General features: G+C 39.1%; 8 protein-coding genes and 3 long non-coding RNA genes across 16 annotated transcripts; 3 read left to right on the forward strand and 8 right to left on the reverse strand.

The window, feature by feature from the left end:
- Positions 1 to 28,624: 28,624 nt before the first annotated feature.
- Positions 28,625 to 31,877, reverse strand: HOXB2 (homeobox B2). 2 transcript variants are annotated; one of them, XR_003852156.1, is made up of 3 exons: positions 31,466 to 31,877; positions 29,893 to 30,792; positions 28,625 to 29,116 (listed from the first exon to the last, which is right to left on the reverse strand). XR_003852156.1 is itself a non-coding variant. In XM_029572944.1 (2 exons), exons 1-2 carry the CDS (start codon positions 31,845 to 31,847, stop codon positions 30,122 to 30,124), a joined length of 1,053 nt encoding a protein of 350 aa, XP_029428804.1. In that variant the 5' UTR covers positions 31,848 to 31,877; the 3' UTR covers positions 29,323 to 30,121. The 2 variants fall into 2 exon arrangements, 1 of the variants encoding a protein (XP_029428804.1); XM_029572944.1 differs by lacking the exon at positions 28,625 to 29,116 and having other exon boundaries at positions 29,323 to 30,792.
- A 436-nt stretch (positions 31,878 to 32,313) lies between these two features.
- Positions 32,314 to 42,440, forward strand: LOC115073948. Of its 2 annotated transcripts, XR_003852158.1 has the most exons (4): positions 32,355 to 32,451; positions 40,996 to 41,196; positions 41,579 to 41,755; positions 42,305 to 42,440. It is a non-coding gene; the product is annotated as an uncharacterized LOC115073948 (long non-coding RNA). The 2 variants fall into 2 exon arrangements; XR_003852157.1 differs by lacking the exon at positions 40,996 to 41,196 and having other exon boundaries at positions 32,314 to 32,451.
- On the reverse strand, positions 34,872 to 43,398 carry HOXB3 (homeobox B3). Its single transcript, XM_029572942.1, has 3 exons — positions 43,336 to 43,398; positions 37,606 to 38,157; positions 34,872 to 37,029 (listed from the first exon to the last, which is right to left on the reverse strand). Exons 2-3 carry the CDS (start codon positions 38,036 to 38,038, stop codon positions 36,269 to 36,271), a joined length of 1,194 nt encoding a protein of 397 aa, XP_029428802.1. The 5' UTR covers positions 38,039 to 38,157; positions 43,336 to 43,398; the 3' UTR covers positions 34,872 to 36,268.
- Positions 43,399 to 52,326: 8,928 nt separating this feature from the next.
- On the forward strand, positions 52,327 to 54,200 carry LOC115073950. 2 transcript variants are annotated; one of them, XR_003852161.1, is made up of 3 exons: positions 52,327 to 52,847; positions 53,242 to 53,309; positions 53,974 to 54,200. It is a non-coding gene; the product is annotated as an uncharacterized LOC115073950 (long non-coding RNA). The 2 variants fall into 2 exon arrangements; XR_003852162.1 differs by having other exon boundaries at positions 52,327 to 52,740.
- Positions 54,201 to 58,494: 4,294 nt separating this feature from the next.
- HOXB4 (homeobox B4) lies at positions 58,495 to 87,606 on the reverse strand. Its single transcript, XM_029572946.1, is given in 6 exon segments — positions 58,495 to 61,190; positions 61,835 to 61,855; positions 61,858 to 61,940; positions 61,942 to 62,630; positions 66,113 to 66,153; positions 87,489 to 87,606. Coding segments are annotated over 4 exon segments (729 nt in total). The 5' UTR covers positions 62,253 to 62,630; positions 66,113 to 66,153; positions 87,489 to 87,606; the 3' UTR covers positions 58,495 to 60,876.
- LOC115073949 lies at positions 71,587 to 91,047 on the forward strand. Of its 2 annotated transcripts, none has more exons than XR_003852160.1 (3): positions 71,587 to 71,705; positions 83,100 to 83,392; positions 87,517 to 91,047. It is a non-coding gene; the product is annotated as an uncharacterized LOC115073949 (long non-coding RNA). The 2 variants fall into 2 exon arrangements; XR_003852159.1 differs by lacking the exon at positions 71,587 to 71,705 and adding an exon at positions 74,404 to 74,723.
- Positions 75,428 to 77,886, reverse strand: HOXB5 (homeobox B5). Its single transcript, XM_029572945.1, has 2 exons — positions 76,995 to 77,886; positions 75,428 to 76,395 (listed from the first exon to the last, which is right to left on the reverse strand). The coding sequence occupies exons 1-2, from the start codon at positions 77,539 to 77,541 to the stop codon at positions 76,148 to 76,150; spliced, it is 795 nt and encodes a 264-aa protein (XP_029428805.1). The 5' UTR covers positions 77,542 to 77,886; the 3' UTR covers positions 75,428 to 76,147.
- HOXB6 (homeobox B6) lies at positions 79,523 to 81,739 on the reverse strand. Its single transcript, XM_029572949.1, has 2 exons — positions 81,156 to 81,739; positions 79,523 to 80,214 (listed from the first exon to the last, which is right to left on the reverse strand). The coding sequence occupies exons 1-2, from the start codon at positions 81,565 to 81,567 to the stop codon at positions 79,958 to 79,960; spliced, it is 669 nt and encodes a 222-aa protein (XP_029428809.1). The 5' UTR covers positions 81,568 to 81,739; the 3' UTR covers positions 79,523 to 79,957.
- HOXB7 (homeobox B7) lies at positions 89,569 to 93,231 on the reverse strand. Its single transcript, XM_029572950.1, has 2 exons — positions 92,716 to 93,231; positions 89,569 to 90,151 (listed from the first exon to the last, which is right to left on the reverse strand). The coding sequence occupies exons 1-2, from the start codon at positions 93,113 to 93,115 to the stop codon at positions 89,898 to 89,900; spliced, it is 654 nt and encodes a 217-aa protein (XP_029428810.1). The 5' UTR covers positions 93,116 to 93,231; the 3' UTR covers positions 89,569 to 89,897.
- Positions 93,232 to 94,421: 1,190 nt separating this feature from the next.
- Positions 94,422 to 96,777, reverse strand: HOXB8 (homeobox B8). Of its 2 annotated transcripts, none has more exons than XM_029572948.1 (2): positions 96,044 to 96,777; positions 94,422 to 95,476 (listed from the first exon to the last, which is right to left on the reverse strand). In XM_029572948.1, the coding sequence occupies exons 1-2, from the start codon at positions 96,462 to 96,464 to the stop codon at positions 95,172 to 95,174; spliced, it is 726 nt and encodes a 241-aa protein (XP_029428808.1). In that variant the 5' UTR covers positions 96,465 to 96,777; the 3' UTR covers positions 94,422 to 95,171. The 2 variants fall into 2 exon arrangements, with proteins under 2 accessions (XP_029428808.1, XP_029428807.1); XM_029572947.1 differs by having other exon boundaries at positions 94,422 to 95,479; positions 96,044 to 96,772.
- Positions 96,778 to 101,866: 5,089 nt separating this feature from the next.
- HOXB9 (homeobox B9) lies at positions 101,867 to 107,475 on the reverse strand. Its single transcript, XM_029573965.1, has 2 exons — positions 106,818 to 107,475; positions 101,867 to 104,512 (listed from the first exon to the last, which is right to left on the reverse strand). Exons 1-2 carry the CDS (start codon positions 107,326 to 107,328, stop codon positions 104,277 to 104,279), a joined length of 747 nt encoding a protein of 248 aa, XP_029429825.1. The 5' UTR covers positions 107,329 to 107,475; the 3' UTR covers positions 101,867 to 104,276.
- Between the last annotated feature and the right edge of the window lie 36,704 nt (positions 107,476 to 144,179).

Below are 144,179 nucleotides of genomic sequence, written 5' to 3' on the forward strand. Positions count from 1 at the left end.
AAGGGTATAAGAAAGCAGATCTCCTATCCCTCTATTCTGATCCAGGAATTCCCCCCTCTCTATCGAGAATCTCCCCTCCTATATGTATTGTTTTACGTGCATATAGTTTAAACATTTTTTAAAAAGCCATTTCCACCAGTAAAGGTCTATTTTATCAACAGAAATAGCTCTGAAAATTACCCTCCATCATTACGTTAGATAGAGTATTTCTCCACAGAAAGGGTGCCTTCCAGGGGAGGTGGTGGAGGCCAGAATAATAATAGAATTCATGAAAGTCTGGGATAAGCCAGAGTCTCCTTATTTACTGGAAAATGAAAGTAAACCCAGAGTTCAAGTAGTCTATGGTATTTAACAGGAAAGCAAAATGAGCAGACTAGGTGCACCTTGTGGTTTTTATCTACTAGCATAACATATGTTTAGGTATTTACACATTTTTTAAAATTCAAAGACTTTAACAATAAAGACAATTTAGAAAACTGAAGATTATGATTGCACAAAACTCTACTGAAACATTTTGGTCATAGTAAGCGAACAAGGTAACAGTATTTAGACTAAAGAAGAAACTTCTCCATGATGTTCAGTGTTCTAGACTGCTGGTAATTTGGTCATTTATACATTCCTAGGTCTTTACAGATTTTTAGCAGACAAGAAAATATCCATTAGATTTTAAGTACCATTATTAAAATGGATTCAGATCAGATGATAAAACACATTATCAGCCTTATTAGTGATGTGGGAATTTCCACTGGTTTTAAAATAAATGTATTCCTAAGCAGTTTTAGCCTATCCTCTGTCTCTATCCATTCTATGTATTTTGAACAGTCCTTACATAAATCTTTTGTGAGGTCTTAAAAAGCATATATTGTTATTATATCCCTCTTAACATCTGTTTTTCTATAATGAACAACCCTAGTTTATCTTTTTCTTCTTGAATATGATATATGCTTAATGCTGCATATGTAAATGCTCAGCCTTCTTTGACATCCCTTGATCTCATACTGTTCAAAGCTGTATCCTATATTCCAAATGTAGCATTACTAAGGCTTTGCATAACAGTGGAACAATTTACCTTTCCCTAATGATAAATATCCTTCCTGCGCAAGCAGGGCTCTCTATGCTTGCCAAACATTGTTTGACTATGTAAAATATTTAGTGCATTGAATAATGACCAATAGTTATGGTATAGTCATTGCATTTTGTGTTATCAGACTGAAAATCTCTCACCTGCAATAAATGAAGGGATTATTCATTTATGTATTTGGGTGAGTTTATCTTCCTTTATTTCCTCCATTTAGATCAGATCTTTGAAGATTAATTAACCTTATTTATTTCCACCTATGTCACTTTCAGCTATTTGGTTAAAGAAAAAAAGACTCAAAACTAGCATGAGGAAGACCATAAGAACATAAGAAATTGCAATGCTGGGTCATATCAAAGGTCCATCAATCCCAGCATCCTGTTTCCAACAGAGGCCAAACACAGGAACCTGGCAAGTACCCAAACACTAAGAAGATCCCATGCTACTGATGCCACTAATAGCAGAGGCCATTCCCTAAATCAACTTAATTAATAGCAGTTAATGGACTTCTCCAAGAACTTATCCAAACCTTTTTTAAACTCAGCTACACTAACTGCACTAACCATATCCTCTGGTAACAAATTCCAGAGCTTAATTGTGCTTTGAGTGAAAAATAATTTTCTCCGATTAGTCTTAAATGTGCTACTTGCTAACTTCATGGAGTGCCCCTAGTCCTTCTATTATACAAAAGTGTAAATAACCAATTCACATCTACTCATTCAAGACCTCTCATTATTTTAAAGACCTCTATCATATCCCCCTTCAGCTGTCTTTTCTCCAAGATGAACAGCTCTAACCTCTTCAGCCTTTCCTCATAGGTGAGCTGTTTCATCCCCTTTATCATTTTTGTCACCTTTCTCTGTACCATTACAACCAGAATTGTACACAGTATTCAAGGTACGGTCTCACCATGGAGTGATACAGAGGCATTAAGACATTTTCCAACTTTAAAATTCATATTAACTCACTAATAAAAGAAGGCTTTTATAAACTGCAAATCCTCAGGAAACTCAGACCTCTTCTACATCCTCCAGACTACCAGACAGTTTTACAATCCCTCATCTTCTCCAAAATAGATTACTGCAATTCCCTCGTAATAGGCCTGCCCGCTGTCACCATCAAACCCCTCCAGCTCCTACAAAATGTAGCAGCAAGATCTTTATCAAAATGCAGAAAATCAGATCACATTACACCTGTTCTCCAACAACTATACTGGCTTCCCATATCATTCAGATCTCAATCTAAGATCATCATGCTGATCCACAAAGCAATATATAATGACAATAACACATGGTTGCAAAAATCATTGTATCCATGTATCTCAACAAGAAACCTCCATTCATCAGACACTGGTTTGCTTACATCTCCTTCTATTAAAGAAGTTCACAGAGTCTCCGTAAGAGTTTGTGCTGCATCAATAATAGGTCCCCATATCTGGAACTCTCTCCCAACTCCACTTAGAACTGACCCTTCTATTTCATCTTTCAGAAAGAACCTTAAAACTTGGCTTTTTTGGAAAGCATTCCCCTCAGTAAATTAATTACCTCTATCATTCCCTTCCTCCATCTTTTTTTTTCTCTTCCCCCTTTACTATATTCCCTATTATCCAACCTCCACCTTGCACTAAATGCATCTAAAACAGAAATCCTCATCATCTCTAATCAACCGGTACATGCATCATATTCCACCTCTCATAACTCTACCTTAGCACATACTCCCCTGCACTCTGTAAGAGACCTAGGCATCTCACTAGATCAACACCTAAATTTCAAACCTCACATTAAGACTCTTCTAAAGGGGGGCTTCTACAAACTCCACATCCTTAAAAAACTTAAGCCCCTCCTCCACGCCCAGGACTTCCGCTTAGTTCTGCAGACGACCATTCTATCTAAACTGGACTACTGCAACTCCCTCCTCCTAGGCCTCCCGTCCTCCACCATTAAACCCCTGCAAATCCTGCAGAATGCCATGGTGAGAATCATAACCAGCACCCGTAAAAGGGACCATATTACCCCCATACTAAAGGATCTGCACTGGCTACCCATCCCCTTCCGCATTCAATACAAAACACTTACCATCCTACACAACACGGTTTACAAAAACAATCCCTCCTGGCTCGAAGAAATGCCACATTTCCGTTCCTCTAACTGCCCCACCAGAACCTCCCTTGCGGGCACCCTTCACACCCCATCCCTCAAAACTGCACACCTTACCCTCACCAGAGAAAGAGCCTTCTCCATTGCTGGCCCTACCCTCTGGAACTCCCTCCCCACTGATCTCCGTCTTGAACCTTCCTTATACAATTTCAAAACAGGTATCAAGACATGGCTCTTCAAGCAAGCCTACCCGGATGCTAACCAAAACTAGACAGTGCCCCCACCCCCGGCCTTTCAGAACTCGCCCTGCATTTTGTATATATGTGTATGGCTAATCCAGTTATAGTATGTACTCCTTCCCATGATGTGATTTTAGTAAGTTATTATTGTTATTATGGTTTCTCTCCACTCTCTCCTCTTAACTTCGTTCCTTTTTTCTCCCTCAGTCTTTACTCACACTCAGCCCACCTCTTCTTCCCCATTCTTGCCTGGTCTCCTCGCCCCGTTCCTCGATCAATGTAACTTTCCTCTCTTTTAGTTAATTGTAAACCGGCGTGATGTGTTCTACGAATGTCGGTATATTAAAAGTTCATAAATAAATCTATAATAAATAAAAATGTTAAATAGTTTGGACAAAATCGCTAATCTCAGAAACCACTTAACCGATTGCTTTCAAATTTGGACACAACCTTCGTTTCGCATACAGGAAGGTTCTTCTGTACTTACATTACAGATATGTCACACCTGTGACAGGTAAAATAGGTTTAAAAATTTTTTCGAGAAAACAGCAACATCTGCTGGACGTAAGCACCATCTGTTACACCTTACACTAACACACGCTACACTAATCATTTCGCCAGTCCAGGTCCACGTTTCACTTCCATTTTAACACATTCGCTCACTTTTTTCGCCGGAAGATAACTATTTCCTTTACAGATAAAATACACCAACCACCCTCCTCACACCCCCAACACACATGCCAAATTGATTTACTTCCCACAGCCTACCAACACACACAAAACCACCCTCCTCACACCCCCCACACACATGCCAAATTTATTTACTTCCCAGGCCCTCACAACACACACAAAACCTGACAGAAGTCCAGGAGGCTCCAGCGGGGGGCCAGGACCAGTCCGGGACACATCTCCTGCACTACAGCCGTCGGCTGCCAGCAATCAACATGGCGCCGACGGCCCTTTCCCTTACTATGCCACTCGGGGACACCAATGGCGGCAGTAGCCCATGTGACACAGTAAGGACGAGGGCCCCTCGGCGCCATTTTCAGGACTGGCAGCCAGCGGACCTTTGCCCTTACTATGTCAGAGGACCTACCGCTGCCATTGCTCCACCCCACTGACATAGTAAGGGCAAAGGGCCGTCGGAACCCGTTTCAGTGCTCGCAGCCGACGGACCAACGCCAATACATCGCTCCCGGACCGCTCCTGAACGCCCACTCCACCGACTGACATTTTTATCAGGTCTCAGGGGGTCTGGAGGATGGGGGGTGGTAATGAATTTATTGCGAACATCTTGGGGAGGGGTCACGAGGGGGGGGCAGGTTTCATTCATTCAGCAACTCTGGTGGGGGCAGGGGGGTGGGCTACTGTTTTTCGGGGGGCTGGGGGAGGGGGGCAGGAGAGTGTGGGGTGGTTAGTTTAAGAGAACTTTTCTCATAGGGTTGTTTTTTGGGGGAAGGGGGAGGTTCACACACAAATGCATACACTAAACTTGCACGATCTCGGGAATGCACCAAAATAGCCCTCCCCAGACCACAAAACAAATTTGGAAGTGCAAATTTGGTTAGGCACTCCCCTATTTGCCTACATAACATGCACAGAAGCCCAGGGACAGACCACATGTAGCACCAACAATTTTAATTTCCCAGGTCTTGGGAGGGGGCAGGAGGGTGGGGGGTTATTATTTGATTTAAAGGGTTGGGATTGGGGGGGGTTTGGGGGGGGGGGGGGTTCCCACAGAAATAGAAAGACAAAGGTTTTCTGATCTGAAGGGTAGTCAGTAGGCGGGGGGAGGTGACAGTGAGGGGAGGGAGAATGAGGGGGGAGGTGAGTGTCAGGGGAGGGAGAATGAGGGGAGAGGTGAGTGTGAGGGGAGAGAGTTGGAGTGGGGACAGGGGAGGGAAGGGGGGGTGAGTGACCAAGGGGGAGGAGGATGAGTGACTGAGGTAAATGAGCAAGGGGAAGGGGGAGGGAGGGTAAAGAACCTGACTCTGCCACTGCAACGCGTGGCCGGGTACCGCTAGTAAATAAATAAATATCACACTACAATCTCCTTCCTCCAGTTGAAAGATAGCAAATCAAATTTCTAAATTTTTACTGTTAAAAAGTTTTTATAAATTAAGTTTGTTATTGATCTTATAGTTTCTTATAATTAATTTTGTTTAAACTGTTGTACTGTACTTTGTCTTTAAAAAGCTTGCTTTGAGACTTTACTGTTATATGTAAACTGTTGTGATATTCTGAATCGAATGTCGGCATAGAAAAACAAATAAATAAATAAATAATAGATCTTTTTCTTGTTTATTTATTTATTTATTTGTGTGTTTTTATGTACCGTTGTTTGGTACTGGCCTTCACATCAGTTTACAAGTAAAACAACAATACATGCTGGGGTACATTTTAAAAGACAGCGCGCGCATGTGCGCGCGTACTTTTTAGCCGCGCGTATCTTATATAATCCGGGGTTGGTGCACGAAATCGGAGCGGCCTCGGAGGGAACTTTCCTTCCACCCCCCCGCACCTTCCCCTCCCTTCCCCTAACTAACCCACCCTCCCAGCCCTATCTAGACCCCCCTACCTTTATCTGAAAAGTTGCTACTGCCTCCGGGCAGTAGTAACTTACGTGCGCCGGCGCGGCAGGCCCCGACACAGGCCTCTGTGTCAGGGCACTCAACCACGCCCCTGGACCGCCCACATGCCCCCAAACACGCCCCCGATCCGAAGCCACGCCCCCTGGCCACGCCCCGACTGCCCCTTTTTGCAAGCCGCCAAGCCTATGCAAAATAGGCTCGGCGTGCGCAGGGAGGTTTTAAAAGGGTTACCTTGAAACAATCCCAGTGCAGGGTTGGTGATGTGTCACCAGCATCATTAAATAAAAATAATCAAGATGTTAGGTTCCATTTTAGAAGTTACAACCCAGAAAAAAGATTTAGGTGTCATAGTTGATATTACACTGAAATAATTGACTCAGTGTGCTGTGGCGGTCAAAAAGGCAAACAGAATGCTAGGAGTTATTAGGAAGAGAATGGCAAATAAAACAGAGGCTGTCATAATGCTTCTGTATCACTCAATGTTTAGACTGCACCTATAATACTGTGTGCAATTCTGGTCACCACATCTCAAAAAAGAGATAGTTGCACAGGAGAAAGTGCAAAGAAGGGTGACCAAAATGACAAAGGGGATGGAATGGCTTCCCTATGAGGAAATGCTAAAGAAATTAGAGCTCTTCAGCTTGGAGAAGAGATGGCTGAGGGGGGATATGATAGAGGTCTACAAAATCATGAAGGGACTTGAAGAGGTAAATATGAAATGGTTTCAGATAATACAAAGACTAGGAGGCAATCCATAAAGTTAGCAAATAGCACATTTAAAACAAATCAGAGAAAATTCTTTTTCACTCAATGCACAATTAAGTTCTAGAATCCATAGCCAGAGGATGTGGGTAAGGCAACTAGTGTTGCTGGGTTTAAAAAGGTTTAGATAGATTCCTGGAGGAGATGTCCATAAACTGACTATTAATCAATAGGGAATAGCCACTGCTTGTTGCCAGCAGTAGTATGGGATCTATTTGATGTTTCAATACTTTCCAGGTATTTGTGACTTGGATTGGCAACTGATGGAGACAGGATAGTGGGCTTCATGAACCCTTTGTCTGACCCAGTATGACATATCTTATGTTCTTATGTAAGAATGTCCAACTTAACCTTCTCACAAATTTCATTGTTATTAAATTTATCTATTTATTTATTTAAAATCTTTTCTATCCCATCGTTCAGTATATTACCATCACAACGGTTTACATATAGGCACATATAGTAAATTGTACATGCATCTGTTCCTATTATTAGTAATGGAGGTGCCTGAGAAGCTCGGTAACATAGTTTCACAATAATGGCTATATGTTCAGTGTTGTCTAATCTGACCTGTGACTACAATAAAGACAGTTAGATTATACATTCAATTAAGAGGTGTAGTAAACAAACCATGACATACATACATAAAATGTGCTAGTGCTATATAAAGATTTTGTGTGTACAGCTTTCAGCATTTTTCTCCTTCTCGCTTGCTTTGTGAAAAAGCTTCTCTAAAGAGCCATGTCTTTAAGCTCTTTTTGAAAGTTTTGAAATCTCTCTGTAGTCTTACCTCTATGGGCATGGTATTCCATAGTATCGGTCCGGCCAATGATAATGCTCTGGAATTCGTTGTCAGAGGATGTTGTGAAAGCTATTAGTGTAGTTGTATTTTAAAAAAGTTCAGACAAGTTCCTGGAGGAAAAGTCCATTAACCATTATTAAGGTAGAGTTGTAGAAACCCACTGCTTATTCTTGGGATAAGCAGCTTGAAATCTATTTACCCCTTGGAACCCTGCCAGGTACTTGTGACCTGGACTGGCCACTGTTGGAAACAGGATACTGGACTTAATGGACCTTTGGTCTGACCCAGTGTCACAAATCTTTTGTTCTTAACTATTGTTTACTCTCCAGAGTGTCTGCTTCTCTCATTCAAATGAAGATAAAAAGTCCCACAAATTTGAAGCATGATTAGATCACATTATGTGGCCTATGTCTGCTGACTTTTGCCTTCTCTACTAAAAAGAAATCTATTCTTGAATAAGAGTTATGAGGTTTATGTTGTGATCGTGGACCCTTTCTCCATGACATAATGAAGTCTATCTCAAAGGTGAAGCCCCTGAGAATTATTCAGTGGAAGGCGATGCAAGCGAAGAAGACCTTACAGGATATAGTTCTTACCAGTCCACATTCCCCTCGAGTTCAGTCTTTAGATGTTAGGAATGTCAGTGAAAGGTAATTGAAACATAGAAAATACTGGATCTGGAACAAATTGGATCAAGATCAGGCTGAAGCAGGATCAGGACGAAGCAGGATCAGGCTGAAGCAAGAACAAGACGAAGCTGGATCAAGCTGAAGCAGGAGCAAGACGAAGCTGGATCAGGCTGAAGCAGGATCAGAACAAGTCTGGAACAGGACAAAGCAAAGGAAGGCTAAAGATGGAGCAGACTGGCAGATTTCACTCCACCTTAACTGTTGCCAAGACAAGAGAACACAGAGCGGTTGAACTTTAAATAGACTGTGCTTCAGATGATAGTTCTCTGTCTCGAGCCCTGATCTCCTGCTGCCGCCCCTTTAAGACGTCAAATGTCTTTGCTCCTGGAGAACTGTCGAATGATGATGCTCTAGTAATATTGAAGTTCCCATCCAAATTATCCTATCACTGGGACAATCAATTAAAGCAGCATCAATGTCTCTAAGGAAATCTGTCTGATTCTAATTAGGTCCATCAATATTTACCAGTGGGTAAGACTCAGAATGAAGTTCTAATTGGGCAATATCAAATCTTTCATTGGCATTTCTTCTCAATACCTTCACTTCCATGGACAGGTCTCCAGAAACAAATATAGAAACATAGAAACATGAGGCAGAAAATGAACATATGGCCCATCTAGTCTGCCTGTCCATCCAATTAATTTAGAATTATAATTCCCATCACTCCCTTAGAGATCCCTTGTATGCCCACCCCTGCATATTTATTCTTAGAGCTACACGATGCTAAAAGTATACTGAAATACTTTTTTGAATACAGTAATCTCTCTTCATGTTTCCAGACATGTGTCTCCAGAATAAAAAGATTTGTAGCTTGCAAGGAAGCTGCTTCCTTGAAAAGTATTTGCCTTTTGAAGGGAGAGTTTAGACCCTTTACATTAAGAGTTGCTACTCTAGATGTCGCCATAATCAAAACCAAAGAAAAATGCTCATATAACTCAGATTAGAGCCTGTCCAGACATATCTCATTGCCCTTCTAAGTAGCTTGTTAATAAGCCTCAAAACCATAATCCCCCCATTTATGAAGCCCTCTTGATTACAGGCCAATAATGTGCCACTCGATTCTCCTACCATGCCTAAAACCCACCCCATCTCCCTCCCTCCTTAGCTCCCAGGGTCTCGTTCGCCCCCCTCCGCTTTTCCATAGTTTGCCACAAATACAGGCCACACATACCCAGTGGAATGACACCCTCAATCTGCATTCTTTAATCCCGAGTCAAAGAACACCAAAAGGTTCAAAACACTTAAATATTTCTTAATGCCACAGAGCCCTCCATATTTAACAGATTTCATTCTTGTAAAATATTGTAAAGGTAACTATGTTAGCAGTAAAATAAATGCACATAATACCAACAACTGCAAAAGGATAGCCTAGGACATAGCCAAATCAGGCATCCATTGGACCCTCAACTTGGCAAGAACCATGGAGTTCAAAAATCTTCTAATAAAACTGTTTGTCAGCATTCTCACTCCAAGTGTAAAGTACAATAAGAAGAAAAGAGGCACTGTCCTTCCCTACAGAAAGGACCTTCAAATGATGGGAACTTGAAGAGAGGAAGAGCCTTCAGAGATTCTTTGGAACCTTCTGCTTCCCTTTTCTACTCTCTGCCATCAGGAGTAATCTGTCTTCCCAGTGCTTCAAGCATTCTCAGCAACCTTGGGAACTATGATGCCCGCCACTCATAATATTGTCATGGCCTCAAGGATAGTCTTGACCTTTAAAAACATAAGAAATTGCCATGCTGGGTCAGACCAAGGGTCCAAAAAGCCCAGCATCCTGTTTCCAACAGAGGCCAAACCAGGCCACAAGAACCTGGCAAGTACCCAAACACCAAAAAGATCCCATGCTACTGATGCCAGTAATAGCAGAGGCCATTCCCTGAATCAACTTGATTAATAGCAGTTAATGGACTTCTCCTCCAAGAACTTATCCAAACTTTTTTTCAATCCAGCAACACTAACTACACTAACCACATCCTCTTGGCAACAAATTCCAGAGCTTAATTGTGCGTTGAGTGAAAAAGAATTTTCTCTGATTAGTCTTAAATGTGCTACTTGCTTGTCCCCTAGTCCTTCTTTTATCCAAAGTGTAAATAACCGATTCACATCATTTTAAAGACCTCTATCATATCCCCCTTCAGCCGTCTCTTCTCCAAGCTGAACAGCCCTAACCTCTTCAGCCTTTCCTCATAGGGGAGTTGTTCCATCCCCTTTATCATTTTGGTTACCCTTCTCTATACCTTCTCCATCGCAACTATATCTTGTTTGAAATGCGGCGACCAGAATTGTACACAGTATTCAAGGTGCGGTCTCACCATGGAGTGATACAGAGGCATTATGACATTTTCCATTTTATTAACCATTCCCTTCCTTTGATCCTAACATTCTGTTTGCTTTTTTGACTGCTGCAGCCCACCGAGCCGACGATTTCAAAGTATTATCCACTATGATGCCTAGATCTTTTTCCTGGGTGGTAGCTCCTAATATGGAACTTAACATTGTGTAACTACAGCAAGGGTTATTTTTCCCTATATGCAACACCTTGCACTTGTCCACATTAAATTTCATCTGCCATTTGGATGCCCAATCTTCCAGTCTCGCAAGGTCCTCCTGTAATGAATCACAATCCATTTGTGATTCACTACTCTGAATAATTTTGTATCATCCGTAAATTTGATAACCTCACTTGTATTCCTTTCCAGATCATTTATAAATATGTTGAAAAGCACCAGTCCAAGTACAAATTCCTGAGGCACTCCACTATTTACCCTTTTCCACTGAGAAAATTGACCATTTAATCCTCCTCTCTGTTTGCTGTCTTTTAACCAGTTTGTAATCCACGAAAGGAAATTGCCTCCTATCCCATGACTTTGTAGTTTTCTTAGAAGCCTCTCATGAGGGACTTTGTCAAACGCCTTCGGAAAATCCAAATACACTACATCTACAGGTTCACCTTTATCCATATGTTTATTAACCCCTTCAAAAAAATGAAGCAGATTTGTTAGGCAAGACTTCCCTTGGATAAATCCATGCTGATTGTGTTCCATTGAACCACGTGTTTCTATATGCTCTCGATTTTGGTCTTTAGAATAGTTTCCACTATTTTTCCCGGCACTGGAGACACTTTATGACTGCTGACAGAATGCATGCTGGAGGATGTATCCTGCTCAGAGAAAGAAAAATGGTGTGGTTGTTATAACAACTCAGCCATCCAGCCGCCTAGCCCAAAACTAGCCCAATCCACAGAAATATTTTTTACCCACACAATTGCAAAATAAAACAGCCCACTTGGACATGAATTAGCTCAATCTGGCAATACTAGTTTCAAGCTCTAAGTGGAGCGGTAACGTCACTTCCTCCTGAGTGATTACTGTTTATTCACAATTTTCAACATAGTGCTAGACATTTTCATCATAATTTCTTGACATTTGTAGCAACATGTAAAATGTTGTCTTATTATAATGAGAAAGTTATAATAGATAAAAGAAAAGGGGCCATTTAGCATTTGTGCAGGTTATTAATGGGATGTGTATGTAAACATGTTCTTAAGAGCCCTCCTCATTCATCCCTGCAATGGCTTCTTCTATGTGTTGGGTGGTAGACTTGTAAAATTAATAGTTGCAGATAGGATACGTATCTGAAAAAACAGATATGACAACTCATTTTCTTTAAAAAAAAATTAAAAAGGGGAGCAGAGCAACTCAAACATATCATGGTCAGTTAATCTCAAACGCTGAGAAAATCAGACATTTCTAATAAACTTCTGGTAAAGAAGTGGAAATCCTGTACTAGCACTCAGTGGGGTAAAACTTACACCCCTAAGACTTCAGTTTCTAATATCTGTAAATTCCAACTTATAGAAAAAGTCAACCAACAAATCTAGTCGTCTCCTTTTCTGCAGTCCTCATTGATTTGCTAGGGTACTTGTGGTATCTGCTTCTTCATTTCTTGCTGCAACACCCTGTGGTGCCGTAGCCCATTTTCCAGCTGGGGATCTCAGGATATGAACCTTCCACCATCTGTCTTCACACTAGGTATTCCAGTATTAAGCTAAGGAAGCAGCTCCCCTGCTTAAGATAGTGTCATCTGTTTCTCAAATTTCTCCTCTTTACCATTACCCTTTTTTGGTTATGGTGAAATTATGTCAAATTATTTGATAAGGTGTACCAAGCTTCATTTATAATGAAAACAGAATCAGTTTTGTGTTAGGAACTGCTTATATGGAGTGAGTTCCTTACTTTTCAGTTGAAAATATTAAGTGAATCTTAAAAGCCAGGCGTGTGCCAAAATCAGGATATGGGTTCGCATCTAGCAGATGCGTGTGTCCACCCGATTTTATAAACCACCCATATGCATGCAAATCCAATGCAAGAATATCTTGCATTGGTAAAAAAGGGGTGGTATGTGGGCAGGACATGGGCATTCTGGGATGGGGCCAAGAGATGTGCCCGCAAGTACCTATGCGTCTGGTGCGCAGCCAGGTATATTTGATCATAAAGGTACTTCTGCTATAGAGGAAGTATAAATCTCAATAAAATTATTTCCAGGCATCTATGAAATGTTTGAAGGGTCTGGGTTAACTGGGGGGAGTGCAGGCTTAAAGAACCAGGGGGGTCTGGAGGAACTAGCTGTAGACTGGGCAAACTGGTGGATGAACTGGTGAAACTGGACATAGCATGGGTGTGCGCCTGTTATAAAATTCTCTCACTTGCACAACTGAAAGCTGAGCTATGTGCACACACTTGTAAAATTAGGTGCACAAATACCAGAGCTATTTTATAACATATGCATGTATCTGGCTGCTCACGCACCCGTTTGAAAGTTAACACCTAAATTTCTAGTGTTCTCAGTGAATAAAAGCATCATGGAGTAAGAGACATCCCCAACACTAAACATTCTGTCTGTATAGAAAAAAACAGGCATATTACATGTTATCTGCTCAGAACAATATTATTGAATGTGGTAGAACATATACTTTTAAATAAATAAATACTTCTACTAGGACATCCTGAATTCTGCATTTTTCATTTGTACCAAAAATACTATTTTCAAAGATTCCTAATAGAAATTTGAATAAAGTAATATGATTGCTATGTTAGGTCACTTGGATATGTAAATAGAAAGGTCAATAACAAGTTTAGTTAGATCTTTCTACTGAACTAATTTAATTCATCAGTGATTGGCTTTTGAGAGCTCTGCTTTCTTCTTCAGCTGAATGCAAAATGAACTAAGGATGATATTACCTAAATATACAGATAAATTATAGGTTGGATTACAGCATCAGTGTTTCTATATTAGCATTAAAAAATACTGATGCTATAATCCAGCCTACAAAGCAATCAGATATACAGTAATAACCAGTAACAGAATTGATTGGCCGGCTCACTGGTAAGTAGTGTTCACTTACCATGTGGGAGATTGGGTTTGAGGCTTGGGCCTGGCCCAGGTCTCTTCTCCTTGGAGATAGGATTGATATTCACAGCTCGTGAGGGAAGGGTGTCTCACCCATCACTCAACTGGGAACCTAGGGGCCAGATTTTTGGTCACGGCTGGCTGAGTTCCAGAAGGAGCTGCAGTTTCGCTAGGCTGAGTTGGTAGGGGATTAACAATTACTGAGAAAATACCCCAGGTAGTGGTGAATGAAGGCTCATGGTACCATAGCTCAATATAGGCATCTTCAGTTGAACTGAAAGCCAAAGGAGCAAGTGGAAACTAATTGATAAAAAAATATAGATAGATTTGATTACTCATTGAACAAATTTGTTCCCCAGATCACAAAGTATTGCATAAGTAAACTTCATGCCTAAAAATCACATACACAGCATATTGAGAAGTGCCTTGTATGAACACAATTATTTATCCTTTTAGAAATTCCTAAAAGGTAAAATAGCTTTTAGAAAATGTCTCACTCTCCCCATGGATAAAAATACACAATGTGACCAGGATTGAGCAGAGACATTCCCAGCAGCAGGAACAGAGCAAGGAATGTAACAATGTGTATTGTTTTGAAGGCCAGAAAAAGCAGGTGCACATCTCTGTGGATACTTTTCCCTAGGCAATTTTCAAAGGGAAAGTGGGCAATAGTTTCCCTTTGAGAACTGCTGAAAAGTCCACAGGGAAAAGGATCCATGAACTTTGTAACTACCTGCAGACATCTGAATATTGCCCACAGAAAATTCTATAAAAATCTCACTGCAATGTGTTGACATTGAACAAGAGTCATATTAAAATGTTTTATAATATAGAAACCAGTGTACTAACCCACAGTGTTTTCCATGGGTTCATGACTGTTTTGCAACAGTTTTCTATGGATGCAAATTAGTTCATTTGCATCCTTAGTTCACATTTACGCAAAATGTTCCACATATTGCCCAGCAAGGAATGTCATGCTTTTCCAGCCATGGTATCACACAAAACCTTTCCTTGCAGCCCTATTGGGGCCACCATATTTTTGAAGGGCTATATGGCATGCAACCTCCATAGTGAGAACTCCCTGGTGATCCTAGTGGTACTCTCACCCCAACCCTGAAGCCTTTCATAGACCAAAAAACTGAAAAGGCATGAGGCTTGTAAATGTCCACCCCTTAAACACCCCCACCCCCTTCTACACTCTAAAAGTTGAGATTTATACTTGCCCCCCTTCTCCTTCCCTTTAGTCCCCCAGCCAAGCTTTCCCCATAGCTAGGGGATTCTTCTTTAGACAAGAGTGATTCCCATTATCTCCTGCCCTGTTAGCACTAGAGATGTGAATCGTTTTCCATATCGTCTTAACGATAGAAATCGTGTGGCAGGGCAAGAAAATCGTGTTAGGCACGATTTTTTAGTTAAAAAATCGTTAAAAATCGTTTTTTCCAATTAGTGCGCACTAACGGGAGTTAGTGCGCACTAACTGGGAGTTAGTGCGCACTAACTGAAAATGATACAATTTGACACTTTTCAGGTCAGTTAAGGTCAGTTTAGGAATGAATATGTATTCCTATTGGCTGCCCTCTTATTTATTCATGTTACCAAGCTTCCCACTGACAGTATATGGGGGATGGGAAATGGAAACAGTTGGTAGCTTGACAAAACAAGTAATGTGATCAGTCAATGTGACTAGAACTTGTAGCCCTAACCCTGATACCAGGGGTATTGTGATCTTCCTGCACACAGTGCCCTATCCCTATTAATACCAGGAGTGTTGTGATCTTCCTGCACACAGTGCCCTAACCCTGGCACCAGGGGTGTTGTGATCTTCCTGCACACAGTGCCCTATCCCTATTAATACCAGGAGTGTTGTGATCTTCCTGCACACAGTGCCCTAACCCTGGCACCAGGGGTGTTGTGATCTTCCTGCGCACAGTGCCCTATCCCTATTAATACCAGGAGTGTTGTGATCTTCCTGCACACAGTGCCCTAACCCTGGCACCAGGGGTGTTGTGATCTTCCTGCGCACAGTGCCCTATCCCTATTAATACCAGGAGTGTTGTGATCTTCCTGCACACAGTGCCCTAACCCTGGCACCAGGGGTGTTGTGATCTTCCTGCACACAGTGCCCTATCCCTATTAATACCAGGAGTGTTGTGATCTTCCTGCACACAGTGCCCTAACCCTGGCACCAGGGGTGTTGTGATCTTCCTGCGCACAGTGCCCTATCCCTATTAATACCAGGAGTGTTGTGATCTTCCTGCACACAGTGCCCTAACCCTGGCACCAGGGGTGTTGTGATCTTCCTGCGCACAGTGCCCTATCCCTATTAATACCAGGGGTGTTGTGATCTTCCTGCACACAGTGCCCTAACCCTGGCACCAGGGGTGTTGTGATCTTCCTGCGCACAGTGCCCTATCCCTATTAATACCAGGAGTGTTGTGATCTTCCTGCACACAGTGCCCTAACCCTGGCACCAGGGGTGTTTATTTATTTATTTATTTATTATTTTTATATACCGAAAGTTCCTGTATAAAATACATATAACTCCGGTTCACAGGTAACTGAAATAACTACCGCCGAGTGGCGGTTTACAAGGAACATTTCAAACGAATTTATATGGATAGGGTGTTGTGATCTTCCTGCACACAGTGCCCTATCCCTATTAATACCAGGAGTGTTGTGATCTTCCTGCACACAGTGCCCTAACCCTGGCACCAGGGTTGTTGTGATCTTCCTGCACACAGTGCCCTATCCCTATTAATACCAGGAGTGTTGTGATCTTCCTGCACACAGTGCCCTAACCCTGGCACCAGGGGTGTTGTGATCTTCCTGCACACAGTGCCCTATCCCTATTAATACCAGGAGTGTTGTGATCTTCCTGCACACAGTGCCCTAACCCTGGCACCAGGGGTGTTGTGATCTTCCTGCACACAGTGCCCTATCCCTATTAATACCAGGAGTGTTGTGATCTTCCTGCACCCAGTGCCCTAACCCTGACACCAGGGGTGTTGTGATCTTCCTGCACACAGTGCCCTATCCCTGGCACCAGGGGTGTTGTGATCTTCATGTGCACAGTGCCCTATCCCTATTAATACCAGGAGTGTTGTGATCTTCCTGCACACAGTGCCCTAACCCTGACACCAGGGGTGTTGTGATCTTCCTGCACACAGTGCCCTATCCCTGGCACCAGGGGTGTTGTGATCTTCATGTGCACAGTGCCCTATCCCTATTAATACCAGGAGTGTTGTGATCTTCCTGCACACAGTGCCCTATCCCTAATACCAGGGGTGTTGTGATCTTCCTGCACACAGTGCCCTATTCCTGATACCGGGGGTGTTGTGATCTTCTTGCACACATCCCGGTATCAGGGATAGGGCACTGCATGCAGGAAGATCACAACACTCCTGGTATCAGGAATAGGGCACTGTGTGCAGGAAGATCACAACACCCCTGGTATTAGGGATAGGGCACTGCGTGCAGGAAGATCACAACACTCCTGGTATTAATAGGGATAGGGCACTGCATGCAGGAAGATCACAACACCCCTGGTATCAGGGATAGGGCACTGTGTGCAGGAAGATCACAATACCCCGGAGGAGTGAGGGTCAGGCAGCTCCCCCCTGTCTGTGAAGCCAGCCTCTCACTAGTAATGCAGGGAGGGAGCTGTCTCAGACTTCACCATCCTCCTCCCCCCCCCCCCCTCACCCACACACCATTCACTAGCTGGGACATGGGGGAAGTCAGGAGTGAGGGTCAGGCAGTTCCCCCCTGTCTGTGAAGCCAGCCTCTCACTAGTAATGCAGGGAGGGAGCTGTCTCAGACTTCACCATCCTCCCCCCCCTCCTCACCCACACACCATTCACTAGCTGGGACATGGGGGAAGTCAGGAATGAGGGTCAGGCAGCTCCCCCCTGTCTGTGAAGCCAGCCTCTCACTAGTAATGCAGGGAGGGAGCTGTCTCAGACTTCACCATCCTCCCCCCCCCCCCCTCACCCACACACCATTCACTAGCTGGGACATGGGGGAAGTCAGGAGTGAGGGTCAGGCAGCTCCCCCCTGTCTGTGAAGCCAGCCTCTCACTAGTAATGCAGGGAGGGAGCTGTCTCAGACTTCACCATCCTCCCCCCCCCTCACCCACACACCATTCACTAGCTGGGACATGGGGGAAGTCAGGAGTGAGGGTCAGGCAGCTTCCCCCTGTCTGTGAAGCCAGCCTCTCACTAGTAATGCAGGGAGGGAGCTGTCTCAGACTTCACCATCCTCCCCCCCCCCCTCACCCACACACCATTCACTAGCTGGGACATGGGGGAAGTCAGGAGTGAGGGTCAGGCAGCTCCCCCCTGTCTGTGAAGCCAGCCTCTCACTAGTAATGCAGGGAGGGAGCTGTCTCAGACTGGTATCAGGGTTAGGGCACTGTGTGCAGGAAGATCACAACACCCCTGGTGCCAGGGTTAGGGCACTGTGTGCAGGAAAATCACAACACCCCTGGTGCCAGGGTTAGGGCACTGTGTGTGCAGGAAGATCACAACACTCCTGGTATTAATAGGGATAGGGGACTGTGTGCAGGAAGATCACAACACCCCTGGTGCCAGGGTTAGGGCACTGTGTGCAGGAAGATCACAACAGTCCTGGTATTAATAGGGATAGGGCACTGTGTGCAGGAAAATCACAACACCCCTGGTGCCAGGGTTAGGGCACTGTGTGCAGGAAGATCACAACAGTCCTGGTATTAATAGGGTTAGGGCACTGTGTGCAGGAAGATCACAACACCCCTGGTGCCAGGGTTAGGGCACTGTGTGCAGGAAAATCACAACACCCCTGGTGCCAGGGTTAGGGCACTGTGTGTGCAGGAAGATCACAACACTCCTGGTATTAATAGGGATAGGGCACTGTGTGCAGGAAGATCACAACACCCCTGGTGCCAGGGTTAGGGCACTGTGTGCAGGAAGATCACAACAGTCCTGGTATTAATAGGGATAGGGCACTGTGTGCAGGAAAATCACAACACCCCTGGTGCCAGGGTTAGGGCACTGTGTGCAGGAAGATCACAACAGTCCTGGTATTAATAGGGTTAGGGCACTGTGTGCAGGAAGATCACAACACCCCTGGTGCCAGGGTTAGGGCACTGTGTGCAGGAAGATCACAACACCCCTGGTGCCAGGGTTAGGGCACTGTGTGTGCAGGAAGATCACAACACCCCTGGTGCCAGGGTTAGGGCACTGTGTGTGCAGGAAGATCACAACACCCCTGGTGCCAGGGTTAGGGCACTGTGTGCAGGAAAATCACAACACCCCTGGTGCCAGGGTTAGGGCACTGTGTGTGCAGGAAGATCACAACACTCCTGGTATTAATAGGGATAGGGCACTGTAAGAGATGACTGTAGTAGATTGAATAAAGATGTGATGTTTCTGCTCTCCTCACACCAAACAAAAGCAACACACAAGCAGAGAAGCCCTTCTTACAAAGCTGAGCTAGTGAGTTAAGTAGGAGGAAAAGTAAACATACTGGTGCCAGTGTGGCTACTTAAAAAATACACTTACCAACAATCAATTACATATATTTGAACTGTGTACAGTTCCAGCCAGGACCACCTTTCTAAAATGCACAGTGATTGGCAAATTCAACATGCACTAGCATTTCAGGTGCCTGCTAACAAAAATAATAAACAAACAAGTTCTAGTCACGTGAGTGCTGATCATCACATTACTTTTTTTGTCAAGCTTCCAACTGTTTCCATTTCACATCCCCCCAACCATTACCTCAGTGTTAACCTTGGTAACATCAATAGATAAGAGCACAGCCAGCCAATAGGAATACATATTCATTCCTAAGTGACCTTTACTGACCTGGGAAGTGTGAACACTTTGTTTCATTTTCTGTTGGTGTTCGTGAGTTTCCAGTTCCATTTCCCATCCCCCCAACCATCACCTCAGTGGTAACCTTGGTAACATCAATAGATAAGAGGCCAGCCAGCCAATAGGAACACATATTCATTCCTAACTGACCTTCAGTGACCTGGAAAGTGTTTATTTGTATCATTTTCAGTTAGTGCGCACTAACTAGGAGTTAGTGCGCACTAACTCCCGTTAGTGCGCACTAACACGATTTAACGATTTTTAACGATAAATCGTTAGAATTTCTATTGTATCGTGTTCTATAACGATTTAAGACGATATTAACATTATCGGACGATAATTTTAATCATTGAAAAATGATTCACATCCCTAGTTAGCACCATTTTTCAAAATGGTGCCAGCTAGAAGCTAGCCCTGTGCACTCTTTTTAACTTTGTTGGGTCTATGAGGGGCTCTGGAGTTGGGATGGGAGCCACTACTATCGGGGGGGGGGGGGGTATGAAGGGTGTTACAGGGCGTGCAGCTCCTTTAAACATGCAGGTTTGTATGATGCAAAGCTCCCTAGGCTGGTCACCAAAAATAACTGCAACTTTTTCAGGTGTAGATATTTATTTATTGTCCCAATACAGATCCTCAGGGATCTGTATTGGGACCCTTACTTTACAATATATTTATAAATGATCTGGAAAGAGATACGACGAGTGAGGTAATCAAATTTGCAGATGACACAAAATTGTTCAGAGTAGTTAGATCACAAGCAGATTGGATAAATTGCAGTAAAACCTTGTGAGACTGGAAAATTGGGCATCCAAATGGCAGATGAAATTTAATGTGGATAAGTGCAAGGTGATGCATATAGGGAAAAATAACCCATGCTATAATTATACAATGTTGGGTTCCATATTAGATGCTACAACCCAAGAAAGAGATCTAGGCGTCATAGTGGATAACACATTGAAATCGTCGGTTCAGTGTGCTGCGGCAGTCAAAAAAGCAAACAGAATGTTGGGAATTATTAGAAAGGGAATGGTGAATAAAACGGAAAATGTCATAATGTCTCTGTATCGCTCCATGGTGAGACCGCACCTTGAATACTGCCGCACTCATGTTATAAAATCCAGGGTCGGCACATGCATGGGGGTGCACAATTGTGCAACTTGCATGCGCCGAGCCACGCAGCCTGCCTCCGTTCCCTTCGAGGCCGCTCCGAAATCGGAGCGGCCTCGGAGGGAACTTTCCTTCCGCCTCCCCGCACCTTCCCCTCCCTTCCCCTTCCTAACCCGCCCCCCAGCCCTACCTAGAACCCCCCCTTACCTTTGTTAAAGAAGTTACGCCGGCCTGGAGGCTCAGGCCATGCCTCGCCCTGCCCCCCAGACCACCCACGCCCTGCGCCTTTTTGCAAACCCCAGGACATACGCGCGTCCCAGAGCTTGCGCGCGCCGCTGAGCCTATGCAAGATAGGCTCGGTGTGCGCAGGGGAGGCAGGGGGAGGTTTTTGGGAGTTGCGTGCATATCTTACGCGCGCAACCCTTTGAAAATCTACCCCAAAGGGTTCTTCTGAAAAGCTTTTCATGAAATGCCCACAATTTTGCAATTTAGAACCTTGGCTTCATAAATAGATATTTCTGACATATATATAAATTCTGACCAACTTAGATATCTCAAAGATCAAACCAAATATGATTTTTGAAATAATTCCTGGATGGAGTGATATTGCTTTAGAAGAATTTTCTCTTTATACCTGCATATTTGGCCAATCATACATCATACATACCTGGATGTGTTTCTGAACGTCTACAACTGCTGGAGACTCACTACTGGCAGAGAAGGCATTAATTTCAATTCATAGAAGCCTTGATGACTAGCACTGCTGCTAACAAGTTTCAAACTTGTGTTATTTAAACCCCTTTCTTTGTCTGCTACCATGTGTTCAGTATAAGGTCAATTTTAAAACCTGCGCATGGGCGTCCATGTGCACGCAGTTCCCGGTGCGTGCACATAGACATGCCAATTTTATAACATTCCTGTGTCGATGTCCGCAGATTATAAAATCTACTGCCCATGTGCACATGCGCCCGATTTTTTATTGGCGCACACATAAGGGGGGGGGTCCTTTTATAAGATGTGGATGGTGACGCGATAGGCCCTTTCCTCAGTTCCCTCCCAGTCTGCTCTAATAAAGGATTGGACTGGGAAGGAACTTCCTAAATTCCTTAGTTAACCTGCCTCCCTTTTCTCCCTTCCGCCCCAACCCCTAAAACCCCGCTAACTTCATTTTTTTTTATTTTATACTTAGCCGCTGTCCAGAGCAGTAGCAGGTTGAGGGTGCTGGCCGGCTGCTGGTGCGCACTTCAGTGGGACAGTGCCTAATGGTGCTGTCCCAGCCGGCCCACACCCCGCCCAGACTCCGTCCGCGGCCTGCCCCTTTTTTGAAATCCAGTTCTTTGGCGCATACCAGGAGATACGCACATAGCCACTCGCCTTTGAAAATCCCTATGGTGTGTGAGCAGCCCACCACGTGCAATTTATTGTATTGTAAACCGACATGAAGCTAACATGAATATTCGGTATATAAAAGTTCCTAAATAAATAAATAAATATCTCATGGTTTAAACACACGCTGAGTTTTTACAAATCATCACGGATGTCCTCCGTGAAAATCGGTATATAAAATGTTTTAAATAAAATAAAATAAATTTTAAAAAATATATATGCATTTATCTTTCTGTGTACACTGATGATGATGAGGGTATTTTTAGCATGCGTAAGCTTTTATATTCAAAAATATGACAAGGACTTTCTCAGGAAATTATGTATGGCTGCACTATTTTAATTGAAAAGAAAAGTGACATTGCACAGTTAAATGTTTGTAACTTAAATGTCTTAACTTGATAAACTGATTTTGTACTTGATATATTTTTAAATATTATTTAAAAACAAGCAACTTGAAAGGTTTTCAATAAAATAAAATGTACTTTTTTTTGCATACTCAGAGGTGTATATCTTTATGCAAAATTATGCAGATTTGCCACAAAATTTGAAAAAGCCGCCACAAAATTTGCTAACTGTTGATGCAGAGTCTTTAAAAATCTGCCACTGGAGATCGAGGGTTCTTTATATACCTGTGCCTGCTTTATGATGCTAACTTTGCATCTGCTGTAAAGCCCATGGGTACTGAGATGTACAGCAATTGCCTGCCAGCCCATGAACTGTCAAAAGGAAACTCCATGGGGAATTTCCCTTTGAAAATGTACAAAGCACCTGTGAGCCTGCAGACAATGTGTTGTCTTTAAAAATTGTCCTCCTAGTGTATTAAATTAAGACCTTTGAAGCAAACGTGCAAATAATTTAAGAAGGTACATAAATACATTTCAGCTAAGAGGCAAAATATCAATATAATGTAGGCAGCATCATGCTTGGCTCATGTGGCACAGACCTGATTATGGGAACAGAGCTGCTAAGTCACAAGTGAGATGGAAAGTGGGCTAGATGTGAACTAAAATGGGGGATCTTGTATGCTCATCTGTTCACAATGGTGAAGTACAAATAAGGAAGATGACAAAAACTGTCTTGGATAAGGAGTGATATGTTACAAATCATCATACTCTAAAGGGTCAATTCAATTAAAATGCGCTGAAAGTGGGCACTGGCTTTTCAGTGCCCACTTTCCTAACGCACCCCCAAGAACCCCTCCTGGGGGCGCCATGCATTATTTAAATTAGGGGTCACGTTGTCAAGGAGGTGTTAGGGTCGCTTGCGTGCCCCTAGCGCCTCCTTGACAGCGGGAGCCTGTGAGCAGTCAGCTGTCCGCCGGTTTAGAAAACAGATGCCAAATTTATCGGCGTCCGTTTTCTTAATCGGCACACAGCCAGGGGTTCGGGAAACAGATGTTTATTAACTGAGGGGTAGATTTTCAAAACACGCGAATAGGCGTACTTTTGCTGGCGCATCAGGCGCCAGCAAAAGTACGCTGGATTTTAGTAGATACGCGCGGAGCCGCGCGTATCCACTAAAATCCCGGATCGGCGCGCGCAAGGCTATGAATTCTGTATAGCCGGCGCGCGCCGAGCCGCGCAGCCTACCCCCGTTCCCTCCAAGGCCGCTCCGAAATTGGAGCGGCCTTGGAGGGAATCCTCTAACGCCCTCCCCTCACCTTCCCCTCCCTTCCTCTACCTAATCCACCCGCCCGGCCCTGTCTACACCCCCCCCTTACCTTTCTCCGGGGATTTACGCCTCCCGGAGGGAGAAGTAAATCCCCGCGCGCCAGCAGGCCTGTTGCGCGCCGGGACGCGACCTGGGGGTGGGTACGGAGGGCGCGGCCACGCCCCCGGACCGCCCCAGGCCGTAGCCACGCCCCCGTACCCGCCCCCAAAACGCTGCCGACACGCCCCCTAAATGCCGCGACGACCGGGCCCGCCCCCCAACACGCCCCCCTCGGAGAACCCCGGGACTTATGCGAGTCCCGGGGCTCTGCGCGCGCCGGTAGGCCTATGTAAAATAGGCTCACCGGCGCGCAGGGCCCTGCTCGCCTAAATCCGCCCGGTTTTGGGCAGATTTAGGCGAGCAGGGCTCTGAAAATCCGCCCCTGAGTGTCCATTTCCCGAACCTGACTGCTGGCACTTTTTTTTAAATATGTTCTTTTGCACATGAATGTCGGTATATAAAAGTTTAAAATAAATAAATAAATATTTCTTTTAACTGTTTCAAAGTTTTTGTTCCTTCTACTTAATATCTTTGCGATATTAAGTAGGAGGATGTACAGAAAAGCAGTATTTTCTACTTTTCTAAACAACTTTTGGGAGGGCTCAGCAATTAACGCCTGCTCTAGGCAGGCGCTAATTTTTGAGCATTTTAGATGCACATTTTTTTTTTTTTGCATTGCGGGTGAATCGCTAATAGCCTCATCAACATGCATTTGCATATGATGAGAGCTATTAGTTTTGCCTTACCTTGGATTAGGGGATTAGGTAGTGCCTACACAACCTGCATCCAACTGCAGCTTAAATAGTGCGCTCAACTGAGTGCACTGCATTGCATCGGTCCCTAAACCTGGCAGATGAGAGGAATCCTTGCAACATGAGCAGGAATAACTGGGTAGACTGGAAGGCCTAGTGGATCTTTTTCTGATACCATCTACTTTGTCACTAAATGGGTATGTTATTTCAAGAAAATGTCTCAGCTACAGCTTGAACTTTATTTTTAGGTATCTAAGGGGGTCATTCACTAACGCTATCGCACACGAAAAGGGATAGCTAGCTCAGGGTGGAGTCAGGGCGGAGTCGGCCCCGGAAGAGAAGGAGTCAAGGTGGCACCGGGGCTCATGCTGCGGACACATCGCTGGCAGCGAAAGGTAAGATTCCTTATCGCCGCCAGTTTCACACCGAATAACTACACCTTTTATGGTGTAGTTATTCGGCGCAAAAGCCGCAGGACCGCCCCCCGCTACCGCCGGATTCTCTAAAATCTGTGACCTTAGAGAATCCAGGCCTAAGTGGACTAACAAAGCAAAAAGAAAAATTCTGGCTTTTTAAAAACATTTTCAGGCCGATACAGTACAGTGCACTCCGACGCAGCGCACTGTTAGTCGGCATTTGGACGCGCGTTTTCAACATGCTAGCTTTACCCCTTATTCAGTAAGAGGTAATAGCGCGTCCAAAATGCGCGTCCAACCATCCCCCCCCCCCCCCAACCTAATAGCACCCGCAACATGCAAATGCATGTTCATGGCCCTATTAGGTATTTCTGTGCGATTCAGTAAGTAAAATGTGCAGCCAAGCTACACATTTTACTTTCAGAAATTAGCGCCTACCCAAAGGTAGGTGCTAATTTCTCCAGGCACTGGGAAAGTGCACAGAAAAGCAGTAAAAACTGCTTTTCTGTGCACCCTCCGACTTAATATCATGGCGATATTAAGTCGGAGGTCCCGAAAGTTTAAAAAAGTAAAAAAAAAAAAATTTTGAAATAGGCCCGCGGCTCACAGGTTGAAAACCGGATGCTCAATTTTGCCAGCATCCGGTTTCTGAACCCGTGGCTGTCAGCGGGCTTGAGAACCGACGCCGGCAAAATTGAGCGTCGGCTGTCAAACCCGCTGACAGCCGCCGCTCCTGTCCGAAAAGAGGTGCTAGGGACGCGCTAGTGTCCCTAGTGCCTCTTTTTACTGCCGGGCCTAATTTAAATAAATTTATTTACTGAATCGCACACACAGGAGAGTGGCCTGTGCGCACGCCGGGAGAGCGGGCACTCACCCGCTCTCCCACGTTTTTTACTGTATCAGCCCGTTTGTGTTTTGGAGATAGAATACAATGATAGGAAAATTTAATTGAGCTGTCTGTTTAAAGTCTGATCCTGACTTACACAGCTTCCAGATTGCTACTGATACCACAAAGTCAATGAGAGAAGTACTTATGCTCAAATAGCAGGAAGCAGATGATTTGCACTATTTCTTATGGGTTAAGAAGGGTTGTCTTGTGTTGTCTTTAACTTCTAGCATGCATCCATCTATAAAGGGTAATTTTCAAAGGAAAATGTAAATGTAATATACTATCATATCAATTTTCAAAATCCCATTTACCCACATTAAATGCAATTAACGTAGATAAATGGGCTTTTGAAAATTGCTAGGATAGTATGCTACATTTACATTTTCCTTTGAAAATTACTCTGAAACATTCTATTTTATCACCTTTTAAAACTGAAGAAAAAATTCAGATCAATCCAGAAATATACTATATTTTGTTATTGGAGCTTACTATATACTGTATAATCATGTTTTATTGTTGAATTATTTTTAGATTGTTAGTTTGAAATTTACCACCTGCTTTGTGTAATCATTTGTTCCATATATGTAATGCTGGATCTTGCTATATATTTAAAACATTTTTTTATATTGCTTTGGAATTTACTATCTAATCTTTTGATTTAGAGGTTTTTTTTATTTTGCTATATTAGTGCTTTTGACACAGTCACCTTTTGCTATAATAAAAAAATTATTCTTTTTCTCCAAAAAGGCAACAAAAACAACTGCAAAACTAAATTATTAAAAGCTGAAATGGATAGGCACTGCTTTGGCAGCACCTTCTAGTTTTAGGACAACGGGATGAGGTACAAAGCCATGCTGACCTCCATCTTAACCCTAAAACAGCAGAAGTTAGGCCGCTGAGGGAAGTCACAAATAGCTAGGACAGTCAGACTGGAGATTGAGAAGACTGTGAGACATGCTTGTGGAAGAAAGACAAAAGGGAAATCCAGTGATTCTGGCTCCAGGTTGTGAGTGAAGGCAAAGGCACATCTTTTCAATCCTAAGAAATATTGTGCAGAAACCTCATTAACGTTTTGTTTCAATTTAATAATAGATTTTGCAAAAAAAATGTAAAAAAGAGGCCTTTGTTTTTATTTTGTATTTTATTTGATTGTTTTTATTGTTTATAAGCTATTTATTGCTGTGAACCGTTACTATGGAACCCGAGTGACGGTATATAAGACCCAATAAAACTAAATTAAATTTAAAAAAAAATAAAATTTTATTCTAAACTGAGAGAAAGCTTTAATGCATTATGTTGCAGGTACTTTTCATTAAAAGAAGCCGAGAAATAGCTGCAGCAAATGGCAACAAACTTACAGCCATGCAATAATTCAAAATGTATTCAATATTTCCTTTTTAATCCAGCATTTCAGTCTTATTTGAACAAATAGGAACATGACTGTTAGTAACTGGAGAGTTCTGAGTGTAGAATTGATTTCTGATTGTGATTGGCATGTTCTCTGGACCTGCATCAGCTTTTGGAAGTCATTATGTTGTGTGTTGAAGGCCCTTGTTAGAGATTTGTATTGATAAGGTGTCAATGTTTACACTGGGAAACTTGGAAAGTTTTCTCACTTTGCAAACCGGCGCTTTATGTGCTTTAGCATACTAGAATCCACCGAAAGTAGAGCTCCTGTAAAGAACAAACCACTTTTTCGCTAATCCCACTCATTGGTCTGCACATGTCCTGGGGAATCCTAAAATCGCTTTTTCTGATGTCTTAAAAGGCGCGTTACCGAAAAATCGATTTACCTTAAGGGCTCAGACACGCAACATGCATAGCGCTAGCAAGAAGGAAATTTACTCTGTGCTGTACTGTCAAGAATGTAACGTATTATTTTACGGGAAAGTGGAATTTAATATCAGGACGCTCATCTTATACCAGCTTTTTACACTATTTAAAATATTGTAATAATAGTTCTCAGTCAGTATTCAGAAATGTGTCGGCCTTATTGGGTGTCCAGTACAGTCCTTCATTAACCTTCACTGAAATTAATCTGAAATGCATTTTCGGTTACAAAAGAATAAATTTCAAACTCATTTCAGAGAAAATTAACTAAAACTGACCTGTATTTCCAGACTACATTACAGTTAATGTTTAAGCATGATTTTAAGATTAGACAAAAATTCCCGACTAAAAGTCATTTTGGGATTTGGCAACGCAAAACTGGGTATGAATCCCATCCAACAGCTTTCGATGATACCAAACACAATTTTATATCCATAGCACTGATAGAAAAACATTTATAAGAAAAGAAACAGCAAAACATAGAAAACTGAAGAACTGGGAGAGAAATGGAACTGATGAACTCAACGCATGTGTCCTTTAATTTTGTAGTCGATCGATTTGATCATAAAATGCATTAATCGGAAAATAAACATTTTAATTAAATTGCCTTCTCTGCACCTATAATGGGTGCCTAAATAAAACATTTGAACTTACGTTTATGTTTTTTACGTTTTTCTTTAAAACTACTCATGCATATGAAGATGTATAAATAATAACAATAGTACACTTATTTGCATTAATTCAATACTCTCATTTAACAGAAACAAATTAAGGAAGTTGAGTAAAGTCATTTTTTTCTGATATCTTCATTAAGATGACCTTAACTAAAAAGACAATTACTGCAGCTGAAAGAAAAGCGAAATCGGAGCTAAAATATTGCCTCTCTCCCCTCCCCCTCCCCTCCCGAAATGAAGAACTGGAATGGTAAATCCATCATGGCTGCCTGCGTCTTAGCTCTGGCTCCTACACCCAGCGCCATTTTGAGCTGCCTTAGCAAAGCCCCCTCTGCCCATCCCCCTCCAACCCATTCCCCTAGGTTCCGTTTGAATCTTCCACAATATAACTGCAAGTGTTTTTCTTTTTGCGTGCCAGCTGTTACCACCTGTGCTGACTTCTTTTCATTTGCAACTGCTGATATACATATTTTATGATACAATTACCTATTATAAAAAAGCTCTACTAAAAGAGCAGGCGGCCAAAGCAGAGTGGCACAGATTGCGTCGGAAAAGCTCACAAATATATGAGGTCTCTGTCTGGGTCCCCGCACTGCTCCTTTCTGATTTGTTTCATAGCTATCTGAACGAACATTTCATATTTTTATTTGGCTTCCAGGGAACAGTTTTCTTTTTTATACTATTTATTTTTAACACATTTTTCCAGGTGCATTTTGTTGCAGGTAAATCATATATATTTTTTTTATTTTATTGCTTTTTGGATCATGGAATGAAGGAGTGAGGAGAATGAAAAGACGTGTTCTCTCTATCTCTCACAGCCGTATGAAAAAAATTCTGAAAAAGAAAAACAATTAGCTTTCAAAATTTAGAAAAATAATTTTACTCTCTTGGGCCAAGAAAATTATGAGGGATTTTAAAAAATGTATTTATTACTAAGAAAAGTGCATTTTTATTTTTAATGCTAGTATTTAATTTACTGAATCATTATACATAACTGAAGAGAAAACAAGATAGAAAAATTAACATGCAGAAGCAGTACAACTAGAAAATAAAGTTTAGCAGAATTAAACTGCAGTAAACCATTTCTTTAAAAAGTATTTTCAAAGAAAAGCTAATTTAATTTGTTTTCTAGGAAAACAGATTTAAGAATTCTGACGTGAAGAAACTATATCTGGAAATCATATATACATTGCTAATCTGCAGTCTGGTTTCTTGCTGTCTGGGGTCTTGTGGAGACTGTATGAAATCAGATAAGCCTAAAGGCAGAAATTTGACAATTGTAATAAGTTGAGAAAATATCAATGAGTGGTATGTTCATATAAACATATGAAAACGGAAACACACACCTTTCAATTTTTATAAAGACATTTATTTAATCTATGAAAATAATATACAATAAATAATTTGCCATTTACTATTAAAGAATTTGAATAAATTAGCTACTTCTAAAACTTAAAAAGAGGAACAAACTCCTCTGTTTTAAGAAACGTAAATTTACAGTCTGATTCCTGAGAATTCACTTTAAGAATTTACAAATGTTTTCCTTGTAATGAAGTGATTTCTAACGCCTGTTAAAAATATGAAATAAGAATAAAACTATAATTAAATACCTGAATTTAGTAAACACTGAAATCCAATAAGATCCTTTATTGAGTCTATTGGAACAAGTATTGAAATTCTGGGCAAGCCATATGATCTACGGTGTGTTTGAGTCCAGTTTATAGCGAATTTAGAGGTGAGAAATTGTATGATTTACATAACTGAACAATTTCCGTATAAAAATGAAAAATAGGGGAGGGGACAGACGGCCAAGGCAGATACATGGTTGATTACTGTTGATTACTGGAAATTCAGATTCTGTAGATCTATAGTACAAAGTGTGCTTGTAAAAAAGTCAAAATCTTCTTCAGAAAAATGAACAGGGCTATTAGGGCTAGGAGAGAATCCTGAAATCTGTAGGCAGGAATCGGCGGAAAAGAAGTTTAGATCTGGTAACAAAGAGGAGTCTTGGGTGTGGGGAAAAGCTTTGTTCTGGGCAGCTGCGCTCTCTTCTTCTGTTGTGGACGGAGTCTCTGTGGTGGGCGTTTGGTATGGAGGGCTCTCTGGGAAAGATGTGGACAACTCTTCAGAGTTCCGAGTTTCATTGCTAGTCTGTTTTTTGGAGTGACAGGGGAAAGTTTCTTCCTCTAAAATGGAGCCTGGGTTCTCCACTGTCTGATTATACGGGGGGCTTTCTTCCTTGTCGCAGTCCTCTAGGCTGGAGAAGTTCAGGTCTCCCTCGTGAAAATCTTTCTGCTGGGTCTGCCTCTTGTGTTTCATCCTTCGGTTCTGGAACCAGACCTTGACCTGTCTCTCTGTCAGGTCCAGTAAAGCCGCTATTTCCACCCGCCGTGGCCTGCAGAGGTATTTATTAAAGTGAAATTCCTTTTCCAGCTCCAGGAGTTGGGTGTTGGTGTAGGCTGTCCTCAGCCTCCTGGAGCCGCTGTTACTATCCTGGAGTCCTTGCGTGTCTGCAAAACATAACCAGACTATTCAAAGTAGGAACAAATACATCGCCGATGAAGGATTGATGGCCAGTAACTTTCCTCATATACGGAGCACTTAATATTTCTTCCAAACATAAAAAAGTGCTAACAGATCTCTTCCTTTAAGAATAAACAAAAATTACGATGGGAATTCGTCTTCTGCAGAAACAATACTAGAAATTACAATACCATATAACAGAAAATAATTATCAAAATAAACCGTCCTACCCAGAACAAATCTCTATATATTCAGTTTTCTGGTCAATGTTATATGCTCTAGTGTTTTTGTTTTGTTTTGTTTTGTTGTTTGATGAATTATGCATTTATCTTAGTATGGAAAACAGAGCCTGGAAACATGAGTAATTCTCTGGAAATGCAACTTTCTGACTCGAGACATTATCTTCATTCCCCCAATGTACAGAGCTCGACTTAGGGTCACCCAAAGGCTCCTGCGAACCCAGAAATGTCACTTGACGCTGGGCTCCAAACCTTCCTCAGTCTGCTGCTGCCCAGTTTCCCCATACATTCGTTTTAACGGTGAAAAGCGAGTAATCCAACCAAGGTGGCACAATATATGGAATAAATACACCGTCCCTTAATTGGTGCCATTTTCATATTAATAAGCCCTCCACATCAAAGATGCCCCCCCATTACAGACCTGCTGGAAAGTCAGCCGCAGAGCCTGGTACCGAGGAAGATGGGGGCGATGGGGAGGAGGAGGAAGATGCAGCCTGGTTGCTTTTCTTGGCTGATTTTTTCTCTTTCATCCAGGGGAACTCTGCGACCAAAGTGCCCGACTGGACCAGGGACTGCTGGACAAGGCCATTTGCTGCTCTTTTTTGGCTTCTTGGTCTCGGCTGGCTGCTGGAGCACGGATTCAGGCTAGGGATGGTTTGTTCAAAAGGAGGAGGAATTAATGTCGACTCCTTGATTGATGAAGTTTGAAATGTCTCCAGGACAGCGGGAAAGGACGTCAGGCACTCTGCAAGCGAAGGCTGACTATTTATAAACCCGATCTCCCTCTCAAATTCAAAATTCATGGCTTTTTAGGCCAAATGTGAGAGAGGAAATCGAAGAAATAATAAGGTCACAATTTTATTCGTAGGCTTTATAATTGTATATTGCTGATAATACTGGCGTATGGGGACCTTGCTCTATTAAACTGGAGACTAGGGCGAAATTGCGACCAATTCCTGGTCATGTGACCAGCACTAGCCAATCCTCAACGAGGCCTGGTTGAAAACAGAAAGCATTATTATTTTTAATTGATTCAAAAACTCTAGAGAAAACATCATTTTCTGTTTGGAATTTATTAGATTGACTCTGAAGTGTACCTAATTTCATGTAGTGGTTGTACAAGCCTGGTGAGAATGAGAAGACTGGAAAAGATTTCATTTTTAACTGTTTCCCTACCTGGGCAGAAAAGCCAGGCTATGATTAGCACAGTCTGGCAGGCAGAGCAATTAAGAAGCAAACCCATTAATCTTTAAAGTTTTGACATCAGAGAATGAAATGAGGAATAGAAAAGAACTTTCACAAGTTAAATCAGAAGCAGTCTCCGCAAACAAGAGGGAAAGTTAAGCCAAATAATTAAAGCAAATTGGACTTCAGACAGACAAAGCCTCCAGGGTTTCAGACGTTCAGGTCAGTATAAAAGTTTGATTAAGGAGCTATTTCTTCACCATACAAGGAAGTAGAAAATTAACAATGAATTATTTGATCAGAAGATTAGATACGATGCAGCGTTTAAACATAAAATGTAGGTTTGCCTCTACAGTTTTAATATTAGATTTTAATTAGTCGTAGGTTTTAAGTCATTGTTATTTTTTCAAAAGAAGAGTATAAAGTAAAGCCCTGTGTTATTTTTAAAGCAGTAAATATTTAGTTGAGTATTACAATCTAAAATTTTAAATTAATAAATGTAGCTTTTCTGGTAAGCTTTCCAAATAAATAAATAATTACAAGGAAAGGCTGCTCCAGAGCAAGTACATTTTAAGGCATTGGAAGGAAAGCAAAAGAAGGGGAACGATCAATCTCCCTGCAGCCAAGCTCTGTGACAGCCCACTCTAAGGCACCAAAGAATGTAAGCCTTTATTACAAGTACAGGGAAAGCTAGAGAAACTTTAATTTAAAATCTGAACATCCAAGCTGCTTCTTGGTATCACAGCAAGGAAAAGGCAGGCAAGGTTTGACTATTCTGCCTTTTCTTTACTATTCTTTAAGCTCAAAGTCCATACCAAATTCAGCTAGGCAGCACAGCAAAAAAGCTTTTGTTTATAAAACATCCCTGTGGGTGGTAAATATTTAACGAGAAAGACATAACTCTGAAACCAACTTGGTTGCTGCTTAAGAAAGAGGAATAGGATTTTTGTACTCCACAGGATGCGTCCACATTTAAATTCTATTACAAAGAAGTTGGTATTTTTATTATTTCTGAACTGTTTTTTGTTTTCTTGTCTCTGAATACAAGAAGGCAAAACTTTTAAAACACTTTCTTATCTGCAACAACGTACAATAAAAATTAAAGGATTAAATTCCTATTTTTGATAGGCAAACCTAAAGTTACAAAACTGGGATGAAATAAAACTGTATTTCGTCTCTCAAATTTCATTTAAGTTACTGCTTGTTTTCACTTGCTCATGTATTTAAAATAGAAGATGGAAAGGTAAGATTTATAATCCTAGCAATTATTGAGAGGATGTACTGAAAGATTATGGATATATACAAACTTTGTTTTGAAAGCGAAGTCAGAGGTGTCTCCGTGCAATAATATGCAAAAATAACAGAGACCATGGAAGCTGCAAGGGAAAAGCTATCATGTGTCAAGCAGCAGCGCATAGGGACACATTTTTCTTTGGTTATGGATGTTGTCGCTTTTCCCTCTCACTTGTTTTAATGTAGTTCAAAGAACTCCCTATCGAAGAGTGTTACAAATGGAACAAGATGGCGCCTAGTATTTTAACTCAGTTACATCATCCAGAAAATTATATTCCGAACCCCCCACACCCTTGAGTATTGTTATTTCATCCCAATCAAAGTTTCCACGGTTTTCTGCTTTTAAATTATAGTATCACCAAATGTTAAATTGCTTACTGCCTGGGTGAGCTGAGCTCAGTTACAATCCAGGACAGAGAAAACAGGTTGTGCTGTGTATATTTATTGCTGCACAAAGGCCATAATTACCAAGTTTGCATTTGGATTATAAAATAATGTCTATTAAAGCCAATTGGTTGCAGTTATACATTTCACTAGAACAAAATACCTAGACTTATAATTATGACATGAAATGTAAGGGCGTGGATTGTTATCAGATATATTCAAAGCTTTTAAAAACATTAACATCTTTCTGATGAGGGACTCAATATTTCAGTTTTGAGAATATCTCCCCTCCTTGATGTTTCTTTCCATTGAACCTTAGATTTTCTCTGCAATAAAAACGTTGAATTTCGTCACAGGCAGACAGTTCAAAGACTTGTGTAATCACTGCCAATGAAATACGTTTTCTTAAAGATTTTGAGCATAAGCGAGAAATTAGACCCAGTTTTATATTCTTCAAGCTATTAAAAGTCTATCCCTCACCTTTCAATTTTAATATAAGCAATCATATCATTTCCAGTTTTATTTGATGGTTTATTTCACTTTAGTGTAAGATTTATGCATGAAAACTTTATGCCTTTTGTGATTAATGGTTTTCCTTTGTTTTCATTTTAGACCCAATGGTTATTTAGCTCGAATGTCACGTGCTCACTCTTTGTATCTCCAGAAAAGAACTGTGAACTTTAGTCTCTGAACCGATTGTTTTCGGCTTTGTGCGTTGTTTTTTTTTTTAATTCAGAAAGGCAGATTATACTTTTAATAAGTAATAAAACCGAAGGGGAAATGCAGGATAACTGCTATCTTTAAAAATCCATATTCTAGTCCCCCCAAAAAACTAAATTTCCAAGATATAACAAATAGTATTATAATCTCGGAGGAAGAAATGTCTGTCTCTACTCTTTTCAAAATCAGAAATTAGAAAATGAATTTACTGTGATTTTAGTTTTATGCCCAACTACAAGAGAAGAAAAAATTTAAAACAGAAAGTTTATTTAAGAATTGTTCAACAGACAACCCTTTAGCAAGAAAAAAGTAACGAACAAGAACAAAGAAAGCTCTCTAAAGGGGGAGGGGGAGTAGCTCTACTTCATCTAATTCGGGACTATACAATTACAGTCTGGATCTGCGCTCATGCCTCCAGTAGAACTAATTACATTATTCATAAGTACCAAGATAACAGAAAACTACTGATCTCTCTATAAATTACAAGAATTAAAATAAGCATTTTTTTACAGTAACAGGAAAACACAACGTTCTTTATAACAAGTAAAGACTAAAAAAGTACAATCTGTTTCTTTTTCATATAAATACATAATGTTGGGATAAATAATACAAAAGAAAAGAAAATATCTTAACTGGCTATAATAATCAATAAATAGATATGAATGATCACCAGAATACACGCTTGAAAGACGTTACGATTGAGTTGGCTGAACGCCTTTCAAAGTTATTTTCACCCATCAAATGTAAACTCTAAGTGCATTAAAGATGTCCTTACAAAAAGCAAGTACCAGAGGCAAATTGCCCTTCTGCTTCGTTTGGAGGACAGTTTGTTAAAATATACCCTGTTTTCACGTTAAGGGGGGAGAGAACAAAAATTTCTAGTATTAAGATTGTTTTCTATTAAATACTGAAATGAAGACATCGCAATACAAAGAGCGAGAGGGCAGCTAGTAAATATCCACACCTGGTAACATTCCCTTTCAGATTTCAATACCTCCGACTCTTCAGACTTTCAAAATAGTGCTTAGCTTTGTTGCTGATATTTCTTCTGAATTTTTTGCAACACTTAAGCTTTTGAAAACCTATTGAATTCAGCAATAAAGACAATTTCATGTGAATACTTAAGGAAATTAAAATGAAGAATTCTGGGTGGCGACGTATGGAAGATATGGGTAGTTTTAAATAAATCAGTGTTGCATGAAGAACTTTTTCTGAATATTTACTGCTATAGGTGAACCTTAGACATTTGAAGTCCACAGATGTATAAATGAAATTTACTTTTCTTAAATTCCAATCATTCATACATTTTACACGTGCACTTCGTAATGTGTGATTTATCTAGTTTGGATTTCTGTAAAACTACTCATATACATTCACAAACATTTGTGCTGAAACTGTAACAAGTATAATCTATTAAACACTTGAACATATGACAACCCTGCATTACTTTATTCATGAGTATTTTGTTTTTTAACCTAAATTCCATATTTAAAGTAATACTAAATTATTAATTGTGAAAACCAAAGAACCAGATAACTATTGTCAGTTCAACACAAATGTTTCTGAATGAAAAGTCCCACCGGGGATGTTCATTACCCCACTGCAGCGCCCTCTGTCTTCACTGTCGTTTTAAGCCAAACAATCACAGATGGGTGAGTTTGGGCGCTTCTTGGATTCTGCCCTGAGAAGAATGGTGTGTTGAAAGGTCTGTGTATGTTGGATGTGTGTCGCAAGGTCCATGATGCTGGTTAGATGACATTGGAGGAGCCCCATTGTAGTCCATGTTGGTTGACTGATGATGTGTAAGGTGATTGAGACCATAAAGAGAAGGAGCAGAAGCAGGCATACAATCCACATAGTTACCTCCAATGTACACCGGGCTATTTTGCATATTGGGAGTTCCATAGTTTCCCCCATTACCCTGTAAACCATGGGGATCATATTCAGGTGTGGTGTTGGCATATTTTTGTTGTGAAGGGCAACCTTTTATGGGATTTTGATAGCTGGTTGCCATGGCATAGGCATTCTGGTGGGATTTATTGAATGATGGAGGAGAAGGAGCTTCATAATTATTTGTCATTGAATGCATGGAGCTCATGAATCCTGCAGATGATTGCATAGGCAGTGGTGGACTGCCTGTAGGTGACGGTCCCCCGGAAGATGACCCCATTCCCTTTAACTTTTGATCCTTTTTGTATTTCATCCTACGATTTTGGAACCATATTTTGATCTGCCTTTCGCTGAGATTGAGCAGATTCGCCATCTCTACCCTCCTAGGCCTGCAAAGGTAGCGATTGAAGTGGAATTCCTTCTCCAGCTCCACCAGCTGCGCACTCGTATAAGCTGTGCGCGCTCTCTTAGAGGCGGAGGAACCCGGGGGGCTTTTGTCACCGCTGCAGCTATCTGCCGGTTGAAATGAAATAAAAGATAATTACTACATACAGAAATTGAATGCATCATTTCTTAATAAATCCCGTAACAGGCTGAAGTCTTAACCCCCTTTACGATGGCCTGCACTTTATAATCGTGGCATTTATTAAGAGTTCTGATCTCTAAAGCTGCCCTGCTTTATACAAATTTGTTAATGTCATACCGACACGGATTCTATGGGCATTTATATATGATTAGATTACTTTTTTATTACAAACTTTTAGAATAAATGCTTTTTTCTTGTATGATTTGAAAGCAAAATTATAGTTGCTTTGAATGTTACTGTTTATTCTGCTTGCAGAAACATTTTTTATTATTTGTATACAGTGTATAAGTGTGCATCTATACATATACTTGCAAGAATATTATAATGATATTGATACTTAAATAGTAAATATAGTTTTGGTTACATATCCTTACAAAAGTACACATAGATTTCAAATCGCCAAGATATTAATTTTGTCTTCTTTTTAGATCAGAACATCTTCACCAATGACATCGTCTTCCAACGCGCGTTAGGAAAGGAATAATTTAAAATCAGCCTTATACCTGTGCTAGGGGAGCTGGTTTTCTGTTTCGAATTTTGTCTCGATTCTTTCATCCAGGGGAAAATTTGTTTGGTGAGAGAGGCGTTTGAGCCGAGGTTTGCCTTGGTGGGGGCAGCCTTACTGCTGCTGGGTTGGTTATTGCTGTTGCTACTGTTGCTGTTAGGGGCAGAGTTTTGGGGTGGAGAGACGGGTGGGGGTTGATGATGTTCAGGGGGCAGGCTTGGACGCATGCAACTTCCATTCAGGTCTTTACTTTTTGGATGTGGTGCTGTGTTGCCCAGTGACTGAAGGGAGCAGGTAGACCTCTGATAGTCATTCTCAATCTGAGAAGTTTGGAAGGCTTGTTGAGGACCGTCATACCCAAAGCCATTGGCACCCTGGTAGGAATAGCCTCCAAAGAGTGTTGAGTTGTCGTAGTAGGTTGTTTTCTGCATCTCTTGGATTCCCAAACTTTATTTTCAGTGACTACCAGGGTCCTGACACCCTTATGGAAGAACATTGGCACCCCAAAGTCACGTGACAATCTGTTTCCAGTTATCTATTGGAAGCTGACCTAAAAGGTTAGAAGAAACACATAATAATACTGCACTGGCTATGAATCCATCTTAAGTAGTGAAAAGCACATGACATGAATAGGTTTCTACAAAACAAAACTAGCAGATGTTCTGACTAGATTTGTTCTGATTTCTCATTTAGATGACTGATCTAATTAAATATTTAAATTTAAAACTAAAACATTTCTGGAAAAAAATGCCTGTCTGAATGTTTTTCTTAAGTTGCTAAATAGATACAAATATATATTAATGCTCATATCTATAAAGACAAAGCTGGACAGTACAATCATAAAAGATACATCAGAGATCTATACAAAACATGGAATGTAGTATTATCAGAATCCCACTGCATTAAACAAACTTTCACTCTTAAAATGTAACGGTAAATAAAATAGTAAAACCTGAATATTGTTGCAAGGATAAGAACAATTTACAAAGAAGCCGCTTTACTTTAGAATCCTTAACTATATTTTTTGCAGGTAGTTTTCTTTTTTTCGAGTTAATGAATATCAGCCAATAAATTATGTATTAAATGTATATAGAACATAAATTAATTCAGCTTGTTTAAAAAAGACTATTTACAAAATTGCTTTTGATTTTTTTTATTTCCATAGAGTTCCTAACTACCTCCTCCCAATTAGCTTCTATGCTATTTGTTATTAAAATGCAAAATTGATTTATATGCAAAAAAATATGTTGCAGAATCAGTTTTAATTATTTTTTAAGAAATGTGTTTTACAATCTTGGGTTAAAATCTAGCAGGTTTCCTTCTTCTCTCTCTCTCTCTCTCTCTCCCAGATAGAAATAAAAACCGGAAAAACCGGTGTTCCCTTTCTGTTGCTCAAAGCTTGAACTTTTGTATACAAAAAAGAATAATACAGAGTCTCATCCAGAAAATAATTTGATGTATGAGAATCACTCAAGCAGCAAACAGATCTTTAAAAGGCTGAGGGAGTTTTTCAGAACCTTGAAAGAAGAAGGTGCAGGGGACCCGCTCCAAGGATTAACATGAATTTTGCCCTTTATTTCAGAGTCCGTTGTCATTATTTTTGTGTTAATACCCTATTTTTCATTACATATATCATGTTCCTAACAATTTCTTTAATATTTGGCCTCCGATTGCTACCTTTTTTATCTACCTGCAAGACAGCTTTCTGTCAAACCAACTATTAATCACTAGAAAATGTCTACTCTCACTGTTTTACTTCTCTATTTTTTTTATTTGAATAGCTGTAATACGTATTTGCAACTCTAGAAGTAATTTTCTAATTGGTACAATATTAATATTGATACCTTAATCTAAAACGGAGCCTTAGGACCCAACATAAATTGCCGGAGGATTTTTTTTTTTTTTTACAACAGAATTCTTTATTTGTTTCTTATTGAAAATGTGATATCCAAATCTGAAGATTTGTGAACATGAATACATCAATAAGCCTAAAACTAATCATTTTATTAGGAAAATATTTGGTTGAATTTCAGAACTGCTTAAGGGACAGAGCTTTTAGGCCTGCCTGATATTTTTCTTGTGTCGCTTTTGGACAGATAGCTAATCAGAAACAGCTAAAAATAATACTGATAATAAAACGCTTTGAAACATAAAATAAGCCAAAGCTAAAAGCCAAGTCCGTTGTGCTTAGTTAGATGGGCTTTTTGTATCTCATCTCTCAACACGTCACAAATGTCGCTCATTTATCTTCGTTGCGGACGGGCAGAATCCTAATTATTTACTCCAAGGAATTGTATAAAATCTCAGCCAGAATAATAAATATTAAATTATATCATGTTCCAATTAACTCCAGTAGGGTCTACCCTAGTTTGTTTTTCAATGTTAACAATGCTTTCAAGTTTCCTTGGAAATTATAATAGAATTAAAGGAGTAGGGGCACTCCCAGATGGGGAACTTCTCCTGCAAGAAATCCGAGGCCAGAAAAGGCAGTGGATGCTCAGACTGGAAACAATGAACTAGAAGCTGGCAGGAGGCTTCGGGAAGCTCTGGATATCTGTGCAGAGCAGAAACGAAAAGCAACCGTTTTCTTCTCAAATACCTCCATGTTGAAAATCATAAATTCTTTAATTCATATCTTTATACATTCTACAATATCACACCATTCCGGGTTCTGTTTTAAGCAATCATTGTTAACCAAACATAAAATAATCGATTCCTAAAAGACATTTTTCAATAATAAAAAATATAAACAAAATCAGACTCAGGATGGACTAGCAACAATGGGGAAAGTGCTCTAAGACACCTTAAATTCTGGAGCCTGTCTGCTTGAATCTGCCTGGGAAATAGGCAATCCTTAGCTTTTCCGATTTTCAGAATAACCAGATTCGAGTAAAAGCAAAGGCTTTTGATGAGGGCAGCAAAGAAAAGGGGGAAAAAAACCGACAGGCTGCATGGAATGAAGCTTAAAGCTTGTGAACTCTTCTTGAACCGAGATTGAAGTCATATGGTCATAAATCACTGGGACATATACTCCGCCATTCACAAAGTGATAGCCTATTCGAGTCCAGCTTACCTTAGCCTCTGACGAGGAAAGCACGGGCAGACATAATATATTTTCACATCCAGCACCGACGCAATCAATAAGCGAGAAATCTTCCCTCCTTTAAAAATGTTAAGGAATATAAAAATCCGATAGGAAAACCAAGGGTTTGCCAGTGCAGCCTGGGTACAGCTGCTCCAATTCACTCCGTTTGGAAAGGCAAAGATGGTACAGCTTCCAAGATCCGTAGAAAGCTCATGGCTTTGAATGGACAAGTCTGTGCTTCTGGTTGCCCTGTAGACTGGTACGCCCTGCTCGCTGATAACAATGGCCTCTTCTTTTCCACAGCCAAATGCTGACAGAAAAAGCCCAAGTATACATGCCTTGCTTGGAAAATTTTCAACGGAAAAGCCAGGAGATATTTTAGAATAAAGATTTGCTTTGGAGTGCGGGGCAAGCCAAGGAGCGTTAATCCATGCTAAACACAGCGTCACTAGTGAAACATTATGCTAATTGCAGACGTGGTGGACAGAGAGGCCTAGACTGGAGGTAGTAAAGCTTTCCTGTAGATTCACGTGTCTAACAATTTGGTGTCAATCTATGCTAATACAACGTTTGAACCTTTTCACATACACACCTCTATACAATTCCATTTGACTGTCATTTCACAAGCTTGATTTCAATAATCGATGTCACATCTTGTCTCAAATCTAACTGTAGATTTATCTCCCTTTTTGGACATCTCAACAAATATTAAAATATTAATTTTAAAAGTTTCGTAACAGACAACAGGGGAGGGAGTAAGAATATTTATAGAGGGGAGGGAGTTCACAGATTAACAAATCATCAGTGCCAGAAGCTTAATGGAAATCTAGATGCAGTAGCAGAGGTTCCTGCAAAACTTTAATGTGAACTTGTTTTTGTGTGTTAGTGTTCCAGAATGAGGGATCACTTTCTCGCCTATGTTCCGAAGAAGAAAAATTTGCACTTCAAAAGAAGAGTCAAAGGAAAAATAAAAGGCACATCGGGAAAATAAGCAACGAGATGTTTAAGGTTTAAATATTGTGTTTTTATTATGCAAGACGCTGTTCCTGTCGTTTATAGCTAGGTAAGATTTATGAAACTCATCTCTCTCTCTCTCTCTCTCTCTCTCTCTCTCACTCTCTCACTCTCTCTCTCTCTCTCTCTCTCTCTCTCTCTCTCTCTCTTTCTCTCTCTCTCTCGCTGTTGTAATCACAAACTTTAAAAGATGCATTTCGTGTAGGTATATGAAAAGAAGTGACTCGAAAAAGGCGTGGGAAGAAGACATGGGAAGAATTTAGGTGTCTGCACATTTTTCTATTGTACCATTGTTACATACTGCAACTATCTCAGCTTTGTAAAAACATTTTTTGCGTTCTCTGTCTTTAGCTAAGTGCTGACTACTGGCTAAAATTTAGAAGATAAAAGAAGAAGGATATCTAGAAGAATCAACAATATTTTTTTTTTTATAGTTTCGGAATATAAGAAGTATTTTATTCTTTCCTTGCATTCTCCCGAACAGGTTTTAAAGAAAAAACGGAATAGTTTTACTGTAGCATGTTTTGAATGATTTAATGGAAAAGGTTAAGGTGCTGTTTTTACTATGTGCTATTTTCACCAATTATTCTGACCTCAGTCCAGATATTAAGAAGGGTTACAACGCTGCAAAAGAAGACACGACACACTTTGCTCCTGCACATTGACTTTCACTTTCCAGATCGGTAAAGGAAAATTCTCTCTTGGTCATCTTCAGGAATTCTGTACCAGAATATGGCTCCTGTATGAGAAACCCAATATGACAATGGAGACTGGAACACTGAAGCAGAAGCCTACAGAAACACAGGCGGCAACAAGATTATTATAACTACGATATTAATGTTTCTGCACCGAGGATTGTTACTGCATTCGAGGCCTTTCCCTGATCAGCTCTGAGTGACTCCTATTGCAGAAAAAAATTAAAAGCCATGGACGTTTTCTTAATACGTTTCTAAACTATCACATTTTACCTCAATTTCATTTAACTTGCTTGCCTTTATTTTTGCTTTAAATTCTTGAAGCAAACTGCTTCTGTATAATTAAATTGAATAAACATAAAATCTTGTCCTCTTCAATTAATTCCAGACACGTATTTTGTTACTGGTCAGAAATAACTGAAATTTTAAAGGTATAAAAAATGGAGGTAACAACCACAAACTGTTGTCTTACTTGTGGGAAGAAATAAACGTGTTGTACAATTACTACTTAGGAGAAGTTTTGCAACTGAAGAAATACTGATGTTCGAATAGACGTGTTTCTTTTTTTAATAGCAATGACTGGGATAATGACAGGGCAGATGCTCACTATAAAATGAAAAAATATATTTTTTAAGCTGTAAAAAGCCAACAGAAAATGATTATGTACAGTTAAAGAGCTGTATGTGCTATTTTTCTTTATTACTTTTGCTAAGTATAACATTACATATCTGATTAGCCTTTTTAAGAGCCTAAAATATCTCTTGACACTAATGGAAACCTATTTTTATGTTCAAATCTTTTTTTGAAAAAAGAAATAATAAAAAGAGACACCGGTCAAATGGTTAACTCTTGCCAGCCTGATCAAGCCAAGAACAATAGTGTAATATTACAATACTCAAATCCCATAATCATAAATTTATGTTATCAAACTCACCAATTCTCAGTTGTCTTGTCCAGTAAATATGAAACAGCAGAACAAGTGAAGAGGGGAAAAGAACTGTAACAGAAACAAATGACACACGGTTCAGAAAAATAGAGCAAAGTACTGAAGACACCTTGTAAAATATTTTTCACCTACAGACTAAAACTTTACAACCAATATTGTATTTTGATAGATTGTATCTAGGCCTTCTGATTTTAGATACTAATAAATTGTAATTGTAAGTGTTTATTTTCTAGTTAATTAAGTGTGTTTATGGGTGTTTCCACAGGCAGGTATCAATTTGGTACCTTTTTCTGGTTAAATCAAATACATACATTTGTTTAGCTGAGGAGTCCTTAGGGTGGAAAAGACACAACAAACAAAGCAAAGGCAGGTAAAAAAAAAAAAAAAAAAAAGGTTGAGAAAGTACTAGGGGAAGTGGTGTTTTTCTGGTGTTTAGCTAATAAACACCTACATTATTCTTTTTTGTATTGGGGTGTTTTATCGGGATTTATTGGTTAAAGTCTAAAATCAGAAGCCCACCACTAGCTACATACACGGTTGCAACTTTTAGCTTTTAAATTAATATATTATTTTCAGTTAAATATGAGATGCCAAGATTAGATAGATCAATAAATAGATATACTTTTCCCAATCTATATAAATTACATGGGAGGATTTGTTTTAGACTATATCAGAAAAAATGAAGCTAGGTATGAACATTCTCCTTAATTTGCATCTTAGAATCATAAAGTTTACTTAAAGTTATTTTTAGTATTGCTTTCTTGAATTGTAAAATAATTTACTTTATGTTTTTAATTCAGCTATTTTGAAAGGGAATATTTGTTGATTTCATTATCCCCATAAAAAAATATCTCCTGTCATTTGTTTTCCTGTAAAGTACATTTTAAGCAATTAAATACTTGTACTATGTTAATAAATCCCACATACAGTATTAGTCAAACTCATGAAACTTAAACTTAAGCAATTAAGGCCTTATTATCCAAAGATTTTCTCCATAAATAAAGCATGTGAGAAAGACTAGAAAATTTCTCCCAAAATGGAGGAAAATAAATATTTGCACATTACAGCTTTAGCTTTGAACAAACTTCCTTATTGTAGAAAATTAAGGAATATTTGCAATATAATATTATACAAATTAAGAGTTTGTGTATGTGTGTTTTTGTGTGTGTGTGTGTGTGTGTGTGTGTATATATATATATATAAACATACACACACACACACACACACACCATATACATAAGGGCTATTACGTTTGTAATTGTCCTGATATCTAAATCATCGGTTTTAAACTTGTGACTGGAGCCCATCTTACAAGAAGGCAGCACCAACACAGTTTAAATATTTGTGCTATGAGATATATTTCCGCGCTTTAATAATTATGTTTCTGGTTTAAGTGTTGATGTTATTAATCTCAAATAAAAATGCTCTTTATACACCCCTGTCCTACTTATGGCAACATCCCAAATATCCTAAATATGGGGGCTTCCCTGACGACTCCCTGACGACTCTAAGCCTATAACTCTTTTTATTGCATGCACTCATTAATATTGGCAATATTCCACTTACATTACAAATTCTGATGGCTATCTTTCGATTTAATTTTCTCGGTAGATTACAAATACAGATAAAAGATTTATATAGCATAAATCAAGGTTAATACTGTAAGCCTATATCTGAAGCTTCCACAGCTTTACTAAATGAACAAAAGAAGGTTGCTGTTGGCAGGCCAGATCTTCCTAAATCGAAATTTCAGCAGATACTTTTTTTCTGTAAATTCATGCACGGAGGGAAAAGAATATTCAATAATCTGTACCAGAAAATGCTTTATTTAATTGAAGGTGTGGAGTAATAAAATCCCTTAAAAAAGGAGATTCTGATACCTAACAATAATCAATATTATTTATAACATCTTTAAAATAACGACGATTCGTGTGTATTTGCAAATTTTTTTCAGTAGTTTTCTATAACCATTTTCTCTGAAAGGGCAAAGGATTTTTATTTTACTTTGCTAAATTTCCAGTATTGTTGTTTGTCTCTGTGACAAAGATGAAGAGAGGAAAGAAAGGGGTTTGTGATGGAAGAAAATACAATTTATCGAACTTTTCTTACATTTTAATGAAGTCTAAAAAAAAGTCAGAAAAGGCAATCACCAGAAAAGAAATCAAAATACACCAGTGTTTCGGGTCTTCCTGTGACAGATGAGGGCTTTCCGAATGACCTTTGTTTAGAAGCGTAATAACTCACCAGATTAATGATCAATCAGAGGAAGTATTTTTGAATTCCCTCCAAATATAAAACAAAATCAGGCCCTCACTATTTCTGTCTCGCTTAGCATCCTCTTACATTTCTTCCATAAGTCGCCGAAAGTCCTCCCTGGAAACATTTGTTTTGAATTTATGATATCAGGGTGTTGTAAACAGTTATTTGGAAGTTCTGGTCAGAGCCCGGGTGGCTACGAGGCCTTTTGCTTCCAAATGCCAAAATAATGCCTTGACTGATGCGCTCACGTGACTGGTCTACGTCAACGTTTTGTAATTTTATAGAGAATTTGTTCAATGAACTACTTTTTGCTCTCAGCAAATACTCTAAAGTTCTCGAGCTGGCTTCTTGTATTTGTTTCCTTGCAAGACTTTCTCAAAACGTGATAGTGGTTTCTTCCTGGCTGCAGCGAGGATGCTTGCATTTATGTGAAGAAGCAGATCCAAAGTCTTAGTCTGAGAACAAGGAGAAGAAGGATCTAAAATAGAAAATCATACTTCTGGTTGCTTCCTGGCTTGCGTGGAGGGCGATGTATTGAAAGTAGCGGAGGCTGCAGAACGGAGCTGTAAGATCCTTCATTGTAAAAGTGAGACTCTGATTCTCAGCTTTGCTGGGGAGGGAGCAGGGGTGCTGGGTCAGTTTCCACCCACGCTTTCTCCTAACCTAGCGGATTTACAATTAAAAGACTTCGGCCACCTCATTCCAAGTGTTTAGAAATGTTCTGGATGCATCAGATTCATCTGCTGGAATCCACAGACCGGTGCAATGTTAGTCAAATAATTGATTGTTGATCCTATTTCTTCGTAGTCACAGAATAAAATCAGTTATTTCATGTTGAACATGGAGAGTATTTTGTTTAACTGTTTGGTATAATTTAAACGTCAATAAAGAAACCTGGACTTTAAAAAAGAAAATGGCTAGATGTTCACTGCTAAAAATAATTCTTGGATCTCACCGCAGGGAAAAATGGCTATTTTGAAAAAAGGTGTCATACACGAAATTAAGACATTCTTAAGCTATAATGCACCGAATACAAATATTGGCAATGGCGCAAGAAGCATCACATTTCTACATCTGGCACTTTTTGGCACATGTTTTCTAAAAACATTGAATTTTTTTCCTAAATGTGCCAGAGATGAGATGGGGGAGTACTATTCTGCTGCACGTTGTCAATTATGGATTATGTTCTGCTAGATGCAGAACAGGGATCTGATCATCAAAATCGTCGCTTTATCAAAAGATTAGGCCTGGAAGAAATATCTAGAACAAAACCTTTCCTGCACCAAGTAGTTAATTTTTAATTAGAAGGAAATAAATACGAGCTGGTAATCGTTAACAGGGTGTCAATGCCCTTATTCTGAAAAACATTTTAACTGGACTTCAAGGCTTCTAAGGTCACAGACCCTTTTTAAATCAGTTAAACAGATATTTGGAAAAGTAGAATGTTTTCTTGATATCAATTCTAAAATTAGAAATATCTATCTATAAATCTATATCTATTACTCTCGCATCTCTCTCTCTCTCTCTTCTCTCTCTCTACCAGAGAGAAAGATTTGAAGCTGTTGAAATTTAACTGATTCAGTATTAAAATATAGCAACTAATCACTTGATTATTTTATAAAATAATCTCTTACTCCTCTGCGATATTCTTATCAATAAACACTGCCGTGTATCAGCTATATGAAACTCACTTATGCTGTTCTAATTGTCTAATTAATGTTTGAGGGATGGAATTAATACCAGTACTGAAGAAAACTATAAAAAATAAAGAGAGCAGCAACAATAGATGGAGTTAGACTTTCAAAAAAGTCCATTAATATCAATTTACTTCAATGAAAACTTTAGTTCTTCATCAAGTTGATGATTTATGGTAAAATCAATTAAATTATGGCCACTTAGAGCCTTGTGGTTTCCTCTCAGATTTCATTCCAGAACAGATCAAGCGCTTGGTAAAAATTGAAGTTTAGCTGGAGGCGAACAAAAATAATTCTGTGGCTCGGGAAATTTAATGCAAAGCAATTTTCTGCAAAAATCAGACTCTTGGGCACCAGGGCACTACATTCTGCACATATATACTAGTTCGCCTCAGGAAATGATAAGCGATTGGTTTAAACCATATTTGTCGTCTCCCACCCCTCTTAGAAAATAAAGAAAGATTTTTAGCTGGTAAATTGTTCCAGGTATGTGATGGTCAACTGATGCTTTTTTAGGATACAAAAAGGCAGACAGAAATACCCCAAAGTTAATTGTGAATATACTTTTATAAGCTGTCGGTGTTAATTAAATAATGAGGAAGTGTGTGAGGACATTATAGTATCATTATTTCTACTCCCCAGTACCTCTCAACTTAAGATTGTAAAAAAAAATCACTCAATAGCAAAAGACAGGAATCCTTTCCACTATAACCATGGAAATATTAGATCGGTGTTTACTTCCAAATATTGTAACGTGTGATTCCTTTTTAATGGTTGGTTTGTTTGTTTGAATAACACATAACACTTTAAAACTCAAAGAACTAAAGCATTTAAAATTACCATATATAATTGTGTGACTCGTCTGGCATAGGCAAAAAAACTGAAGCAATTCTCAGATTCCTATTTCCAAAATTTTTCCCCAGTTATCATATTAGTGGATTGAACATTTGGAAAACAGGATTGTAAATGAATAATAGCCAAAAAGACACCATATCTCCAGGAAAATAAAGTTTGAAATAAATTTCCCTCTCACTTACTACCTCCAAATAATTTATTTAATTAAAAGGAAACGGAAAAAACTCAGGAAATCAGATCTCTTACAACAGCTACATCTATCAAAATAAATGCAAGAGGAATCAAAAAAACATACACATACTATTTGTGGAAAGATTTTTTTGTTTTAGGTTTACAGAAGGAAAATATTACTTGTAATTAGAAGTTGCTTCATGTAAACACAACTTTTCCAGGTCATAAATCATGTTCACATTCATTCTGCAGTTTAACACCTTGTTCTTTGAAAAGGCACATGTAGTTTCTTTTCTAAATAAAGTGGAGGTGATAAAGTTTTAACATTTGAACAAAGGTCATACAGAGAAGAAGAAACAAACTTTCTAAGATCTTGCAGACATTCAAGCTTGAAATTGGTATCTATGCATTTCTTTTGCACTATAAATACTTATAGAAACCAAGAGAAAGAGAATGATACCTATTTTATTTGTGTTATGTACCTTATATAGAATGAGACAATACAATATGTATTTATAGTTTTAGTAGTTATCGTTTTAAAAGCAACAGTCTTAATATGTTACTAGGCAAACTAATATATATTTCATGGAAACCAATGAAAATGGTCCTATTCTATTAAGCTCTGATCAACTATATAGTTGTATCAATTTTTATTTAAGTTTCTCTTACCTGTTCTTTAGATTTTCACGACCTTGGCAAATGGAGGGATCAAAATTTAGTTGCTGAAAGCATCTGAACTGAAGCAGTAAAATAATGAAATATTAAATTATATTTTATTGCACCCTGGTGGATCCTGTTGACAGGTTTTCTGGCGGATTCTCCAAAGATGGCTTGACTTTGCTTCATTCAGTTGGAAAGAAGCAACCAAGATACACAAAGACCTCTAATTTTTGCAAACAGCACCTCCACCCTGCACAAAGGACATCTATGTCATTTATTCTTTTTTTTTTCTCAAAAGAGGAAAATGATACAGAAGCTGTTTCACTTTATAGATAACTAAACGTTGGTAGAGAGGAATATTATTGACTGTCTTGAGTTGCTGGAAAAAAAGAACCAAACGGATTAAGGTTTTTACAAGGCCAACAGAAAGTGGCCTCCCTTCAATGTCACTATTCAAAATTGATTCCATATGTCTCCTTTAAAATATCTTTAAATTTTAACAGAACTAAAGGATTCATGCTGATGATCTTCTTTACATCGGTTACTTTTGTACATCTGTTTGCTAAAATGAATACATCTATCTTTCTCCTTTTATTCAACGAGGTAAGACACGAGCTGGTTGAATGTGCTTAGAATATAGGAACCTAAACCATGCCTTATTATCATCCATGTTATCACCCTATTACACTATTTTAATGTAGCTACTGTTTAAATATTTAGTTAAACAAAAAGTGGAGATTTTTCAGTGCTAATGGTAGGCTATTATTTGATCATTAATGAAGTATGGCTACTTTATGATATGGCATATATTGTAATTTTTTCTAATGTTGAAGGTGTTTAATATCATTTCCATTTTGTTTTATGTTGAAATCGCACAATAAAGACCTTATTTAAAAATCAGCTGGGATCCTGATGCCTCCATATAACTATATGAATGTCCTTTGAAGTATAAAAAGATTTCATCTTAAAGGCACATTTACTTACTAACTAAAAGATTCTTTGTTTCTTTGCTTTCCTTTGAACAGGGCATATTGACGCTAATAAAAAGTAAGATATTTTTACACTTAAAAACTGAAATTCTAAGAATGTAGTTTCACTTACAAACACGTCTTTAAAATATTAGACTTAACTTTTATTGTTACCCATGAGACCTTGAGTAGAAACGAATGTGTTTGATTCCTCTGAACTGGTGAAATACGGCCATAAATGATAAAATAGTAAGCACGTGAAAGGCCAAAGTCGGTTTCTTCTCCTTGCTGATAAAAAATAAATCGGACAAACAAGCCTTCAGAACAGTCTAATTTTTTTAATTCATTTTTAATATAAGAAAAAGTACTATATATCTCAGTAGATATATTACAGTCTAAATATAACATTGATATTTTAATAGACCTTTTATTTACTGGCATTTTGTCTCTTAGAGGGACAACTGTTCTATTGTTTGTCTAATAATGGTAACTGTATGTTTTACATATCAAGTGAGAAAGATTCCAATTTCTTTTCTAATGACTATACTCTGATTTGATTTCTTTTAATGCTGAAAACTTTTAACTCCATAAAAATATAATTGAATGGTCACTTTGATGTTCAACATTGGATGAGGAGGCTGAATGGGATTATAACAGTTCTAGTTTACAAATAGCAAAAAGATTTATTTCTAATTTGAAGAGCAGCAGGGAATTTTATTTAGGAAATCCCATTTTTGTTCTTGTTTTCAGATTCTGCCTCTTTCTCTTGTTCTCTGGGTTTTGCAGTTTAGTAAGTATGTTCACATTATTTTGTATTCTAAATAATTGTCTGTGTTTTAAAGTGCAATGTATTTTGGATAAACAATCTTGATTTATGTTCAAGGGATCCAAGAATTGCTTTGGGAAAACTATGGAATAGCTCAGCTTTTATTTGGACTCTGAATCAGATGAAGTAAATACCCATCATTGTTTTTTGTTGTTTTTTTTTTTTACAATAAGATGAACTATAAATAATTGCTAATATTGTGAATCAATATTGTATTTTGAACACTCTGCGTGTGTGTGTGTGTGTGTGTGTGTGTGTAAATTACTTTATTACATTACATTATTCTTTAAAATGATGCTGGATTCGATGATAAAAAGTTAGTATAAATATAACAAACAGAAATGTAGGTGCAGATATCTTTTTAGGCTTGAAGAACTATGATCCAGAATGGTATAATTGAATCAACAAATAAATCAAAATGAACATAAATAAGAAGATAAATATGATTTAATGAGGCAGAAATTGGAATCAACAAAGATATAGTCAGAATTGAGGACTGTTAGGGCTACTGTTTCTGTCACATCTCATCTTGGGCTATATCAAAGCAACAAAGTACGTTCCCTAAATTGAACCTAAGAGGAATGCATTTTGGGCACTATTAGCCCATCAGAGGTTAATGAGTCTCTAGAATTAGGATAAAAATAAAGGAAGACAATAGATCAGAAATACATTAGGGCTTGTATACTGGGATTATTTTAACTGCATTAAGGGTTGTGTAGATCCTTGAAATCGTGCAGTTACAATAATGAAAAGTGAAGCCCACTTCCAATGGACACTGATCTGACACACTTAGAAAAGGGAACTCCTCTTTCTTTTTTAGTGAAATCTCAGCCTAAAAATAAACCTACCAATACGTTTATTCCTTGACACTGAATGGAAGTTATATTTGCAATACATAAATGAGCACAGCAGCAAAGGAACTCTTTCAATCAGGCAACCATCTTTTGAGGAATGTAACCGGCATTGCCGATAAATCGGAAACCTGCTCTTAGCTGCACATAAAACTAACTGGAATTACAATTTGGTGACAATCGATTAGGCCACATTTCCTCCAAAAGGCAAATGTAGAACCTCAAATAGTGTTTTCAATTGGGGTTTCATGACTGGAAGCGAAAGGCTTTTATTACATCATTAATAGATTTGGGCAGTTTCTGATGGAGAAACGATCCTGTCCAAAAGACGCATAATCTTTCCTTACTTTGCTTCGTTCAACATTATCCAGTTACTAAAACCCTGAAATCTTAATTATTCGGCTAAGAAGTTATAAAAATGGAGATTAGAACTAAATCTAAATATGGGAACACACCTTACTACGGTATTTAAATTCCTTGGTAAAACAGTTGTCTGAGAAGATCAGCTATGTTAATTATGATAATTCAAGGGAAAAATGGAATAATTTCACTTTGTCCAAATTCAGTCAAACAAATTTGAATAATTTTTAATTTACGGTTAAAAAACCTAATATTAAATTATCAAGATTGATTTCAAGGTCACGATTTTAAAGAAAGTCGATTTGACAAACAGTGAGTGGTGTTGTATCCTTCTTACGACTCAAGCTCCCTCCTAACTGCAGCTCTTAATATTTAATGAAAATAACCAAGTCGCTCTTTTACTATACAAAGGTTTACACTAGCAGAGTTAAATATTACCATCAATAGTGGTGTTAAGATTGGCAGGCGATGATCTACCGCTGGAGAAAAGGGCAGAAATAAAAAGTTCATATTTCAGATATCGGTGAGAAAATATTGTTGATCATGTTTTCATTAATTTAATAACTTAAGACACGTGCTGTTTCAAAACAAATCCTCTAATCGTAGTTTGGCTTTCTTTCTTTCTTGCCTGTACTATAGACTAGAGATCCTCCTCTGTTTATTTAACAACTGAACTCTAAACGTCCATCCCATTGACCTTTTCTTATATTTGAAGGAAATTTGCCAGGTCTGCCTTCATGTCTAAACAGGTAAATGTTTAATGTTATTGGGCTTACCAGTTGCTTGGTTTATTCACTTTTAAGGCACAAAGTTGCTGAAGATTCCATTCTAAACAACTTATTATATTTCCACTATAGTGAGTATTACAGTGTAATCATTGATATGTATGTGTATCTGCATCTGTATATAAAATTACATGGCCATGTTGTGTAAATTGAGCAAATAACGTTTTCTTTTTGTTTGTAACTTTCTTTCTGCATCTTTTGATTCAACAGATATTCTTTAACTCTTTCAGAAAGCCTACAATTATATTACTTTTGAATGCTGTAATGAAGTTAGTGACTTGAATCTACTGATTGTGAACTTAAAATACATTATTATTATGTTAGAGTCCATCATACAATAAGGGCATGCAAACTTGTTTTGCTGTTATTTTTCTGTCAACTTCCTGTTATGAAGTGCTCAAAAAATGAATTATTTCACAATTTTTTAAAATGTATTTTATTTTCTGATCAAATGTTTTTTACTAGGTTAGTGGTCACTTTTCAGAAGATTACCATGAAAAAACAAGCTGGCCCTGGTCAAGAACTATTATAATGTAAGACTGGGTGCTGTATTTGTATGTTAAGGTCCTGGTCTTCTATTAGGTTTACACGCCAGTGAGGCGTTGCCATTTTACCAAAGTTATACAAATCTTTCCTTAATTGGTAATCACAGATGCTGTAATTTAAGACCCCCAGCTATAGAGCTTTCATATTAGCCGCTGATCTATTACAGTAAATCGCCTGAAATAATCAACTCCAGGGAGAGCGGAAGAGAGAAGATCAGACGCTGCTCCTCGTAGTAGAATATCAGCACTTGCACATCATTTTCTCTGAGAAATGATTTATCGCAGACACCACCATAAACAACACAACTCTCTCACAAACACACACACAATGGCAGCAGTGCTGCTGACACACTTATTGTAATAAATCAAGAAAAGGTTGTTGGGAGAGGGAGAAAGAATATTCCTAAAATTATCAATGAAATGGCTGGATACTACCATGTGAAGAAAAATGGCAGGAAATGAAGATAGCTATTTGTCACATTTTACGACAATAACATTAATAACAAACAATAAATTTACATGGACATACAGACACGCTAGGCATTGGGAAGCCCGTTACTTACAATAATCCAGCCCACGGTGTGGCTCTGCTCCCAGAATTGTTTTATTGCAGACTCCCTCTCTTACTCTCTCTATTTTTTCTCTCCTATAGGCTTGTTTTTTAAAGGACAGTTGAATTTCACGTCAGACACAAGGAGACCATGTCTGCGATTTTCCTGACGAATACATATCTATTCTGCAACCTCTGCATTAATTATTTAATGAATCACGTGATCAGGAGGGGGAAGGGGGTCTTTCAGTTTCATACTCAGAGGACCACTATGACCTTCCACTGGAACAGCAATATTTTCTTCAAAATAATCTCGAATAAAGTAGTAAATTGAATTTTCTGTGTGAGAGTGTTCATTGTGTGTTTCTTCAACTCATATATATATATATATATATACACACACACAAAAAATATGATGAGTATGTGGTGGGTGTGTGTGTGTTTACATTTATGAGCACCACATATTTCAGTAAAATATGACATTTGGACTTCTTCCAGATGAAAACACTGTGCACATTTTACATTCAGTGCTTATATGTTTGTGAAAATGTATTGTTTTAGTTCTTTTGCATATTTCCACAGTGAATCTCAGTACCTTTATCACTTAAATTAAATATTAGCCCGATGGTTTTAAGGCTAATATTTTTAAGATAATTTCCATTTTGTCCCAGGTTCCTTTTTTATGATAAATTTGCATTGGGATAATTTCCCTTGTACAGCAGTTTTGATATATAATCTATACATGGATGTCCAACTATGTAAGTGTTTTAGACTTAAGGAATATACTCTTGAAATAAAAGTAATGCTACATTTTCCAAACAAATAAAGCACAAGGAGGAACAACATATTTATACAATATAATTAGCTTAATATTCATACACATGATAGGTAGAGGTGATTAAAATAACATTTCGTTGGAAAACTAGAAATACTGATGTTGAGAGTTTTGTTCCACTGTATAGTATTTTTGGACATTGATGTGAAAACTCCCCCTTGCTACAAACAATAGATGTCATAAAATGAAAAGAATGCTTCCTTAAGAACAGCAATCCTTTAATGTGCTCTGAAAACCTGTACAAAAATGTCGTTTTAACCTAGAAATATGATTAACTTAAAGCCTACAATCTTGTGCTTCAAACCTGGCTGGAATTCCCTATTCCAGCCAGGTAGGAAGCAGAAATGGATACTCAATTGTTTCTTGTTGAGTGGCACAAGTAGATAAAAAGGACCTGAATACCATAGCTATGCCCGCCACATTTGTGTAAGGATATTTAATATTTTGGAAAAATGGAAGTGCACCAGTAGTCAAAATTGTTTTTAAATCTGTTTAGTAAAATGTATGTGTAATTTAGTTGCAATTAAATATTTGGTTAATTTTAATTCTCAAACAATTGTGGAGAAAAAAGTAAAAACTTTCAAAAGTGAAATAAATTATTTTATGCAGAAATTACTTTCACAATTAAATTGTATCCAAACATTATATCTTAAAATAGAAGATAGCTAAAAAGTGGCACAGGAAAACATCTCTATAGAAATGTATATGCCTAAAACACTATTTGGCCTAAAAAAAAATTCTAGTTTTCAGTGAAAAAATCTCTACTTTAAAAAAAAAGACATTAATTATAATTACCAAACTAATAATTGAAAGAATAGGAAATGCAATGGAATGAACAAACAACTTTGTAGCCTTCTAGGTAGAAGCATCAAAGCAGTTTTCTTTCCAAAGATAAAACGTAGGCTTATATAGTGAGAAAGGGAGATTGATTTACGAATTTAACAACGCCGTTTTTATTGAGGACCATAAATCTGTCATTGCGAAGCTGCCTGCTGAGAAACCTCCAGACCGCCAGCTCCCTCTGCCAAATTCTACCTAGGAAAACAGTTTCAGAACAAACTAGATCCACAGCTGTTGAATAATCTTTTTTTTTTTTTTAAATAAATCTGAACATATAGGCATACCTTATAATAAAGATATTTCTGAGCCTTAAAAAGGAACTGCAAATAAGGTTTCAAATATGTCATGAAAATTAGCCCAGTTTTTCAGCTGTTTTTTTAATATTGTATTTTAAATTGTTTGTTGCCGGAGTAAGACAAGGGATGCCAAAAGTCTCCCTTGCCACGAAGGAGGGGAAATAGCTCTAACATTGTATCTTTAAAGTTTCATTGATAAAATCCTAAAGCACGTGGCATTGTTATAATTAGAACAGCAAAAAGAGAACAGAGAAAACCAGGCTTATGATAGAAATTATGCAGAATAAAATTCCAATTAAGTCTCCAAGGGGAGAAAAGCCCTCTTCTATGTCAAAATGTAACACTTGCAGATTTCATTTAAATTATAATGTGATAAAATATTATAATAAAATAATATTGAGATTAAAAAAGAAAGAACATTTATATTTTCCTTCTCTGAAATGACTCTTGCACCGAAGATCACATAGCTATGACCAATGCAGTACCTGTGAGGTCTAGCGGGCTCATAAGCTATAAACTCTCGGGATTGTTCATTGAATAGTCCAATAAAATGTATCAGTTTATCTCTAAATACATGTAAAGTAATATGCAAACTAAACTAACATATTATTCTAGGAAGTTATTTACTTAAACTCGTTTCCAAGTGGCTTGTGAGATTATTATTATTTATAAATATTATGTATAAATATTTTATGTTTAATCTTTTTTAATCTGAGGGTAGAAAACAAAGGTTTAGAATTAAAATGGCTTTAGCTATTATTCTCTCTTTCTGTCTATCCCTCTCCTTTACCCATTCTACCTACATTCAGATATGATTCATCAGAAAGTTATTAAAAATGCTAGAAAGGCTCTTAGAATCTGAATCCATTTGAAGTGTTTTTCGGGTTCTACAGTTAAAATTGAAGATTTACAGCAAAACAGAGATTACAGTCTATGAGCCAGCCTGGGATTGATAAATGTACGAGTGTGAATTCGGGTGGGGTTTTATTGTACTCCAAGACAAAATAATTTCTGCCCGAAAGAGTAGGGTGAAAGAGCCGAGCGTTTCTTACATACTTATATATATATATATATATATATATATATATATATATATATATATATATATATATATATATATATATATATATATATATATATATATATATATATATGTAAAGTAAATACATACATACAGGATTAAATTCCAATCGTCCACCAGAAAACCACTTTTCCTAGCCTGAGCCACAGCAATTTTTTCTCTTTTGCTTTTGTTTTCATTTTAGAGGACTGATACCTTGCGACTAACACAAAGAAGCTATGGTTAATTATGGCTGAAGAAAAGCATGCAAGACTAAAAAATAATAAAATAACTTCCAGAATAAAAAGTATTTATCTTTTCGGCTTCTTTCTTGGCGTCATAGAATAAAACCCGAAGCATTGTCTAGATTGTCTAAGAGCGAAAGCGAAGAGTTCCGACACTTCTGCGGACTGCAAATCTACCCTTATTTTATTTATTTATTTATTTATTTATTTATTTATTTAAAGGTTTTTATATACCGATAACCGTTTGCACATCGTATCGGTTTACATCTAGTTACAATCTGTCTTTTTAGAAATGGTAAATTTGGGAAATTCTGCCTGTTCTATGCTGGAAATGTTACACAGAACTATGTCCAGTCTTGAAAAGGTCAAGGGGTTTCCCAGGTCACTCTCTGGCTATTATACAAAGCTAATCGCTTTGAAAACGTGTCCTCTGGATGAACTCGTTTTCTATTCCTTGCTGCACTCACTGCTTCTGCTTTTCTTTACTTTATTTCAGCTCATATTTAATTTCAGATAAATTTTAAAAGAAATCTAAATGTAACATCCTCAAACTAAAACCAATAACTGCAGTTTCAAACTTTCTAGACATTTTTCCGACAAATAATAACTTAGGGTACAGGAATTGTGTTCTTTTCCCAATAGAAATACATCTTTGGTTTCATATAAATCACTATATTATTGATCGCTAAATTTTAAGTTCTCTTTTATTGGCCCAGCACAACTTTAAAAAGTTGTAATTACATAATCAGAAAAATCTTGGCTCTCAAATCTCTTCTAACACTTTTTCTCATCTTTTATTGCATAGTATCTAAAATTCTTCCTAACAGAAAATTGTAAAGCTGTATTGAAGTTTTCTCTACATTTCTTTTTAATTTTAAGATGTATTTAATTAATAGTCATAGGATAAATATTTTTCTAGTATAAAACCAGACGCAAATGCGAAGTACTTTCAGCTCCGCAGAGAAGCCCGGATGATCACTGCCTTCACAATAGAGGGTCGTTTCCCTTTTTCCTGTCCTATATCAGATCAAATAATTTGTCAAAACTGAAGAAAATCGGGAAAAGACTACTATTAAAGAGAGTGATTCCTTTAATGGGGTGTTTTGAAGCCTACTTTTGAAAGGAAGCAATAAAGCAATACAGATTCCTGTCCAAAGCAAAAACTGGTATTACCTTCGTCGCCCTCTTCGCTCTCATCTCTCTCGTCAAGAGCCCCCGAGACCTGATTCATGTTTGTAGAATTCTTCCAGTCTGAGGGAAATAAACTTTTCAACTTTTATGATCTAAGTATTTCCCGTGTAAAATCTTTAAGCGTTGCTTCTATTTTTCCCAACAGAGGGCCTTCCCAGATTTGCTGTTGAATAACAATGGAAAGAGAATAAGAATTTAAAGAAAAGACGTGATTAATGATTTTCTGTATAATTCAAACATTTTTCTTGGCTCTGTCTACAAATAATGCCTGTGAACTTTAGATGCTATAGAAATCTTTTTCTCAATTCTATTCATATGTCTAAAGAGCAGCTTTTATTTAACTCAATAGAATCACATTCCTGGGAGTATATGCCATTTTTTTAAAATATATTTGTTTACATTTTTACAATTAGATTTTTTAAAAAAGTGAATCTGAAGAATTAAGAATTTATGAAATAGTTTGTCAAACAGAAAAACAGAAAATGTATATCTACCATGAAGGCAATAAACCAAAAATATAAGAGAACCATTGTGTCCACTAACAGTAGGAAAGACCAGCAAAATGTGTATCCCTATAAAAAGACAAGTTAAATAATAACTACAGATATGCAAAACGTTTTGCTGGAGACAGATTTTGTAAAAAAAAAAAAAATTTAAATTAAAAAAAGTATAAAATCCCATTGGTAAAACAGGCTAAAGCTAAACTTAGCAGGATACTAACAATTTCACACAATTTATAATGATACATATTCTATCCTGCAACATATTAAAATATGCTTCAGACAATATTTGCATATGATATGTATTATAAGAGAAAGCCACGAAATATTATAAATAAGTCACAAAGGAGTTTGATAAAACATGTACTATGTAGACGTTCGTTTCACCTTATTTTTTAACTTATCTCTTATAACTAGAAGGCCATTTCAACCTAAGCAGTATTTTCAATACTAGCTATGAAAAAGAAAATGAAAATTAATACAAGAGCTGTGCCTCACAAAAGAAGCCATTTGTCTTCTTGATTATCTATTTGCTTGTCAGAGTTTGAGATATGGCAGCAGCTAAGCTCCTTTGTAATATAAAAATACACAGAAACCTGCAAACACCAAGAAACATCTGTGCAAAAATTATACTCATTAATGCATTAGAAACCTTGTAGAAGAAACCTTTTAAAGGAAAATCTTCTGACTTATCCACTGCACAGTGCATTTCCTTCTCAACACACTCAGAAGGTCACTAAGGAAAATGCTGCTATTTTTAAAAAAGGAGGTGGAAAAACATTATACTTGCTTAGAATAAATACATCATAATATGAAACACTAACAGTGCCTAGTGTTGATGCATGTTATAGTCAAACACATATTATTTGTCATTAGGGAATCCCGAATGTGTAGTTGACCAGTGTCTTCACTGTCTTGTGTAAAAAAAAAAAAAAAAATCTCTGTATCATTCCAGGATATTTCAGAAAAACATTTTTAGAGCACAAAACTCCAGTCTGCAGGAAAGACACTATTATAATCACAATGAAAAAATTTATTTCTATTTTAACTATGTACAGTTATTGATGGGTCTCATCACACAAAGGACCATAAGATCAATTAAAAGAACTAGTGAAATGGAATAAATCCAAAAGTTCATATGAACTAATTTGGAATGTCAAACAGAATCTCAGGAAGAAAAAGATGTCTACAGTTCAAATCCTTTTCCCCACCGAAGAAGTGAGCTTTCTTTTCACATTATTAGCACAAATGCACTAAACTGTATTTATACATGACAATTATCTCGGATTTTAAACCACAGCTGATATCATTCTAAAGTCAGCCGGCATATATTTAGTAGTCACTTTACTGAACTAAACAAGCTTTCCAGAAATACAGGCGAGATAATTAACCTGGTGGACCAAAAATGGCGAGGGGGGGGGGGGGAGTTATTGAAATTATACATTCTGCTGGTCTCCCTTTTTCCTAACCTAATCTCATTGCAGATTTCAGTGGTGTCAGATCCTTTCTCCAGCTCTGAAAGACCATTACAATATTTAACATATATTCAGTCAACAGACTCACAATACTGAACACATTTCCAGCTGCAGCAGCACTCTTCAGCTTTTTAAAGATGTTCCATTGCAGCCAAAAACTAGAGAATTTTGAATGTCTCGGAAAATGCTTTAGTTTGGGGGGGGGGGGGAGGTGGAAATAAAGAAAAGAAAAATAATCCAGTTCTTCTAGCAGGGACGGAGCCTCATTCATTAAAGTGAATGTTGGTTGTCGAGGTAATGGCAGACATAAGGTTCATCCTTTGTACCGCAGAGTAAACATGACAAATGGGGCAGAGTTTGGCGTGATTAAAGATGAAACACGGATCCATCTTCGCCAAATCTGAAAACTACTATCTAGAGCCTTCTTTTTAATGGAAGTGAAGAACAAAAACAAATCTGTGCTTTTTGTAGTTTTCCCCTTGTATAAATATAGTAATCCTTTTAATATATAGAATATTTCCAGGAAACTGCAGAAATCTGACATTTCCTCGTTCCAGGGGCAGCTAGAGGCTGTTGACTGCTCCATTGGCACGGACTTGAGGTCCTCCGTGCACTTGGAGACTTCCAGAGGAGTTGGAGGAATTAGACCTGATTTTCGTATTTGGAAGCTTGTGGTCTTTTTTCCATTTCATTCTCCTGTTCTGGAACCAGATTTTTATCTGCCGCTCAGACAGGCAAAGGGAGTGGGCTATTTCCACTCTGCGCCTCCGGGTCAGGTATCGGTTATAGTGAAACTCTTTCTCTAGTTCTAAAACTTGTTGTCTGGTGTACGCCGTACGGGAGCGCTTCGGCTCCCCTCCTGTGTAATTGGGATTTACTGGGGGACAAACACACACACAAAGAAACAAAGAGTTATTGAATAATTCCTCAGCAAATATGTAAAAAAAAAGTCTGCTTATCTTAGGTTTCTTTGTGAAAACGAACCTAATATTCCACACTAGGAAATCAGAAAAATACCTCATATATTTATTCTTAATTGTCCTCCTTTCTCCACTTGTATAAACTCCGCATCTTACTTTAATACATGCTGTGCACTTAGCAGATAGCCTGCTTCTAAGACTTTGCTACATGGTTTCCCAAATATCGAGTGCATTTGTGACAGCATAATAATTTCATAACTAATTACAGAACTTTCTTAGACATAACACTAACCTGACTTAAAATACTAAATATGCTAGTTACATACAAAATAGAAAAACAAACTCCACCCTCTATAATTTACGAAAATCCCCAACAGTAAAAGTACTAACATGCAAGAAATTCGAGGAGGATGGTAAAGCAGACTTCAAAGGCACTTGGCCAAGTAGAGCAATAAAAATTTATGGAGGATGTAATTATACTGCCCCGCAAACAGGCGATCGTAAATCTCCAACAATGGCTATTTTACAACGGGTGCAATAGCTTTCTTCAATACTATCAGGTGCTAGAAAGTATAAAGAAAAACACTTTTACTTCACTTACCCGTGGTTACATGGACTTTTTCATCCACGGATAAACTACTGGCTCCTTGCAGGAGGAACTGGAAGGACTTTGGTTCAGAGAGTTTTGGCTACAGGAAGGTGGTGGACTGGGGGGTAACCGAATCACAGTGGGGATTTTGCTCTGAGAGGTGGCCATGAAGTCCGGTTGGAGGATGAACATGACCCCTGGGGGAGAGCACAACTGGCTGTTGTCCGGAGCTCTGACAGGAGGAGTAGGGTTGCTCGGTGCAGGCTGACCGCGGGTACATCGCTCCATGCTGGAAGCTGCCTTCTCGCCTCTGGCTGCTGTAATACTCCGGAGAATGATTAGGAAGGTAATCATTCTGAGAATATTCTTCGCAGGGTGGAAACTTTGGGTCCACATAGTTGGAGTTGATCAAAAACGAATTCATTGCCATTAATTTCTTTGAATTGCACACAAAATATACTAAAATTTATTCCTATCCCTTACTCGTTTTCCTGTTTCGTAAAACCCTCCTACTTACTGTCAAGTGAACAAAGTTAGGTATCCATGTGACAAGCGGAGCCAATGACAAGATGCCCTCCGATTCCCGGATAAGGAAATATGCTCACAGAGATCAGACTCCGGAAAGATCCGCAGATAGTGCTTTTTCCCCCCCACAATATTTACATATTCCAGTCTATTGAGAGTCAAGTAGGATCAAATTTCTGCTTTGTTTATGGCATAATCTTTTTTTTTAAGATTAGCAACTCCGATTTATAGTGACCCCGGACTTAAACTTCACTTTCAACAACAGTCCAGTAGGTGTGTCTCACTGGGTAATTGTAAAGAAAGATGATTTTTCAGTAATCTCGCTGCTTTCTTATAAGAATAAATGAAATTATGATCCCTCTACTCACTTTAAAATTTCGTTGCTAATGCTAGTACTGAACACAGGGCAGAGACAAATAGAGCTTGTTTTTGGATCGATAGAAAATTAATCAGCTAATACGGGGTTCATAATTTAGTAAATCAAATTTAGCTTCTGCATTAGATGAACTATTACAGAACAAAAGGAGGGAAAGAAACCCCTGTATGAGGCACGGCTCCATCTCTCTCTGAAACAGTAACTTTAATTATTAAATAAAATTAAACATTAGCGAGCCCTCTTCCACAGGAAAAACAAGTTTTAACATTTCATAAAGCCAAAATAATAAATGAGCAGATTTATATATAAATCTTATTTAGGAAAGAATTATCCTTTCAGGCTTATGTTTATAACTACTTCTGTTTCTATACAAGAACATACAACTTCCATTACATGAAAAGCAAACACAGTTTTCCTTAATATAAATGAAGTGCAGAATTTTGGCACAATTCCAATCCAAACTTCTGTGATTTTAACACAAAGAAGGAAATGAGAAATAAAGCAGTTGTTTGGCTAAATGTATAGTTTAGATTTCAGACAGAAAGTGTTTTGCAATTTTAAACTTGTGATAATCATCATGTGAGGCTTTTTTGTGAGTCTTTTCCTCTTCTGGGTGAGTCACTGTAGTGTTTGTGTCAACTACATATTCCCCTAGATACGAATTTGTGACATTTAACTTCTTCACACAAATTCGGATCTACAGGGTACATACAGAAGACAGATTTTCTCCTTTGGACAAAAAGGTAACAATATAATTTTTTTTTTTAAGATTCACATGAACCTAAAATTAGACAAAGCTACATTTGATAACTCTGTATTAAAGAAAGACATGCATATGCCTTTTGAAAAAAAAGTAGCCAAAATATAATATATTCTTACATATTCTTTTGGAAATGAGAAATGGAGTATTATTTTTTGTAAATGCTCATTTCTTTGACTAACTTTAATAGGATAATTTTTTGCAAAATACTTATCAATACAGTTACTAAGTGGGTATTTAGATAATTGCGTTTTTCGCCCACTGATTCAAGGAACTATAAAATTCTTTAATCATTTTGGATAACATAGGATGTTTGAAAGCAAGATATAAAAATCAGTTTCAAAGAAATACAAGAAAGCAAATGGGAGGGCAGATTATTGTAAAGGGCAGATTATTGTAATAGTTCTTTTTACAACCTAAAAAGATCAAAAGAGTTCCATTTCCAAAAAAGTTGTAGAACAGTAATATTTTCAGACACAGGATAATAAAGTTTTAAATTCACAACAAATTAATATGGAAAAAGCAAATCTCAAGTACACATATTTTGGTGAAAATCAGTTTTATTTGTGTACTTTTTTCCCTTTTTTATAGGAAAAGTTGAAAGAGTGATGTGAACCTACTAACTATTATATCAAATCCTTTCTTATAAATACAGTCTTCTGACATGTAGTGAAAAGTATTTTCCTAACACTTTCTATATGCAGAATGCTCATTTGAAAGGGCCATTTCTAAAACTCATTTTACAGAAACAAAACATCTACAGCATTCTAATGTATTCAAACAAATTAGCATTCTCTGTATTAGTAAAAACTGTGCTATCCTTCCAGCTCTCTTTATAATACTATGACATAGCAGCCAAGAAAGTAAAGACGCATTGATACTTGCTTTCCAACTATCAGTCTTTTCACCTACGTTTGAACCATTTTATTAATTTGTGGCTATTACCTTTCTATCTAAATTAAAGATTTGCCTTTTCTTGTGCTTATTGCTGAATTCAAAATGGATATGGACCTCAATACCCTTAGGTAGTAATGCGGCCAAACAACATCAGGGTACTTCTTTTGCTCTGCTTAAATTTACTTATTTCTATTGCCTGCCCTCATTTGGTTTCTTTCAGTGAACCAATTTTATCTACAGACCAAAAAAAAACAAAACAAAAACACTGAATATATTGATCATAATTATGCAGAAATATTATTTAACATTCAGTCGTGTATCTAAAGACAAAATGGGCTAGCAAAAGGCATCAGCAGCACCCCTAGCGTTTAACCCAAATGCCCTGCCATTTGTGATAAGTGAGAGATCCGGAACTTTCCTTTAACACACTTATAATAAAAATGTCGCAATTTCGGAAGTTGAAAAAGACAGATATGTTTATTGGAGGTATACATTTTCCATTTCAACAGAAGAGACCGCCAGAGGAATTGACTCTCCTAAACTAAGACTGCCCCCCGTCCTTCCCCGGATGTTAGATTTAGGCAAAGGGGGCGGTTTTCCGTTTCTTACAATTTAGAGCACCTTTAAATAAAACGGGCAAAACCGAAAGCTTCTACAATGAAAACTACAACCGAGAGACAGAAAAACGATGTTAAAAAAAAGAATCAGGGCAACACCAGAAAGATCAGGTGCAAATAAATTTTGAAATCAAGCAGGGAGTCAGCACCTGTCAGACTAAATTATCAAGAAAAAAAGAATTTATTCAGAACGGACTTTATTCAATACACGAACAACTTTATGTTCCGGTCCCTCATAATCTTCTTAATACGACTCGTCCGCATCTGCTCCTACCCGGCTTTGTTCTCCACAATCTTTCCAGGAGTCGAGTTCCACAAGTTATTTGTGTGACTTCAGCACAGCAGCACATCTCTAGGTGCATTAGCAAAACTGGACCTACCTTTTCCGCCACAAATCTTTCTCCCAGAGCATCAAGTGCACATACAGTGAGTCTGCTTACACGGAAAGCAAACTAATTAAAAAAAAAAAAAAAAGGAGAAGGAGAAGCAAAAAAGAAGGGCGAGAAAGGCACTCCCTCACCGGATATCGGCACATTATCCGTCCTCTTCTGCCAGTTTTAAGAGCTCTTTGTCCAGGGCAATTCAACAAATATCTTAAAGGAAAACGAGGGTTCCTGCTCCCTGTAGCCAGCAATAGGCCCTTATGAGCATTTTCGGAGCTGAGTCCCTAAGTTTTCGTATTAATCTCATAGTTTGGCAGTCTTTGTTAAACAGCTAGGCGTGTCAAACGTCCATTGAACATTTTAATATTTGTTAGACAAGCTGACCTGCGTTTCACCCCTCTCAGGGCTCTCCCACTCTTAGCTTCTAGAATACGCTTGCATAGCTCACTCAGTCATATTGAATTTTGCCCAGGCCATTACTTTGGAGAAAAATGGCAAGGCAAGAATTTTATTCAGACTATCCCCAATGGCTGAAGTTTGCTTCTGAGGCAGTTACTCGTTTTGCATTCCATTTACAGCACAAATATTTATCTGTTTGAAAAGATACATAAGCTTCACCAGCTTCAATCATATTTGGTTTATTACCGTGCTTTACAATTATTTAAAAATAGGTATTCTCTTTTGCTCTTTTTGCTATAACTGCTTATCCACACAAATAACAAAATCTTTTACCTCTACTTGCTTCTCCTTTCAGCGAACATGATCAGTTTTGTCTGTAATTTAGAAGAAATGTAATCATAAAATAAATAGGTAACTTTAGGGTATCTTACAATAGAGGGGCAAAAAAATTAAATATTATATGAAAGCAGTAATTTGCTAAGTTTGTACAGTTCTTATTGATGTGATGTACAAAGATTTTATTTCTTTTCGTATTTCAAGGTAAGAACATCCTATTACCGCTGGTATTTTGCAAATATATCTAAGAATTTAAAATAAACCCTTAGATATATTAGTTAGATATATTAGTTGAAATAAAAGATACCCTTTAGACTGAAATAGGATGAATCAGAACAGTAATATAGCTTGAGAAAACAGATTTGGGGACAGGTGACATTTTATTTTAATAGAATTAACTTTCAGTGCAGTCAGATATTTTAAAAATTCTGACATCAATAACATTTCTGTATATATACTCGAAAGCTTATGGGAATAGAACAGTGACCAACACGCAATAAATAAATAATTTGTTTAAAATGATTATTCTAGGGCCTTCTCCGATGTCTCATATTGTCCTTCAATGAGAATTTTCAAATCTGGATTCCAAGTTCATATTTCAATATTTGTAACAGTCGAATTATATTTAAATACTAATAAAAATGATTGAACATAAATGTGAGGAGGCATATAATAAGAGGTTCGAAAGTTTTACTGCACTGGAAATCTGCCAATTCAAGAAAATAACAAGAGGAACTTACACTTTAGTAGTTAACATTTTAGAAATTTTCACTAAAATATTGTTTTATAAAGATGACTGTATAGGACGAAAGGAATAGCCATTTTATCCCAGAAGTCAAAAACTGGAATGGAAGGTCAATTTGCTATTCTTCATAAAACTATCTATAAGATGAGATAAACATTTTTTGCATGTAATTTTCTGCATCATTTATAAGAAAAGATAAATAAAGCTTGTGTATTTTACAATAGATTTTAGTACTATGGATTCACTTTCTCTTCAGAGAATTATTTAACTTATTTAGATTAGCTGATCTGGAAAACCAATTTAAGGTGAAATCCTATCTCTGGCTAAACTTTAATGTATATATTTAAGTTCTGTTTGTTTTGTTATTTATTTTATTGTTCTAATACTATAGAAAATTTCAACAGGATTCTTACAGACACATCTCAGCCTTTTGGTTAAGATCAAAGTTAAAGTCTGACCCATGAGCTGAGAACACCCTTTTTTGCCCTTTTGGCTGAGCTTGAGGAATTGTACATATGGGAGGTTAACGCCCTGCCACCCCACCCTTCTAGACATGCCAAACCATTTGGAAACTGGCCACACCAGGAGGATTACAACTCCTGTTAAAATAAACAACCATTTACTGTACAAAAATAATGTTCTAAGATATATTCTTCTGAACCTTACAGGCATAAACCCACTAAAATCATCTTTTTGATTCAGTGATTATAAATATTTGAAATAATGAAAACATTGTAGCTGTTAAATGCCCTTACAGAGAAGGTGAAAATAATTTTTAGGTTTAAACAGCTTATAAAGGAAATGGAAATATTCAAATAAAATTCTTGAATGATTTGCGTGTAGACACAAGCTAAACAGAATTACAATCGTTTACTAATTTGAATCAAAGTTCTTTTTTGAATGATGCTTTAACAGTTTCCAGCCATAGCATTAAAAGCATTTCTAAATTAGATGAGGCATAACAGCATGTACTAGAATATACAGAAATCCTTTAATTTCTCTCAAACTAAATTTTACAACAGGAAACTTGACCTATGAGATTTTTATTTCCAAATTAGTTAAAAATTATCATTTTAAAGTGCTAGGAAATTCTGTCTAGTAAGAAAACACTTAAATTATTTAAGTCAGAGTTAAATATCTGCAAACATTTATCTTTGAAAAGAAAGCGGTTAAGCAGCTTCTTTTCCTACCCTATAGAGACTTCCTTCTAATCGGATTTAACAAATGTAGTTTGCCAGTATTCTTTTAATTAAATTCTAGTCGGTATTTGCAAGGTTATCTTTTTTAAAACTATTTAGAAATCATTCTACTTTTCCTCTGCACAGACCTTGCCTCATTAATCCACCTTATTTTCTACACAGATCACATCTTAACGCCTTCATATTCTCTTTCTGTTTGTCTCTCTTTTCTTCCCTCCTCCCTCCCTCTCTTACTTGCTGGAAGTCAATCATACACTTCTGTTTCTTACCTCCTATCATTTTCTCTCATCTGTGCCCATAAGCAATTGAAGTACGTTTTTCTTTTAACACTGACATCCTGCTCTAGGTCTATGAGACACAGCACTGAGACACGCACAGCGTAAACTTTTGACCCTCAACTTTTTGACCCCTTGAGCTATAATGCTGTCCTAACAAGCCCCCCAAAGACCATATTCAGCTTCAACAGCTTCTGAAAGTAAAGCTGTACAGATCCCCTTTTTCCAACAATCAGAGCATTGTTTTTTTTGTTTTGTTTTGGGTTTTTTTGCACGTGAAGACTTAAATTAAAAAATATGTATTTATGTTTTATTCTGTCAGTTCCATAATTTGTGGGATTTTTTTTTACAGTTCTACAAGAACAGGGAAGTCATTTAAATCACAGCTGGAATAATCTAATTTTGAATTATTTCTGTTTATTTTGCCTAATGGGATGTCAAATAGGTGAGTTGTTGTGGCTGGAATTAGCTGCTGTAGCTTTGCGCTGGAAGGTTGGGTGAATAGAGGGCTTTGGTTATCTGTAGGGAGCTGAGGTCTTGCTGTACAGATAAAAAGAGCCTGAGACAGGGGAACGACACTAAAGCTTCTTTAGCTATAGCAGCTGATGACTGTGAACTTGGTCTGAAGCGAGCTCTACTGGCGGTTTCGGGACGTTACAAGCTCCAAAGAGCAGTGAAATTTTCGTTCAAATAGCTTAGCATCCATTCATTGTAAAGTTTGGGCCTGGTGTATCAAGCACTAGAACCAACATTAAAAGCTTAATGCTGGCGGTAATATGGAAAGGCGCTGAAACGATTAGCGCCTTTGTTACTACTAAATTTACGAAGGCAATCCCTACCAGGTTAATATCCCTACGTTTTAATGTATAAAAAGGCACGGCAAGCTGGATCTCAGTGTTAAACCCGTAGCTGAAAACCGTGGGACTATTTCTGTTTTGTTTTGCTGCTATCGGTAGTTCAGATGTACTAAAATTGTATCCGATCGATACCTTTTTAAAGATTCTGCTGTATTTATCGTATTTTATTTTTCTTTTACATAAGATAAATATTCAAAAGAGTAACAGTTTTAGTTAATGCTGTTTTACTTTACTTCTCAAACTACTTGTTTTACTAGCACTAGGTGGGCTTGGAAAGTTCCAGATATTCGATTTTCAAATTATACCCTTGCCTTAGAGTTTTCTATTAGTTGAAAATAAGACTCCAGAGTAAGATTTAAACCAAGAAACTAAAGAAACATGTTCAAGAATTGCGAAAGAATTAATAATATGCACACGTCTATCAAGTGGTTGTTAAATAATTGATTTTATCGCATGCACTTAAGCGTATTTTGAATAGGATACTTTGGAGCATATCGTACCTTTGAATTAAAAAAAACAAACAATTAGGCATCAATGTTCAGAAGAGAATCTGAAACCTGTACTGCATTTAGCAAATACTTTTCTTTCACAAACCCAATGCATTGTTGACTGGAATCTTTCCGGATGGGGAAGGGATGAGGCAAGAGTAATACAAAATAAATCTGATTTAAAAGGATAGACCATCTAAATAAATAGAAAAATGTAGAGAAACGTTGAACCCACTTTCACTCAGTCCCCCTCCTCTCTTTAATTTGTCCAGATCCTCAAACTGACAATTGTATACTTTCACACCTAAATATGAAAGAGGATTAAACAGAATGCAAGTTGGCATGTTTTAGTTGTCAAAAATATATTTTCTACATGGCTAGAGAAAAAGCAATGGTCAGTAGAATTTGGATCTTTCAAACCCTTGGTGTTAACAGACAATAAACATGATTAGTTAGTTTTAAAAAAGCAGTTGATGCTGTTCCTAAAATGTGACCTGTAGCCCATGGTGCAGTGTGAGATATGACTATTGTACTTTGATAGAAGCTTTCACCCTGCTGTATAGAAGCTGTTCTGTACGAGTCTGCTGACCTCCCAATGATCCCGCTTCCCTATGAATTATTGATGAGATATGAACACTGATTTCTCCTTTCAGTATGCAAACCCCATTATACTGTTAAAATGGCGATTTAATCGTTTAGAATAGCATTGCTTTTTTTCCAACTCATTTGTGCTCCTTCCTTTTCATTTGATTCTCTTAATTAAATCCTTTAACAGATTTTAATCACTTTTTTTCCATAAGAAAAAATTATGCACGTTTATATCCACACAAAGCTGCATCAAGTTTAAGATGCTCTAAGTGGAATTTAATTATTACAACTTTATTATTTTAGTCCTTTTATGCCTAGCGAAATAAGCAAATGCAACATAAGGAAATAAATAAATATAAAGTCTGCATATAGGGCCTCATTTACCAAGCATTTTTCCCATAAACACAGAATGAAAGAAAAGCCTTAGTAAATCAGCCCCATAGATTGCAAAATGGAGGAAATGTTTAGATCAGCTTATACAAACATAATAAGGATACACTACTAGTAAATTCTACTATGTTTAACAACTAATTTATCTATTGAGAATATACTGATGGAAACGGATCTAAAAATAATACAGTTCATTCAATATAATATCATATACTGTTATCTCAGAAAACGGGCCATGCATAATGATACAAAGTTACAGAAATCATTTTAAAATAAGGTGTATTTGCACGTCTGCGTTAATTATTATGGATGCTGAGTATTGCTTTTTCTTTCAGTTGAAATCCAGTCTAGATTTCTCAAGCCTGGACATCTGATGAAGTATCAGTAGCAAAAGATAAGAAATTTCTGTGGGAATAACTTTTCACTTCACCAGAAGAAATACAAGCTTACCAAAGTATTTCAAAATGGTACATAAGAAGTATATAGTTGAACATTTACTAGGATCTCTAAAATGGAAGTGCTCAGTAAAATTAATTGAGGGCGTTATTAAAGCCTATTCTTGTGGTAAAGAAATATTATATGATCAATGGAAAGCAATTTACCTTGTTTGAATAAGACACTTTACTTTTTTTTAGGCCTTCTTGAAATCATTTTACAGAATCGTAACGGAGGCACAGAAAATCTTAAAAATAATTAACTGATATATGCAGAAATAAACATAGCAATAAAATCTATTTTTATTATTTTTGTCTCCTACAGCTGCTGGGCAACAAATTGTTCCAGTGCCTGATGTGCACTAATAAAGAGAGGAAACTGATGAAAAATGAAATATAGTCTTCCCTTTTCTCTACGGTCAGATCCTTGTTTTCCTGTTTACTGTCTTTTGCTTCCTTAGTCCATCAGCAAGGAGAAAAATAGTAATAAAAAAAAATAGATGACAGGAAGATTCTAGAGCCCTGAACTCTTTCTTCCTTAAGTGGCTGCCAACCATTTAAACCACACAGGAAACGAAGAGGATCAGTTCCATCCGATGTGAAGCTAGACTCAGGTTGGAAAAATACCATTTTTGTACTTATGTGGGATCCAGCATTATTTATATATGGGCTGTAAGACAAATGTATCAGAAATGACAGTCTAAACATTGCTCCTGGTGTACATAGAAACCGGCTGCAATGTGGTGCGTATGCGGGAGAGGGTATCAGAGTTACCTGTGATGTTGGCAAAGAGAGTTAAGAGGGAAGGACAATGCAAGGGCTCCCAAGAATCAAGTCTTTTGTTTCTGTTTTGGACACAGAGCCCTCCCTTCATAAAACTTCATGTAATTGGACAATTTCACAGTGTGATATCTCCTTGCTGGCCAAAAGTTCCCTCAGATTAAATGTCCTAAAATTAAAAGTAATTGAAGAACTTTACTCTGTTTTTAGAAAATGAAACATCGGATAATATATATGTAATTAAAGATTATGCAACATGTTCTTCCTGCACCGATCAGCATTATTAACCATGGGGGTCAAACCGAAGTTATTCTACAGTTTAAGATATTTTCCTGACGCAGATTAATAGATATGAGTGTTCTATGAAGAAATGTAAAAAAACCGATGAAGAGTTTGCCTAAACTCTTCTGTAGTTATTTACTTTTGTTGGTTGTTAGAATGCAAAGAAAAAAGTTTTAAATATTGTAAACCTGGCCAAAGTGTAAATGGTATTTTCATGTGGAATACTGATTGTAGTTAACTTGTACAAGTCTGAGGATGATAACATTATTTTAGTAGGTTTTATTAAAGGTTTGTGGCATTTCTACTCTTGTGCTAAACCTGCATCAGATTTCTGAACAAAAAATCCCATTATTTTCAATGGGTGGAGGGGAAGTACTGGCAGGAAACTGGTGCAACTGTTGCATAAGAGCAAAATCTATCCCCAAATTCCCTTTCTAGTATACTTAAACTTTTATAAAGATAACTTGATTCATGAAGATCTCAAATGCTGATTCTTCCAAAATTAGCAATGTTAGTCTGATGCTATTACAAGAAAGTTTTTGTTTTAAGTTTTTTCAACAAGTGACACCTGAAAGTGCATTAATACTATGGAAGAGGCAATTAGATAGCATAAAAAAGGTGATTAGAATTAAAGGTAGTTAATAACTGCTCCCTTTTCTTTCATTAATATTATAAGCCTATTTTTCAAAAAGTTGGATTAGTACAAAAATGTCATATAGGTGCAGTGTGTATTTTATTTTCCAGGCAAGTTAGATAATTACATTATGATATGTAATTAAAAAGTCCCAATGTATCTTAGCACTGAAATTTTAAGCAAAACGATTAAGATATGGAAAACATCCCCACAATAAAGAATAAGTAGTAAATTATAATGACCTTGAAGAAAAAGTCATCTCTCTCTCAAACCCCATAAAAGATGGTAAACTTATGTTTGAAGCTTTGTAAATAAGAGGAGCATGTGTCCATCAAAGGCCTGATTTATACTGAGCGGTTTTTCCCAGTTACACAGACTAGGAAGTCTTAGCAAATCAATGTTGCTACCATAGCATTCCTGGACATATAAAAGTCACCAATAGAAATAACTTTACATAACAGAAATAACTGAAAATCATTTTGTTTCCTGAATAGATTTACAATTTCACAAACATTAGTAAAATGGTGAGTGATTAAGTTTCAGAGATAGTAAATACTAAGCAAAACTTCTGTCATAGACAACATGCAGACTGGTTCTTTTTCTGTAATATCAGTGCAATGCTGACATAATGAAAAGCTACATTCCTTTGCATAAATAGATACTGGCCTTTACTGAAGAAGCATTCACTGTAATGTTATCTTAACATTTTAAATATATTGGGGAAAAACCCCTTCATATCTTGTTTAAATTGTAAAAGTTCTGAATATTATAAATCTAAAGTTTTTGTACTTATACAGCCAATCTATGGCAAGAGACATATTGCATCTTAAACGTGTCAGTCTGGGAAGACGTCTGCATATAGGATATAAGCAGATTGTTAGGTTAGATAGATTGATGTGCCTACATAAATAGACAGATGGAAAGATAGGTGGATAAACAGATTAAATATTGTAGTTAAAGATAAAAAAAATCTTTATAACGTGTAATGTTTCTGAAATATTTTTATTGCATCCTGAGATATACAGTTTCCATGCAATATAAAGTTTACTAGATTTCCTGTTGCTTGATGGTAAATAAACTGGATAATGGATTCTGAGTGCCTCCAATTATCCAAAACAAAAATATAAGAACATCTTTAACATTAAATTTCCCGAATAGTACATTTCAAAGACACATAAGATTCATGCGAGGGATGGAAAGCATGCTCAGATTTAATCACAGATAACATTAAATCCACATATCCTCAGACAACCGTTTGATAGGCCGAAGTTTGCAATGAAATTACTATTCAGGAGAAATTTTAGGAAATATGCATATTCCTGTTTTTTGGGCCCAGCGTATTTATTAAACCAATCAAAATACAAAACATGAAGGACTTGAGAATATAAACGCTTCACGTGTCGAGATATTAAGAGATCCGATCTGTTCGCAAACTCAGTTTCTCTTCATTAACCTTAAAGGTAATTAAAACAGATACTGGACTTACTTTTAGGAGCACAGGCTGCTATTCCTCTGGACTGGACCAATAAAGAAGCAATACCCGCAATCGCTAGAGTTTATCTCATCTGGAAAAGTGCTAACCCATTTCTATCCCTTTCAAGCCAAACCAAGCAGTTAAAGTGTCACTTAACATTCTAGAGAATGTGAAATATATTGTACATTGTCAACTCCCCAAAACCATAAAACTAACTTTATAGACCTCACGTGACTTTTGAGAGCCAGTGAGGGGTATCTGTCTGAGGTCTGGGCGATTTTTACGATCTAACTTCTAGATAAAACCCTATTCATTTGACATCTAAATGTCATACCCACTTTTGGTATAGTTTACCACTGGTAAAAACACAAGGCGAAGCGGAGAGTTGAGCTTGGATCTGGCCAGGCAGCTCACATTCCTTTTTTTTTTAAAGAAGTGCCTAAACAGTGGGGGATTAAGTTGGTAAGTCTGTAAGATCCAACTTTACTTGATTCGATCATAACCTAAACTATATTATGTTAGTGGCAGGCATTTTGGCAAGAGAACGCTTTACATCGAGATGAGGGATCTCTGGACAGCAGAATAAGAACATTTACATCTTCGACGCTCTTTAAAATATCTGCAATGAACGTTAAGCATCGCATTAGGCATCAGTAGGTGCAGAACTGTAATCAATAATTTTAATTCTGGGCACAGGCTAATTTATAAAAAAAAGATTTAAGGACACAAAATAGATGGCAAAAAGTTTAAAGGACAGAGTTTGGATTTTTATGTTGATAAAAGTAATGCATGAACTGTCCTGTTTTGCAGATATATTATAAAATTCTTGTAAAGTTTTGATTTGACATTTTTCTTTATTTTCTTGACTTTTTAATTATGCTGCTGCCTAAGGGGTTTTATTTGGATATTCTGGTAACTGCAGCTTTCTTAACTTTATCCTTTTGCCCTCTTGTTCTACATAGTATGCGGTATATGCTTTCATTAATTGATAAAAGTTTGCTACTGCTAGGCAAGAGGGACAGAGCTGCAGTGTCAGGCTTCATGATTGGGTTTATATCTTTGCATAAGTGCTGCTGACAGTGACGACTAATAACACATAGATACATAGTGCTGCAAACTAACATTAACATACAGATTGAGTATATAATACACATTCATCAGCCATGTTCGATAGGACAAACGTTTATTTTTACTTTAAGTAAAACTACAAACAAATACAAAAAGCTTATTGGCAAAATACTAACAGGCAGCCAGACATGACAGATTGCCATTGTACATGTAACATGTCATTCACTCTGCCAACTACAACCCTTTTATTGGTCACATCAGAATTGTTTTAAAAATATTTACAAACATTGGAACATGCTAATCATGATTCCAGTTTTATACAATTTTTGAAAGGTATCCACATCCATGAGCAGGTTAAAATCTGTTTGGAGCTAGAGAGCCTTGCCTGGCCTAGCGATTGAGGTAAAATCACAGACTTGACATTTGAAAGACAAAAGATACAAGAGCCTTTTTTTCTTTGCTATATTAGTGCAGGAATCCCCCAATTGAGTTTAGACAGAAATGTTCAAAGCTGTAAACACAAAAAAACGTTATTTGTTACCCATTATAAATAAGTTATTACATTTAAGAGCTCAGATAAACATGCTTGACTTTCCAGAAAGCATCAATATAATAATGACACATAAACATTCAGAACATCAACTGCCATTGAGAGCATTAAAAAAAAAAAACAAAACAGAAACGGAACAAAACTCAACATGAACAATGTTGTGTTAGCAGTACCACAGTAGTTGTTTCAAATACCAACAACATGCCAAAAAGGTGCCTGACTATAGAGTGCTCGGGACTGTGCTTCAGACCCCATCTTATTCTTTAATTTATGGCTGAAAGGCGCTGCCTGCCGTGGCTAAACTCATACTTTTCAGTTTGTTATCTTTCTTCCATTTCATTCTCCTGTTCTGGAACCAGATTTTGATCTGCCTCTCGGACAGGCAGAGGGCATGAGCGATCTCTATCCTCCTCCTCCGAGTCAGATACCTATTGAAGTGGAATTCCTTTTCCAGCTCCAGGGTCTGGTAGCGGGTGTAAGCTGTCCTCGCCCTCTTACCGTCTGGTCCTGTCATATCTAAAGAACACCAACAACATTTTAGGACGTGAGAATTTTACCGGGCTTTGCAATTATGGATACTTCCTGTGTTTTGAAATTTTACGGGTGTATGCATGTCAGATAGAAAGGGATTGGTTCCGTATATTCAGAACTTAAATGAGAAAAATCCCTGGAGTACATGTTCATTCTTTTGTTTTCTGCATTGGACTGCCAGGCTTGTGGCTTAAATTGCCTTTTCTCATACATTTTATCTTGATCTCATATTTAACATAATATAATTTAGTAGAACATTTAAAAAGTCGTCATTTCTTTTTCTGTTACTTTCTATTTCGTACATTTACTCAATTTCCCATTTAAAAATTATTGTAATATGTAATATAGAGAAGAAATCAAATCTATTTATGAAGGACAATTTATGTTTAAAAACTGTACATTTGTCTTTCTCTATATGTGTGTTTGTGTGTGTGTTTTTATATATATATCCATACACACACGCACATACACACATACACACACATACAAACATAATACATGCTGCATCTGAGGCGTGCTGCAATGATTCTTTGCCGTCTTGGACTATTCAGTTCAAAAGAGAATGAAAATAAAAGTAGCTGTACCATGGCTAATATGAAGCTTCCTCATCCAGGGAAATATCTGTGGCGACTGTCCGTCTGTTGCTGCTGTGGATGGCGCACTTGGTTCGGTTTGTGCCCTGGGAATGCTGCTAGTTCTCTGGGTGCTCTCTTCGGTTTCCGAAGACGCGCTGGTTTCATCTATTTCTGTGAAATTTGTGTTAGAACTGGCAGAAGTAGCTTGGTCAGACGGGGAGGAGGCGGGTTTGCCTCCATGGCTTTCGCTGTTGGAGCAGGGTAAGGACTCGGGAGATGATAAGGAGCAGCTAGAAGCTTGTCTAAACCTGCTCTCCTGAGCCGGTGATGGGAAGCCGCGGGAGTTTTCCGCAACTGCCCCAAAGTGGCTAGAAGAGGATGAGCGGTTGATGCTAAGGTCCATCCCATTGTAGTTGTAGCCATAAGAGCTGGAATGCATGGTGCTGGAATCCCTGTAAGACCCGTTCATAGTGCTGCTAGTCCCATAATTTAGCAACTGATAGTCGGGGCCATTTGGATAGCGCCCTGAGAACGAGTTTACAAAGTAAGAGCTCATTTGGGTTATTTTGGAGGGCTTGATTTGTGGATCGTGGTCGTTATAACCCTGTGCTTCACGATTTATGATGTATTAATGAATTATAGCAATGCACTGTACTTCGTTTTGCTATGTATGCGGCCAAATATGGGGGGTGGGGGTGCGTTTGGGAATCACGTGCTTTTGTTGACCAGTCGTAAATTCTCACTGATGACCTCAAGAGGTAATTCATGCTCTATGGTTACAAATAATGACGATCTGAGAATCGTTAGGCCTAAGTCAAAGCAAGGCTTCCTTTAAAAAAGGAAAAAGAACTGGTTCCATGTTGGCGGACTGCGCCACCTACTGGAAGTAGACTTTGTAGCAACCAAGTTAATGGTAAGCATTTATTCTAAAAAATGATATAATAATAAATTTGTATCAAATTGCACTGTTTTTATTTTATGGATTTTTGGCCCTTTCACGTTTTACTTTTTGAGAGAAACACGCTACACATCAAAATAAATAATTTCGATATATGACAAAACAGTTCAGATCCATCAAATTCTGATTAGTTCTTTTTTGTAACTCTTTCTACTGCTTCATAACATTAAAGATGTAGAAAAGCTAAATCCTGGAAGAGGAGATCTGTTTTAAATACTTTAGGAAACAAAGAAGAAACCTGGATTACACATTTTTTTGATTATGAAACGATGGCATTATTTCGCACACACTGTTATCTGCATAGTTATATTCTTGAATTCTGAAAATGACAATGCACATCGCAGTTTGCGAAAGAAAAACGTAAGTCGATGCAATATGCCAATATGTGGATGACTCAGATATATTCCTGACAGAGATGTAGCTCTTTCAAATGGAGTAATAGACCTTTCGATATAATTAGCTGTGAACCCCAAGCCTAGTCACTATTTCTACTCAATTGCGTCTCTTTCAGTTCTTCTGTTTGCCGGACAGTTTAGGAATTTCAAATACTTGTCTGCAACTCATTGGAAATTATGCGCCATATTGGAAGTGACATATAATTATAATAATTACTGGCAATGAAAAGAATGACCATCATAGTTACTGTGATCGCCTACAGCTGTACAGCTTCACCATGAATTCCTTTAAAAGCTTTTACATTCAAACTGCTTCTGCCATAAGGCAATGAATACTGAAGCTTATTATTTTAGAGGTTAGGATATGGGAGTATTAAGAGAGAGATCAGGTGCATGGGAGAGTAATTTTACTACAAATATTAGTAAAAAGTTCATAACAATTTAGAGAAATAGTGCAGACAGAAACACACTATTGTTAAGCAGCTAAGCTTATAAAAATAAAGAAAGAAAGCTAGAAATTAAATATATTTCACACAATGTGCTTCTATGTGCCACAAATCCCTTTTTCAAGAAAATGAATTGCTTGTCAATAGTTATTCTTTTTTGTATTTGACAAAGAATTCACGTTATTAGTGAGATTTGTATTAACTTTACTAGTTTTATTTTAAGAAGTAATTATATGTGTTTAGCATAAAGCAAATGCTTTTTTGTGATACCTTACTTAGAAATTTAGAACCTGAAATAAGAACAGATATATTTGATGTCTTTGATGGCATGTGAGCATAGATTCTTACTGAGTGTATATGTGTATGAGTGTTTATACAAATAAGAAAACTGTGTTCACGTTCCATCACAGATATCCTAGCAATCGTTTCCAGTGTAAATAATATGAAAGATAAAATCAATGTATTACAGCAAAATGTCAAGGCAAAGATGTTTGGTGACAGGTCCTAAATTCAAGAGCAGGAGCTTAAAGTAATAGGAAAGGTATCATTCTTTTCATTTACTGACTTTGCCTTCTCTAATGCTTTTCAAGTGTCGTCCAACAATGCTTTTCAAACATGTGTGAAAGATATACAACATATATAGAAATAAACTGGTAGAGGAAGGTTGAATGCATTTATTGGAATACTTCATTTTTTTTATACTTATACAAATTACAAATACAACAAATACAAACTTAATCAAATAGAATTTTCAGCATTCAGCCTTCTATCTGGTAGCAGTAATTCCTTCATTTTGTTTAAAAATGTAAACCAAATTTACAGGACCCAAGATTAATTAATTAACAACGAAAATCTATAAGTCAGTCGTGCATGAAACACTTTACAAAATGAAGACAGGAACATCAAAATGGCACAATAATTGTAGCACTTCTATTCAACACAGAGCCAAGTACAATTGTAGCCAGTGACAGAAAAGGTGGAAACACAAGTAGTGCACCTGAAGGAATGAAATGAAAGTACAGTAAATGCAGAGTATGCCATGTTAGAAATTGTAATTTAAGTGGAGTCTCTGGGTGCACACCTTATAAGGCTACAGTCTCATTTCATGTTTACAAAGCAGCTCCTATTTCTGCATTTGCACTTCTCCGTATTTCTGATTCTTTCGAGGTTTAATTATTCTGCTGTCTTCTCTTCTTCCTCTGCGCTCAGCTGTGTGGAACTGAGTAGTTTATTTTCCTTTTTCCATTTCATTCTCCGGTTTTGGAACCAGATTTTAATTTGTCGTTCTGTTAGACACAGTGCATGTGCAATCTCAATTCGGCGCCTCCTGGTCAAGTAGCGGTTAAAGTGGAACTCTTTCTCTAGCTCCAGAGTCTGATAGCGAGTGTAGGTCTGTCGGCCTCTCCTGCCACTGGGCCCAAAGGCTGAACCTGTTACACAAATCACGAATTAAACGAGGCAGATAGATATAAATGCAGGACAATGACAATGTAGCTTTATATTCGGCTTATAATTTGCTTTTCTCTAAAAAGAAATCATTCATTAGTAGACAGGTTTGAAGACAGTTCATTCTATTTCTCAACTCTTTCGTGACTCCTAAGTTTGATTTCTACCTGGTAACGAGAGAGAGAGAGAGAGAGAGAGAGAGAGAGAGAGAGAGAAGAGAGAGAGAAGAGAGAGAGAGAGAGTGACAGGCAACTTGGGCAGTATATGTCTCTGAATTTGACTTATTCCTATCTGTAAAATCAAAAGGTGTACTTCCTTTCTTGCTACCGGTAACAATAATGGATTTGAGCATTTAAGCAATAATGAAGTGTATTGATCTGCAATACTCTATGCATTAACGGACTCGACACTTTACGTCCTGGATTAATGGACATCAATTTGGACCGTAAAAGGCAACAAATCTAAACATGGCGACTGTTACGTTTGTGATGGACGAGATAGCACTTATACTAGTATATCACCAGAAAAGTCTCTTCAGGGAGATTTTCATTACTTGAGGATTTCATTACAATAGTTATCCCATTTCAAATAGTTAGTACTCTTAAATTATGTACTTTAAATGAGATAACTTAAAATATGTCCCCACCCCCACAACTTTTGAGTAGCGTGCGTTTTTATGTATGAATAAAATAGATTCAGCTATACATATATAAGCGAACCAGTACATCCAGGACAAAGAGGTATAATAGTGTATTGTGTGAATATTGATTACTCCTCAAAGGGATAGAAAGTTAAAAAACCTGTATAAAGTCTTTTTTTAAATAAAACTTTTCTCGGTTCTCCTGAGAATGTTCACCACTATTTAGATTGTTTTCTGTTTGTTGGATACATAAAGAGCAAGGAGAAGGGAAAGGATCTAACTCACCATTACAGGAGTTCATTCTTTGCATCCAGGGGTAGACCGGTGTGGAGCACTTCTGTTCCTCACTTTCTCTAAAAATTGTTTTATTTTGCTCGCAGTCCGATTTCCGTTGCTCTTGGTTATACGGAGCCTGATCGTCCAGTGCTGAGATGGCACAAGACGCCTCCTTTTCTCTGAAATATCCAGCTGTCCCATAGTCACAAGCTGCTGTCCGACTGTAAGCACCGCTAGTTTGCTGATAATAGGAGGAGGGTGGGTAACCTTTCTCTTGGACTCCAGTAGCCCCATAGGTAGCGGGGTAGTGTCTTAAAGGATCCGCATATCCTGAAGAATATAACGGGAGCTGCCCCAGGAAGGTTTCCTGCCCACCGGGCAGGGTCACCGGGAAAGTGGAGTTGACAAAATAGGAACTCATTGGGAGGAGGCAGCGTCCTTCCTTGGCTTTATGATTTGTTGTGTTTTATAGTCCAAGTGGTTTAGCTATTAGTAGTTTATCGGAGATTGGGTTTTAGCTGAAGGGGGATGGCCGGGTGCCAGCGAGGGACATAAGGAAATAGAACCATCTGATCATGGACTGACCAATAGCAAGAGTCTTAGACTGCAAAATAGCACCCATGAGGGGCTTCCATTGCACTAGGGATCCCCATAACAAAACCATCTACCTTTTTGGAAAAAAAAAAAAAAAAAGGAAGAAAAGCGCTTAACCAAATACGTATTATGCGAAAAACATAAATCCAAATCCTTTGAATCTTTTAAACATACAGCAAAATTCTGTATAGTAAAAAGTTAATTCGCCTATCTGAATACTTAACCCCCAGTTTTGCTTTGTATCAACACTGGAATTATGCAATATCTAATGATAGTATCATAATTACAAAAGTAGATCTTATAAATATGATTTTTGAGCAGTTCTCCTCTCCTCATCCTTTTAATTAGTCTTGCTATTAGAAAAAGTTATTTTTTGTAAATTAACTTTCATATTTCTTCAGTCACACTAGATGAAAAGTCGAAGAAGTCTTTCCTTTGAAATATTTTTTAATGTAATTACATGGCTTACTTTTCTGTTTCATTTGCTGAGGGTATTTTTGGTAAGAATCGAACAATTTTCTTATTCATGGACTATCATTTTCTGTCTGCACAGAATTGTGCCCTCTTGCGTTTTAATTTCACTACCAAAACCTGTCTGGGACACATCAGGGTTAAAGAGTGCATTCTGTTATGATCAGGAGCTGAAGCTACACAGAGCTACGTTTAAAACAGGAAGATAGTTTTTATTTCATGATTCTGCTGCTTTATGTATGTTTAGGCGCCAAATGAACTTTCCTTCATATTTAGTTTCCATTTGTGTCCGAGCTTCAATTAAGCGATTCAGAAAAAGTGAATTTTTATTTTAACCATTAAATATTGGAACATCTTGATTGCGCTGTCCGCATCTATGTTCTTTTTTTCTTTATCTTCCAGGTCTGAATTAAACATATAAATAATATATAAAAATATATATAAAAATCTTGAAGTTCATCGGTCTTTCCAAATACATATATAATATATATGGGACGAGCGATGCCTAGGTGATTTACATTCAGAAATTTCCAGTTTGTCACTGAATTTGGAAATTTCCGGTTTGTCCCTGTTTAGTCTATCACATTACCCAAACTTATCTGCACACAAAAGAAATATATTTCATAATGTGGGTTATATATATTTGTCTGGTCAAGAAAGCAAACATGCAAAGCTTATTGAAATTACCAGCACATAATTTATCAGACTGGAAATTTATAAAGAGTTAAATTATTTGGAAAACTGCTGGCACCGAAGAAGCCAAGATTATGTCAGGTACTCCTTTAATTGGACATCACATTACATGTAATTCTTACAATTCAGAAGAATAACATGAGAAGGAAGTGGGCTTTTCCAGCTGACAAGTTTCTATTATATTTATTATTGCAGTGCTTTCTTATCTGTATGGATTGGACTCAAAACCTACAAACATTTACTTCAATGCTTAAACTCAGAAAAGAGAAAGTTGTACAGTAGGAGACGATGAGTGGATGAACTTGAATATACTATTTTGAAGAAGAATCGTATGCAATTTTGTACAAAATTGTTGCCAGTTCATCTCTCTTTTTTTTTTTTTAAATGTTTGTTGATGGCTTAAATGGAGAAGAACAGCGATCTGAGATAATCCTATCCCAGTCTGAATGTGCTCCTCGGAGTTTGAATTCCTGATAATTATTGAAAGCGTGAGTAAAAATCAAAAGCAAATTTACTTTTTTTCTTGTTCTTGCTATGGTTTAAAGAATATGATCTGAAAATGCTGTATTTAAAATTATACATTTTTAGTTGGCTCTGCAGCAATGGCTACATATGTCACCTTTCTTCAGGGTTGTTTTACTGAAGTGCCTTCACAGGTCCTGGAAGTATATGTATAAAAATAAAAATATTATGCAATACCTAAACTGGCTTCCTGACAATTTCTTGTTGTGGTATTAGACTATTCTCTTCTGAGTTTCAACTGCACTATAAAAATAAAATATTTCATCTTCCTGTGATTATTTTTCATATGCAAATATAAATTTACCCATCTTTACCAACATAAATACCAAGAAGATTCAAAGCTATTAAACTTTATAGTTGGCTGTCAAAAATATATAGATTTCCTCGTGCACATTATAATCCACTGCAATTCTGAAATTGTTTTTACAGCACAAATGTCTAAATAAAGAAGAGTGATGTCTTGGATTTCTTATGAATATAAACATATGCTTAAAAATGAGACATTTAACGATTTAATTACGTTTCCAGAAAGTGTGCACTCTTTTTATTTTTATTTTTTTTTAACTTTGAAGACCCAGCTGTAAATTCGGCGATTTTTTTCTGGACAGTCATTTAGAAGCGGCTTTGCGCCTGTTTACTGTTTGATCTGGGGAACAGGCTTTTGGCCTCCTTTACTGCACATTTGCATGATGAAAAGCAGACCTTGGACCTCTCGCTTACATTTCTCAAAAAATAGATTTAAATTAAATTAAATTAAAAGCAAAAGGATGCATTTAAGAAGTATTATAGTCAGAATTAAACTGGGCCACAATAATTTTTATGCAAATTTCGAAAATTTAAAACACATAAAGTTAAAATCATATTTCAAAAAAACTGTTTTACACCTCTATGTATTTATGTATATAATTCAATAACTCATTGTACTGCATAATGTCTAAAAGTTGTCATTTTACTTTTTTTTCGTATTCTTATTGTACTATGAAAAAGAAAAATAACTAAGCAGCTCATACATGAGGTTTCTAGTTACTCCAGTGGATATATAAAAAGTCACAACAGTCTGCCACAAAATAATATATCATTAAAAAGATTAACAGGAGCATTTTAGAGAGTTAGTGTAGAATCTGGTCAAAATTGGGACTCCTTTTCATGTGCACTTTGAGCTCTTTGTAACCAAGTGAAGTGACACAGCAGGCGCCCTCCCTCAGAGGACTTATTGCTGCAATAAAGTCGGTTAACACTAACAACCTGGATGAAAGCTCTTTCATTTTGAATTAGAAATAAACCAAAAGAAAAGCAGTTTTGGGGAAAAAAAAGATGTTACTATAAAATTTCACTTTTCTTAATCTATTATATGTAACAAATGAGAGTATTTTTTACCATATTTGAGAGGGGGGGGGGGGAAGCAGTTTCTATCTGAAGTCAAATAACCCATTCAATATGTAAAATTTAACTTCCAGCAATCAGTTTAATTTACCTGACTTCCCCTGCATTCCATAATAACCTTGTTAATGGCTACTTGAAAAGTTACCACATGAATTTGCCATTGTTTCCATAATAAAAGCTTAGCTAATAATTAACAAGAAAGACGTTGCGAAAGTAAAAATGTATAACATTACCTTATTTCCGCAAAACCAGAGGATTAAGAAAGAAATAGTAGAGGAATTAAAAGCAAGCCACCTCCAAACAATGAGCAAATCAGACTTCGTTTTAGTTAATTTGGGCCATATTGAGAGTTGGGATGAACAGGATTATGAAATGGAGTAAATGAATAATGTTCCAAACCGAAAAAAGGTTAAATAGAGACCCATCACTATTATGAGCAGAGTGCTTACACCATCCCGCTCCTTTACACTTAGTCACAGAAAACTCTCAATTCGCAAAACTCTTTTGATCACAGACATGCATTGTCCTTAAAATCGAACTGTGATTTGAAAAAATATATATAGTTCTTTCCCTCATGATTAAGATGTGATACTGCATCTTTCCAGACCTATAAACTCAATTAACCAGGACCAACCTCAAGAAGTGAGCAAAATCTCACTTTTCTGCCTTTGCTTCCGAATCTTTTTACAAGGTTTCTGTTACAGTTTTGTTCAATAATTTAGAAAGTATTATAACTAAACAGATTCTGTTGTTTTTACAGCTTCAGCAGGGAAAGCTGCACTAAAGAGCAGTGAGAATATTCATGTTTCTGTTATGCTTTCTGCACTGATATTTTTTTTTCAAATGTTAATATGGGATTAGATTTAGACTATCTTTAAACCTTCAAGCAAACCCCATGCGTCATGTTTCCGACGGTAGATGGCAGCAGACAGCATACATTTGACATGAATCTGCATAAAGTCATTCATAATGAGTAAAATATAAAGGTTCAAAGAATATCCATTTTTTTAAATAAACGATAACACATAAAATAGGAATTCTTCAATTATTAAGTTATCTAAAGCTATATCAAAATATTAAGTTTTCTTAAAAAAAAAGTCAAGTTAGAGGACTGAAGCAATCATAAAAGGACTGGAACAAACATGTATCTACTGTATTCTACAAGTGGTTATAGCAAATGTAATAATATAAACAAAGAAATAACAAAATGACATAAATTAATAAGATTGGAACATCAAAAAGTATAACAGTTTTTACCTACCTAAGCTGTATAAGATCATGATATAATTGTATATTTTCCTGCATATGTGAAATTAAATATATTTTTATTAGCTTTGTAAATTAAAATATATTTTACTAGAGTACTATTACTGTATGAGTTATACATTTAGTGACTATTCTATTTCATATACAACTTTACTGCTACTTAAGCAGTTGTTTGTAGAAATTGTAGTTCTGAAAATATGTGAATATAATTTATTTTGTAATTAATGGTTTAAACATATCATTCAGTTCTATAAAGAGATATTTAATAATACTATGAGATTTATTTAATGTTTTCAGATTATGAAGTAAACCATTAAACTGGTAAATATAATTTGCTAAGTAAATTAATGCAATACATTTGAATGTGTAAAACTGAGCCTCAACTAGGGAAGGTACAACAACACAAATATCTAAATGAGTAAAAATTATTGCAAATGGCAAGAATATATAACTTTCATTTGTTACTAAACTGTTTTTATAAAATAAACCGTTCAGTTTGCTATTATGATTGGACAATCATAATGTATAACATTTATCATCTTAATTTCTTTCTTTTTTATTTGGCATTCTTTTACCATTGTGTTCTTAATTTTTCCAATAATTTTGAGATCTTTTTGTTTTCTTATAGTGTATAAACTACCTCCTTACCAGACATACTATGGAATGCTATCCCCTTGATGAAACCACCCATGTAATTATGACCCTAGAGAGTAACCCAAAATCCAACTGGTCGCTGCAGAAGCCTCACCAAATTATAGACAAGCCTTGAAAAAAGACAGTTGACAATATAATTCTCCTGGGAAATAATAAAGCTTGTAAAAATGTTTTGGGTTTTTTTTTTTTTTTACATATATATATATATATACAGCGTTAAAAATCATCCTCATAGATGTGTTGTTAGTCCAAGAAAAACAAATATTTCTTTTATCTACAGTAAATAAAATGGATAAGGTAGCTCGTGCTAAAACCCTCATTTGCATTATCGGTTTCACAATTCTTCTGTTAAATCTATAATTTAAATACGTTTTTCTTTCTTAGCTAGCCTAGAGAACTGCACAGATTCTGCCTGCTTAGTTTGACTTTATAAATTCTACAGACAAAATATATTAAAGAAACTTTTATTTCCTTACCTTTAGGGTCCATTTCTTTGGGTATAAGAAGAAAATAAAGGAAAAGGGAGTTTGTTTATATTTAGCTGACAAATATTGTCCCAACCTGATAGCCGTCGCTTCCCTCTCTGACTTGTGATAGCTTCTTGCATTTCTGTCATTTGCATAGAAAATGGAGTAACTTCCCTCCTTGAAAAATGATATCAGCCTCCACTCCGAACAGATTCTCCATTTCCCCTCCATTACTACTGAAATCCCAAATCAGCAGGCAAATTAACACAGGTATAAAATAATTTCACTTAACTCGTTTTGTTGTTTTTTTTTTCTTTTAGCCTATTGAGCTATACCCGAAGTGAAAAATATAACGAAAGGAGAGCCCTAAAGGAGGACACTGATCCGACCCAAGGTGCGGTGGCCAAAAGAATGCTGCAATATAACCACATGGGAAATCATAAAAAGTTCATGTTCACGGTTACCCGTCCACATGACCGGTCCTGGCCAATCCCAGTATCCAGCCACTCATAAAGTTCTATCACAAAGTTGTAAATTTTCATAAAACAACAAGGAATTTATTGCATTTCTTCATGACTGCTTTAACAGCAGTCTTTTCTCGGCCGCCATCTTTTTTTTTTTTTTTTTTTTTACAAATATAAAGAATATGTAAAGATTCAAGGGTTTATTTCCGTTTATTTCTGTTTCAGCCATTAAAGATAGAAAGATTTTTTCTGAAAGTATATAGACTGTGAAAATGTAAAGAACTGTGGAGATCAAATAAGGGGAAGCCTTAAAAAAATGTTTTTGAGAAAATCAAAAGAATTGCACAAAAAAGAGAGATGTGATTTGATGACTACTACAGTTCTGAACCCCAGTTCGAAATTTGCATTTATATTTATTTGTTAACTCTTCTCAACAGAAGACGCTATATTTTTGAGTTACAGGTTTTCTGATCTGTAATTATTTTGTTACCCTAGAAAGCGAAGTACCTTTAATCAGGTCTTGCCGATTTTCAGACAAGCAGAATTCCGAGGTTCTAGTCTGTGCCAACCACAACAGGGGGCATTAGAAAGCAAAATAGGGACTCCAAGGTCTGGAATTTTCTCGAACTCAATGCGCAGCATTCCAATTATCTATATGAAGCTCGAACTGGGGAATTTTGTAACTAATGCATACAAATATAATCTCATTGGTACCTTATGAATTTCTTGGAGAAATGAGAAACAGAAATACTTATGACTGCGTTATCTCTATGATATGAATAATCATTTTAGGACTCAGACCAAGTAAAACCTTTAAAACCTATTTGAAGTATGACCCTATAACTGTCATGTCCATATGTTTAATTGCAATTTGTAATAAAGAAATGGGGGAGGGGGGGACACAAGAAAATATTCTGAGTAGAATGTCGTTTGTTGTTTGTTTTTGCTTTGAAAGGGGGAAGCCGATAGTTCTGTGGTTCTGATCGCTTTGATTAGAAATGATCAAAAATAGCGATAAATACTTCACTCATTATTATTATTAGGAAAATCTTTTCTGTGGTAGGGTATTATGTACATTTTTACTGATTCAAAAATTAAAATACATATATTTTAAAGAATATAACAATTCATGGTAAAGGAGAATCTGCAAAAGTGTGTAAAAATGTGTACAAGGAAATATTATTTGTATTATTTCTTTCTTTTACTTAGATTAATTTACTTTTGTGGATATTTTGATTCTAAATAGTATTTAGAATATATACTAACCTATAATACCCTTGTATAAGACATTACATAAGATAATTCGAATTGTAAAATTTTGTCTATTTGCTTTCTTTGTTAAATGTCTGAATAATCTATTTAACAATAGAAAAACAGATACTTAAAAAAATTAAAGATCCTAAGCATTTATGTTTGTTGTAGTTTTGAAAATTGTTCATATAGATAAGGTTTAAAATTTACATGCTAGAATAGCTCAACTTTCAAGCATAGTTATGGTAAAGTATAAAGAAAACATTAAGAAAATATATTAAGTAAAAGAAAAGGATAATAGAATGAATGCAGACTGTGGACTATTGAGATTTCTTTTATTTGGAAGAATTATCACATAACACATAAAAACTTAAAAATGCTTAAGTAATTCGAATTTAACAAACAAAAGGAGTCAAGCTGCTATTAAATAAGCTGTTAATTTGAAATACACCAAATAGTTGCCATGTCACAATAATAATAAGTGTATAGTGCCTTCAAAGAGAAGTGGTCCAAAGTGAAATAGGTAAAATTTACACAGATTACAGCACCACAACAAGGAGAAAAGCTGCACAGAATATAATACATGAAACAAGTACAGAGAACCATAGTATTTACATAGTAATATATACGCCAAGTATATTTTCCCTTAATAATTTACATCACATTGTCTAAACAAAGATGCTACACAACGCCTTACTTGATACTAAATTACACAAGACTTTTTTTTTTTTAAAGAAATACAAACAGGAAGATTTACAAATACTGTACTATATGAAGACCCACATAAAAAATGTATTCATTCTGAATTTAGCCACATTTAATAGGTAGATATTATCTTCCATTCTATTGTACAAAAGACTTTTAAGTATAGGTAGTATATCGTCAGTGACAGGAATCATGAGTGTATCAGTAATATATTTCAATAGTCTTTTTGTTTAGGAGTTTTTCATGTTTCCTGGTTTTACTTGTTGAAATTTAAGACAATTTTACTCTTCTTCATCCTCTTCAGCCTCGGTTTTTTCCTGGTTGTTTAAAGACTGGCAGGTAGTTTTGTTTTCCTTTTTCCATTTCATGCGCCTGTTCTGGAACCAAATTTTGATCTGTCTCTCCGTCAGGCACAGGGCATGAGCAATTTCAATGCGCCTTCGCCTGGTCAAGTAGCGATTGTAGTGAAATTCCTTTTCTAGCTCAAGCGTCTGGTACCGGGTATAAGTTTGACGTCCTCTTTTCCTGTCTGTTCCTATAAAAAGAACAAATAACATGCATTTAACTGACTTTTGAAATTGTTTTAAAACAGTTTTCTGACTATTCACTGACCTCCTTTCGGGGTTTTCTTCAGTTCAGCTATAATCTTTCTTTTTAAATGGAAAATCTTTTAAAAACGTTAAGAACTGTAATCAAACCACAGATTCAGTCATGTATAAAAACAGTTTCCTGAAAATAATCCATTATGCTGTACTTTAGGAAAGAGTCTACTAGTTTCCTTCTTATTAGTATGTTATGACCTAGGCACTGCAAGTCCCAAATATTTTGCTCTAGAGAATAGAAGTATAATTTCATTAGAAGATATTAAGAATTATCATTTATCATAAAGATGCTCCTGTTGAGTAATATTTTGTATCACATTAGGTTGATTTTCTATTGTTTCAATTACAGGAAAATGTGATTTCAATATTTTTTGTGTATAAGTAAATGAACTGTAATTAAATAAATGAAACTAAATAACCTAATTCTTACACCACGGGATTGTCTTATGTGTTATGATAATATTTTCTGCCTACTGGTGTGTAAGATTTGTACCTCAATACAATGCTAAATATAATTTAAAAATATACCAGGATGGGGTAGATTTCTGTTTCTACTCAGAAACTGGAAACAACAAAATAATTGTTTGATTGAAAATACCTTTCCTATTGGATGGTTTGTGAATTTAATATTTCAGATACTCGAGTACTTCTGCAAGATGAAAGTAGATTACTGTGATTAACTTTTCCAAAATGTTTCATGAAGAACTTAAGAGACAGATGTAGTCACCATTCTCTCCAAAGCCAATCATGGACAAGCCCTTACTACATCAGACCTCTCCTGGCACAAAAAAAAAAAGCCTAACATTCCCCAAAACAAAACACTACAACCTGACCAATGCAGAACGCAGAAAAAGTAACACTGTAACAGGGTCTGTGGAATGTGGGTTATAAAATCCATTGAGAAAACTGCCATAAAACATTATCGAGTAAGAAGTCCCTCGTTTTCCTGACGGAGCTATAACATCTCAGCTAAGCACTCAGGTGACAACATATTAGACGCATGTAGAATTTGGACGCAACAAATCACAAAGAACACAACCTGGCCATCTTGTCATCAGTGCATTACAATGTGTCACTGGACTCCTGCTTATTTTAGTGCCATGTAACATACAATGCAGAACAAGGATAAAAAAGGAAGAAAAGCCAGCGATGAAATGTTTATTGTCGTAATTATTTGATCTTTATTAAATCACGTGTATAAGTAAATGAATTATATAACAGTTAATGGACCAGTGTTAACCGCCACTCTTTCGTACATGCACTAGCTTCCTAGGATCTTTGTCTAGCCATAAACTTTCAAAAAGACTCCACTTTTTAGCAAATTATACATTTCGAAGCAATAAAATGCGAAATGCCAATATTGAAACAGAAATGTTGTGTGTTTGTGTTGTTTTACTTTATTTTTAGAGAAATAGATTCACATGAGTGAACTCCAGTTTTGTTTTAATGAAACATCAACTTTTGTCATTAGAAAAGCCTCAGGTATCTGGAAAAGACTAAACAGACAAAGTTAGATATAATTCTCGAGAAAGTCTCTTTTTAATTAACCTCTAAGAGAGAAAGTTTAAAAGCACACACCTCATATATGCATATTATGTTTCCTGAAGTCCAGCGATTTATTCTTTTAGAGAGATGAAATGTCAAGACTGCACCTTCTTTAATTCATTGGGGTAATTTGTTGTTGGTTTATTAAATGGTAAATAACCATAACACATTGCAAGAAAACACACTTTTAGAAATGAAATACGCCCACCATCAGTTGAACGGCTACATGAGACAAATTTGGATTTTAAATATATTGGATAAGTGGCACTTTATCCTGATGAAACATTCTCTCTTATTATGTCTTGCATGAAAATATGTTCATACGTTTGCAGAAAGGCTGAACAACACATATTGGTTTCTGAGAACTGTATGCTTTTATAATCTCGCTCTTAAATGTTAACGGAGATTAGCGCTAAACAGACGTTTTTGCAAAACTCACTGAATAGCAAAAAAATAAATAAAACAAACAAGCAAAAACAAAACAAAACAAAACACTGGAAAGCCAGTTTCTTACATGAGGACATTTGCAGAGTTTCCCTTTTCCAGAAATGTCTGTGTTTGCAAGAACCTCTTTAACTATGGATGGATCTATGGGCCACAATTGTGTTATGGCATTTGTCATAAAACAGTAACTGCACATTACTATTATCATTATTACTATTACCTGGTCTGAAACACAATACATGGTCAACAGTCTCAGCTATTAATAAGTATACAGTCAACTATCTATAAATATTCTGGTATTTAAAATAAATTAAGCTTTGTTAAACAAAATCATTAGTACAATTAAATATTTAAAGCTAAAAGGATGTCCTTACTGAATCTCTTTGTAATAAGAGAAATCCTTTTGACAAAAAGTCATAAAGATAAGGGGACAAGCCCGGCATGCCAAAGAATAATTGTCATTTTCCCTAAGGTGCCCTTCTTTCTTCCACTAACGGCTCTGACTTACCTGTACTTCTCATCCACGGATAGATCCGGAAGTTACTCTCGTTTTGCAAATCAGAGTCTCTCTGGTCCGTTTTGTTGCAGTTTTGCTTGGAGCTGTCCCCTGTACACATCATTGAGAGGTTTTGTTCGAAGGGAGAACAGTGCATATTGAAGGAGGTGGCTTCCAGGCCGTAGCTGGCTGAGTACATGCTCGGGGGTTGGGGGTGCATGCTGCTTCCATTGCTATACAACCCAGGCATGGAGGCAGCAAAAGACGCTCCTGAGCCGGAGCCATAGCCCGATCGCTGGGCATTGGACGCAAAAGCGCAAGAAGTTTGCTCAGGGAAGACTCCGGACGGGAAAACCGAACTTGCGGCTTGATATTTAGAAAATAAAGCATTCGCATAATACAATGAACTCATAATTTGGCCGGATGATTTGTAGGCCGGGACGTTTTAGTGTCGGTTTTACGAGGTACCGTGATATATTACGGAATTAGAGTCCAGATTTACACCAAAAAGGACCCCCTTTTTCCTCCCAGACCATGTGACTCTTGGGCACGTGATTTCATCTCTACCAATGAAAGCTGAGCATCCCACTGCTCTTGTAATGTGGAAAAAATTGTAGTACTGTTGGATTTATAAAATATGATAAATAATTGATGTGACATAACCCTCAAAGATCTATGCTATAAGGTGAAATTGTACTGGAGTCGATAAGCAACCTGTAATCAGTTTTCAACTAAGAGGAAAAGGTCGGTGATAAAGCAGCTTTCAGTTCCAGCGTTTGCTGGAAGAAATAAATGAACTCAACCCTATTTATTCCTTTATTGATTTAGTCTAAAATTTCTCCCTGCCTATCAAAGATTTCACTGTTTGTCATACTTTTTCAAGACAGCACATAATTTTTCTGTTATTTGTAGAAGTTACAGACCCCCTAAAGACAAACGATCCCTTGATACCTAATGCTCGCTCTGTACCATGCCAATCATCTTGGTCAGTTTATTCCATGCCACAAGCAATGCACGTCAACTGGCATTTGGTTTTCTAGTTTTAAAGACTTGTTAAAGCCTGTGAACCAGTCTAGGAATAATCAACGAGTAAATTAGCGTACATGTGCTCGTTCTGCTCAGCTGCTTGCTAATGAAGAAAGCAAACACAACCTCCAAAGGGTACCTGTCTCGCTTAAGAAACCTTCCTAACCGAGCAAAAATCTTCTTATGGTATTGCATTTTTATCGCAAGAAACAGTCACTGATCCCCAAGTTCTGCTCTGCTCTGCAACGGAGCGATAAACACATTTCAGTCTTTCTATTATGGGATCTGGAAGACAAGGCGGGATTGGTGTTACAGCCGCCCACAGCTGCAAAAATCTACAATTACTAATATGCCAAAACGTGAAAGCTTTACAGAATCTTAGTGACTGATATTATTCAAGAAAATGCTAGCCATTAAAAAGTTACCTGGAAATTACTTGTGCATATTCTCCTAAACGGGAATCACTCTGTTTGGAAAAACATGATCCCCCCCCCCCCCCCCCCCAGTTTCTTGTCCATGTTTTAGCCAGTGCTGGGTTAAACAGCTTTCAATCTAAACAGAATTCCTCTATCTTCTGTTTCTCTAAGAGGCAGTGCTTCTTTGATAGCAATGTCTGCATTCTGACACAAGTGACTTTTATTTCCCTGCTATGAAAGTAGTCTTGGAGGAAATGAAGCAGAGCAAACGAGTGATGTCACGGATTCCCGCTTGTAAACTTTATTGTAACTCTTTCTTCCGCCGCTTCCAGGTTTAGACAATAGAACAAAGTGATAAAGAACAACAAAATATATTATTAGTGCCCAATAAAGTAATTCACAGATACAGTATACATTCCTTTCACAGTAAACCTAGGATCACTTTACAACTGTATTTTCCACTGTGCGCATGCTAAACTAAAGCAAAAGTCTGAGAAACATTTAAGACAAAATCTCAAAAAATAAAAATAAAAAAGGTAGAAGGAAAAAAGAAAAAAGAGGAAAAGAGTGAAAGTGAAAGAACTAGAGCATAAATAGGCAGTTTCATGTTGTTGGGATGTTTTTATCAGAGATAGCTATCCCCAGTAAGCACAGTAAGCACAGAAAGTAAAAAGTGCACTATGAAATCTCACAAAACTTCTCTAGCATTGAAAGCAATGTCAATAAACATTTCCCAGAAAGAAAAATTCACAGTCATGTCTTTACATCAGCTATTGTGTGACACACGAACACGAGGAAAGAATCGGCAAAGGAACGAAAGACTTCAGGCTTCTTTTGCATAACCCTGAAGGGAAATTCATTGTGAAAGAACAACTGGTGAAAGTGATGCTTACAGCTATATTGTTTTCAACAAAAATGTGTGGTAGTTAGGGGGTTTTTTTTCACTTATATTAAAGAGTTCTTAATGTAAGACTAGGAATTGAAAGACATCAGTGCGCCCTGGCAGTTCTCAGTTATTGTTTTATTTTACTTCTTGTCGCCCTTTTGTCCATCCCCTGCCTCCTCTACCTCCTGCGCTCTTTCCATTTTCTGTTTCTCTAACTCCTCTTGTTCACATTTGCTGCTTGGGAACTTGTCCTTGTTATTTTCCTTTTTCCATTTCATTCTCCTGTTTTGGAACCAGATTTTGACCTGTCTCTCTGTTAGTCCCAGGGCGTGCGACACCTCGATGCGTCGCTTGCGGGTCAGGTAGGGATTGAAGAGGAATTCCTTCTCTAGTTCCAGGGTCTGGTAGCGGCTGTACGTCTGTCTGCCCCTCCTGCGTCCGGCGGCTGCTGAGAGATCGCAAGGAGACAACAGAGCGGCATGAAAGAGGGGGAATGGCACCGAATTATACACACACACACACACACACACACACACAGCTAGAGAGATAGATATCTTCCATGCTCTCCCCCAGATATAGATATATATTCACGCTCACTTTCACAAAAGAGGATTCGAGGAAAGCAACATGGCACAAAGGACCAGTGAAAGGAAAGCGAAGGAAAATGGAACCTGCTGCAGAATATATAATAAATAACAACAAGCCGCTTTAGCTTACAAAGAGCTCCTTACAACACACTAGCCTTACAGAGTTAAGTGGTATCTGCAGATGAGGCAAAATTAATCTGTAAAAAAGTGCAATAAACTCTGGGGGAAGCTATACACATTGTAAGCCAAAGACCATCACCAAAAAGAAAAGATCCTTCAGGGTAATTAAACTATAAAGCAATTTACAAGTGCAGAAGTTTAGCTCCATAAAACAGTAAAAGTACTAGACAAGGGTTGCTTTATGGATTCAGGAACTGCCTAGTCTCTGCCCTTTCTAATTGGTAGCGCATCCCATTTTGCCTCACCTTGCGGTCTCATCCAGGGAAAGAGCTGCGTAGGAGAGGGGCTTTGCTCTGAGTTCTCTGCCTCATCCCCCAGACCGCCGGAAGCCAGCTTGCAGTCGGTGTATTGTACCAGGTCTGAGTCCTGGCTGCCGAAGAGGCTCTGCCTTTGCAAAGGATCGTATCCATAGAAGTTGCTTGGGTCCCCATGACACGTTACAGCGCATGGATTCTGTTGGTAAGGGGAGGTGGAGAGAGAAGAAGCTCCATGGTAAAACTCCTGAATTTGTGTCGGATGTTGAAAGGTTCCAGCGGTACTGGGTCCATACACCACTGTGGGTCTACCACCCAGCTCCTGTGCAAAGCCGCAATCATAGTAATTGGGGCGCAAAGAGTCTCCAGTTTTGTATTTAGAGAACAGTGAATTGACAAAATAAGAACTCATTGTATATTTGGAAACAGGATCTATTAAGCAAAGAAACAACTAAGATGCTAGCAGAAGAGTTTGTGATTTCCAGGAATATAAAAGGAGGTATAATCAAAAGTCTAAGCCTGCATGATATTGAATTCCTAAAAAAATTACCACTTAAAGAGTTCGCGCTTTACATTTCCAAGAAGAGATGCCAGTTCATAAACAGTTTTCTGTGATTTACTTCGCCGCAAATGAGTTGTTTCATATTTTGCAGTGTCTTTTCATGATCATTTGCATCTATTACCAAAACCTCCTCCTATTGGCTTCCTTTACTCCACACGGACTCCGCATTGCATGATTGTGAAAGGGAGAGTGTGAGAGAATAAAAAAGAAAAAGGGAGTGGGGGGAGGGGGGAGAATATACGGATTAAATATGTTTAACTACCTACATTAATGAGATATCGCTTGCCTCACAACAAATCAAATACCTAGACCACCCAAAAGATTGATTTTGAGGAGTACTGGAAATTAAGGAGAGGCGCACTTAGTCGTTAATTTCAAAATTTTAACGAGGCAGTTTTAGCCTTTTTAAATGTCAGGGTCGCTTTGGAAAACTGTAAAAGTACACGATTTAATTGCTACTCGTTTTAAAAGGTCCTATAAATGTAATTGGTATTTTTATACAAGTTATCAAATCATACAGCTTCTTATCCTAAACATATTTTAAAACAAACGAGATGGTCATATTTAACATTTTAATGATCAATTTCCTTATTATTGATAAAGGTTTAACTATCATATGAAGTGAATTGCATTTGTAATAACCAAAAAAGCTGTAAACTGTTTAACAAACTATAAAACGCAATAAAGCTGGGGATGTTGTTGTTGTTTATACCGCATCACATAAAAGCTGTTAGGATTTTACGAGTTTCTTCCTCTACTGCTATAAAACAGAGGGTTCGATTGGAGCCTTCTGCATTATTGCAAGATGTTTGATGGTGTCAATATTGAATTAAAATGATTATAGTTTTTCAGATGATGTAGACTATTTTTGTGATTTTTGTTTTCCGGAAGGATATGACTGCAAGATATGATTACAAACTAGGCATGGCCGCCTTCTTTTCGACCTAAGGTTTTTGTTTTTTTTTATGCTGGGTATTAAATGATGCTGGAGTTATTCTAAAAGCAGGAATTTCTAATCTTTCCTTTTACTGGTGTTTATCTGCCGAATATGATCTGGAAGCAGGGAATAGAAGGAGAGTTCAAAGAGAAACAGAAACTTTATTTTATTGTCATTCAGAACTAACTGAACAAAGTTGCCCTAACATGCAAACACTGCAGTTTTATATAATCTCAAAGGGGATAGATTCGGGTTTTCGTTTATCACACTCAGCAGTTTCGGTATTTTTTAAACTAACAAGATGTATGTCAACCTTTCAGAAATAATTTCTGTGCTAGCAAATATTACTGGAGCTATATATATTGGATACCTAAACCCCTTTTCAATTTGGAAAGCCTTAGAGCTCCTATCAGCAGAAAAAAGCCAAGCGGGAGAAAATAAATCCAGGTTTGCAATATTTTTATATTTGAAACTGTGATGCCTTATGCAATCATCTGTAAGTTTAGATTGCTTCCTGACACTCTGCATATTATACATTAGATATCAGACACTGATTTTCTCTTACTTCACCATTAAATGGAAATGGAAAAGTTTCCACAAACCTACATATTGCCGATGAACACGAGCAGGTACAAATATCTTTATACTATACCAAGTAACAAGCAGCCCTATTATCAATGAGAACATTCGCCACCCTTTCATGTAATTTATGATGTAAGGTCTTCAGCGACTCTAAAATACATTTGCAATTTGTATTATTAAAATCTATACTATTTTTGTAGAAATTCTAGTGATCACTATAGTAAATTAAGCAACACATAATTAGTTTGAGTTTAAGGATCAGATAAGAATAAACATGCAGAAAAGTTCAACAATATTAAGAAAGACCTCACCGCTTGAACAAGCAGAGTTACTGTGGGCTTAAAGGCCTGAAATTAAACTTTTAAGCAGTGACCCTACCAATTTCTTCTCAATGGGCTCTCTCCAGCTTTATTCTACATAGTGAAACCCTCTTTGTTTTCATAATATAACTTAACAAGAAGTTCCTGAGAACCCCGGGAGCCACCTTGTGCACATTACTACTTTATGGGCTTAAGCAGTATCTGGCAATGTGTATTTGGATATAGTTAATACAGATTGCATTTGGTGACAGTTAGGAAGAGTTAGAGAGTAAAGTTATCTCCATGTAGCTGATGCAGGCCTATTAAACAGCTGAGCATATCTGCATATTGTTGTGAACAGTGAATTCATTGTAACGGGATCACAGTATGGATCTTAACTCATCTTAAATCATTCAGATACTGCATTACAAATTCAGGAGACAGAGAAAAATTAAGTTATAAATATCCAGTGGAAAAAAGCACATAATTATAAAAGAAAGGCTAACTTTTTACATATATGTTCTAAAGGTAATTCTTGAAGGATTTTTTTTAATTACATATTTCAGTTCTTTTCAGAATTTTCAGTCAGGTGTGAATTGTTTTAAACATGATCTGATGCAGATTAGTACATGAAAACTCTGCATTAAAATTAATTATAAAGGAGGAATCAAATAAGATTATGAAAAAATAAATTCAAATTACTCCTTGATTAGGGAGGTACTTGATAATGGATTTCTTGAAATAGTAAAGAGTGAACGCTGCAAATGACTACAATTCCAGAATTAACTGTAAAACAACAAATAAAATTGAAACAAGTTCCCTGCTATTGTACTGCAATATGCTACGAACCTATTATCTATCATGAAAGCTTCCCATATGAAAGAGATTAATTTAATATTTTTTATATATTTTAGTTTCCTAAATTGTATATGCTAGTTGCAAAATGTTATGCCAAGAACGTGTGTTAAAAATGTAAACCATTTAAACATCACTAAAAAGTTTACATTTATACTAAAATCGCAATTTCCATATTCACTATTTTTTGGTGAAGCATTAAATGTAAGCACTTGATTAATAATCTCTCTCGTGCCTAAGGAAGACAATCTTTGATAAATAAAACCTATTATATATTTGTTCTCATTTACATGTACATTTGAAAAAGTGATTGCAGGATTTTCAAACTCTATTTTATTCTTGATGCTACTGAGTTTTTTTTTAGTGGAGTCCAAATCAACCATAGATTTCGGAACCGATTTATTTTCAAAGCATAAGAACTGCACATAGTTTTTGACTGAAATCTGTTCTTCAAATGCTGGACAATTCAACAAAGAAAATATGATAGCGTAATGCCAAAATGTCTGTTTGTTGATGCAGGAACACACAATAAAAGAAATACTTTGTACAATTACATTTAATAATAGATAAAATCTCGAAAAATGGATTTATATCTATCTATCTATCTATCTATCTATATATATATATGCTAAGGTTTATATTTAATGAACCAAATATTTTTCAAGTGATTTTGGTAGCATTCAAAATGTAATATGTCTCCTTATCTATTTATATAAAAATAAACAATTCCAATTGAAGAGCATTAATTTACTTCGACTGACATAATTTATGTTTGAAATACAAGAGAAGTGCAATATTCATATATTTATATTTTGTGCACATATACACAGCATTAATGAGCGACGGAATATTCAGCATTAACTGTAGATTATATTTGTCAGTTGTGACGCTGAAAGGCAGTCTTTATTATTTCTAACACAAGCAAGATACTATGAAACAAACATCAAGAAATTGGAAGAGCAGTCTAACATGGAGCAACAGCGCCATCTATTGATTCCTCAAACAGCCATCATCTTCTCAAAAGCGAGAACACACATAAAGAGAAAGAGAAAAAAAAAGCTGCATTATTTGAAAGAGAAAGAGTCTTACATTCAAGAAACGGATCATGAAATTTTGTAACTAGAACGTAATAACTCCTGTTTCACAATCCTTGCAGAACGCTCCTACCATTTACCATTTAGTGGTAATAAAAAGGAAAATGAGAGATTTTTTTAAAGACACAACAATTGTTTCAATTTCCGAGACTAAAGAACTGGGCATTCTGTTGACGCGAGGAGGGCAGTGCCTCTTGCAGGGGTGTAAGCAGATCAAGACCCTCAATTCCAGACGTCTCGCCTGAACTTTTTTTTTTTTTTTTTTTTAATGTTGTGGTGAGTTTATAAGGTTTGGATTCCGGTCGCCTGGAATTGTTAAGGAAAAAGAACAAAGGAATGATTCTCCAGCGCTGTATTTTTACGGCATCTGCAAAAGAAGAATACATTAAACTCCTTGATTCTTTTTCTTTTTTCTTTTTTGTCATCATAATTATTTTTGTTTAGGTATAGAGTAGTATTTACACTTTTAGTTCCCATTCTCAAGTCAAGTAATTTAGCAGGTTCTGAAATTTTTCTTGCTCTGTTTGCTTTACAGCCGTTTAGTTCCTTAACCTTCAAAAATTTATACCCTATAAAGTTTTATAGCGGTCATATTATTTTATTGCAGCACACTGCACTGAATTTTCTTCTTTATGACAAGTTACTTCCCATCTCCTCCTTCACATCCAAGCTCCAGCATCTCTCCTTTGTTTTCCATTCACAGTATTGCCTAAAAGAGGACACCATAGGAAATCTGTTGCCTTTGGTGGGTGGGTGGGGGGAAATCACTATTTTGTATTACATCTCAAAGCTAATCTTGGAATAATTTTATCTCAAACACAGATTTTGCTTGCCATTTTTTTAAATGCATAATTTATCCTACCATAGATATATCAAATCATTGTGGATAGGGAATCATATCGACTGTTTACTGAGTATTTGAAAAAGAAAGTAGAATCTGCAGTAAGATTTTATATTTGTTTCTGTCTCCTTTGTTGAAAATCGCTTACTTTTAGCGTTTTAAATTTACTTAGAAATACTCCCTCCAAAATAACTCCCTCTCCACCAACCACTTATTGAATGCTGGCAGCAAAGAAAGGAATTGATAAAGCTTAATGATGCAGTAGACAGAAAGATCCCAAACAAATCAAGGGAAGAACATTGTCAATGAAAAAGAATTTAGTAAAGTGCTTTACCAAAACGAATTAAATATTAAAACGCGAAAGGATTCATATTAACTTCCATAAAACTTAAAGTTTTACAACATACTTAATGAACAAATTAAAACATATACAAATAATATGCAGAAACCCCCAGTGGTTTAGATTAAATTATAATTTATAAAAATAGCATATCTTTACTTTTCTAAATCAGATTTTTATTTTATGCTATTAAATGTTATGATAAAAAAAGCAGCCAAATATTTATGTTCTTAAAGAAGTATAATAATAACAATAATAAAAGTAACAATATTTTCAATATTTCTCATTGCTAAGCAGGAGACAGAATTTTTAAGAGTATTATTTTAGTTCTTCTGTAAAGAAAATGAACCTTGGACTGAGATTAGTATGTTGAAAGATACTGGTATATTGTTTCATAAAACATATGACATGGCTCACATTAAACTAAAAAGAGTTTTCACACCACATAAATACAAATTAAAATAACTCTATCTGCAAGTATTTATTTATATATATTTATACAGTATTATTTCTATTAAAATATATATCTGTACATCAGGTCATGATGTCATATATTGGATATGTTACACCCTACTTACCAGGGAATGTTATATATTTCAGTGAGTAGCCTATAGTCTATGTTGTAGAATGTGCTGTTCTATCAGTGTAATAAAATCATGAATACAAATATGAAAATATATTTTACATAGTGTGACATAATAAACGACAAAATATGTCTAAATCCATGTTTCATATTGTGGACACATTGAATAAATATGGCTTTAATTGAAATCAGATAGTTGAAATTTTAACTTTTGACCCAATTATGCCAACTAGCAGCAAGGCTACAATCACCCTCTTTTTGTTTTTTAGCTATTTCATAAAATAGCAGAAATAGTATGCACCTTTTTGGTACACATAGTTTAATCTAAATTGCAAAATTGTTTTTTTGTTTTACTTTTTTATTTTTTTAGTTATAACACAAAACTCATTTGTGTAAATCTTTTTGCTTCTGATCTTTCTACAACAGAGAGCTCAGAAATTAGAGTAGCCTTGAAAACATCAACTGCTATGAAGAGTGATACAAAATTTGATAATTCTTACAAGCCCATTTTACAATGACCTCATTCAGATTCAGTGTCCATTCAAAGTACTTCTGAAATGAAGGCTCCCAAATCCATTATAAACTTTTTTCATAAATGTATTCTATTAAATTCTATTTTTCATGGTTTCTTCCTCAAGTGAAATATTGGATGTAATCTGATATTATGTAACATGGCAATTTCATTACTTTATATTCATTTAAAGAAAAGAAGACAATGTCTCCTTAAAACACATATTCATAGAAGGATAAATGGAGTTTGAGTGGCTGGTGTTTATTTTGATATTGGTAATGATTTTTGCAAAACATAAAATAAGAGCACCATTGTATTTTTGAGAAAGCAAATCCTACAATCTTACTATAATGTATAATTGTTTTTATATCCATACTTTGGTAAATTATTCTAAATGGTAAATTGAGGAAAGCCCTCTAGATGGATGGTGCAAGAATTTAGGGACAAGAAAGAAGGCGATGTGCAAAATAATGGAACTGAGGACAAAGGAAAATAAAATGAATAAGACCTAGCAGCAGCTCTTTCCAAAAAATCAGTGCAAGACAATAATAACAACCGTAATAACAACATTATTTTGTCACTCAACCAATAACAATATTCATTTTAATGTGAAAATAAACATAACATTGTATGTCATTTTTTTCAAATGTAAACAAAGTTCAAAATGTAAAACATGTGAATAAAACTAAAAGATTATACCAAAACATTCAAGTATAAAGTTCTCAGGAAAACAATAGAAAAATGTACAAACACTTGGCACTTTGATCTCTGTAACAATCTAAAGTTCATGAAAAATCGTTTCACAATAAATTATAAATAGATTAGCACTAATAAGACAGCCTTACCTTTTTCTTCTTTTACTAGTAGACTTTTTAAAACTAGAAAATGGCTTTTGATACTTTTTTCTCTAAAATCTAAATTAACAAAGTGAGTAACAGCTTGTTTTATTGTGCGAAAGAATTACAACCCTGATTAAAGGGTCCAGTACAAAAGTATCAACATGATTTTTTTGGGACTGCATTTAATTTATCTGTGAAATAGTTGGTTTGAAAAAGTTGTTGCTCTTAAAATAATTTAATTCTATAATACAACCTGTATTACAAGCATGTTACACTAATGGAATCAAATTGCTTAGAGTTTGTCCACTTCAAAGTGGTAAGAACGATTGTTAGTATTTTAGTGGAAAGACAAATGTGCGCGACATAGATGGCGCTATTTTGGGCACCTATTTTCAAAAACGTTTCCCCCCATTTTATATCTATGGTAAAATTCCTTTGAAAACTGAGCCCCTAACATGTGACAGTTTTTCTTCAGGTACAAGCTGCTCACCAATAATAACCTCCTAGTGGAAATGAAAGACAGGACAGCAGATCTATACAGTCTAATAAAAGTAAACAAAAGAAAAATGTCTTCTAAACAAGATAGGCAGCTTCACGTTATCAGCATTCTAATTGGCAATAAGTAAACACATCTTTCCAAAATCTGGCATGCAAAATATAGAAACTCATATTTATTTGCAATTAGTATTTCTTTTCAGCAGCTACCACACATAAATACAGTAAGTTGTAAAAGAGAAAAGGGTTTGTGTAGGGTGGGTGGGGTAGCTTTTTCTATGTGGTCCTATTCTTTTCCCTGTTCCTTGTTCATTTTCTTCATTTTCATTCTTCGATTCTGAAACCAGATTTTGACTTGTCTTTCACTCAGGTTGAGAAGTCTGGCCACTTCGTGCCTCCGGTCCCTGGTCAGGTACATATTGAATAAGAACTCCTTCTCCAGTTCCAGGGTCTGATATTTACTGTAAGGACATCTTTTTTTTCTGGAGGAACGGGCATGTAACCAATTGGCAGCAGGATTGGCTAAAAAAAAAGGCAGCAAAATCAATACCGTGAATCCTGACGGGTTTCCAAAATCCTTTTAGTCAATACTTTAATAATGTATTAAGAAATTAAAATAATTACACATGTATAATAAATGGTCTGAGATAAACAAGATCTGTATTCATGTATGAGTGGGTGTGTAATGTGTATTATATTTTCATATATTTAGTATAAGGTGCACATCCCTATACTTGAGTGCAGATCATAGAAAAACATATCCCTTCTGCAAAGGTGACTATTAATGCCCTGTCCATATCTTTAAACACTGCAGCTTATTATATTTTCTGAATCTACAATTTGACCTAATGAAATAACAATGTAAATCTGTCAGAAATAATAATGTACCTCAGATATTCACAGCAGTGACTAGCCTGGTTCCATCTCTTTAATTTAATAAGTGCTGCAAAATATGTGTTCATAAATTCATAGAATATTTAGTAGTGTCCTGAAAAAATTACTGGGATAGCCCAGTGGTTACTAAAATCTGAAGAACAAACAAAAAAAGAAAAATGTAGATTATGTGTAGTTCATGAAATAAGATAAATCAGATAATACATCAAATAAAAGAAGCATTATAAAAATATCACTAGTTATTTCCTATATAGATAAATGAAATGACGGAATATTTAATCTCCAACGGCAAGCACTGAGTCCTAAATATTTGCACGGCTACTTCCTTAATCTAATTGACTTGATACAGTATGCATTATAATTAAATATTAAAAAGGAAGAGCACTGTTAATAATTGATACTGTTAATACTGGTACCTATCATGAATGGCATAGTTCTTCTTCATGAAATATCTGTTCGGTGAGATCTTTGTGTCTTCCATAAACATTCACATTTTACACAAGAAAACAGTTCCTCTTGATTTGCTTTCTTCTATTGTTATTTTGTTGTATTATTTATCTGTACTTTAATTAAAAATATGTATTCTGGAAATTAAGATATTCCGAAATTAAGAAATCTACATGTGAAATTGCAAAGGCATTATAATCGCTTCATTGCAAATATAATAATATCTTGTAAAATCATGTTTGAAGTATATTTAGTCATCCATATTAACACTGATTTTTTTCTCTTTTTTCCTACCCTTCAACGCTTTGGCAATTTATCAATATTCCTGTAAACAAAAACTATTATAAAAACAAAATATCTCTCAACCACAATCCACAGAGATCAGATCGTTATCACACTGATGGGCGTTCCTGCTAATAATTTCTGCTTCAGCACAGGAATCTTGTGGTTGATTTCAACTTACATATTTAATTTCCCAAATCCTTCCCTTTATCATGTAGTGTGCCTGGACCTCTGACCAACACAACAGAATATGGGTTTGTTTTGCACACTATAATTTTAAAGCTGCAATTGTGAAGAATAAAAGATTATTTTTATGAAAAGGGATAATTCTACAAAAAAAAATATGATTTATACCCGCATATTCTAAATATGATTACAATTCTCTTTTAGGAAATATTTTTGCCTCTAGATGCTAGATGTTGCCTGAAAAGCTATCAATGAAGACTTTTTTTTTTAAATTCCATATCGCAGGTGTCCACTTCTTTCTTGGAATGTGATTACAATCGTTTTCTTTTGTAGCCAAGCTCAGGTAAATGGACGCTGAGAAGCTGGCACAGGAGTCAAGTCGCAGAGTGTAACAAGGAGGTATATTTCCGCAACGGCTTTTGATTTCTAGCACAGGGGTGGCAAATGGCAAATGATTACTTTTACCAGGATGCACGAGTCATCTTACAAACAGAAAGAAAAGGTGACATTGCTAATTACCGGACGAATTCTGTTTCTTTGCATGCCTTGTTCTCTGACAGCGTTGACTCAAATCGGTAAAAGTAGCAGTCAGACTCATAATCAGAAAGTAAACAAGAAAAGAAGGGCGGTGAAACAGAGCATCCTTTTTGGAGCTCAGCATGTGAAAAATTCCCTTTTGCAAATTAAATGCAGACCTCCCTTCTTTTTGTTTACTTTTTTTTTATTAAATGTTTTTCAAATAAATGTACTTTTAATTACCTTTAAATCTACACGCAAATAAGACAAATATAAAAGTAAAAGATAACTACTAATCTAGCTCTTATATTAATATTGGTTTCATTTCTATCATTTTCCCAAAAGGATTTTAGCATACACAGACACTGGCATTTTCTTCCTCTTCTGCTCCAGTATGTTCTGATCTTGCGTTAAAGCAGGATTTTAAACTTCCATTATATTGTTCTGCTTTTATTGCTCTCCGAAGCTTTATACTGTTTACTTCCTCACTTTTATAACTTACTTTGATCTGGCCTGTCTTTGTCTTCGCTTCCTTCACAAACTTTATTGTCCTCGTAGCTGGGCCTTTGATTAGACACGATTCCTCCCCTTCCAGCAGAACTTTCTAAATTGTACTCCTGGGTTCCCTGTTTCTGGATCTCCCCGGACTGAGCCAGCAGCGGCTCTGCTTTCACTGATCCTTGCCCGGGTAAGGGCTCTGTCCTGGGCACTGGCTCCAGCCAGCTCCGAAGGTACCTGCTCTCTGCAGAGGAGACGCTCTGATGCTGAATGTAAGGATGATAAACCGAAGGAATGGGACCCGAAGGATGTGCATTCAAAGGAGTCCATGAAGCGCTGAAAACTGGAGGTTTGGACTGAAAACTACAGGATGGGAATTCTAGGTGCTCACTGTGCCCAGGCTGCCGAGAATTTGTATATTGCCCAGATGAAAACTTGACTGAAGGCGATTCTTCACTCTCATGACTTATAATGGAGTCGACATAATAATTGCTAAGAGTTCCAGAAATGGACATTGTCAGACATCATACAAAGCACGGTTCATTGAAGGGAAAAATATGTAGGACAGATCTAGATTTGTACTCTAGCCTCTCTCAACTTCCTAGCCAACAAAGTACAGTTGGACTGCTGTGTTGTGAGCTCCTTGCAAAATGATTGGTCAAACTTTTTTCGTGTGCCTGATAAAGCGTCAGTAAGGCGTAAATCAATCGAGCGAAGGGGCTGCGCAGTGCTGTCATCCTCACTGCATTCCATATCAAGCAGGAATTGTTTTATGTTGCAAAACGTCAGTGCTCGAGAAACCAAGAGCAGACGTGCAGGCTACAATATCGGTCATGCTTTGCTTCTGCAGCATTAAAAAAAACCTAGCAGGCTGAGCTCTAGGGCTCTAATAACAAGTGCCATATGGGATATGAGGCCCTTTCCTTTTTTTCCCTTTGCTATTGCCACACCCGATAAAAAGCAGTTATCACGTCCTAAGTAAGCATATCGTCCCTGTATAAAGTTTGAGAGAAACTAGCTTTCAAATATAGTCAGGTAATACATGTATTGTCAAACCCGTAGCTTTAGAATAATTTCTAATTCTGAATTAGGGACTTGCACTTTTGCACCTTTAAAATAAAGCATCTACATTTCCTCGTTTGCTTGTAGTAATTTGCATGAATCCTCTTTTTCTACGGAATGGCTAGATGCTGCAAAGGAATGAGGAATCCCTATTTCACTTTACAGGCTAGTAAAATATTGAATTAGTCTGGTCCTACCTTATTTGAAAATGTGCTGAACTCGAGACAGTTAAATAGTTTAATAAACCTTACATTAGCCTTGTTTGATTTTATGGACTTGAATTTACTGCCTGTGGAAAGGAAACAGGAGCAATGTGTCACATTTAGGCTTCAGTTTCACTCTCCAAAAATGCAAAACATGGCCTTCAAAACCCATAAAGTATGAATTTTAGAAAACAATAATTCTATTTTTAAGGAAGTCAGGTGGTGAAAGCATGAATTAAAAGGGGGAAAACATGAGCCTAGGGCCGGTACCTGTATAATTGCACAAACTATTGTTTTATCTATCTGTATGTGTGTATGTGCATATCAAATTACATATTATGAGCCTTAACTCACATTTATTGGTTTCTTCTTCCTAAATTTAATATAAATCCTCTTGTTCACAGAAGAGTGACTCTTTTACATTTCCCAATCTGGTTTACACTTGCCTCAAAATTTTGCCAGTTATAGGAGGTTGATTTATTGTGATAAAGACAAAAATGAATTCTATCTTAAAATATTAGTTCACCTTTAACTAAATAGTTTAAGTTTTCAGATAGAAGCAATCAGTAATGGAGGATGATGATTAAGTAACTTGTAACAAAGCAACTTATATGAAATTGATTAAAAGCTAACCTCTGCAATTAATACCTCTCCACTTTCAACTCTTACAACGTCTTCATACTCAGCAACATTGCTTTTATACCGCTTCACTAACATGTAGTCATTGAAGATATAGAAACAAAACACCAAAGTTAAGTGGCAAGAGCAAGGTGGAATATGTGAAAATAATGTTGTCCCATTCTCTAGGTCTCCTATATTGCAGGCAAAGCAGTTTCCACTTTGTGCCTGTAAGAAAAAGAATTTGTGTGAAATGCCCATGGTAAGTGTTTCCCTTTTTAAACTTTACTCCTTCCCTTGATAAGATCTAGGTACGTTTTCACCTTAAACATTCTGCTTTGTGGCTTTATGAGACTAGCACATTTCCTGAAGTCCTAGTCAAATCCCTACATTTCCTGGTTGGGTTGGTAGGTGACCACTTCCAATTTATAGTTAATTTGAATATGCTTTTCAAATATTTGTGTGCATTCATTATCTAATATAATTAATAACCAACAGCACTGGCATTGGAAAGGAATTTCAAGCTATTAGGAAAAAAAATGGTTGTTTTGTAATTACATATCTGTTTTTAATTAAAATATGTTTTGCTGTTGTTGCTACTATGTCCTCCGTGTATGAAACCCGCAGTTTTGCCAGATCCACTCATTATCTGCTGGGTGGGAACTCTTTTATTCAAGGCTTTATTTCAGATGCTTCACTCTCATCTATTTCCTTCATAACAGACGGGATTGAAGGATCTTGATTGACAACGTACCTTGAATGCTACCGCAATATTAGATTACTCTAAAACAAAACTTTAATCTCAGAAAAGTGCAGAACATACATTTTTATTGTTCTGGTTCTTTTTGTTGTTGTTTTTATAAATGCAATGTACATTTACAGACTGCTATATAACTGCAAGGTGTTTCTAGAAATACTCTGGAGGTTTCATTTCATGCTAACGGAGAAAATGATCCTTGCAAAGTTGTTTCCAAAATTCTAAAATGGCGACTTCTACTTTCAACACACGTCAAAATGTTCAGACAGAGTTAGAAATGTTTTCTATTTGTATCAATATCTCAGCTTGAGCCAGCAATAGTTGGTCTGTTATTTATTTAGTGTATTGGAGAATTTATAAGGCTCTCCTTACATTTATTTTCAAACAATATTCCTCATTGTCTATTTATTGTTTTTATCCATAGAAATTATGACTAGCTTGATGTACTCAATTATATGTTAAAAAACATGTCTTTTAAATGTGCAGATTCCTACATAAATATTTTGGTAAATCCATATCTTGCAAAAAAAAAAAAAAATTTCTTGCAGAATAATATCTATAAGGGAGTTCTTTCAACCATTAATCTTTTGATACAAAATGTATCCCTAAAAAGAAACTTTTCTTTAGTACACTGTCAGTAAAAGCTGTAACCTATGTCTCCTTTTATAAAAAAAAAAAAAAAAATCTACAAAATACTGGAGATGTTTAATTCTCAAACTCAAAACAAGATGGAAAAATGTTATGAGAAATAAGGTATATATCCTTTACAGAAGCCAGAGGATGGACCCACACCAGGTTTTAGATGCAGCCAGAAAGAGTTTGTCTAAAATCCTGTGGCTGGTTTCCATCTGTGATGAGTCCCTAAGATTATATTTTCCATGGATGGAAACTAAAATCAAACTTGAGAAAGTTCAGGTGGAAAGCATCGCATCAGATAAGATAGATTTTAGCATCTGTGGAAATGTTATACAGTGGCCCATTTAAAAATAAATACAATTAAATGAACTAAGATATAAAATAGTATACCTAGATAGTGAATGCAGGATTATATTTATTTTCATTATTTCTTGTGCCAGTATAAACGTTATGATCTGGCAAAAAATCACCTGAAATAAAAGTGGACCTCAGAAATTTGCTTAAATGTGAAGAAAAATTAGCCTAAAAGGTAATTTGGAAAAGAAGTTTGACAATCTTCCATAAATACGGATTTAACTTTTTTCTATTCTTTCTAATTAATAATTTGTTTAATTGTGAAATTTATTTACCCCACTTTTAATTCATTTAATCTGGAACAAATGTTTAAGAAAACAAAGGAATTACCAAATCCTTCAGAGTGGAAAATTGCTTCTCCGACTACAGGTACTGGGATCAGGTAATATCATTATCTCCTGCAATGGGTGAGATTATTAAAATGTATTTTGAAAACTTTAAAAAAAATATTCTGGAAAATATAGAAACAAGGTAGACTTCAGTGAAAGAGATTCTATAGTCTTTATCCAGATGTAGGGTTGAGTTTGTCACTAATTTATTGTTGAATTAAACTGAGGATATTGAAAGGGAGACAAAATTTAAAAGTTTGTTTACCAACTTCTTGTGTTTTAAATTCAATGCCACTTTTATTGCAATTAATTTTTTTTGTCAAAATATGAGCCATTGAAGGGTGATTATGAGGAAGAAGAAATCCGAGTCAATAGAAATGTATCTCTGTGCTGGATTTCTCAGTAGCACTATGGAAATGATCAGTAGTAATAGTAGTACAAAAGTGAGGTCAAAGCTCTGACTGTCCTTTTAATCTAAAGGAAGGTCAAATTCTTTTTCAATTAGGATACAATTTTCTATAAACATTTTTCTTATTTTTCTTAGACTTTTTAAACTTCAGGAAAAAATAGTTCATAGTCTTCAAGATAAATGTTTTAAAAAAAGAAAGAATTGTGTTTAAATATTTTTTTTATATGCTTAAGAAGTAGCAACATTTCCAGAAAGAGATACTATCTATCTGAATATTGATTCTACAAAAATACTCATCTAATAGGTTTCCAACATGGTGTCAAAATACAATACATAGTTTTATGAGGACAGTTTTCTTTTTAAATACTATTTTTATGCTTGTTTTGTCTTAATATTCTTTTCATTTTCCTAGACATATCTATACTATTAAAACAAATGGAAATTATTAGTCTCAGTCCAATAATTAATTTAAAGACAGCAAACAGCATTATTGTTATATTAAAATTAATATTACTTGCAAAATTTAAAGAATAAAAGCTTCTATTAAAATACACTGAATATATATTAAAATATTAAATTTTCTTGTAGAAATACAAATGTATAAAAAGTCATCAGTAAAGTTGAAAAGAATTTATAATTAATTTCAAAGTATTTTCCTTATGGTTATATATTAAAGAGAAATATCTAATAAATACTTTTAAACAAAATGGCATATTATTTTAAGGCACAAATTAATTTCATAATTAATTTTGAATGAAAACTATAACTTTGCCTGTTGTCACTTCAAAAAGAAAATAGTACCCAAAATGAAATGTCAATCATTTTATTTAGTGAAGTGAATAAAACTTGTAATAGCAGTACACAAAATGGATTTACATTTTAAGTAATTAAACGACATTTTAGATAGATATAATAACTAATTTCATTTTGTCTGGAATTTATAGTTATGAGATTCTTTTTTCAAATCTATTCCTAAAATTTGCTAAATGCTACCTGAAAAGATTATATAAAATATTGCCAGTATTTTCCCCAATAACAGGTAATAGATTTCATCGTATAAATATAAGTAGTCACTAAATCATAATTGAAACAAATCTTTTTTTCTAACAATACAATTATCAAATATTTATCCCTGGTCAGATTGCCCTGGGGATTGTAACTGAAATAAATGAAATAGTTTTATGTTCTTGTATTTAAATATAAAACCTAATAACATGAAATTACCTATGGGTCAAAGGCTAAAATTACCAAGAAAGATGCTTTGGCGGCCATTTTATCTGACATCATCTGCAATCTGAACTTTTGTAAAAGAAAAGAGTTGCTAGGAAAGAAAAGCAAGAAAAGTAAAATGTACTCTCCTAAGAAATAACTGTTTACTATTTTCAGTCATTCACTTGAGATGCTCCTAAAAGTCGAAAGTTCAGACAAAAATGTTATATGGACTATTAAAATGTGCAGTCGAATTCTGCTACAGATAAAAGCTAAAGATTCCAAAGAGATTTAAATATTTATTTGATTATGCATTGTAAACTTAAGATGGAATAATGGTGCAACAAACTCTGGGCAAGTTTCTTAATGTCTTGAAATGGTTTTCATTTGAATAAGCAATATGCAACTTAAAAGTTTGTTTTCTAGAAGAATGAAATAATTTACCGTGACAACGACAAAACACCGTACTGATATCCTTCGATTTTCAAGGATGCTTTAACAACTATAATAAAATATATCACAGTACTAGTTTTTCAAGGCATTGAATTAAGATTCTATAAGATGAAATGTGGTCATACTTTTCACTTATACCCATGGGACGGATATAATAAGATGGATCAAAACTACCATCGACGTGCTTCTTGTATCCTTATTCTATTTACTTATTGCAATTTTTTCACCGGAAAAGCCAGATTAGAACAAATGTTTTGTTTTGTTCTGACTCCTAGGAGGAAGCAGGGTACAAAGAATATATTAAAAGTACAACAGAACAATTACAATAGTTATGTAAATAGTCAAAGCATGTATAAAGAATATATTAAAAGTACAACAGAACAATTATAACAGTTATGTAAATAGTCAAAGCATTTATTTAAAAAAAAACAAAAAACCTTTAGTTATCATATATTAATCTAAGCTGTAAATGTATTGATCAGGAGCATGAAGAGTGACTAAAAAGGTTCTTTAGAAAGGATGCAAGTTCTGGAACCTCTTCCTTATTACTTTAGAGCTCTCCCTGTTTAATACTGGTTAGCTAATTCACTTTTTGTGATTGTTTTGAATGTAATTAAAGTTCGATTAACGACTTACCTTTGTTACCAGAGTATGTAGATTCCATAATAGTAGCTAAAATATTTCAAAACAAATTTAGTGCAGTCTGTAAGGGAAAGCTGTGAATCTGGAGACACTACCTTAAAAAACCACAATGCCGAGTTCAACAAAGAAACTGCATCAAGGCCAGTATCTTGACTAACTTCCTCAGCCTCTTCCCTGAAGCCTTTAAAGCTGGGTGGGATTGCATGTAAAGATAATGTCCTGGAAACCCACTGAAATTTAGCTTCTCTCAAGAATTTCAGACACTTTGTATATTTCATACCACAAGATCAAAAGATAAGCAACACAGGTTTGTTAAGAATTAAAAAAGAAACAATGTACCAGCACTCTAGGATTCTGCTCATACTTAGGTATGGTGCAAAGCTATCTTTGTGTTAGAAAATACCTGAAATATGGAAACCAGATTTTCAAATATTTAATGTATATTGTATTGCAACACAGACAGGACTTGCAAACGATAAATATGTTTAGTATTCAAAAGAAGAAATTAATCTTTATTTTTTTATTTATATTCACCTTTCAGCCAAGGTGGATTACATTCACATACTGTAGATATTTCCCTATCCCCATTTTGAAAAAGACATGCACAGATCACTATAAAGTTTTATTGCATGTGACATATAATTAAAAAGGTATCAGTTTTAGAAAACGATCATTTTCCCCCTGCACTTACTGAGTTCAGCTTGGTATCACTATTGAAAAGACAAAAATTGAAACATATTGCTATTCGGATGCCATGCCTTAGTCTAAGGTGAGAAATATAACTTTCCAACAGAATGTAACATCTCCATTATATATTTAACTAATGTTTGGGAGTACAACTGACAATTTTTATCAATGTATCTTTATCAATGTATCTTTCCAGGACATTATCTTTATGATATATGACATGTTCACATTATTTCATATTGTCTGTAAATCTTGTTGCTAATTATTGTTTATTGTAAACCAAGGTGATGTTATTAACGTGCCGCGGTATATAAAAAATCACTAAATAAATAAATGGATTACAAATTAACAACTTTGGAGATTACTGAATGTTGCATACTGAAATAGCATAAGGGTTTTTCCCAGCACATATGAAAAGGGCCAAATGGTAAATTAAAACCAATTATAGAAGTTGCATGAGGACAAAATGCAGCACTATCCACCAGATAAATTTATGCAGCTAACTTGGCAGATTTATACTTGGCGGGATGAGTTTATTTGGCTAACAGTAGGACATCCTAATAGCTATCTAAATTTATCTGGCTGAATATTGGCACTTATCTGGCTATGGGGGTCATTTTCTATCCCTATCGCACGTGAAACGCAACTTTTCGCATGCGATAGCTAGAGAGGGGCGGTGTCGGGGGGCGTCAGCACCGGAAGAGGAGGAGTTGGAGTGGCATCAGGGCAGACACTGCAGAAACTTCACTGGTGGCGAAAAGGTAAGACCCCTTATTGCTGTCAGTAGCACGCCCAATAGCACCACCTTTAACAGTGGAGCTATTGGGTGCAAAAGGCGGCAGCGATAACACCACGGTGGTGCAATCACTGCTGGCTTTTGCAGGCCCGCCCCCCCACTTCACGCCCACCCCCGTTACTGCTGGATTCAGAGAGGTGCAGGAAGATAGAAAATCCAGCCCTAAGTTAGGGGATAAGTAGCTCCACCCCTCACTTCTACTATTTAATCAGAACTTAACAAAGCCAGCAGCGATGGCACCACCGCGGTGCTATCGCTGCTGGCTTTCGCAAACCAATAGCACCATCATGAAAGGTGGTGCTATTGGGCACGTTACTGGCAGCGATAAGGGAGTCTTACTTTTTCGCCATCAGGGATGTCTTCGCAGCGTCCGCTCCAGTGCAGCCCCGGCTTCTCCCCTTCCGGTGCCGACTCCGCCGGACTCCACCCCGATCTAGCTATTGGACGCAAAAAGTCCCTTTTTGCATGTGAAAGCTATAGAAAATGACCCCCTAAGTGTCGCTAAATCTAGACCTATCGTTTTTATTTCACATCCTCCACACTAGAGTTTCATTTGCATTCTTTTCTCACTTATTTTCTATTAGATAGATGTTTCATCACATCTCATACACTGAACAATTAATTTATAGGAATTTATTTACGTGGACTCTAATTGAAAAAAAAATGTTATGCAGAATCTCAGTGCCTCTGTTATAATTGTAGAACATTTGTTTTTAAATTTTCTCTCAAAAATGAAATAGGGACTAGGAAGTGAATTTTCTTAATAATAAAGATTTCATATTTTACAATGTTTGAGGAACAAAGCTCTTTCTTTATGTTATTAAATTAATATGTGGAAGTTGTTTACTATTTATCAACATAAACCCCAGGGAATATTTGATATTAATTAGTTAAGCAGTGCTAGAAAAAAATGTTTGAAAATGAGTGATATTAGAGCAGTAGGAATAAACAGTTGGATGATAAAATGTAATAGTAATCCTGTTCAGGGAAGAACATCTTTATAGTTAATGTTTCAAAGTAAATATAAAGTTGTCTCTCCCAGAATGCCTGTATCATTAAACACAACTTTAGGGATTGTTGAGTTTAAAAGTAATTCTTGGGAATAAAAGTCAACAAACAAGTTAAAGGTGATACCTTTTTATTGAACCGAGTTAATACATTTATGAATACTTACTCTGTACAAGTGCAAACAGATAAAAGAGAAGATCAGGGAATTCTATCTTTGTAGTACATTTTCCGCATCCTTTCAGGAACCTGAATGCCTAAAAGACTGACCACCAGGCGGCACTTTTTGCCTCCCCCGTCTGAGCCTTTCCTAGTGTACGCTTTACTGTCAGCGGGCTTGAAGTGTGGAGGGTAGAGAATGAAAGTACAGGGTAATGCAGATGAGAATGAATTTACTCAATCCTACATTTAAGAAGTAATACTTCAAAGCCATAGTAACTCAATAATACACCTGGACTTGACCAACTTTACTCAAATAATGATTTTATTTATGAAATTGTAACCGAACTTTATTGGCACCTGTTAGAATGTACGATATCCTGCATTTACTTACCTTAGTCTATGTGCCTATTTGTAAACCGTTGCGATGGTATATAACTTAGCGACGGTATAGAAAAGTTTTTAAATAAATAAATACATTTTCAGCTATTGTGTCCTTTGCCGGAGAAGACAAATATTTTGTACTTTATTTCTACTTAACCGAAAGAGAGAATCAAACTTTTCAAGCTACTGATCAATAAACAGCCTGCAGTTAATTCTAAAACAGATTGTGATGCGCTATTATGAAGAAAAGATGTCTTAAACCTGGATTATTATCTCTCCAGCGAATATTAAACGGAAGGAGTCAAACACAAGTTATTTATACTTCCGAAAGATAGACGTTAATAGGAAATAGAATAATTAAGAAATCCTCATCACAAATTGGTTCAATAAATGAAGGGGTTAATAACACCAAAGATGTAAAAGAAACTTCGTTATGACGCATTGACTACAGTAACTTTTAATCTTAAACCGCCTTAAAATTCAGAACTATGTTATACCATTCTTCAGTTTTATTACGTCATGGTCTTGTAAGATATATGAGGAGATAAATAAACGGCTAGAAAGAATAGCAACGAGGAAAACAAAGAGCAGAAAGTAAGGAGATCTTCCTGGTGAGCGGGAATACTGACACTGAGCTGGGTCTAGTGTTAGCCTCTTCCTTCCCAATGGGAAACGAATTAGAAAAGATTCTGTCATGACCGGGCAGAGAATCCTCACTGCGGGTAGAGAGTCTGCAGCCTAACCAGAGGCAAAAGTTACAAAGCCTCCCGGTTTAGCGCCTCTTTCAGCAAGTTACTTAAGGGAGCCGAGTCATTCTTTCACAGAATGCTAGGAATTGGCTGGGATGCTGCTCTTAGTCTCAGGCCCGGGATACTGCAGAGGAAACCTTTTCCGAGTGATGTTCAAAATGATAGGAAACCTTCAAAACGCTCTGCTGTTGACAGCATTTTGTAGGGCATATTTCAAATTCTGGAAATACATTTTTTTTTGGCGTTGAAGAACTTTTTAAAACTTATTTTGGGACATGTTTTCCAGGCTTTTTTTTTTCTCCAGCCATTGGCAAAGAAGGCTTGGCCAGTGCAACTTTTTTCTTGTTAGTAAATCTCAGTGATTTAAGTATTGAAATCAAGGCACACCAGGAAGCTGTACTATTAGGTACAAAATTACACCTTCTGTTAAATAGCCCCTTTTTTTCCTCCAGAGTTTAGGACTGGATTGCAGAAGGCGCTATTGTTGTAGCACCTGCATTAAGGACTTGTAAATGAGTCCCTTAGAGACTGATGTATCAAGCATTAGCAGGCTAGTCTAGGCACAAGTGTGCTAAAGGGATTTCCCATTTTATGAGTATGGGAAAAATGCTTATTACATCTAGCCGAATGTATGAAAAAGACACAAGGAAGATTATTTTATAATTCCCCACTGTGGAAACAGGACCACTACCCAAGTCATAGCAAGTGGTCCCATCAGGGAAAAGATTCGAGTACTCCTGAGTCACGTAAACATTACCTGAAAAGCGTTCAGGGTAAACTGGGACTTGAAAGTTGCAAAGCCACTAGGACTCCAAGAAGGAGCAGAGATGATGAGGGTCAGATAGCCAGGGTGCCAGCAGTATAGCATCCCCAGATAGTACAAATAAAACCCCAGATCAAAGCAGGCGATTAGGGAGACTACATCTCCCAGAGAACTGAGAGACAGTAAGAACGAATGGAGCTTGGCGAAATGGGTGGCTGGAGACTTTGATCTCACGGAAGGTATAGCTAAAGAAATATGGAGACAGAAACAGGGGAATGAGAGGAGACTGTCCAGAAGCACACAGATGGAGCTGCAGAAATGGAGACAGGATTTCCAGTGGAGCCTGAGCCAGAGGATATGGATTCAGATTAAGGCCAGTACAGAATTGAACGCTTTTATGCCTACCTTTGAGTATTACTATGGGTTGTTTTGGCAGTTAGAAAACTGTTCCACTGCAGCTTTTGAATGCCACTTTTACTGGACTTTGGCAGTCAGAAAGTTGCCCTGCTGCTGTCATTTTAAATGAACTTTTGTTTTGTGCATACTTTTGAATGCCGTTATCATTTTTATTGGCAACTAGAAAACTACCTTCCCATAGCTGTACATACTGAGACCTTGGTATTGTCGTTTGTTGGCTTAGCAGCTGGGGTACAAGACATTCCCAGTAAGTTTGCCTGGAGAGAAACTGCATAAAATAACTGGATCAAGAGGGGCAAAGTGTGCATATACATTTTATACACAGATTATACCCAGCATTTTAAAAGCAAACGTCTGTGCAATTTGCACATGTAAATCCATCTGAAAATTACCCTACCTCAATACAACCAAAAGTGCACGTTACCAGGCATGCCTGGGAGAAATAAAGATCCAGGTACCTTATGTTCCATGAAAAAAGCGCTTGCAGAAAAAGCAGGCGCACATGTCCATAGGTGCTTTGTATCTCGGGAAACTTTCAAAGTGAAAGAATGTGTGTACTTTTGCTTTGAAAATTGGGGCAAAGTCCTCAGGTAAAAAATATTTTTCTCCTAAAACACAGAGGCCCTATTTACTAAGCTGTGGTATTTTTACTTGAAGAGAAAATACCACGGGATTCACTAAGCTGCAGTACTCTGTTCTGCGGTTTACTAAAATCCTGCAGTATTTTCTAGGGATGTGCAGACCAAAAGTTTAAGTTCATAAGTCCATAAGTCGAAAGGGGGTCCCATTTGCGGTCAATATGGACATATGGAGAATTCCATAAGTTGAGTCTATGTCCATATGTGCAAATAAAAATTTAAACCCCTCACCCGCCTTAATCCCCCCCCCCCCCCCCCCCCAAGACTTACCAAAACTCCCTGGTGGTCCAGCGGGGTCAGGACGCCATTCCTGAACTCCTTTGCAAGGAGCACGTGACGTCGGCGTCACGTCGGAGTGACGCGGCGTCACGTGATTCCCCTCGGGTTCGCTCCCGGACCCCTCGTTGGGCCCAAAAGGCACTTTTGGCCAGCTTGGGGGGGGTCAGGAGGCCCCTCCAAGCTGGCCAAAAGTTCCTTTTGGGCCCAACGAGGGTCCGGGAGCGAACCCGAGGGGAATCACGTGACGCCGCATCACGCCGACGTCACGTGATTCCCCTCGGGTTCGCTCCGGGACCCCTCGTTGGGCCCAAAAAGAACTTTTGGCCAGCTTGGGGGGGTCAGGAGGCCCCTCCAAGCTGGCCAAAAGTGCCGTTTGGGTCCAACGAGGGGTCCGGGAGCGGAAACCGCGATGGACCCACGTGACGTCGGCGTCACGTCGGAGTGACGCGGACGTCACGTGATTCCCCACGCGTCCGCTCCCGGACCCTCACGGAACTTTTGGCCAGCTTGGGGAGTTTTGGTAAGTCTTGGGGGGGGGGATTAAGGAGGGTGAGGGTTTAAATTTTTATTTAGATCAACAATCGCGATTTCCAACGTATTCAACATAGCTATGTTGAATAAGTTGGAAATCCGATCGTTTACGCCTCATCATTTTTTTAAGTTAAAAAAAAAAAAAAAGTTGCGTTTTCCATTTAAGTTCAAAACGAATGCACACCCCTAGTATTTTCCCCAGTGGTAAAATACCTCAGGGAAAATACTGCAGCTTAGCCTGCCCATGGGGAGATTGTGTGATGGCAGCCCAGGGCCACCATCTTGTTAAAGGGGCCAATCTGGCCTTACAAAGCCTCTCCTAGTGTAGAAAAAAAAAACAGGGTTATGTTCATTCCCCTTTCCCCCAGCCATGCTGCTCCCTGAGGTGGCACCAATATTGGCAATTTAAATTAAAAAAACAGTTATCTGGGTTACAGTGCAGGTCCTTCCTTTTCCTTCCAAACCCTGCCCCATTTTGGAAAGTCCCCACTAGGTCTCCAACTCCTCCCAGGACCAGTGATTCCCTTCTCCTATCCTACCATCCCCTATCTATACCTTCAAAATCCCTGGTGCCCTTGTGGGGCCCAGAGTGGACCTAGCTTTCTTTAATAGCTATCATAATAATCATATAATTAATAGAGATGTGAATCGGAACCGGTATTAGTTCGGATTCCGGTTCTGATTCACATCGTGAAATTTTTATCTTGCAGTCCGATCGGGTTTTTTTTATCGGCTGCACCCGAGCCGATAACCAAAAAAACAGCCGACTCTTTAAAATGAGTTTGTTAGTATCCCCTCACCCTCCGGACCCCCCCAAAATTTTTAAATACCTGGTGGTTCAGCGGGGGTCCCGGGAGCATTCTCCTGCGCTCGGACCGTCGGCTGCCAATAAACAAAATGGCGCCGATGGCCCTTTGCCCTTAGCATGTGACAGGGTATCCGTGCCATTGGCTGGTCCCTGTCACATGGTAGGAGCAATGGACGGCCGGCGCCATCTTTAAAAATGGTGCGGGCCATCCAGTGCACCTACCATGTGACAAGGGCCGACCAATGGCACCGATAGCCCCTGTCACATGGTAAGAACAAAGGGCCATCGGCGCCATTTTGATTAGTGGCAGCCGACAGCCCGAGCACGGGAGAATGCTCCTGGGACCCCCACTGGACCACCAGGTATTTAAAAATTTTGGGGGGGGAGTCCAGAGGGTGGGGGGATACTAACAAACTCATTTTAAAGGGTCAGGTTGTGTTTTTAGATTGTGTCCTTTCTTCCCGCCCCCCCCCCCCCCCCATAACGATAAGAAAGCCCACTAATTAATCGTGGGGTTTCCTATCGCTATCGGGGACCCCCCCGATATCTGACGATATTGAAAATATCGGACGATATTTTCAATCGTCAGATAAACGATTCACATCCCTAATAATTAATCTAAATTAGATTCATCAAGTATAATTGAGATTTTCCATTCAGAGCACCACCTTCAGGTTCTGAAGTGATTGCAGGCCTCTTCTTATTCCCCATGTCTCCAATATATTTTCTATTCCTGATGCTAATCCTCCCCTAATCTTATTCCCTACTGCAAGCCACAAACTGCTGTCAAGTTCACCCTCCCCTATCCCTACATTTTCTATCTCACCTGCCATTCTGACATCTTACTGCCTACTGTTCTTGAACTTCAAAGTTTTCTTCCCCTCATTCTGCCTTTTCCACTGTCCTTGACACCATCTCATCGCTGTCATTATTGCACACCTCCTGTTACGTTGGCCGGCCAAGGAACCCGTGCTGGCTTCCTTCATCTCCTGCAGCTGTCTCAGGATCAAGCATGGGCCTCTTCGCATTGTGGAGGGAGCGCTCCCGGCACTGCTCCCCTCTCAGCGGTCCATTCCCTTTGCGGCCCTGCCTCGTGGCAGACATGCTGCCGTTGGCTGCTTCCTCCTTCAGGGGTCTCTAGGCACGCGCGCACACTTCCCAGCTAGATTTAAAGGGGCTGCGGCACGCTGAGGCTACCGGCCCGACCTGGTGACGTCATCCACTAAGCTCTGGCAGTCAGGGCAGTCAGAGCTTGCCTTTACAATAGGTTCCCTCGTTTCCTATTGCCTCCTGGCGACTCTTCAGGTTCCTGAGCCCTTTTACCTTTGGATCACTTCCTCGGACTCGGAACTTTGCATCGCTTGACTACGCCATTGCCTCTCTCCAGCCCCGGACCTCTGCATTGTCTGACTACTCCGTTGCCTCTCTCCAGCCCTGGACCTCTGCATTGCCTGACTACTCCGTTGCCTCTCTCCAGCCCCGGACCTCTGCATTGCCTGACTACTCCGTTGCCTCTCTCCAGCCCCGGACCGCTGCATTGCCTGATTAATCCGTTGCCTCTCTCCAGCCCTGGACCTCTGCATCGCTTCCCTCCAGCCCTGGACTTCTGCTTCACCTGACCTTCCTTTTGACTCTCTCCTTGTCTAGACCTCAGCCTTGCTTGCCACTGCTTCCAGACTGCTGCCAGCCCTGATTCCAGCTTGTTTAAAGATGCCTCTTCAGCCTTTGTCCTGGACGTGGTTCTTTCAGGCTTCGGCCTGCTCTTGCTTGGGTGCCCTCTGTCAGACAGTGTTCCTATTGGCGCCCGGGTCTCCAGGACTCCGCCTCATCCAGTACAGACAGATACCTACACTAGTTGCTGCTTCTGGGCTGACCTCGATCCACCCATTGACAACCACTGACGGAGGCCACCTAAGTCCAGCTTGCTCCGGCACCCAAAGGCTCAACCTGCGGGGAACAAGGGCTGGTATTGGTGAAGCACCAGCCGGCCTCCGTCCATCAGCCCTCTCTGCCTGCTGATGGTGGGGACCCATAGGATCCCTCCTACGGGTAGTGGCAACCCCACCTCGGCCCAAGGGTCCACCTCCAGCATAACAGATTGCAAAGGCCATGGATTCAGCGGAGCCGTGTGCCCTCCAGGCTATTCCTGGCCTGGCCTCCAAGGTACAGGAGCAGCAGTGATTTCTTGAGGCTCTGGCCTCCTCCCTGGAGCATCTGCTCGCCCGATTGGATTCCTATCCTGTGGACCTGGCTGTGTTAAGGTCCATTCCTGGGATCGTTCAGAAGCTTCAGAACCTTCAGTGAACTTTGGAACAGGTGGTGATGGACGTGAACAGTCTTGCATCCTGGCAAGATGCCCTATCGCCCCACCACCTTCCCCTGTGTCCTCCATGCTAACTTCTGACTCTGGCTGGGCAGTCATTCCTTTGCTGGCCCAGCCTCTTTACTCAGGTGATCCCAAATGGTGTCGGGGATTCTTAAATCAATGCCACATGCATTTTACTCTCCAAGCGACATTGTTTTCCAATGATTTGGTCAAGACAACCTTTATCTTCTCTTTTGGATGGTAAGGTATTGGCATGGGCCTCCCTTTTGTGGGAACGCTCCGACCCCATGCTTTCCAATCTCCCACAATTTGTATCTGCCTTCAAACAAGTATTCAAGGAACCTGGTAGGCTCCCCACCATGGGCTCCGATCTTCTGCAGCTACGCCAAGGAACCCACTCGTTATCTGACTACGCAATAGAATTCCGTACCTTGGCTACAGAACTAAATTGGCAGGGGGACAGTCTACATGCTATTTTTCTGGAGGGGTTGGCCCCCAGAATAAAAGATGAACTGGTGGCACAGGAGCTCCCTACGTCCCTCGAAGGACATATCGATCTAACCGGGAAGATTGACATGCGTCTTCAGGAATGGTCTAGGGAGAACCATTCTACCCAGAACAATCACTCCAGGGAATCACCCATTTCTTGTGATTGTCCCCTGCCTTCTGGAAATTCTTCAGATGAACCCATGCAGCTGGACCATGTTCGTCTTCCAGACGAGGAGAGATCTCATCGCTGTCAACTAGGACTTTGTCTCTATTGCGGGAATTCAGGCCATCTGTTACCTCAGTGCCCAAGGAAGGGCACAATCCCATGTCGTGAGAGCACTGAGTCGATAGACCTAGGCCTCACCACGGTCTAACCCTTGCTTCTGCTGCCTGCCTCTGTAGAAACATCCTTCACCAGTTTCTCTACTCAGGTCCTAGTATTTTCTGGCGCAGGGGCTAACTTTATCCAGCAAGATCTCGTGGACCAGTATCAAATTCCCACATATTCTTTGGCTCTGCCACTGGCTCTCTCTTCAGTCTATGGGGATTTTCTCCCTGGAGTAGTGAAGCAGGCCACACAACCTCTCACTCTGAAGTTCAGTCTGGATCACTCAGAGCTAATTTCCTTTTACATTCTTCCCACGGCTGTGAACCCGGTCATTCTGGGCCTACCATGGCTGCGAAAGCATCAGCCTCAATTTGACTGGGCCATGACTGATCTGATCCGGTGGGGGCCGCAGTGTTCTGAATCCTGTCTGGAGCTGGTAGAGTCTCCCCGGTCCTTAACCATGGCCACTGCTCTTCCTAACCTTCTTCCTTGCCAGAAATCTCAGACTAGATCCACTTCTGAGGGCAGTCTTCATCCAGCTGGAGGGTCAATTGACATGGAAGATGGTCGAAAATGAAACCCTCATTAAGAAGCATAACCGGGCCATGGAAGGATTCATGTCCCTCTTGACCTTTAAGGAAAATGAGATCCAGAATCTATATGCTCTTCTGCAACAAGGAAAGGGGAAACATTGTTTCACTCCGACTCCAGCCGGTGCCTTAAGTGTCTCTGGAATGTCTTTCCCTTTACGTCCCATGGGACCTCAGCCACTGAATTCTCAAGATTTTGAGAACGCTTAGCACTCCAGCCCACGAAACTCTCAGAAAGGGGGCCTGGAGGAAGGGGTACTGTTACATCGGCTGGCCACGAAACCCCTGACCAGCCTTCCTCTCCTCCTGCCGCTGTCTCAGGAGCAAGCACGGGCCTCTCCATATTGCAGAGGGAGCGCCCCCAGCGCTGCACCCCTTTCAGCAATCCTGGATGTTGTGGCACGGTGAAAATGCCTTTGACATTCCCTTTGTGGCCTGCCTCGCGGCAGACATGCTGCAGCTGGCTGTTTCCTCCTTCTGGGGTCTCTAGGAGCGTGTGCACACTCCCCGGCTAGATTTAAAGGGGCCGTGGTGCGCTGAGGCTACCGGCCTGTCTTGGTGATGTCATCCACCAGGACCTACTTAAGGCGAGCTCTGGAAGTCAGAGCTTGCGTTTGCAATAGGTTCCCTCGTTTCCTTTTGCCTCCTGGTGACTCTTCAGGTTCCTGAACCCTTTTACCTTTGGATCGCTTCCTCGGACTCATACCTCTGCATTGCTTGACTACGCCGTTGCTTCTCTCCCAGCCCCCGGACCTCTGCATTGCCTGATTACTCCGTTGCCTCTCTCCAGCCCCAGACCGCTGCATCGCTTGACTTCACCGTTGCTTCCCTCCAGCCTTGGACCTCTGCTTCGTCTGACCTTCCTTTTGACTCTCTCCTCATCTAGACCTCAGCCTTGCTTGCCACTGCTTCCAGACTGCCACCAGCCCTAATCCCAGCTTATTTGAAGAAGCCTCTTCAGCCTTTGTCCTGGACATGGTTCTTTCAGGCTTCAGCCTACTCTTGCTCTGACACCCTCTGTCAGACTGTGTTCCTATTGGCGCCAGGGTCTCCGTGACTCCACCTCGTCCAGTAGAGACTGATACCTACACTAGTTGCTGCCTCTGGACTGACCTCGATCCACTCATTGACAACCACTGACGGAGGCCACCTAAATCCAGCCGGCCCTGGCACTCAAAAGCTCAACCTGCGGGGATGAGGGCTGATATTGGTGAAGCACCAGCCAGCTTCCATCCATCAGCCCTCTATACCTGCCGATGGTGGGGACCTGTAGGATCCCTCCTACAGGTAACGTCAACCCCCACCTCAGCACAAAGGTCCACCTCCAGTGCAACACCTCTGCCTGTCTTCTTTGTATTTTCTTGCTCCTCCTTTTACTTTCAGCTGGGGATATCAATCCCAATCCTGGCCCTTCAAGGCAATTTTCACTCCATCATCCCATATCAAGTCGTAAGCCCTCCAATCTTATCACTATTTCCCCTTCTCCCTCCCTCTTCTCTTCCTTACTCGTTCTCCCTGTGGAATACAAACTCTATCTACAAGAAGCTTGCCTTTATTCATGACCTTTTTTACCTCTTGTTCCATTCATCTCCTTGCCTTAACGGAGATCTGGCTTTCCCCTGAGAACACTGCTTCAGTTGCTGCTCTCTGTCATGGAGGTGTTGCGCTCACAGCTCATGGGCCCCGACCGCGAGCAGCCTCACTCACCCTCCAGCCCTCTGCCGCCGGTCCTCTGCTTCCTGTGTGGTTTGGCCTGATGTGCTGCCACCGCTGCCATGTTCCATGGCAGGGAGGGCCGCCACAGACTCCACCTCTTTGCGGCATGGAGCCGCCTCTATCTTCCTTTCTCTTGCAGCAGGAATGCCACCGACACTGCTGCTTCTCTCCTGCCCTGACATCGGTCCCAGCATAGGCGCATGAGCCTCTCTTCAGTATTTGAAGGGCCAGCGGTGGGAAAAGCCCCGCGGCCCCAACTGATTCACCTTGTTCTGTTTTCAGTTCTATAAAATGGCTTTCCTCCATTTCCTCGGAGCCCTCACTTCGAATCTTCACGGTTGTCCATGATCTCATTATCCAGCAAGGTCCTCCGTGGTCTTCTTCTGCCTAGATGGCTCTATGTTCTTCGTTGGATGTTCCTTATCCTTCTGTACCTGTTTCAGTCCTGGTTCCTGGCCTCTTTGTGCCTTCAGAGCTCTATCATGTTGTCTCATCTCTCATTGGTTTCTCGTCCAGTTGTCTTCTCATCCGACTCTTCAATCAAGCTCCTGATGTTCTGGTCTTCTGGATTTTCCCTCATCCTTCCTCCAGGCATGCCAGCGTCGTGGTCCTTGACCAGCCATGGGCAGCTGTGTAGGGCGCTTTCTGGCACAGGGCCTGTTTCCAAGTCCCTCTTCGCTGGATCAAGTCCTCAGAGTCCATCCCTGCTTTTAGAGTTTCAAGTTCCAAGTTCCAAGATAAGTCTCGAGTTTCTGTTTATGTTCCTAGTTCTGGGCTCGTGGAGCTTGACCAGCCAGCAGATCACCTTTCCTTGTTACAAACCTTGTTCTGAGTTCCAAGTATTGTCCTGACTCCTGTCCTCTAAGTCTGTCCTGATCCTGTCCCACTCCCCATGTGGTCCGTGACCAACCTGTGGCAGACTGTGTAGGCGCGCAGAGGTACAGTGCCCTGGGAGGCTGGACTCCTCCTGTTCTTGACTCTCTCCAGTTCCGAGTCTTCATCTCCAGTTCCAAGTCTTCATGTCGTTCCAAGTCCTCTGAGTCTCCTGAGTCTTTGTTCGAGTTCCATGTCATGCATATTCTGTCCTCAGCCTTCGTCTGACCTGACACACTCATCATTCCCAAGCAGCAGGTCTAAATGGGCTATCGACTGGCTGGAGGGCTACCCCTGAGACCAATATTGCATTGTTGGATCTCACTCTGTGGGTTCAGGGTCAGCAGAGGCCCGAGTGAGACTCATTCCAGGCTTCCAGTTATGTTCCCAGATTCAAACTATGTTCCAAGTTCCAAGATACATCTCAAGACTCATGTTTCAAGATCCAAGCTACGTTCCAAGTTCCGAATCCAGCCTGTGCCTGAACCGCTTGCCTCCCATGGTGCTTTCTCACTCTTGAGTCATGCTGTGTTTCAAGGGCTCACCTTCCCTGAACAAACAATCACATCCCCTGCGTTCGCAACTGGAGGTTATCTTTTCTCCCACAGACCTCTCCTAGTAGGCTGTGGTGGTGGTGGTGTTGGACTACTGCTTTTAGTGTTTGAGGTAGTTGTGGGTGGATCCTTGGGCCGGTAGCAGATGACCACGCCCCCGGGGGAAGATTCCCAAGAGGGGACCACCGGTCAGGCTCAGAATATGGAGACAGACACACACTAGTTCTTTTATTAAACAGTATATTGAACCACCAGAGGTGGCAGTAGTGAGATGAAGTGCCCGGCTGGGCTGTAGTCCCTCAGATACTGGAACAGCGATCCTGGATAACTGAGCTGTAGAGAAACTGAATATAGTGAGTAGGTAGGGTATGCAGAGTTCTGGAACAGAACCTTGATGGTAACACTCACACAATAGTTTCTTGGAAGCAGCCCAGGAGCTGGGAGAAGTAGGTCCTCGAGGAGCAAGTACCTGGTTCCAGGGAACACTCTGAGAGAGGGAAGGTAACTCACTGATGTTGGAGGCAGAGATGACTTACTGGCAGAAGTGGTATTCAGTAGCAAGTCCGGGAATGAGGGCCCTCGAGGAGTGAGTACAGGTTCCAGACTGCGATCTGAAAAGCAAAAGAGAAACGAGGCCCCCGAGGAGTGGGTACCCCTGGTAAGTCCGTGGAGGCAGAGTAGCTTAGGTTGAGTAACCCATGTACCATAATCTTTGCTAACTCGATTAGTTAGCGATTTCAGAGACCTTATATATCCAGAGCGTATGACATCACCTCAGGGGGATGCCCCTGAGGTTCGTGCCACTGCTGGTACTTCAGTAAGGGCTGTGCCGCGCGCGCGCGCCCTTAGGGTCCGAGGAAACATGGCGGTGTGCAGCGTCTAGCCAGTCCGGGGACGCCGGAGGATGGCAGGAGGACGCCGCGGCAGCCAAACCTTCAACAGGCAAAGAGGGAGTCGCCAAAGTGATAAGGTGGCCATAGTGGAGACGTCGGGCAGCGACGGTCGCAAAAGTACCCCCCTTCAAAGGGTGATTTCATCTGCAGGTACCAGGCTTGGGTTTTGAAGGATGCGCGAGGTGGAACTGATAAAACATCTCTTTGTCCAGAATATTGGTCTGAGGCTCCCAAGAGTCTTCTTCGGGGCCGAAACCTTCCCACTTCAGAAGGTATTCAAAAGTATTGCTCTTTTATGAACATCCAAGACCTCTTCGATTCTGAATACTAAGTCGTCTTCTGCAATGATGACAGGTGGATCTTGAGGTTTGGAAGAAATGTGGAAATCTTTATGAATATCAGCAGCAGTGGAATAAGATGCTGGGATGTCACTAAGCTTCAGTGGAAGTGGCGGTGTTGGGGAACGTCCATAGCCCACTTCAAATGATGACACATTAGTGGATCTTTCAGCTTGATGAGGGGACTCCTTAAGTCTTCCACTAGACTTCTGAGAATGTAGTTGCCTTCTGCCTCTGAGTCCACCGTGGCAGGAGTCTGAACCATGACTGGTCCATAAATCAAAGAGACTGGAAGAGACAGCGGAGGAGAGGACGCGGTATGGCCTAAGAACAGTCCTCCTGCAGGTCTTAGGCCCTTCAGTTTTCCGGATTAATAGAGCATGTAGAGACATTATGGCTGGGCTGATCACAGTACACGCAAAGGCCATGCTTCTTCCGAAGTCTTCTTTCTTTAGAAGTCAAATGTCCATGACCAAGTTGCATCGGTTCATCTTTATCAGCAGCAGGAATTACTGGAACCATCCGAGGTGCGGATATAGAACTAGCCTGTTTCAACCCAGGTAACACATTAGGCCGGAGTTCCTTCACCTTGTCCCGGAGCCAATGATCAATCCGAGTGGCCAAGGCTAATAAATCGCCCAGTGAGTCAGGTGTTTCGCGAGAAGCCAGCTCGTCCTTTAAACGGGTATCCAGGCCTCTGCAAAAGAGTGTCTTGAGACATTTGGGGTCCCAGCGGAGTTCTGCCGCAAGAGTTTTGAACTTGATGGCAAATTCAGCCAATGATCTGCTGCCTTGCGTCAATTCCACCAAAGCAGAACCAGCTACAGCAGTTCGAGCAGGGTCATTGAATATGGATTTAAACAAGTCCATAAATCCTTCTATATCCTGCAAGATGGGGTCCTTGTGCTCCCACAAGGTAGATGCTCAAGACAAGGCCCTACCATCCAGGTATGAAAGGATGTAGGTGGTCTTGGAAAGAGCTGTAGGAAATAAAGATGGCTGTAAGGCAAAATGCATGCAGCACTGGTTTAAGAAGCCCCGGGCCTTCTGAATTTCACCGGAAATGCAGATTGGAGCCACCAGTGGTACAGCGGTTTTTAAAGTTACCTTCTGTAACTGACCTTCTTGGTTGGAAGCTGTGCCTTGAACCTTCTTCGTGTGTAGCTGATGAAACACTGAAGTACATTTCTCCAAGGCGTCTTGCTGCTCCACAGTGCGCTGGGGCAGGCCCGGTATGGCCTGCAAGGCATTAAGTTGTGCCGGATCCATGGAGTTAGCAATCTATTAGTGTTTGAGGTAGTTGTGGCTGGATCCTTGGGCCGGTAGCAGATGACCACGCCCCCGGGGGGAAGATCCCGAGAGGGACCACCGGTCAGGCTCAGAATATGGAGACAGACACACACTAGTTCTTTTATTAAACAGTATATTGAACTCCAGAGGTGGCAGTAGTGAGATGAAGTGCCCGTCTGGGCTGTAGTCCCTCAGATACTGGAACAGCGATCCTGGATAACTGAGCTGTAGAGAAACTGAATATAGTGAGTAGGCAGGGAATGCAGAGTTCTGGAACAGAACCTTAATGGTAACACTCACACAATAGTTTCTTGGAAGCAGCCCAGGAGCTGGGAGAAGTAGGCCCTCGAGGAGCAAGTACCTGGTTCCAGGGAACACTCTGAGAGAGGGAAGGTAACTCACTGATGTTGGAGGCAGCGATGACTTCCTGGCAGAAGTGGTATTCAGTAGCAAGTCCGGGAATGAGGGCCCTCGAGGAGCGAGTACAGGTTCCAGACTGCGATCTGAAAAGCAAAAGAGAAACGAGGCCCCCGAGGAGTGGGTACCCCTGGTAAGTCCGTGGAGGCAGAGTAGCTTAGGTAGAGTAACCCATGTACCATAATCTTTGCTAACTGGATTAGTTAGTGATTTCAGAGACCTTATATATCCAGAGCGTATGACATCACCTCAGGGGGACGCCCCTGAGGTTCGTGCCACTGCTGGTACTTCAGTCGGGGCTGTGCCGCGCGCGTGCGCCCTTAGGCTCCGAGGAAACATGGCAGTGTGCAGCGTCTAGCCAGTCCGGGGATGCCGGAGGATGGCAAGAGGACGCCGCGGCAGCCAAACTTTCAACAGGCAAAGAGGGAGTCGCCAAAGCGGTAAGGTGGGCATAGTGGAGACGTCAGGCAGCGACGGTCGCAACAGTACCCCCCTTCAAAGGGCAATTTCCTCTGCGGGTACCAGGCTTGGGTTTTGAAGGATGCGTGAGGTGGAACTGATGAATCATCTCTTTGTCCAGAATATTGGTCTGAGGCTCCCAAGAGTCTTCTTCGGGGCTGAAACCTTTCCACTTCAGAAGGTATTCAAAAGTATTGCCTCTTTTATGAACATCCAAGACCTCTTCGATTCTGAATACTAAGTCGTCTTCTGCAATGATGACAGGTGGATTTTGAGGTTTGGAAGAAATGTGGAAAGCTTTATGAATATCAGCAGCAGTGGAATAAGCTGCTGGGACGTCACTAAGCTTCAGTGGAAGTGGCGATGTTGGGGAACGTCCATAGCCCACTTCAAAAGATGACACATTAGTGGATCTTTCAGCTTGATGAAGGGACTCCTTAAGTCTTCCACTAGACTTCTGAGAATGTAGTTGCCTTCTGCCTCTGAGCTCCACCGGGGCAGGAGTCTGAACCATGACTGGTCCATAAGTCAAAGAGACTGGAAGAGACAGCAGAGGAGAGGACGCGGTATGGCCTAAGAACAGTCCTCCTGCAGGACTTAGGCCCGTCTGTTTTCCGGACGAATAGAGCATGTAGAGACATTATGGCTGGGCTGACCACAATACACGCAAAGGCCGTGCTTCTTCCGAAGTCTTCTTACTTTAGAAGTCAAATGTCCATGACCAAGTTGCATCGGTTCATCTTTATCAGCAGCAAGAATTACTGGAACCATCCGAGGTGCGGATATAGAACTAGCCTGTTTCAACCCAGGTAACACCTTAGGCCGGAGTTTCTTCACCTTGTCCCGGAGCCAATGATCAATCCGAGTGGCCAAGGCTAATAAATCGCCCAGTGAGTCAGGTGTTTCGCGAGAAGCCAGCTCGTCCTTTAAACGGGTATCCAGGCCTCTGCAAAAGAGTGTCTTGAGACATTTGGGGTCCCAGCGGAGTTCTGCCGCAAGAGTTTTGAACTTGATGGCAAATTCAGCCAATGACCTGGTGACCTGGATTGAAAGCTGGTTGACGGACAGAAAACAATGCGTGATGGTAAATGGAACTTTCTCTGAAGAGAGAGAGGTTTTAAGTGGTGTACCGCAAGGATCGGTGTTGGGACTGGTCCTGTTCAATATCTTTGTGAGCGACATTGCGGACGGGATACAAGGTAAGGTTTGTCTTTTGTGGATGACACTAAGATCTGCACAGAGTGGACACGCCGGAAGGAAGTGGAGAGAATGAGACGGGATTTAAGGAAACTGGAACAGTGGTCGAAGATATGGCAGCTCAGATTCAATGCCAAGAAGTGCAAAGTCATGCATATGGGGAGTGGAAATCCGAATGAACTATATTCGATGGGGGGGGGAAAGGCTGATGTGCACGGAGCAGGAGAGAGACCTTGGGGTGATAGTGTCTAAAATATGAAGTCTGGCGAAACAATGCGACAAGGCGATAGCAAAAGCCAGAAGAATGCTGGGATGCATAGAGAGAGGAATATCGAGTAAGAAAAGGGAAAGTCCCTCTTCTTCACGGTCGTCCCTTTTCTTCAGGGTCCCTCTTCTTCAGGGTCCCTCTCTTCAAGGGTCGTCCCTCTTCTTCACGGACGACCCGAGGGGATCGCAAGCCTGCGCAATTGACGCAAGGAACCCACCGGGGTAAGGCCTAGCTCTAAACTCTTACCCCAGCGGATCCACCCGGCCGACCACGCGGCGCTCCTCGTCCCTCGCCGAGCCTCCTCTTCCATCGGCAGTCACGCTCCCGCCCACTCTTCACCCGGCCAATCAGGGAATCGGCAGGACTCTTCAGACAGCCAATCGGGCTTGCCCCAACCGGGCCTTTAAATTTTAGCTCCGCTGGCGCCGCACCTTCTTCTTCACGGACGACCCGAGGGGATCGCAGGCCTGCGCAATCGGCGCAAGGAACCCACCGGGGTAAGGCCTAGCTCTAAACTCTTACCCCAGCGGGTCCACCCAGCCGACCACGCGGCGCTCCTCGTCCCTCGCCGAGCCTCCTCTTCCATCGGCAGTCACGCTCCGCCCACTCTTCACCCGGCCAATTAGGAATCGGCAGGAACTCTTCAGACAGCCAATCAGGCTGCCCCGACCGGGCCTTTAAATTTTAGCTCCGCCGGCGCCGCATCCTCTTCTTCACGGACGACCCGAGGGGATCGCAGGCCCTGCGCAATCGGCGCAAGGAACCCACCGGGGTAAGGCCTAGCTCTAAACTCTTACCCCAGCGGGTCCACCCGGCTGACCACGGCGGCGCTCCTTGTCCCTCCCGAGTCTCCTCTTCCATCGGCAGTCACGCTCCGCCCACTTCTTCACCCGGCCAATCAGGAATAGGCAGGAACTCTTCAGACAGCCAATCAGGCTGCCCCGACCGGGCCTTAATTTTAGCTCCTCCGCCGGCGCCGCATCATCTTCTTCACGGACGACCCGAGGGGATCGCAGGCCTGCGCAAATCGGCGCAAAGGAACCCACCGGGTAAGGCCTAGCTCTAAACTCTTACCCCAGCGGGTCCACCCGGCCGACCACGCAGCGCTCCTCGTCCCTCGCCGAGCCTCCTCTTCCATCGGCAGTCACGCTCCGCCCACTCTTCACCCGGCCACTCAGGAATCGGCAGGAACTCTTCAGACAGGCCAATCAGGCTGCCCCGACCGGGCTCCTTTAAATTTTAGCTCCGCCGGTGCAGCGCGCCGAAGGAGCGCAACAAAGGGGCTGGCCCCTTTGTGCGCCCACTTCGTGCAGCCCGGAGAAAAGCCAAGCCACCCCACCATCTGCAACTCTTCACATGGTATGTTTGCCACACTTCAAGCTGGTGCCTGCTAGTCTATCTTCAATACTCCACATCCACACAGTAATCCACTTGCACTCCAAATGCTCACCCGCAATTCATCTAACTATGTCAACATTCGTCCTCGGATCTTCAACACACACTCAGGCTCCTCAACAATCTTTCCAGCCACCTCAACATCCTCCCAGTCAGTCTTGGCAATCATCAAACCAACCCAAGTTTCACTCGACCACCTCATCAATCATCCAGCCTTGTTCAGTACTGCCACTACACTTTAATTACTTCAACCTCAAAGCATACTCCCACAACCCTCCACAGCCACTACACCATAAGACAGCAACTGCAAGCAAATCCTATCTAAGAGCTCCCATTATCCACACCATGATCCTAGGATACCCAATACATATTCTACATTACAATACCTGCCTCAAGATGAAGCCGTCACTACGATACCATCCTATAACACGTAGAAATCTAAACCCCGGTGATGATCTCCCCCATCACTCAACTACTCGGGCTAGCTCTTTTTACTTTGACACTATTCAATGCCCAGTCAATTACAAAAAAAACACACATCCTACACGACTACCTGCTTGATGCCAGGCCAGACATCTGTGCTATTACTGAGACCTGGTTGAAACCAGCAGATACTGCTTTAATAAATCAACTTCCTACACAGCTTTATGACATCTTTTCCATACCCAGAAAAAAGAAAAAAGGGGGAGGTCTCCTCATAGCCGCCAAAAAATCTTTCAATCTCACGCTACAACCTATCAATACAATTCCAAAACTGGAGGCAGGCTTATTCAAATCTAAGTCGCTACAAATCCTCCTCACCTACGCTCCCTCTGGACTTCTGGATCAAGATGCTTCACCCATGGTGGAAATCATAGCTAAATACCTAAAACTGGACTCCCCTGCCATAATCCTGGGAGATTTTAACCTTCACATTGATGCCATCCCAGATCTTCTAACTGTGAAGCTTTCTTGTCAGCACTTTCGGACATGGGCTTCAAGCAATACATTAACCAGCCCACACATAAAGCAGGTCATACTCTGGACCTTATTTTTACTAACTCCAACCTCACTCCACTTTCACCCCCACAATGCCTCCCAGTTTTTTGGTCAGATCATTTCATGATCACCGCCAACATCAGGTCATTGACAAGATCTCAGGCACCCCCTCAGACGACCACATTGTACTACAGGAAACCATGCCCTTCAGAAGACCTTGGCAAGTCACTGATTAAAAAACTTCCTACCTGGATTTATCCAACCCCAACTCTGCTATTCCCTCTGGCAAAACATCACAGAAATGATAGCCAATAACTTATGCCCAATGACAAAAAAAAACATAAACCCCTCTCAAAAAACAAGCGCCCTGGTTCTCTAACGAGCTCCGGTACACTGAAGCAAAATCTAGGACGGAAAGGAAAAAGAATGGAGGAAGAATCACAATCCCACATTCTCTATCAATATACAAAGCAGCTCTTCCACCATTACAGATCAATAACACTTCGAACAAAAAGAGGAATTTAACGCCCACCTATCCCATGATATGATGTTTGACGCAAAAGTACTTTTTTTCCTATGTATCGGGACTTACCAAATCTGCGCCCCCTACTATCCTGACGACATAGCCCAAGCGAAAGCCAACGTCTAGCTGATTCTGTTCAGAAAAAAATCTTCAACACCACTGGCAAGATTACCAACCAACCTAACCTCACTGCCTCAGATATACCCCCCACCACGAACACAGATATAACTTTGACTCCTTTGACCTTACTCACACTTTAGAGGTGGAAAATCTAATAAAAAGACTGAAACCTTCGACCCACCCTCTAGACCAAATCCCTTCCAAATCTCTGATTCTAATACCAGAATACATCTCTAAACATCTAGCCGACATTATCAATTGTTCCCTCTCAAAAGGAATATACCCAGATGTTCTCAAACTGGCCACACTCAAACCCATACTCAAAAAACCTAACCTGGATCCGGACGACCTTAACAACTATCGCCCTATATCAAATCTCCCGTTCATAGAAGAAAGAGATCTAGGTGTCATAGTGGATAACACATTGAAATCGTCGGTACAGTGTGCTGCGGCAGTCAAAAAAAAGCATACAGAATGTTGGAATTATTAGAAAAGGAATGGTGAATAAAAACGGAAATGTCATAATGCCTCTGTATCGCTCCATGGTGAGACCACACCTTGAATAGTGTACAATTCTGGTCGCCGCATCTCAAAAAAAGATATAATTGGCGATGGAGAAGGTACAGACAAGGGGCTACCAAAATGATAAGGGGACTGGAACAACTCCTCTATGAGGAAAGACTAAAGAGGTTAGGACCTTTTCAGCTTGGAGAAGAGACGCCTTGAGGGGGATATGATAGAGGTGTTTAAAATCATGAGAGGTCTAGAACTGGGTAGATGTGAATCGGTTACTTTACTCTTTCGGATAGTAGAAAGACTAGGGGGCACTCCATGACGTTAGCATGGGGCACTTTTAAAACTAATCAGGAGAAAGTTCTTTTTACTCAACGCACCATTAAACTCTGGAATTTGTTGCCAGAGACTGTGGTGTAGTGCAGTTAGTAGAGCGTGTTAAAAAAGGATTGGATAAGTTCTTGGGAGGAGAAGTCCATTATCTGCTATTAAGTTCACTTAGAGAATAGCCACTGCCATTAGCAATGGTTACATGGAATAGACTTTAGTTTTTGGGTACTTGCCAGGTTCTTATGGCCTGGATTGGCCACTGTTGGAAACAGGATGCTGGGATTGATGGACCCTTGGAAAGGAAAAGAGATTCTCCCCTTCTAGAGGGGGAGAGAAGGGCCAGGGGAAAGGAAGGTTTCCCCGGGGAAAGAAGCCAAGAATTGCAGTTCCTCACTGCTCGGAGAGAGCTAAAAAAGGCTGCAGCCTCTAGGCAGCAAAAAGTGCCTGGGAACTGGGTAAAGATGACAACTCCCAGATTCTTAGAGGCACAGCTCAGCCAATGGGAAAGAGAGGACCATGATTGTGCAGCTGAGATAGCACTTGTGGCTCACACATACCTGAACCAATGATTATAGAGCAGGAAGGTGTGTCGGAAAGCTTTGAATGGCTTGAAAAGCAGACCTCCTCAGAGGAGAAAGAGGAGGAAATGGAGACAGAAGTCCATACAGTGGAAACCCCTGATTCAGAAATGGAAACAGCGTGAGTTGCACTGTTTAAAGGGGATTTCTGGGGCTTTAGGTGGTGTATTGCAGTTTTGTTTGGTTGTTAACGGAATGGGAAGACCGTGACCTGCTGCACAACAGAGTAGAGTTGGAGGAGTGTTGTGCAACTCCCAAGCAGGGGCGGTTGCGGCTGGCTGAGAAGGCAAACTAGGTTGGGGGGGAGTTTGTGCCCTGTGAATTAGAAGTGTTTGCGAGACCCACTGGGGTTTGCAGTGGGAACTGGAAAATAACTGTTTTCTTTTCAGTACAGACTATTTGATATAACTGTATTTTTGTGCTATTTTGGAGAACTTGCTACTGGTACCTTTTAAAGTGTGTGCGCAAGTCCTGCTAGGGCAATGGAGGCCCAAGACGGGGCCTGAGGATTTTAAGGTTGTGGAATGCTACAGAAGGGACCCGTGGCCAGGAGAGGAGTGCCGGACCCGCACATGAGTGGTGCCTTCATCATCACAATATGCAGTAGCTCGTGAAGGAACCATTTTGGATCTCGGCCCTCAGCGTGTTTTGGGACCCCAATTATGCGGATGTGGCTATGACAGGAGCTGTCTTCCAAGTTGGTCACTTTGTCCTCTAAAAGTTTTACATGCTTTTTAAGAGCTGAAAGTGAGTTCGCCGTGGAGGTTTCCCAGTCCTCGATAGCAGAGACACGATTTTCCAATTCTTCAAAGCACGGGCCCACTGCTTCTTGTTACGCCTGTTGTGTCGAGATGTGGACCCTAAGCCGATACGAGGTTGGTGCTGCCTAAGAGGCGCCCTAAAGGCCCTCGATGTCAGTAGGCAGATGTAGGCGATGGAGACCCAAAGGACCTTCATCTTTACCAGCTCTCATTCCCCACAGGTTGAGCCCTTGGGTACCGGGGCTGGCAGGACTTAGGAGCGGGCCTCCTGTGAGCTGGTCTGGAGGAGTGAGGCAAAAGCAGGTCAGATAGTCTGATGGTCAGGGCTGGCAATGAGAGCGGAGTCCTGGGATGGGCCAGAGGATGGGGCAGGCGGGCGGTCAGCAAAACGGAGAACAGGCAAGAGGTCATAGCAGGCAAAAGCGAAGTCCAAATGAGCTGAGTCAGTACCAGAGAAGCAAGCCGAGGGTCAGGAAAGCAGGAATACATGAAGACGGAGCTTGGAAGACACGGAGGCAGGAACTGAAGACACAGAGGCAGGAGCAGGAACTGAAGACACGAAGAGCAACTAGAGACTCCGAGGAGTGAGACCTGTTGCTGAGGCATTGGTAGGCCAAAGGGCTGATCTTATATAGAGCCAGTGGAGCCCTGTCTTCCGGGTTCTGTGGGAGAGCATTTCAAATATGGCCCCTTTAAGAAGGGGGAGGCGCCATGCGCACGCGTCTAGGAACCGTCGCGGCTGGCTGCATGACAGCAGCAGGGCCGGCTCTGGCCTTGCCGAATAGAGAGGGCCTGGAGCCTGGGGAGCAGCGGCGGTGACCACGGCCCGCTCAGGGGGTGAGTGCGGTCGGCCGCGGGGCACCACGGCAGGCCACCATAACAGTACCCCCTCCTCTAAGCCCCCCTCCATGGGGTCTGGGTTTCTTCGGGTGTGCATGTAGAATTCCTTAATGAGTACTTTATCTAGAATATTGGAACTGGGTTCCCAAGAGTTTTCCTCCGGACCGTATCCCTGTCAGGCAATTATGTATTCCCATCTCTTGGGGCGGCGACGGACATCTAGAATTTCCTTCACTTGATAAGTCTCGTCTCCTTTCCGAGGAGATTCTCTCTGGTTTCAGGCAATTTCCGGGCTGCCAAGACAGAACCACTGGCTTCAGCGGGGAGACGTGGAAGACGTGGATTTTCAACGATGCTGGAGTGATCTGTTGCAGGATGGAGAAGAGCCCAATATAATAGGGTGCTAACCTCATGGAAGGTACCCAAAGCCGAATATTGCGGGTATTCAGCCATACCTTGTCCCGGGATTTGAGCGGGGGAGCCAGACGTCTGTGTCGGTTGATAGTAACCTTGGCTTTCTCAGCAGCTTTGTGAATCAAATCCTCAGTTTGGGACCACAAGGACTGAAGTTCCTGTGCCGTCAACTGGGCAGCCGGAGAGGGAACGGATAGGTGCACTGGGAGCGGAAGGAATGGTTGCTTCCCATATACCCGTGGCAGCATTGGGGTGAGAGTTGTTCGAGAACTCTGCCATGGAAGGAGATCGCCCAGTTGTCCTGTCGCAGGTTCACAAAAGACCACAGGAAGGTCTTCAGGGTGTGGTTAGTGCGTTCTGCTTGGCCATTGGCCTATGGGTGGTAGTCGGTGGAAAATCTAGCTTGATGTTAAATTTGCGGCACAAGGATCGCCAGTACTTAGTGGTAAACTGGGCTCCACAATCAGAGACAATGTGATGGGGCAATCCATGGAGACGAAAATGTGGGAGGGAAACAGTTTTGCCAGCTCTGGAAAAATGGTCGGTAACAACCCAAATTATTTTGTTGCCACTTGAAGAGGGGAGATCTACCACGAAGTCGGTAGAAATGTGGGTCCAAGGTTCCTTGGGGGCTGGCAGCGGCTGTAACAACCCCCAAGGTCGTCCCACCACAGGCTTTTGGCGAGCACAGGTGGGACAAGAGTCCACGTAGGCCTTTACATCCTTGTCCATCAACGGCCACCAATAGTACCGTTTAAGTAAGGCAAGAGTTTGAGCACAACCGGGATGACCTGCTACCTTCGAGCATGAGCCCACTCCAGAACTTGTTACCGGAGTTGGGTTGGGATTACCCGTCTTCCCTCGGGGAATAATTTGAGATGCGGCTACCAGGATGCGTGCCAGGTCAATGATGTAACCTGGAGGGTCTGGATTATCTTCCTGCTCAAAGGACCGAGAGAGGGCATCGGCCCTGATATTTTTGGCAGCTGGCTTTTATTTCACCACGAAGTCAAAAGGACTAAAAAACAAGGACCAACATGACTGCCAGGCATTCAGGCACTGAGCGTGGCGGAGATGCTCCAAATTTTTATGGTCAGTATAGACCATGACAGTGTGGTGGGCCCCATCCAGCCATTGTCACCACTCTTCGAAGGCCAGTTTTATGGCCAAGAGTTCTTTATCCCCAATGCCATAATTTTTCTCTGTGGGAGAGAATTTTCTGGAAAAGCAGGAACAGGAATGGAACATCCCCTTGGCGGTGAGTTGATCCAGAACTGCCCCGACGGTGATGGAGGAGGCATCAACCTCCAAGATGAAGGGGCGTGTGGGGTCCGGGTGACGGAGGCAGCGCTCATGGAGGAAGTCTTGTTTTAAGGTTACAAAGGTGGTTAATGCCTCTGTTGGATACTCTCGGGTATTGGCTCCTTTTCGGGTGAGAGCCATGAGTGCTGCGACCACTTTTTTAAATTTGTTTTATTTATTTAGTGTTTTTGTTATACCGACATTCAAGACAAGTGTCACATCATGCCAGTTTACATTTAACAAGGGGTGAGAAACCAAAGTGAAAATACAATAAAACTTTAACAGGTGCGCGGTTAGAAAATTGCAGTTACAATTAAAACAGGGAGGTGCACAACTGGGAGCAGAAAAGAAAAAGGCAATAGGAATTTAACAGAAAGAGCAATTATTTACAATGTTGCAGAATTTTAGTTGTGATGGTAATTGTTAACAGTGTACTGGTAAAGTCTGCTAGTAAAATGTCAGTGAGATAAGGATCAGTTGGGGTCTGGAAAGGCTTTTTAAAAAAAAAGCCATGTTTTGAGCTTTTTCCTGAACGTTGGTAGGCAGGGTTCCTGACGCAGGTCCGATGGGATGGAGTTCCATAGTGGTGGTCCTGCTGTTGAGAAAGCTCGGTCTCTGAAGGATTGTGAGTAATGAGGGATGAAATGTCTATAGAAATTGGCAAAGCCTAAAAATCGCTGCAGGGGGCGAAGGCCCGAGGGCTGGGGTCAATCCCGAATACAGGCCACCTTTTCTGGGTCCATCTGGAAACCAGTGCTGGAGACAATATACCCATTTTTCAAAAATGCACTTTTCTAGTTTCGCAAAGAGTTTGTGGGCACGCAGGCGTTGGAGGACCTGTCGGTCGTCATGGCGGTGGGATAGGAGGTCTTTAGAGAAGATAAGGACTTCGTCAAGATAGACCACCATTGTGGAATAGAGTAGATCCCAGAAAATCTCATTTATCATCGCTTGGAAGACTGCGGGGGTGTTGCACAGCCTGAACGGCATTACAAGATATTCGTACTGGCCGTCGCGGGTATTGAAAGCGGTCTTCCACTCATTCCCTGGCTTGATCCTCACTAGGTTGTATGCCCCTCGGAGATCCAACTTAGTGAAGACTCGAGCTCCCCGCAAGCGATCGAATAACTCTGGGATAAGAGGCAAAGGGTACCGATCCTTCCTGGTTATGGCATTAAGCCCTTGGTAGTCGATACAAGGCCGGAGGGAGCCGGCATTTTGGCCACAAAGAAGAATCTGGCTCCCGCCGGCGACATTGATGGGAGAATAAACCCCCTCTCCAGATTCTCTTGTAAATACATGGCCATGGCCTTGGTCTCAGGTAGGGATAGGGGGTACATCCTTCCCTGTGATGGAATGCTTCCGGGGCCCAGGTTAATAGCACAGTCGAACACCCGGTGTTCCGGCAGGATCTCGGCATTCTCCTTGGAGAAAACATCAGCAAAGGAGGTATACTGCGGATGTAGGTCCAGAGAGGTCATGGCGAATAACAAGGAGGAATGTGTCACAGGACGGAGACATCTTTGGTGACACCGAGGACCCCATTTGGTCAGCTGGAGCATCTCCCAGTCTAGAACAGGGGTGTGCTGCTGAAGCCAGAGTAACCCGAGAACGATAGGATGGACTGCTTTCTCTATCACAAGGAAGATCAGTTCTTCATGATGCAGCATACCGGTTCAGAGACAAATGGGAAGAGTGGTCTCGGTGATCCTCCCAGGGAGCGGGTCACCCGAGATGGAGGAGATCACCAGCAGGGTGCCCTGAGGCTTTGTGGGAAGTTTTAAATGATAGACCAGGTCTTTCAGAATAAAGTTTCCTCCTGCACCAGAGTCCAGGAGGGCCAGGGTAGGAAACTCATACCCGTCTACGAGCAGAGCCAATGGAAGCACAAGTTGGGGAGTGGGTTTCATGAAACCTAGAACCACCTCCCCGGCTGGTTCTAGGCCTGGGAGTTTCCCGACTTCTCTGGGCAGCGGGCCAGAAAATACCCCTTCCCAGCGCAATAAAGGCACAGACCCAGGGTTCGACGGCGCTGTCTCTCCTCGGTGGACAGAGGACTCCTTCCCAACTGCATGGGCTCTTCCTGTCAAGTGGATCCGGTCTCCGGCGAAGACCCAACCAGGGGTTTGGAAAAGGATGGCGCCAACGGAACCGGCCTACGAGGGACTTGTACTTCTTGTGTGCGTTTTTGAAGACGTCGGTCAATCCGGGCAGCCAGGTCAATGAGCGCGTCCAGAGATGTGGGGAGATCCCGAATTGCCAGCTCATCCTTTATGCGGGAGGAAAGCCCCCTCTAGGAAGATACTCCTCAGGCTGTCTTCCCAGCTCGGTGGCCATAGTGCTAAATTCAATGGCATAATCTGATAGGGGGCGCGCACCCTGGCGGAGGTGGAAAATGTCCGAGCCAGTGGCGGCCCATCGATTTGGTTCATCAGAAGTCTGTTTAAAGACCTGAACTAAACATTGTAGATCTTGAAGGGGGGTCCCCTCGCTCCCATAGATGGGATGCCCAAGCCAGGGCCTTGCCATCAAGGAGGGAGAGGAAGAAGATAGTCCTTAATGGCGTCCGAGGAGAACTGCACTGGCTGGAGCGTGAAGTGCATAAAGCACTGATTGATGAACCCCTGGGATTACTTGGAGTCGCTTGCGAACCAAGGGGGAGCCGGTAGGGTGGAGAGTAGATGCCCCGGGTGCCGGGGGAGCAGGAAGTACTGATGCAGAAGAGGAAGCATCAAGACGGGCATGGGGGTTAAAATGAAAACCAGGAGTTCGGGCGTGCGGAGCAACCTTAGCATGCGACCATCTTTGTCAGTTTGTGAACAGCACTCCCCATGTCAACTCTTCTGAGAGAGGCTAAAATAGCTTAAAGAACATCTTTCAAGAAATTGAAAAGGGATCTGAATGAAGAAAACAGGAAACAGCATAAGCACTGGCAAGTTTAGATGCAAAGCACTGATAAGGAGGGGCAAAGAGAGAATTTGAAAGAAGCTTGCTGTGGAAGCAAAACTCATAAAAGCTTTTCCAGGTATATTGAAGTAAAAAGTCTGTGAGGAATCAGCTAAACCATAAGATGATTAAGGGGTAAAAGAGGCAGTTAGGGATGACAAAGCCATAGCAAGAGACTAAATGTATTCTTTGCTTCGGTTTTACTGATGAAGATGTAAGAGAGATACCCATGCCAGAAATGATATTCAAAGCTGCTGATTCTAAATAACTGAAACAAATCTCTGTGTACCTTGAAGATGTAATAGTGCAAACTGACAAACTAAAGAGTAGCAAATTACCTGGATCAGAAGATATAGAGTGCTGAAAGAACTGAGAAATGAAATTGCGGACCTGCTATTAGTAATTTGCAAACTATCATTAAAATCATCTATGGTACCTGAAGACTACTAATGTAATGCCAATTTTTAAAAATTTATTTATTTATTTAACATTTTTCTATACCGACCTTCATGGTTAAATACCATATCAGGAAGGTTTACATCGAACAGGGGTAAAAATAACTAGGTAAAGGAAGAAACAAAGTTACATTAAACGAGGACCGTGAACTTGGAAGCTTAGGTAGCTGGAAGAAAAAAGATAAAGTTAAGTTAAAAGGAGAAATAACAAATTCCGGACTAGAGATAGTTCGGATTAGAGTTAGTCCACATGTTAGAGTTGGTATCCATGCTGTCCAGGTAATCAGAGGAGTAGATAACGTCTAATGTGTATCCCAGGGTTCTGGGAAGGCTAGGCGGAACAGCCACGTTTTGAGTTTTTTCTTAAAAGTTAGCAGGCAAGGTTCCAGCCTGAGTTCAGCAGGGAGGTTGTTCCAGATGGCTGGGCCTGCTGTCGAAAATGCTCGGTCCCTGGATGCAATGAGTCGCGTGGCTTTGTTTGGAGGGGCTTGTAGCGTTCCTTTGGATATTTCTCTCATTGGCCTATTAGAAGTATGGAGTTTTAATGGAATTTCAAGGTCGAGATAAAGGAGATCGTATATGGAT

Source organism: Rhinatrema bivittatum, chromosome 12, assembly GCF_901001135.1.
Source record: "Rhinatrema bivittatum chromosome 12, aRhiBiv1.1, whole genome shotgun sequence".
NCBI lineage: Eukaryota > Metazoa > Chordata > Amphibia > Gymnophiona > Rhinatrematidae > Rhinatrema > Rhinatrema bivittatum.

Excerpts from the sequence above, each read along its gene's own strand:
- HOXB5 (XM_029572945.1), bottom strand. The coding sequence starts at position 77,541 with ATGAGCTCTTACTTTGTAAACTCGTTCTCAGGGCGCTATCCAAATGGC. Across the intron at positions 76,396-76,994 it reads GAAGCTTCATATTAGCCATG|ATATGACAGGACCAGACGGT; the intron begins GTACAGCTACTT and ends GGTGTTCTTTAG.
- HOXB2 (XM_029572944.1), bottom strand. The coding sequence starts at position 31,847 with ATGAATTTTGAATTTGAGAGGGAGATCGGGTTTATAAATAGTCAGCCT. Across the intron at positions 30,793-31,465 it reads TGCGGCTGACTTTCCAGCAG|ACACGCAAGGACTCCAGGAT; the intron begins GTCTGTAATGGG and ends TATGTTTTGCAG.
- HOXB7 (XM_029572950.1), bottom strand. The coding sequence starts at position 93,115 with ATGAGTTCATTGTATTATGCGAATGCTTTATTTTCTAAATATCAAGCC. Across the intron at positions 90,152-92,715 it reads TCCGTGGATGAGAAGTACAG|GAACAGACAGGAAAAGAGGA; the intron begins GTAAGTCAGAGC and ends TTCTTTTTATAG.
- HOXB9 (XM_029573965.1), bottom strand. The coding sequence starts at position 107,328 with ATGTCCATTTCTGGAACTCTTAGCAATTATTATGTCGACTCCATTATA. Across the intron at positions 104,513-106,817 it reads CAAAGACAGGCCAGATCAAA|CCAATCCTGCTGCCAATTGG; the intron begins GTAAGTTATAAA and ends CTTTTTTTTTAG.
- HOXB6 (XM_029572949.1), bottom strand. The coding sequence starts at position 81,567 with ATGAGTTCCTATTTTGTCAACTCCACTTTCCCGGTGACCCTGCCCGGT. Across the intron at positions 80,215-81,155 it reads AAGAATGAACTCCTGTAATG|GTTCAGCCTTTGGGCCCAGT; the intron begins GTGAGTTAGATC and ends TTTGTGTAACAG.
- HOXB8 (XM_029572947.1), bottom strand. The coding sequence starts at position 96,464 with ATGAGTTCTTATTTTGTCAATTCACTGTTCTCTAAATACAAAACTGGA. Across the intron at positions 95,480-96,043 it reads TCCCTGGATGAGACCGCAAG|CAGCCGCCGGACGCAGGAGG; the intron begins GTGAGGCAAAAT and ends GCGATCTCTCAG.
- HOXB3 (XM_029572942.1), bottom strand. The coding sequence starts at position 38,038 with ATGCAGAAAACAACCTACTACGACAACTCAACACTCTTTGGAGGCTAT. Across the intron at positions 37,030-37,605 it reads AACCAGCTCCCCTAGCACAG|ATAGCTGCAGCGGTGACAAA; the intron begins GTATAAGGCTGA and ends TTCAACCGGCAG.